Raw genomic sequence first — 140,308 nt, forward strand, 5'->3', positions numbered from 1 at the left:
AGTCCAAAAATATTCTATTTCCACATAGGTAAATCCATGAAAGACATAGTGTGAGGCACAGCTGTTGAAAGGTGAGGTGGGCATGAGCAGAGCACAGTGGTTACCAAGCAGATCCCATCCTGGAGAAACCCCCAAAAGGTCTGGTTTTCAGAGTAAATCAAAATATGGAAATGAAGATGGTAATCCAGACAAATAATGTAGTTCAAGATCTGCTGGGCCATACCTGGGAACCTTAATCACCGTCACTAGAAGATGACTCATGTTATGCTCATATGTTCTATACTAAATAAGTAACTTGCATTGTTTTTTCTTTATATGGATAAGGAAGAGGAAGAAAGAAGATGACAAACAGGACAGGAACAAAAAATGATGATGTAGGAGGTGAACCACTGTATGAATGCAGAAGGAAACTAATTTGTCAACTAATGTAAATATGGCACCAAGGGCAGGTGAAATGCACTTGAGACTGCCACATGAGCTAGAAGATGTGATACCTGAGCCAGTGTAAGTTATTTATAAGGAATCTCTGGAGACAGAGGGGAAGCATACCTAGCACTGTAATATACATAACATCAGAACAGGTTGCAATGGCAGACACTGACCAGAAGTGCCATCATTCTGATCTACCTAGTTCCCCTTTCTGTTTATTTATTTTATTTAGAACTTTTCTATACCGACTTTCCAGTAACAGAATTACTGATCAATTCGGTTTACATTTTGAACAATAACAGTGACAAGTAAATGTCTTACAAAGAACAGGTATAAATAACTTGGAAATAAATATATGGGGTTAACATCACCGTTGCTTGCAACATCACCGTTCTTAATTGGTTTCTAACTCTGCATTCTCATTATTGCTGTTATCTGAATTTAATTACTCACCTTACAAAACAAACCATCAAGATGAGGAACAAGCAAATCATACAAAATAATCAATAAAATCAGCACATCATATATATATATCATAAAATATAATAGCAATACATTACAAAATCTAAAAAGATCCCATGGTTCCTTAAATGCTGATACTACTATGAAGAATTCCTTCCTTATATTATTTCTTAATCTACCTACCTGAACCTTATAGCGATAACCTTTGTTCTAGAATTTCCTTTTTTTTTCTAAAACAAAATAAAAAATAAAATAAGGTTTTCCTCTTGTGCATTATTTAGACTTTTGTTTTATTTAAATGTTTCTATCATATTGACTTCTGTTTTCATTCTGTCCTCTACAGGATACATAGCCTTGTCATTAACTACTATTTGCTAGGGCTTGTGAGTGTAGACTCTGCACCATTTTGGTCAATCTCACCTGGACTGATTTCACTCAGGCCTCCATAAGAGGACACAATGCTCTGTCAGTCATCAATGACTTTCACAGCAGCAATCAAAACTCCTTTTTTTTTCCTGCTGTTTGTACTCTCCCTAGGCACCCTGGTGCATCCCCCTGGCTCTCATCACTGTCTTGTCACAATACAACTAACCTTGAGGCCATCATTTAGGATCAGCCCCAGATCCATAGAAATATGGAAATGATGGCAGAAAAGGACCAAATGGTCCATCCAGTCTGCCCAGCAAGCTTATGGCAGTATCTATCTGCTGCGCTGTACAGGTTACCCCCAAGCTTAGCAGTTTCCCAGACCGTAGAAGTCAGGGGGCCATCTTTGGTTGCTGCTTGAATCCAGTTTCCCTTTTCCCCTTGCCGTTGAAGCAGAGAGCCATGATGGAGCTGCATCAAGAGTATGAAGGATTTTTGGTTAAGGGTAGTGACCTCCACACCAGCACCCTTTTCTTCATTTCCATTCTCTAGCCTTTAAGGATCCACAGTGTTTATCCCATGCCACTTTGAATTCTTTCACTGTTTTTGTTCTCACCACCTCTTCTGGAAGGGCATTCCAGGCATCCACCACCCTCTCACAAAGAAATATTTCCCGACGTTGGTTCTGAGTCATCCTCCCTGGAGTTTCAGCATCTACTGTTACAAAATCAATAAACCATTTAGGCCACTGGTCTACAAAATTCCACTGGAAGATATTTGCTGAACTGTTTGGTTATCAGCAGAAATATGAAGATTCACATCCTAAGCTTTTGGAAGTCGATTCACCGATGTTCAGGCCAGAAAGGAAGTCAAGGTGAGCAGCTATTTGGGAAGGCTGGCAAATAAAAGCATTGGCTATTCAAAGCCAGAGCAGAAACTGGGAAGGACAATAATGAATGTATAATGAAGTATTTTAGGTCCGCCTTGTGTCAAGCTGCAGAATGCATTAGCTGCCTCATTTCGCTATGCATAAGCCTCATTATCATTTTTCAGACATGCAAAGTGACTCTGCTGATGTTATCCCTGGTAGAAAAAGGTGGGGAAACTGCATTCAGGATTTTTTGGGTTACATTGTTGATGTAATCTAAGGGCAAGAATCCAAAAATGACTGCCCATGCCTCATTATATTTATCGTATGTTGTTCACCACACTGAGTGCTTTGTAATTCTGTGTTTTATAAATACGAGCAGGTAAATAAATAATATCCACCCCCCCCCCCCCCTCACACCTCATTTAGATACTCCCTGAAACACATACTCAACGTACAAGGGCATTGTTCTGCCCCAGAAGTACAGAATTGGGGATGAGCAGGGGCCATGAGCAGGGACTGCCCCCACTTCTGAGAGGGGTCACTATTCTAGCCCTGGGTTATGGAGCTCGGGGATGAGATGGGGCTGTGAGGTGTAAGGAGTTCCATGGAAACCGATGGAAGGAAAAGATCACAGGTCCCTCTAATCTTCCCTTTTTGTCTTCCCATTGCAATACCACAAGATCTTGCTTGCTCTTTGGCTTTGCCACTCGCTTTCCCACCACTAAGGATCCTTGGCGTTTGCCCCAGGCTTCCATGCATTCCGTTACTGCTTTTGCCTCCACAAGAAAACTGTTCCATGCATCCGCCAATCTTTCCGTGAAGAAATGCTTGCTTATGTTACTCCCGAGTCTACCCACCCCTCCAGCCTCATATCACGAGCCCTTGTTCTGGAACTCCCTTCCCACCAGAAAATGTGTGCCTTCTGTGCACTATTTATACTGCTCTTTGAGACAGACCGCTGCCTCTCGGTAGGCAGCAGGGAAGGTCTGGGAGCCTCTCTGGGACTGATCAGTGTGTGAATCCAGGAGAGAGAGCAGCAGCGGCTCATCCCCTCCTGCATTATTCACACACCTTTGTGCAGCTCCGGCTCTGGGCCAAAGATTCTCAATCAGCCCCTAGAGAACAAGACACTTTGTGCCATTCGTATCCTTCCACCACCTCCTTCCACCCTGACAACCACCACCTGGGATTCGCTCCCTGGCCTTAGTTACTGGCTGCAGAAGGGAGCTCCTCAGTCACTGCTCATACTGCTGTGTTTTCCATTTATCTAGTCTAGAATTTGCTTTGATAAGGGGTTTTGGAAGGGGAATTGGCATATCGATGTTGGACCAAGCCCAGTTAGCGCTAGACAATGATAGCTTAGCTAGTGTTTAGTCAGACCCACAAAGTTATTTCTGGGTTTATTTATGGCTAACTGCAAAGAGAATACACCAGTGAAATTAATGCTTGGAGAAGAACATGTGTGTCTGAGAAAACCATTTATAGAGAAAGGTGAAGGAGGAAGAAGGACATTTGACGCCTCAGTAGGTGCCAGCGTGACATGATCCACCCTCCTGCTGGCGCCAAGGTGAATGGGTTTGATCTGGGATCAGTTCCAGTGTGAGGAGACAGGTTGAGCAGAGCCTAAGGTCAGTGAGGAACAGAGGCTGAGAATAAAATAATAAAGATATTATGGCAAATGAAGAAAAAAAATGTAAAAAAGCATAATCGTTCTGATAGTGATAGGAAGTCAATGACCTTGTTTTGTGTTCAGATATCTCAGCCGAAAGAGCAAAACATTAGTAAGATACAGAGGTGGAAAAAAAAAGTATACGTTTCAGATCATAAATGAAAACAAATGTGGAAAAAATATAGAACCAGCTCTTATTGGAGACATGGGAAAATAGAAAAAAAATAATGTCAGAAACCCAGAAATCTTTTTTTCTAATTGATTTTGACTCAAGATGCAGATATCCTGGTGCCCACAGAGTCCACGGTGCTTTGATTAGGGATCCATGAAATGACAAAACTGCCCAGGTCGACAGCGGGATTCTCTTTTTGCGTTAAAAAATAGAAGGAATGAAGCTGACAAATAAACCAGTTTCCCCTTGTGAAATGACCATTGTGCATCAGGAGCCAATGAGGACACCAGGAAATGACACCAATTTTTATCTCCTATGCGGCTCACTGTTGGCTTTGTCCACCTCTTCTTTTCCTCTCAGTTCCTCTGAGGGTCTCCACTTGGTGCCAAAATAAACCTGGCCTTGTTATACCAATTGGGTCAAATGGGCAGGGCCAACTCTAAAGGGTGCAAGGTCTACCATCTGATGCCACACCAGATGTTTTGTGGTTTAAAACACATGCAACTGGACCATCCCACAAGCCTATGGGGGAGGGGGGGACAGTAGGCTCAAACTTCAGGATGGCGGTCATCCTGAATCACCATACCCTAGGGACAACCCTGTGAATGGGCTATTCAGTCTTTAACGTCTTAATCATCTGTTGTACCTGAAGAATGGAAAATGGCCAGTGTAACCCCAATATTTAAAAAGGGCTCCAGGGGAGATCCAGGAAACTATAGACAGGTGAGCCTGACTTCAGTGCCAGGAAACGTAATGGAAACTATTATAAAGAATAAAATCACAGAACATATACATACTAGACATGGTTTAATGGGACACAGCCAGGATGGATTTACCCAAGGGAAGTCTTGCCTAACAAATCTGCTTCACTTTTTTGAAGGAGTTAATAAACATGTGGATAGAGGTGAACTGGTAGATGTAGTGTATTTGGATTTTCAGAAGGCGTTTGACAAAGTTCCTCATGAGAGCCTTCTAAGAAAACTAAAAATTCATGGGATAGGAGGCAATGTCCTTTTGTGGATTGCAAACTGATTAAAAGACAGGAAACAGAGAGTAGGATTAAATGGTCAATTTTCTCAGTGGAGAAAGGTAAACAGTGGAGTGCCTCAGGGATCTGTACTTGGACTTATGCTTTTTAATATACTTATAAATGATCTGTAAAAGGGTACAACAAGTGAGGTAATCAAATTTGCATATGACATAAAATTATTCAGAGTAGTTAAATAACAAGTAGATTGTGATAAATTGCAGAAGAGCCTTGCGAGACCCGGAGATTGGACGTCCATATTGCAGATGAAATGTAATGTGGACAAATGCAAGGTGATGCAAATAGGGAAAAATAACCCTTGCTATAGTTACATGATGTTCTGTTCCATATTGGGAGTTAGCATCCAGGAAAAAGATCTGGGCATCATAGTTGACATTACATTGAAATCATCAGCTCAGTATGCTGTTGCGGTCAAAAAGCAAACAGACTGTTAAGAATTATTAGGAAGGGAATCATAAATAAAAGGGAGAATGTCATAATGCTTCTGTATCACTCCACGGTGAGACCACACCTTGAATACTGTGTGCAATTCTGTCACCACACCTCAAAAAAGATATAAAGGGCATGGCTCCCCTATGAGGAAAGGCTAAAGAAGTTAGGCTGTATGGCTTGGAGAAGAGACGGCTGAGGGGGGATATGATAGAGGTCTATAAAATCATGAAAGGACTTGAATGAGTAAATGTGAAACAGTTATTTATTCTTTCATATAATACAAAGACTAGAGGGCACTCCAGGAAATTAGCAAATAGCACATTTAAAACAAACCTGAGAACATTCTTTTTCACTCAACACACAATTAAGCTCTGGAATTCATTGCCAGAGGATTTGGTTAAGGCAGCTAGTGTGGCTGAGTTTAAAAAAAGGTTTGGATAAGTTCCTGGAGGAGAATCCACAAACTGCTATTAATTAATGTTTTTGTATTTGCCAGGTATTTGTGACTTGGATTGGCCATGGTTGGAAACAGGATACTGGGCATTTTGGACCCTTGGTATGACCCAGTATGGCATATCTTATGTTGTTATGTTCTTATGGAAGGGGAAGCGGATGTTTGGTTTTAAATGGGAATCTGCATATGCATCTACCCAAAGTTGACCGGGAAGACTGAATGGACTATATTGGTCTTTATCTGCCATCATTTGCTATGTTTCTATGTAAATAAGATGAGATAAAAACAGTAAATCTATATATACTGTATAAAATGCTTTTATCAGTCACACTGTCATGTCTACCTGCACCAGGTGGCACCCTAAACAGCGGCAGGTGCGCTGTGCAAGGATATTATGCTCAGTCTGTTAAGCCCTCTCAGGTTCTCTCTCACACACCCACCACATGGGATCCTACTACTCTCACATACACATACAAGCTCCCACTCACACATACACGTAAACACACACTTGAAGGGTCCCACTCACAAACACTCTCTTCGACACACACACACAGGCTTTTATACACACACACACACACACACACACACACACACACACACACATGGCCTTTTCTTTGGCCACCACCAGACCACTTCTTCATCTGACATAGGAAGGGGTTATGCTTTAGCCTTCTCCTTCATTGCCCGCTGCAGGATGGGATCCGCAACGGCCATCCTGCAGGCCTCTTCAGCAAACACAGGATGGAGTCCCATGGCAGTCAGCAACAGGAGAGGTCTAATATACTGTCAGTTTTCTCTACAGAGAGGTTCTCTGCTTTCTATATACTTTCTGAATAAAATTAAGCAATATAAATATTGTTTTCACTTTTGTTCAGTTTTAAAATGTATATCTGTTATGGACCAGATTGCCTGAGCAACACCAGGCACTTTTTACTAGTTTGGTATACTAGAATCTTCAGAAGGACAAGAGAAGTCTTCAGGACATGTGGCATAGTGCTGCCACTTAGTGGATTGTATGTATTATTGACAAAATTATCTAGATAGGAAATCCCATTGTCCAATAATGTGTACCGTAGTAAGTCAAAGATTGCACATGCAGGAAATTGGTTTGCTTCTTTTCTCAGGGACAGAAAGCAGTGTGTTCAGATAGGAATTTCTTATTCAGCTCGGAGAGATCTCTCTGTTGGTGTGCCACAAGGATCGGCACTGTCCTCTGATTTGTTCAATATACATCCGACGGTGCTTTGATCAGGTCTTTGGGTGCAATTTATTACATTCATGCAGACGACATGCAGCTTTATTTTCCTTGTGCTGAATGTAGAAGATTGCCATTCTCATGTATGAGGAAGTGTTTGACCACAATTCAGGTCTGGCTGAGGGATCGTGGGCTCCTCTTGAATATACCAGAAAACAACAGTTGCCTAAAGATAATGTTACCAGGTTTCAACATGAGAACATTCAGAAACCTTTATTGACTGAAGTTTGGAACTTGGGTATGGACTTAGACTCACAGTTAAATGTTAAAACCTCATGCCCAGGATTTGGTTAAGGTTTCCTTTTATTGATTGCATCTGTTGAAAGCTTTAAGGAATATTCTAAAACCTGAGTTATTTAGGATTGTAGCAGCTTATTAATAGGTCTTTCTGCTACATTGTTATGTGCACTCCAATTGATGCAACATGTGGCAGCCAGGGTTAATAAGTGGGACTGCATATCATCACCATGTTGCTCCAGTCTCCCGAGAATTGCCCTGGCTGCCTCTGCATTGCAGGGTACAATTTAATATAGTGGTAATTATCCACAAGTTGCTGTGTTCAGAGAAGAGTTGTAGAGTAGCCCAAACCTTGCGCAAGCTTTGAGATCCTCGGGACCTAGATTGATGGAAATACTTGCCACTGGCCAGCTCAAGTGGCAGAGCACATATGTCAGAGCCCTTTCGCATGTAGGTCCTACATTATAAAATGCACTACCATTAGAGCTGAGGGCAGAGAGAGATATTAAACTGTTCAGGAAGAGGGTAAAAGCACTATATCTTAATGTGGTTTTGAGTAATATTTTATTACTTACATAATTATTTAATTGTACTGTCTTTGTATGATTAGCGTTTAAAATTGTGTAATTTTATGGAATCCACACTGGACAAACTTTATGGAAGGTGCGGAATACAAAATTGTTTAAATAAATATAACAGACAAAGGGTGTGATATAAGGCAGAGGCTCCCAAATTGGACCTGGGGGACCCCAGCCAGTCAGGTTTTCACGATATCCACAATGAATATGCATTTGCATGCTGTGGAGACAGTGCATGCAAATGTATCTCATGTTTATTCATTATGGATGTCCTGAAAACCTGACTGATTGGGGTTCCTCCAGAACAGGTTTGGGAACCCCTGTTAGAAAGAAATAATGCAGGGATACTGTTCTAATGCTGTTGGTGATGAGGCACAGTGAAGGAGTTTCTCAACATTGGAGGTGCTCAAGCACGCATTGCACCCACAGAGCTAGCACCTATGGCACTGTATGTCTTAAGCAGATCTGTAGGCTCCGGTTGCATCTTTGTAATGCTATAGAAATGATAAGCAGTAGCAGTAGTAGATGAGCCAAATTTGGTCTTTGGTACCTCTCCAGGTTCATAAAACTTTTAAAACCAGTCTTTCCAAACCTGACCTGAGGATCCTACAGCCACTCAATGAATATGCATGAGATAAATTTGCATATAATGGGTCTGCAAATTTATCTTATACATATACATTGTGTACATCCTAAAAACCCCAGTGGCTTCCCAGGCCAGCCCTGGTGAACCCACAGCTAATCTGTCTTCAGAATGTGTGAGATATATTGGCATACATCAGAGACCCCCATATATGCAAATTTTTCTCATGCATATTCATTATAGATAACCTGAAAACCCAACTGGCTGTGAGGTCACCAGGACAGGTTTCAGAATGCAACACACTGCCAATGTCTCTCTCTGATTCATATTTTGCCTAGTGTCAGTCTGGGCTTTGACCCGATTCTTTTGTGTTATGGACCCACGTTATCTTTATCAGGGTGAACCTTTTCAGAATGCACAATTTCCATTCTCTTTTATCCAGCAGGATCTTCTCCAGATTAAAAATACTGTATAGACTTAGAGCCACAAGAAATCTCTTCGGGTTTAAATTTAGATTGGGTCTGAGTGAAAGAAAAACTGTTTTTAAATGGTCAAGAATGCTTTTAGAAGGATGCACAAATCTGGTCAGAGTTCATCTGATTTACATTTATGACTGCCAAATGGCTCCACATCTTCTGTTCAGACTAATGTGGTCCTGGTTTTACCCCCACTGCATGTAACATAGTAAATGACAGCCAATAAAGATCAATTGGTCCTTCCAGTCTGCCCAGCAAGGTGCTCAAGGTTGTAACTACCCCTTGTACTTGTAGCTTTGCTTTTCTTAGGAAATCAGAACTACAGATCCATGCATATGATGGACTGGATCAGCCGGCAGCCCTTCGGTTACTGGAGAAACGTCCTTCTTCCAGGAGGAGTTGCTTTGGTCGGATGAGGAAGAAGAGTTACATTCAAACTGATCTGTAGAGCTGCCATCAGATTCTGCAGGGATTCTTTTAGCCAGTCCTGTTTTTTTTAAATTCTCATCCAGTGCATTGTGGCATTAATAGTCCTGATCTATTTGAGCTTGAGACCGTGGTTAGAAAAATGCAGTAGGAGAAGGTGTCAGACTGGCCTAAATTCTCCTTCCAGGAAACAGCTTGTTTACTTACTGGTACTGAATATAACAGTCTGGATTAACTGGTTCCTTCTGATATGGAGTCAAGTGGCAACTCTGTCCTCTGAAGTTTCATCCTTTGTTTCCAAAGTCCATGGAAAGCTAACACAATGGAGATTATTCACTTTTGACTTAATTTCCAAGTTTTACAGATTTCTGCTCTGAATTACATTCTTTTCAATCAACCTAGGGTTGACTACATTTATTCAAATCTAGACCATCACAAGGGGCATTAGTCAGGTCCTAGTGCCTGATCTATATCATACAATCCAAGCCACAGAAGAGAAAATTATTAATGCACTGACTCTTCTATTAGTCTACTTTGTAAGGCATTGATCCATGCTTAACAGCTTCTTCCAAATCCTCTATATGGGGTAAATGCTTATCTCTAACACTAGTTATCCCATTACTTTTCTCAATTTATGATAGGAATATTCCTAAAGGGTTTAATGAAATACTTTGTGGAATAGCAAAAGTCAGTATGATTCAGAATAAAGAAGTGCAGAGTCATGCATTTAGTGTGCAGATATCCAAGAGAATAGTAGGTGGTGGGGGTGAAATACTGATGTGCACAAACCAGAAGAGAGTCCTCAGGGTGATTATATCCATTGAACTCAAGGTTGTTAAACTATGTGATAAGGTAATGGCTAGAGACAGAGGGATGCTAGGAGTGCATTGGGAGAGACAAGTGATAAAGTTGCTATACAGTCATTGGTGAGACCTCATCAGGAATACGAGGCCCAATTATTGAAGCCATAACTCTCAAAGGATATAGATAGGGTAGAGGCAGTCTAGAGAAAAGCCCTGTCAAGTGAGACTTAAAGAACTAAATATGTACACTTTAGAGGAGAAGAGAAAGGATGGGGGGGGATGGGGGGATATGACAGAGACATTCAAACACCTCAGAGGTATAAATAATGCACAAGAAGCATACAGTATTAACTGGAAAGGAAGTTGTAGAACAAGAGGTCATGATAGGAGGCTCTCAAAAAGAGTAGGTTCAGGATTAACATTATAAAATATTTATTCATGGAGAGTGCAGTGGATGCATAGAACAATCTCCCAGAGAAGATGGAGCAGGAAACAACAGTTTTACAGATTCCAGGAATGCCTGGGATAAGCACAGAGGAACCCTAGTTGCAAAGAACTGAATGAATGCCAGAGATCAACTGGGAAGTATAGTATCACACCAGGAAGTAAATTGGAGAGACTGGATGGGCATTACATTTGTTATCTGCCATTATATTCTGTGTTCCCATAAGTACCTAATGATTGGGGTTTTTTAAAATCTATTTAAGGATATTATTGCAAGGCCAATAAACTAGGTAAGGTTCATGCTTTGATATCTTTCAAGTACTAAGACATAAGAAAAAAACCCCCAAAACATAAGACGTTGCCATACTAGATCAAACCGAGGGTCCATCAAGCCCAGCATCCTGTTTCCAACAGTGACCAATCCAGGTTACAAGTACCTGGCAAGTACCCAAACAATAAATGCTACTAATGTCAGTAATAGCAGTAGCTATTCCCTAAATCTACTTGATTAATAGCAGTTTATGTACTTCTCCACCCAACTACACTAACTGCCCTAACCATATCTTCCGGCAATGAATTCCAGAGCTTAATTGTGCGTTGAGTGAAAAATAATTTTCTCCAGTTTGCTTTAAATGTGCTACTTGCTAACTTCATGGAGTGCCCCCTAGTCCTTCTATTATCTGAAAAAGTAAATAAATGATTCACATTTACCCATTCTAGACCTCTCATGATTTTAAACACCTCTATCACATCCCCTCTCAGCCGTCTCTTCTCCAGGCTGATCAGCCCTAACCTCTTTAGCCTTTCATCATAGGGGAGCTGTTCCTTCTCCTTTTTCATTTTAGTTGCCCCTCTCCAGTGCAACTATATGTTTTTTGAAATGTGGCGACCAGAATTGCACACAGTACTCATCAGCTCTGTCACACAGGAAAACTATCATAGAGCTAATGATTATTTCAACTTAGTTGGCCATCTTCAGAGGGAAAAACAATCATAAGTTGGGGTGAAATATGATGGGCTAGAGGGAAGGGATGGCAGATCGGGAGAAAGAAGGGCGGTGAGTTTTGGAGATAAGAACTGATGGGTTGGAAATAGATGATAAATTGGGATGACATATGACAGATTGAAGATATGGGATGATGGGATGGGGAAGTAAGACAAGTGAGATGAAGGGACTATGGATGAGGAACTGGGTTGAGGAATGTTGTGTTAGGGATAAAGGATAACAGTTTGAGGTGCAGAATAATTGGATAAGGTGCAAAATGATAGACTAGAATTGTGAAGAGTGATAGGTTGGGGAGAAAGGATGATGGATTGGGAAGCAATGACTGGTAGGGATGTGCATTCGTTTAAAACAAATGCGCAAAATGCAATGAGTGAACAAGACTGCAGAAATAAAATCCAAATTCAGCAGTTGGCTGCGAGAGGGGGGTGGTGATAATGTGCATGGCAAGGCTTATTCGGTAGGATCCACTCCCAGAATCTACAATAGATGTTAGGGTAGAGGGGCAGCAATTAGTAGGGACACAGAAATATTTTCAGTGAAGCGGCTGTCCCCTCACTTGCAAAACTGCTAATTAAGACCAAGTCATGAATGACTCTAGAAGTCAGTCCTAGTTTTTCAAATCTCCTCTTTCCAAACATAGACATAAGAAATCCGTGGAGGTCCAGCGGGGGTCCCGGGAGCGATCTCCCACTCTCGGGCTGTAGGCAACCAGTAAACAAAATGATGCCAGTGGCCCTTTGCCCTTACCATGTGACAGGGGCTACTGTGCCGTTGGTTGGCCCCTGTCACATGGTAGGAGCAATGGACGGCTGGCGCCATTTTGTTTACTGGCTGCCGACATGTAGCCCGACCCGAGATACATAAACGAAGCATATCTCTAGTAGCCAATAGTGCACATCACATACAAATTCCATGTAGATGAGGATATTAGATATTACCCTCCACCCCACCCCATGCAGAAAATTGCTGGGCGCCCAATGCACACTTTTTATTGCGACAAATTTAACTCCAGCCCCAGAGGTGACGTAAAGTCAATCCACAAGTCAAGGGCTCATGAGAAGTTAAAAAATACGGTCAGTCCTCTGTGGTTCCTCCTAATTAGTATCATTGTGACACTTAAATTTAGTGCTTGCTATGTTGAAAAATAAATATAGATTGGCTTGATTAAAAAAAAAAAAATTATTGGGGACGCACAAGTTAGACGTCCATAGAAGGGGCGCTTAGCTATGGCCGTCTTCAGCAACCTCAACAAAATTGGCCAAAAGAAGCGGGATAAAAATGGTCGCTCGTATTGAGCACCCGTTGCAATTATGGGTGCCCGTTACATTTTAGCACTAGGGATGCACAAATCTCCCCTAGCGCATCCTTTTTTACGCAGTCCCTCATTTAAATACTGCAACAGGCGCCCAGGGGATGTGGCTGCGTGCCCGTTAGGAAGACGGGCGCTCAACATGAGCACCTCTTTTCAATGTGTATCTTATTGCATCGGCCTCAGAGTTGGAATTATAATCACTGGCTTATGCGATAATGGATGGGCACTAGGACCCAGCAAATGCCCCATTTGCTGAGTTGCGTTTCCTTACTCCATTCATCAAATATTCATGGCTTTCCTTAAAATGAAGTGCCATTTCATTTCTCTCCCTGGCTAGGGAGGAGGAAAGGACGTCTCTTTCTCACTCTGAGATGACATCAGAAGATATATTAAGATAGTGTATCAAGCTCTTATCCTCCTGTCCAGCCTCCCATCAAATGTAGGCTTCTGCAGTCTCAGGGGCTGCTCCCTCCCTGCAGTACCCAGTCAGGGACTGCATCAGTCTCCGGGGCCTCCCTCTCTGCAGTACTGGGCTAAAGAACCACATTCCAGCTCTTTTATTTATTTATTTTTTTGGCCCTGCAGTTTCCTCATTCAGAACCAGGCCTGGGATATGAATCCATGAGCCTTCATTTGCAATTTACTTAAGGCCAATTATTGTAGCAACAGTCTTCAGCTGGGAGCCAGGCAACATGACTATGACCTCCTTCTTAGTGTCTCTCCCCTCCCTCCACCCCCCCAGGGTTGTGAGCACTGCCTCTGCAGCATCCCCAGGCTCTGCCAGCCCAGGGAGTGGAAGACCTGAGACAGGAGTCAAATCCAAGTCCCTCCACAGAGCAGAACCACCAGAGGGGCCAGCAGATCAGCTTTCAGCAACAGAAAACCTGCCTTTACCACTAGGAGAAGGAGCTATGCTAAGTGTTACTGGAATGTAAAAAAAAAAAAAAAAAAAGGGTGGGAGTTATTCTTTGCAATTCTGCTGCAATAAATATTGTAGTGAGATTTAAGTCAGGGACAGGAAGCTGACATTTGATTTATATTCTGCTTTTTGGCACTACAAAGCTGATTATATTCAGGTACTGTAGGTATTTGCACCCTTTATGTGAATTAAAAAAAAAAAAAAAGCAAGTTTTTGGCTAAAAAAGAAACACAAGGGATTGTTTCTCTTTTTTGCCAGCGATTTTACCACACAACACCTCTGAAGAAGGACGAGGTACAGCCAAGTGCTTTATCCATATTTACTGGTACTTCTGAATCTCAGAAAGGTATCACCAAGGTTACGCTCAAGTCCAAACTTGTCTGTTTTCCACGAGCAGTCTTTGTGCACTTTAAAGCTACACTCTTGCCAGATGGCTGGAAACAGGGATCAGCCAGATCCTTCTTACTACATTTGATCAGAGCCAAAAGGCTGAGAAGCGATTTTAGCTCTTGTATGTCCCAAAAAATCAAATAAATCATGTTACCCATATACAGAGGGTTGCCACTTCACCCAGGTCAAGCAGACCAGTCCTGATTTTTCCTAATTATTTTTTTGTTTTCAGGAAAATCAGAACTTCATGCATGAAATGGAGCAAAAACCATGAGTGGATGAGCCTGCTCAGGTTGATGTGAGTGAGGTAGCAGCCTTAAAAGAAAATGGATACAGATCCTCCTGGATCCTTCTTCCTATCATAACATATGATCCCCAGTTTAACCCTGGCTCTCCCCGTGACTGAGGATCCTCTGCACTTGCCTTGGCTCCTGCCTTCTTGAATTTTAACACTCTAGATACGAGCCGATTCAGTAAAGTCCGCGGGAGAGCGGTTGACGTCCGCTCTCCCGGCGTGTGCACAGGCCACTCGCCGGTGCAGCCGATACAGTATTTAAATTAGGCCCGGAGGTAGAAACGGGCAAAAGGAGGCGCTAGGGACGCGCCTGACAGGAGTGGCGGCTGTCAGCGGGTTTGACAGCCGACGCTCAATTTTGCCTGCATCGGTTCTCAAACCCACTGACAGCCACGGGCTCGGAAACCGGACGCCGGCAAAATTGAGTGTCTGGTTTTCGACCCGACAGCCGCCGGCCGACTTCAAATTTTTTTTTAATTTTTTTTTTTACATTTTTTAGCCTTCGGGACCTCCGACTTAATATCGCTATGATATTAAGTCGGAGGGTGCACAGAAAAGCAGTTTTTACTGCTTTTCTGTGCACTTTCCCGGTGCCCGACGAAATTAGCGCCTACCTTTGGGTCGGCGCTAATTTCGGAAAGTAAAATATGCGGCTTGGCTGCACATTTTACTTTCTGACTGTATCCTGCGCGCATACCTAATAGGGCCCTCAACATGCATTTGCATGTTGAGGGCCCTATTAGGTTCAGCGGGTTGGACGTGCGTTTTCCGCCCCTTACTGAATAAGGGGTAAGGGAAAACGCGCGTCCAATCAAGGGTACTGTATTGGCTTGATTTTGCCTCCCCTGCAATATCACCCACCAGCGGGCTGTTCCACATCACCACCATTTACACAGCCTCAGCCTCAGGCTTAAACAAAACTGCACGCAAGAGGCTTTCCTGCCTCTTATCAAAAGAATCCACAAACATCTTGGGCACCCCCGAGAAGCATCAAATTCCTGCAATGCCCTCAATAGCATCACTTGTTCCACAGTTTTTGTGTGACTGTATTTAATTAAGGGGACTTTATCTTAGACGAGAAGTGGCTGAGAGGGATTTGACAGAGGGTTAGAAAATCATGAGAAGGGTGGGATAGGTCACCAAGGGTTGGTTATTTAGCGCACTCCAGGAAACTAACCAGTAGCAGATTCAGAACAAATGAAGAAAGCATTTCTTCAGTTGATGCACAATTAAGATGAGGAATTTGTGGCTGGAGAATGTAGCCAGGTTTTAGGAAGGACTGGACACCGCTCCAAGCAATCTGTATGAATAACGCGGTCCATCAGTTTTCATAAATAAAAAGACCATTAGGAGCCAGGGAGATTTGCGGGATTGCCACTTCTAATTTCCAGACGTAAGCAGCAGGGAATGATCTGTCGGGTACTCTGCACCGGTCATGGTTGGAGACAGGATGCTGAGCTCGATGGGCCGTTGGTCTAACGCAGCCTGGCACTTCTTATTTTCCTCTGCGGTTTAAAAGTCATTGCTCGCTTCTCAGCCTACCTCCACCATTCTCTGGGTGATCTACACTGAGTCACTTAAAACAGCACTCTTCCAAGGCTTGTTTTAGAAAATTTAGTGAAAACAAAATCTTCATGTTATTGTTTTTACTTTTTATTGCAACAGGCACAGGAGACATTATACAAATCACAAAATAAAGACTAAACGTTTCAGTATTTACAAAATGACAACAGCAAGTGATGTGATGTGATCTATTTTGTACAGGAAACAGTACCAATTACATTCCAAAATGTAGATATTTCTCCCCATGGCCACATTTAGAACTACAACTGGAACACAATAAATTCACAGGATTGTACCACATCCAGTACTTGTTCCAGACTGCATAATATTTTCCATTCCTCCTCTCGAAGAATAAATATTCTTTTTTAATTAAAACAAACTCAGCTGATCTGCCAGCTTTCAGCATTATCTTTTTGGTACTTTGCTATGGTGAATCTGGCAGAAAGCAACATGTGAGAGATTAACTTCCTAAAATGATTATAAACAGAAAAATGTGTTCATTTGTTTCAACAAGCTAAGACTGAGGTGCAAAACTGAATGAAAAACCAAAAGTCTGTTTTTGTCTCTATCTCATCCCAGAATCAACGAACCTTAGCATATGTCCATCACATATACAAATGGGAACCTATACAGGCACAACCATGCCAACATTGTGACTTATATATTAAAGCAATGTTGTTGAAATATGTGGGCATCAGTAATAATCAGCTCATTCATTCAGATCTTTTTTAACAGAGAGATTTTGTGAACAGATTTCCAGATCAAAGTCCAATCATCTGGGCCCAAACACAATTGTAGCTCATTATTCCACATCCATATTCTTGAGAACAATATTTCAAAACCACATTTTAATTTGAGGTCCCCTCTATATATCAACAAAATAGTCTTTATTTATTTATTTATTTACGGATTTATATACCGAAGGTTCCTGTATAATATACATATCACCCCGGTTTACAATGAACAGTAACTATCGCTTCAAGTTAGCGGTTTACAATGAACATAGTTAATCCAAGAAACAGAAAAAAATATATATATATAACAATGCTAACAATTAATAAATAACAATTAATAAATGAAAATAAATGCAATAACAATTAATAAATAATTAATAAATAAACAACAATAAATATCAATGAAAAATGGCAATAAAAAATGACAATAAATAAAATACAATAGCAGTTGGTAAAATAACATGAGGGTTAATGAGAAAAATAACATGGTTAAATAACAAGGTTATGTGAAATATGCTGGGGTAATCGGAAAATATGTGACTGATTTTCTTCCTGCTCTTGGTTCTATGGGAATGCTTGTTTGAATAACCAAGTCTTAAGTTTCTTTTTGAATGTAGCGTGGCATGGTTCAAGGCGAAGGTCTGGAGGAAGCGAGTTCCAGAGTGAAGGGCCCGCTGTGGATAGAGCGCGTTTCCTCAGCGAGGATTTAGCCGGTTGGGTGGTTAGTCTGTTTTGATAAGCGCTTCTGGTCGGTTTTGTAGATGTGTGTAGTTGAATTTGGAATGTTAACTTGAGCGGTGCGATGTTGTGCAAAGCTTTATGTATCATCATTAAGGATTTGAATTGGATCCTGAATTTAATCGGGAGCCAGTGGAGATGAAGAAGGATTGGGGTAATATGATCTCTTTTTTTGGCATTTGAGAGGATTCTTGCTGAGGCATTAAGGACCATCTGAAGTGGTTTTGTGGTGCATGCTGGTAGGCCTAGAAGGAGGGAGTTGCAGTAGTCCAGTTTTGGGAGTATGATGGCCTGTAGTACCATGCGGAAGTCTCTGTATAGGAGGAGTGGTTTTAGTTTCTTTAAGGTTTGTAGTTTAAAGAAACATTCTTTTGTAGTGTTATTAACGAATTTGTTGAGGCTGAATCCACTGTCTAGGATGACTCCCAGGTCTTTTATTTGTTGCGAAAAGGTATCTTGGCTTTGGCTAGCATTAAGAGGTGTGGGTGGGACATAGTTTTCCGGTGCTATAATGAGAATTTCAGTTTTGTTTGTGTTTAGGACTAGGTTGAGGCTGGAGAGAAGATTGTTGATAGTTGACAGACAATTATTCCAGTGTGACATAGCTTTGTGTAGTGAGTCTTCTATAGGGATGAGGATTTGTATGTCATCCGCATATAGAAAGTGAGTTAGCTTGAGGTTGGTGAGTAATTGACAGAGCGGGAGAAGATATATATTGAAGAGAGTCGGGGAGAGGGATGATCCTTGCGGTACTCCCCTTTTGGATTCGATGGCGTGAGACTCTTTGTTATTTATCTTGACCTTGTATGCTCTGTTTTCCAAAAATGATTTGAACCAGTTGAATGCTGTTCCTGTAATGCATATGTCCGTTAGTCGTTGCAGGAGGCACTGGTGGTTTACTGTGTCAAACGCTGATGAGAGATCAAGGAGAGCGAGGAGGCAAGGTTGGCCTTTTTCTAGATTAAAGATAATAGTGTCTGATAGGGTGGCTAATAACGATTCGGTGTTCCTAGTCTTACGAAAACCAAATTGGTTTGGGGTGAGGATGTTGTTTTCTTCAAGAAATTCTGTGAGTTGTTTGTTAACAACTTTCTCCATAGTTTTGGCTATCATAGGGAGGTTTGCTATGGGTCTGAAGTTAGCTGGGTCTGAGGTGGGAAGGTTGGGTTTTTTAAGGAGCGGTTTGAGCATGGCTAACTTGAGTTGGTTAGGTACATGGCCTTGGGTGAGCGAGCAGTTGATGATGTCTGTGACAGGTTTGGCTATGGTGTTGGTGATCAGACTCAGGGTGTTTGATGGAATATGGTCTGATGGGTGAGAGGATGGTTTAATCTTCTTGAGGATATTCTCAATTTCTAGTGTGGAAGTGGGCTCGAACTTGTCGAGCACTGTTGGGGTTGTGTTGGGTTGTAAAGTGGTTGAGTGCGATGGTTGTTGCGTGTGTGAAGGCGAAGATTGCTGGACGATAGAGTGATAGGTTTGTTGATTTGTTGCGTGCAATGATTGTTGAACGGTTGAGTGTGATGATTGTTGCTTGTGGTTTGGAAGTGTAGCTGTTCCCTTGAGGGGGGCTAGTAGTGCTGTGATTTTGTTGTCGAAGAAGTCGGCTAGTTCATTTGCTTTGTTGAGAGCTTGATCATCTGGAATGGAGGGTGCAGGGGGTTTTGTGAGAGTTGAAACATATGAGAAAAGTGCCCTTGAGTCAAAGACGAGGTGGTGGATTTTTTTGGAGTAGAATTCTCTTTTGGCTTTGTTGATGTCGTTTGTGTATGAGTTGAGGCACGCTTTGTAGATGTCTTCAATTTAGTCCAAGTGTACTAATTTCCAGCTCTATCACGCTGGGTTGTCTAAGACAGGGGTGGGCAACTTCTGCCCTCAAGGGTCCCTAACTGTAGAAACGGTTGCCATAGGATGTGGTCAAGGTAACTAACATATGGGCCAATTCAGTAAAATGCGCGGGAGAGCTGGCTCTCCCGACACGCGCCCAGGCCACTCACCTGGGCGCGCGATTCTCTATGCAAATGAGAGCCCAAGGTAAAAAGGAGGCACTAGGTGTTATAAATCTGCTACTCAGAGTTAACAACCTGTTATCGAGTTCCTCCTGTAGAGGGAGGAGTTAGCAATCTGTTATCAATCTCCTGCTGCTAGGAGTAGCAATCTGTTATTTATTTTATTTATTTATTTATTTAGCAGTTTTCTATACCGACCTTCATAGTAGATAACCATATCGGATCGGTTTACATTTTAACAAAGGGTAAAACTGAGGTAACAATTCTGGTAAATAATAGATAACAAAGGAAAAGGAATAAGTCAAAGTTACAATCAACAAGGTATGGAAAACTTGGAGGCTTAAAGACAAGCTGGAAGGAAGATAGAGGCAGGTAGAATAAATATAACATGATACGAATAATTTAACGGGTTAGAGCATATGTTTTAACCAGGAAATGCCAGTGTCCATTGTTCAGGAGGAAGTGAGTCAAGGTCCTTGTAAGAAGTGAGGCTCAAACTAGTGATTATCCGGTGTATCTGGGAAGGCTTGGTGAAAGAGCCACGTCTTTAGTCTTTTTCTGAAGGTTAAGAGGCAGGGTTCCAATCTGAGATTTGCTGGGATATTGTTCCAGATAGCTGGGCCTGCAATTGAAAAAGCTCTGTCTTTGGTCGTAGAGAGGCGAGTGGCTTTAGTAGGGGGAAATTTCAGAGTGCCTTTGTGGATATCTCTCGTTGGTCTGTTAGAGGAGTGGAGTTTGAAAGGGATATCCAGGTCGAGTTGGAGTTGCTGATGGATGGTTTTGTGTATTAGGGTAATAGATTTGTACAGGATTCTGAAATTTACTGGTAACCAATGTAGGTTTCTGAGGACGGGGGAGATGTGTTCACCGCGGCTGGTGTTGGTCAGCAGTCTCGCTGCCGCATTTTGTAACATCTGCAGTGGTTTGGTGGTAGATTTAGGGAGGCCTAGAAAGAGGGCACTGCAGTAATCTATTTTGGCGAACAGAAGAGCCTGGAGGACTGTCCTGAAGTCTTGGAAAAATAAGAGTGGTCTCAGTCGTTTCAAAACCTGTAGTCTGAAGAAACTGTCTTTGGTAGTTGTGTTGACCATTTTTTAAGGTTTAGACGATTGTCTATTATTACCCCAAGGTCTCTAACGTGCGTACAGGTGATGTGAGCATTGTGCGGTGAAGGTGGAGGAAGATTGTTTTCATTTGAAGAGATGAAGAGAAGTTCCGTCTTTGAGGCGTTGAGGACCAAGTTTAAGCTGTTGAGTAGATTAGTAATGGATAGAAGACAGTTATTCCAGTAGGTGAGAGCTTTTGAGATGGATTCTGATATTGGGATTAGAATCTGTACATCATCTGCGTACAGATAGTGAATTAGGTTGAGGTCTGTCAGTAGTTGGCAGAGGGGGAGGAGGTATATATTAAAGAGGGTTGGAGATAAGGAGGATCCTTGTGGTACGCCAAGGGAAGATTTTGTTAGAGGTGACTCCTTGTTATTGATTTTGACTTTAAAAGTCCTATTGCTGAGAAAGGACCTGAACCAGTTGTGGGCTGATCCGGAGATGCCGATATCCTCAAGGCGATCCAGGAGGATGGTGTGGTTGACTGTGTCAAATGCCGCCGAAATGTCTAACAGAACTAATAAGAAGGAATGTCCTTTGTCTAATCCCATTATAATATGGTCTGTAAGCGAAATGAGGAGGGTCTCCGTGTTGCGTGATTTCCGGAAGCCATATTGCGAGGGGTATAGGATCTTATGGTCCTCTAGATATTCTGAAAGCTGGGTGTTTACCAGTTTCTCTGTAAGTTTGGCAACGAATGGTAGATTGGAGATGGGTCTAAAGTTGGCTAGTACATTAGGGTCTAGATTGTGTTTCTTGAGGAGGGGCTTAAGAGAAGCAGTTTTTAGGCTGTCTGGGTAGCTTCCTTGAGTTAGAAGGCTGTTAATAATATTTGTTAGAGGTCCTGAGATCGTGTCTGGAATAAGCAGCAGGAGTCTTGATGGGATATTATCAGCCGGATGACTAGATGGTTTCTGTCTTTTTAGAATGGATTCAATCTCTTTGGTGGAGATTAATTCGAAGCTGTCCAACCTAGGTTTAGCGAACAAATTGAAATTCTCATCTGATTTGAGAGGTGTTGTATTAGGAGGAAGGAGGGCGAGAGTATTTAGGATCTTCAGTTGAAAAAATGAGGCGAGTTCATTAGCCTTGGATAGAGCTTGTTCGTCTGGAATAGGTGGCGGGGTTGATTTAGTTATTTGTGTTACGTAAGCAAATAGGGCCTGGGCGTCATACTGGTAGTGGTGTATTTTGTTATAAGTCCGCCAGGGAGTTAGCAATCTGTTAAGGATCACCCTGCCAAGGGGAAGAGCTAACAATTGTAATACTCTGTAGGCGGAGTTAATGAGCTGTGGTGGGTTGGCTTCCCACAGAGTGGCAGTCTGTATAATACCGCTCTAGTAGTGTAAGGAATGAACACTTAAGGTAAATTGGTGAATCCCTGGGCCGATGGCAGATGACAGCGCCCCAGGAGGATATCCTGAGATGGACCACCGGCTAGGCTGGAGTATGGAGACAAACACAGATAGTTCTTTATTAGACAGGAAGTAGAACTACCAGAGGTGGCAGTAGTGAACTGATGTGCCCGGCAGGGCTGAAGTCCTTCAGATACTGTACGGTCTCTGGGTTGCTGAGCTGTAGAGAGAGACTATAGGTAGTGAGTAGACAGGGTATGCTGGATACATAACCAGTAGTAGATGATACACTCACAATTGTAGAGATCTGTAATGGCTTCTATGCAACAGAGAGTCTTCACTATATTCAGGAACAGGAGCCGTAGGCGAGTACTGGTTCCTATATGCAGTCTGGAATGAGAACTCACAATATCTGTGTATGAGATGGCTTCTGGAATAGAAGAGAGTCTTTGGAGGGTTTTAGGAACATAGGCCCTCGTGGAGCGAGTACTGGTTCCTATCTGCAATCTATAATAGTAATTCACAAGATATAGGTATATGATAGCTTCTGATATAGAAGAAAGTTGAGAAGGGATTTAGGAACATGGGCCCTCGTGGAGCAAGTACCGGATCCCATCTTAGCAATCTGAAATCAAGAAGAGAGAGCAGGGCCTCCAAGGAGCGGGTACCCCTAGGTAAGTTTGTGGAGGCAGAGCAGCAGAGAATTTCCCTTGCTAACTCGATTTGTAGTTGCAAGCAAAGACCTTTTAAGTTGGAAGCAGATAACGTCACTACAGGGGGACGCCCCCGAGGTTCGCGCCCTTGCCGGTACAAACTCTGGAGCACGCGCCTTTACGTCATCAGGAACATGGCGGATCCACAGCGTCAGGCCAGCCCGGGGATTCCAGGGAGAAGCAGCGAGGAGAAGCCGCGGCAGCATCTGTCCGTCAGACCCAAAGGGAGTTGCCACTAAGGTAGAGAGGGTGGAGCAAGGGCGAGAACAGGCACGAACGCAACACTAGGGACACTAGCGAATCCCTAGTGCCTCCTTATTGGCAGAAGCGGCAGCTGTCAGCGGGTTTGACAGCCGACACTTAATTTTACCGGCATCAGTCGTCAAACCCGCTGACAGCCACGGGTTCGGAAAATGGACGCCAGCAAAATTGATCGTCCGTCTTCCAACCTGTGGGCCACGGGCAGATTTTTTTTTTTAAAGATTTTTTAAATTTTTTTAATTTTTGGGGCCTCCGACTTAATAGCGCTATGATATTAAGTCGGAGGGTGTACAGAAAAGCAGTTTTTCTGCTTTTCTGTACACTTGCCCGGTGCCGGCCGAAATTAACTCCTGCCTTTGGGCAGGCATTAATTTCTGAGAGTAAAATGTGCAGCATGGCTGCACATTTTACTTTCTGTATCGCGCGGGACTAATAGGCTCATCAACATGCATTTGCATGTTGAGCGCGCTATTAGTTTCAGGGGGGTTGGACGTACATTTTCCACCCGCTATTAAGGGGTAATAGCGCGTGGAAAACGCGCGTCCAAATGGGAGATAACGGTGCGCTCGGCCACTGTACTGAATCGTCCCGATAGTGAGGTTTGAACAAGTTGCTGGAGGAAAAGTCTATAAAACATTATTAGTCAGATAGACTAGGGAAAGTCATTGCTATCTCTAGGAGGGAGTCCCAAGAAATGGATCTATTTTTTGGGATCTGCCGGGCACTTGTGACCCAGACTGGCCACTGTTGGAGACAGGATGCTGGGTTCAATGGATATTGGTCTAACACAGTATGGCACACCTTATGTTCCAGTATAACTGATCGGGTTTTCAGGATATTCCTCATGAATATGCATGAGAGAGATTTGCATGCAGACTGCCTCAAAATCCAACTGTTTACGGGTTCTCAAAAATGGGAGTTGGCCACCCCAAGTCTAAGAATCCACCCGTCGGATTCTCAAGCTAATCATAGTAACATGGGGTCAGTTCTGAAAGAGCCAATACGCAGCAAAGATAACCAATTAATTTCTTTATTACATTTATATTCCACAAAATCCCATAGAATACTTCAATTAGGATTCCAAATATACATCCATAAAACTATCAAACTATTCTAAAATAAACATCATTCCAAACTTCTTTACTATTCAATGGCGGCTTTGCACAGAAATACTGCAATTTTAACTGGTTAGCTTTAGGCATATTTTCAGCCGACCCTAATCTGCTGAAAATTTACCTAAACGCAAATGGGCAAAAGATGAACATTTCAGCCTATTTGGATAAAATGCTTAAACTTAGGTTAACAATGAAAATCATAGGGATGTGCATTCACATCCATTTCAGTGGGTACATGCAAACCTTGCCGACTTTCTAGTATATGCTGGAAACAGAGAATATCCATGTATTTTTAATAACAAGATTCATGCATGCTATCCATTTTCCTGGTGTATTAGAAAGTTGGTGAGGTATGCACGTACCCACAGAAACGGATGTGACAAATGCACATCCTTAGCAGGAATGTCACTCAATAGAAAACTGCTTTCTTCTCTGGGATATGGGGCTTTTTTTCAGGATCACAGGGCAATTCAAGTATTAGAAGGAAAAGGTGCCTGTACTCAATACCAGCATGTACCTCCTGAAAAAAAAAAATCCCTGCTCCTATCTCTACAAGATGTCTAACATTAACTCTAGTGAAGCCTAGATTAATGTAACCAACCTCCTGTGTGTTCACTGTGAAGGGGAGATCCAGTGTGTCCCAAGCAGGAGATAAGATTACCTTCTAGACTCTTAAGCTTATTCTCTTGATACTTGAATAAAAGTCTTCACATACAGACTGGTATTACAACTTAAAATATTTGCAAAAATTTGCCAAAAATCCGGTTCTTTTAAAAACTATAGAGATATACTCTCACAGCATAATCCATTCTGACAACCTGCAACAATTATGCTCAAACAAATGGATTACAGCAACTCCTTACTACCAAAATATGTCCCGTTTTAAAGGGGCACATTAATTTAGTGGGGAATCTAAGGGTACCCCACATTAACAAAGGAAAAAATGGAAATAAATGATCAATTTGGAGACAAATAGAGATGTAACTAACTGTGTGCAACTGGTAAGCAGTTTGAGATCTCAGAACATGAAACCATTTGCAAATCAATATCCGAAAATAAAGGTTATCAAATAAAAAGAACAAGAAATGTATAAGGTGATATCTTTTTTTTTTTGGACTAACTTCACCTTATATACTTTTTTTGTTTTTGTTAACCTTTGTTTCCGTGTATTCTCGAGAACTGGCACGGCAACCCCACTATTTCATACAAATCAATATCATCAGAGGTTTAACTGAAGTGTACATATTAGAAGGATAAAAAAAGAACTCCACCTCTCCAAATTAAGGAACTGAGGTTTTTATAGTTGAATGAGAAAATAATGAAAGCTTCCAACGTTTTTAATGCAAATGTCTTTTTTTTTTTTTTTTTTAATCAATTCCTTCCACTCCAGACCATACACAATGTTTCAACATAAAACCGTGCACAGATACTTTCCGTGGCCGCTTCTGGGTGTCCAAATTTAGAACCAGGCGCGCCGAAGGCAGCTGGGCGGGGTCCTGGGCGGATGAGGAAGACGCAGCGTACTGCGCATGCTCTTTCCTTTTCTGCTCCGGGGTTGCTGCTGTTGCAACAGTTGCCAAGGTGAGCGGGGTTCCGGCCGCTCTATCCGTCGCGTATCGGTACCATCCTAGGTGGAGGAGAGTTGGCGGACGGTGGCTCGACACGGGCGTGCTCTCCCTTAGTACTGCCTAACGCTGTTTCCGAGTGGGACGGGTTGTAGAAGGGGACTGGACCGGGTAGGCCTCAGCCCCGCACTGGGAGTAGGTCACAGCGGTATCTTTCTCGGCGTTTGTGAGGCATTATTGCCCTGGATGGGCCTTCCGGGTGCTGGGGCTGAGCCGAGCTTCCGTGTCGTTGAGTCCCAGTTTGTCACCCTCGTTATACCCCAAACAGAAAAACCCCGTTAGGCTCCGGAAGCAGTAAGTGCGGAATTACTGGAGCCTTGTGAGAAGGCGCTTTATGTTCGCTTCCCCGGGAGAGCGGAACAGGGCTTTCCCCAGGGTGCTCGGTATAGAACCTTTCCTTAATATTTTTCCCATGTGGTACTGTAACTTTGTTTCAGTAAACTGTATATGGATTAGGAATAACTCTGAAAAACGTGTCTCGCACCTCCTGCCCTGGTGTGGGACAGACGGAGGATGCTGAGAGGCTCAAAGATGCATTGTCCTCTCCAAACTGATGGATCATAGTACTCGTTCTTTGGCCTTTTGGCTTAGATCAAACATAAGGTCTGGGTCATGAGCTGAAGACAGTTCCTTGTCCCTTTAATTCTCCATTGTTAGTCAACTAGTTTTGTGTTGCCAGAGGGGTCAAGGTGGCAGATCGATCATGGTATTCCCATAGTGTACTGCAGGAAATGGGTAACACCAGTCCTGGAGTACCACAACCAGGTCTAGGTTTCAGGCTACTCACAACGAATATGCATTAGACAGATTTGTATGCAGATCTAAGTGATGTGCATTCATTGTGAATATTCTGAAAGTTATACCTGGTTGTGGCATTCCAGGATCAGAGTTGCCTACCCTTATTCATACCTTATGGAACGAAGGGAGTAATGTTCTGCTGCCTTGACCCCTCTGTGACATAAAACTAGTTGACCAACAGTAAATAATTAAACTTCCTGTTTAAAAACTTCTAGTTTCACCTATACCCCCTTCAAGACCCAACCACGTCAGATCTGAACTTCTCACCTGTTTAAGACTTCTTCTCTGATTCATCAGTCTTCCTTAACTCATGCACTTCTCGCATATTTTGCACATCAACATGGTCTATGTACCCTCATATCACAATTTAGTCTACCCTTTAATTTTTTCTAGATATTTATTTTAATTTTTTCTAGATATTTATTCTCTCTATAAACATGCTGAACATTTACCTACGTCCTGTTGACGAGTTACTATTATTATTATCTATGTAATATTTAATTTATTATTAATATCCATATGTTATAGGTTATATGCTATATGTTATACGTTATATGTTAAGAAACGCTGTTCCATGTAACGCCTTTTGTGCGAAAGTTTTGTTATATGCAAACCGACCTGATTCGATACTTGTATTGAGAATGTCGGTATATAAAAGTCCGAAATAAATAAATAAAATAAATTAAAACAAATAATCTTGCTGATTGTAAATGGAAGATGTGAGTGTACAAATGCCTAGGATACCATGGAAATCCAATTTTAGACCAACTAAAAAGTCTTTTTCCCAAAATGTGGTTGCCTCATATCTATACAGTTCTGTGTGTTTGGTTTTGTTTGGAGATTGGCCTAATCCACAGATCTCAGCGGAAAACAAACTCATGCAAAATAGAGTACAACAATAATAAAAAAAAAGTACAGTTACAATAAAATAAACCAGTCAGTACATAAAACTTGGCTATTTAAGCAAGCCTCCCCTTAACCCTGATACATATTAATCCTCCCTTTAATTGCCTCCCATGAATTTATCTTGCTCTCCTCACAATTTCTTCAAATTTTTCTCCCTTTCCTCAGCCATCCTCCCCTATACCTGGAAACATGACGTGTATATAAGTTTTCTATTGTTAGGCCTCTGCTACATCCTGATCCCCTGGCACAGCGGCAAATGGCCACTGATCCGGCCGCCTCCAGCTCCTGCCCCCCCGGGTTGCCCCTTCGGCCCGGCCGCACGTGTAAACCCCATTTTTTTTTACTCACGCTGGGCATTTAAAATCGGGCCGTTAATAAGCAAGATGTCTGTCGCTTTTCATAGTTTTCCTCTTCCAGCTTTTGGTATGCTGTCATTGTAAACCCTTTTGATTTAAATATAGGATTTGTGGCATAAAGAGTGGTAAATTATTTCCTTTTTCTCTTCAGGGGACATGCAGTTTTTATAGCTTTTTTTTACGTTCTGTAATCTTGTCTCTTGCTACAATGGGTCCATAAATAGAGTCATCCTGGTTTATAACTATACCCAGAGTATTGTCTTAACCTGAAAGGTTTGCACTGTTGCTACCACTATCATTAGCCCTAGTGCTGAAGCTAAGAGTAGGCACCTTTTTATCCTGGTTCATGTGCAGCCAGTATGAATTTTTCTTTTTTTTTTTTTTTCCCCTTTCCTGCTTCAGTAGTAGCAGATGCTTTGATAAGATTTAGTTTAGGTGTTGTATAACAAGGGCACTGTATGAAAATACTCAATCAGACTTGGTTAGTTTTATTCTCTGCCCATCAGCCATGCAAAGCAATTGTTAACAGATATTGCTGCAGACCCCACATCAGGCATCCAGTTTCTAAGAATTTTATTTCTTGTGCACCATGTAAAAGTTCTTTAAATACCTAACTGCTCAGCAATTCCTCTGCAAAAGAATGTAGTTGCCTCGCATCCTATTTTATTTTATGCTCCATGTCTTTGATATCTGGTTCTGTAGTTGGTCCAGAAGGCTGTGGATTTAAGTTTAAATCTGTTTGTAAAGGTTTTGTGGTGGGTAGATTCTAACTTTACTCAATAGCTGCTATTGTGAAGTTGATTGAAAATACAATATATTAGTCAGGGTTTGGAAACTAAATTCTTAGATTCCAGACTTTGGACATGCCAGTTTACCAGCCCTACTGTAACTAGGTTAGAATAACATTTTGATCTTTTCTTTCAAAATATATTGTATAATGCAGGTGCTGGAATAGGTTGTTATGGTTTAACTGCAAAGATGGTTACATTTGTTTGAAGCACTCTGCTTGTGAGATATGCTGGGATCTTGTTGGATAAAAATTGCCATTTAAATCCAGGTTTTGGTTTTTGAAGTTTCTCTGGTGTGTCTCTCTCTCTCTGCTTTTGTAATAAAAGTTTTTATCCTTTACATAGATGTTGATGCCCAAGAAGAACAGAATTGCCATTTACGAACTCCTTTTCAAGGAGGGAGTGATGGTGGCCAAGAAAGATGTGCACATGCCCAAGCATCCTGAGCTGGCAGACAAGAATGTCCCCAACCTCCACGTCATGAAGGCCATGCAGGTACGCAGTGCCAGGGAACAGACAGGAAGAGAGAATGGGAGAAGGAGAGAGATTATGAAACATCTGGAGAGAAGGCCCAAGGCCAGAGTGGAATAGGAGTCTGGGGACAGCTGAATGAAGTAGATGAGGAGAAAAGACTGTACATAGGCATGGGACGTTAGACAGATGGATGTGGCAGCCTATGGTGAGTGATGGGTCTCCTGCTGTGGTCACACTGATTCCTGTGACTATCCACATAAGATGCAGATGCATTCCCCAGGTAGTGAGTGCACATTTTGGCTTAGCAGTGATTGATTATTCAAAGTTGGTACTAATGTTTGGCATTGAAATCACAGGATATGTGAGGTTAGCATGGCACTGTGAACTACAATTAGTGTAAAATGGGACTTCTTTCATATAAACACAGCCTGGGGTTCCTGGTTTTCAGTTGAAATCTGTCTATAGTGAAAATGAGTTGTATTTAAAGCAGGGCTATGACCAGATGTTAAAATTGGATTTTCCTAGTGTGTAGCCAGATGGACTCAGGACCAATTGGTTGTGCTCCCCTGCCAGCAGATGGAGACGGAGTCAGATTTCAAGGCTGATGTCACCCTAGATAGACCCCTGCAGTGACCTCAGCCCTTCAGTACTTCTCCAAGGTACCTCTCCCTATGGGCATTGCTGTACTTTTTGGAAGGAGAAAAAATTGAGCCTCACTCTCCTTCGGCAATACCTAGGGGTTCCTCCCCCAGTTGAGAATTCCTGAGGCGATTTCCGAGATCCCTCCGAGGTCTGCCTTGGTCCGGTAGCCGGTTCCCAATGTGGACTTTGCAGCTTAAGCAGCTGAAAGGCAGCGGGTGCAGGAAGCTGAGCACGGAGGTGACGGCCAACAGCCTCTCCCCTCGCAGCCGAAGATAATCTCTGTACTCGGCTGGTAAGCGCAGAGCCCAGGTAAGGTATAAAAAAAAAAAGAGAGAGAGAATTACCTCTCGATTCAGAGACATTTGGAGGGGTTTCAGTGAGACTGCCTCCGGTCTCCTTGCTTGGTGCCCCGTACCGATATCATTCCTGATCCTGTTGGGGCAAGGGGAAGTGGGCTTCCAAGCAGGTTGAACGGACCCCCTGGTGGGCTAGGCCCCGCTTTAGGCTTGATCAGGACATTGTGTGGTTGGCTGCGGCAGCGCCATCTTGCGCGCCTCTGTGTGTGTGCCGCATTGCTCTCCATAGAATGTCAGTACGCACGGTGCGTTGGCTCTGCTCACATGCTGCGTGCATAACGTTGCACGTGTACATACGTGCAGAATACAGGTAAAGCTGGGTGCATGGGCTATGCGTGCACCTTGCCATGTCCCGCCTAGGCACCCAAAATTTGTGCGCATAACATTTTAAGCGCAAACGGACAGAAAGCACAATCCCTGCACTCAAATCACATGTGATATGTTGATTTATACTTATCAATCATTGGAACCTGTTCTGATCTATAGCTGTCTATTCGCGGTACAGAGTCTTCCAGAGATCTTTTTCTAACTGTTTAAAAGTATCTTTCCACAGACATACAGGCCCGAGAGGATTCAGCCTTTGCAAGGGCAGTGTTAACCGGACCACGGGCAGCCTGTTGCCCCGATCGGGAGTAGCTTTTGTACATCCCATTGGTCCTGAGTCCATCTGGCTACAAGCTAGGAAATGGAGAAATGACTTACCTGATAATTTCATTTTCTTTAGTGTAGACAGATGGACTCGGCATCCTGCCCCCGGCTGCCCAAGAACGGTGCTAAGGGTTCGCCCGTGGATCGATATCTATTCCAAGGGATTACGGGTAAACAGTCATCCAATCCCTAGATCAGGGCATCTGAATTCTTACTGGGGTTTAGTGTTTGGTTGAGTACTGTTATGGTTATCCGTTTTTCCTCTTATTTTAAATCAAGTTTTTTCAATAGTATGTCCACAGTGGCTTTTGAAGAGAATAGTGAAGGGCTGGGGGTCACTGCAGCATTGTATCTAGGGTGACATCAGGTTTGAAATCTGACTCTGTCTCCATCTGCTGGCAGGGGAGCATAACCTATTTCCTAGCGTGTAGCAGATGGACTTAGGACCAATGGGTATAGTGTACTCCTGATAGCAGGTGGAGACGGATCAGATTTCAATCTGACGTCAGCCCTAGTACATATACCCCTGCAGGAAGTGCAGCTCTTCAGTATTTTTCGTCTCCATAGCAGTTAGGGACTCTTACTCTAACGCTGTGCGAGCGTGCATATTTACCAAAACAAGAAGAAATCTTACCTCTACAGACGAGCTCCGCTCTCCTGCGGTGACACCCATTGGGTCCCTCCCCCAGTTGAGAATTCCTGAGGTGATTTCCACGATCCCTCGGAGGTAAGCCCCGGTCCAGCGGCCGCCACTCGGTGGGGACCTAGCCCCCGACATCAGGTGAGGCTGAGAGGCAGCGGGTGCAACCTTGAGCGCGGCAATGAAGGTATTTTCCCTCTCCCCCTGCAGCCGGAGACTGCCCGGAACGAAACTGGGAAGCGCCGAGACAAGGTAAGATAGAAATCTAATTAAAAGTCTCCAGTCTCCGAAGCTTGAGGAGTCACACAGGTCACCAGCCGGGACCAGTGCCATCGGATTGATCTGCCCTAGCAGGGCTGGACCCCGGTTATATCCGAGGGTCCTTCCACGTGGAGACCCTCCGAGGTGGTTGCCATATTGTCCGCGTGGTCGCCGTCCCGACCCGCGCGCACAGAGGCGAGCCGTGCGCACAAATACCTTGTGCGCACAGACACACGTAGCCTCGCGCTTACTGTGCCGGGCGCACATCTCCCTGAGCTCGCATCAAACCTACACGCACAACTATATTTTACATGCAGAAGCCATGGCACCACCGGAAAAGAAACTCAAGGCTCAGGGCCTTTGCCCAGCATGCCACATTAGAGCTGCACAGCATGAGGAGGCCACGGCCCTATGTATACAGTGCGAAGAGGCCCTAGGGGATCCAACTCATGGCCCTCCCCAGCCAGTACCGGGTTCCAGCCTCTCGAACAGTACGCCGGACTTTGCATTGCACAGCGGGACCCCCCTCAAGCGGGGCTTCCCAGGGACACAGCACCCCGTAGTCTAGACCCAGCATCTATCTCCTGGGTGGAATTCTTCAAAGGTCTGCATACCTTCGTCCACATGCAACCGGGGCCTCCTATAATACGGCCACAAGCTCCACCAGAGGACCTCAACGTCCCGGGACCCTCTATGCCCAGGGAAGAGATCCCACCGTCCAGAAGCCCCACCTTTGGGGACATGGACAACTCGGATGAGGATTCAGAACCCCTGGAGGAAGGAGAACTCCCTCCGGGGAAAGAGCCCCACCGAACCATGAGACACTTCTTCACCAAGGACGAGCTCTCAGACCTGGTCACACACAGCTTAAAAGAGCTTGCTATCCGGGCACAAGTGCCTCAGGGGAACCTAAGATGAACCCCCTACTAGAGGGACTCCGTCAGACCTCCCGTCATTTCCCACTATTACAAGCTGTGCAGCAACTAATCGATCTGGAATGGGATGCCCCGGAAACTACGTTCAAAGGGGGGCGAGCTCTGGCAGCCATGTACCCTCTGGACCCAGCCACCAAAGATCTCCTGGCATGTCCGAAAATGGATGCCATGGTCTGCGCGGTTTCGAAGTGCACTACTATCCCGGTGGAGGGAGGAGCAGCACTCAAGGATGCTCAAGACAGATGTCTGGAATCCATCCTCAAACAGTCCTTTGACGTCTCCGCTATGTCTTTACAGATCGCAGCCTGCTGTGCCGTGGTGACACGCCCCTGCTTATCACAGACCAGGAACAACACTCCTGGAGACACCCTGGAACCAACTGTATCATTCCTCGCGGATGCCGCTTCTGATCTGGTTCACACCGCAGCTAGAGGAGTGTCATCCGCCGTGGCAGCCAGAAGACAACTCTAGCTCTGAAACTGGTCGGCCGACGCATCCTCCAAAACAAGACCTTCAAGGGAACCCGCCTGTTCGGAAGCGAACTAGAGAAACTAGCCAACAAATGGGGCGAGTCCCCACTGCCGCGGCTATCGGAGGATAGGAATAAGAGAAACCAGCGATCCTTCCACCGAACTTCCAGGGGCAGAGGATCACAGCACTTCAACCCATACAGAAGCACATATCAAGCGGCCCGGCCCGCCCCGCAGGCTAAAGCCAGTCCTTTCGGAACAAGCACAACAAAAGGGGAGCCAGCTTTGGCCCAGGCCTCAACCACACCTCACAATGAAAATCAGCCGACCCGTCCAAAGGAAGAAGCCATAGGGGGCAGATTTACCCTATTCTACCAAAGATGGTTCGGGATAACTTCGGACAAGTGGGTCCTATCCATCATTCGAGAGGGATATTACCTGGATTTCCACCACCTCCCTCCGGACAAGTTTGTGGAATTCCCCTGCCATGACCCTTCCAAGAAGATGGCAGTGGAAGATACACTGACCAGATTGCTAGTCTTAGAGGCTATAACACCAGTGCCCGCACAACAAATAAATACTGGACATTATTCCATCTATTTTATCGTCCCCAAGAAAGAAGGAACGTTCAGGCCCATCCTGGACCTCAGGGCGGTCAACTGTCACCTGAAGATGCCTCGCTTCCACATGGAAACCCTACGCTCGGTAATAAGGGCGATACAACCGGGAGCGTTCCTTACATCCCTGGATCTGTCGGAAACCTACTTACACATTCCAATCCATCAAGAGCCATCAGCGTTTTCTACGCTTCTCAATCCTAGACCGTCACTACCAGTTCCGGGCACTACCATTCGGGTTAGCCACTGCACCTCGGACATTCACCAAGATCATAGTGGTGGTGGCAGCAACACTGAGGAAGGAAGGAATCCGTGTACACCCTTATCAAGATGATTGGCTGATCAGGGCGGAATCCCCAGAGGAAAGCCACCAGGCAACCTCTACTGGAGAGCCTCGGGTGGGTGGTCAACACAAACAAGTTGTCTGCAGCCCTCCCAATCTCTAGAATACTTGGGAGTCCAGTTCGACACCAAACAAGACAAGGTCATCCTGACACAGACAAGTAGATCAAAACTGATGACCCAGTTACGAACCCTGATGAGTGAACTTTGCCCCACAGCATGGGACTACCTACCAGTCCTTGGCCTCATGGCATCCACACTGGAAGTAGTGCCATGGGCAAGAGCTCACATGAGACCCCTACAACGCTCACTACTATCACAATGGAATCCACTGTAGAACTACCGTACGTCTTCAGCTCCCGGACAGAGTTCGGGCCCAACTACGATGGTGGCTACAAGAAGGCCATCTGAGCCAGGGAACGAGACTATCCTCACCAACCTGGATCCTGCTCACCATGGATGCCAGCCTAAGAGGATGGGGAGCACACTGCCAGGAGCTAACCGCCCAAGGGCAATGGAACAAAGAAGAGTCTGGATGGAGCATCAATCGCCTAGAAACCCGGGCAGTCAGACTAGCCTGCCTACGGTTCGGTCACAGACTCCGAGACAAAGCGGTCAGAGTAATGTAGGACAATGCCACAACAGTGCCCTACATCAACCGGCAGGGAGGAACCAGAAGCCAACAGGTGTCTCTGGAAATAGACCCCCCTAATGTCATGGGCGGAAGTGAATCTTCAAGAAATTTTGGCTGTCCACATCGCTGGGAAAGACAACGTCGCTGCGGATTACCTCAGCAGAGAAAGTCTAGACCCAGGAGAATGGAGGCTGTCAACCACAGCATTCCAACTGATAGTAAATCGTTGGGGAACACCAAACATGACCTCCTGGCAAACCGGTCCAACACCCAAGTGCCCAGTTTCTTCAGCCGCAGGCAGGAACCCCAGTCCCAGGGAATCAATACCCTGGTACAGACCTGGCCACAGGAGACTCTGTTATACACCTTCCCGCCGTGGCCCCTATTGGGCGCAATCATCCACAAGATAGAACACCACAGGGGACCAGTACTTCTAGTAGCCCCGGTCTGGCCAAAAAGACCATGGTATGCAGACATGCGAAGACTGCTGACGGGGAGCCCCCTCCCGCTACCCCCACACAGAGACCTGCTCCATCAGGGATCGATCCTCCACAAGGATCCAGCTCTATTCTCTCTTACGGGCTGGCCGTTGAGAGGACTCGCCTGAGGGAAGAGCGGATACTCGGGGGCAGTAATTGACACCCTACTCCGAGCACGCAAGTTCTCCACATCCCTAACATACATAAGGATTTGGAGAGTATTTGATGCCTGGTGCGAGGACCTCGACATCATACCACGCTCAGTCAAAATTCCTGCGATTTTGGAATTCCTGCAAAACAGAATACAGAAGGGATTGTCTCTCAACTCCATCAAGGTACAGGTGGCCGCATTGTCATGCTACGGAACCAAGAGCGAGAGCGGCAGCATAGCCTCTCACCCGGATGTCTCCCGTTTTCTGAAAGGAGTCAAGCAGATCCGACCACCCCTAAAGTGGCTGGTGCCTCTTTGGAACCTCAACCTGGTCCTAGGTTTCTTAGCAGGAACCTCCTTCAGACCTCTTCGCAGCCTGTCTCTCCGACTATTAACAATGAAGGCAGCCTTCCTGCTGGCAGTCTGTTTGGCCCGTCGTATGTCCGAGCTACAAGCACTGTCCTGCCGGGAGATGTTCCTCAGACTCACCCCGGGAACCATCCAGTTACACACAGTTCCGTCTTTCCTCCCCAAAGTGGTGTCTCACTTCCATCTCACTACCATTGCCAGATGAACATAAGAATTCGGAAGAGGCTCGCAGTCTACGTCATCTCAACGTCGGCAGACTCTTAGTCCGATACCTGGAAAAGTCGAAATCCATACGAAAGATGGACCATGTATTCGTCCTTCACAGCAGGAAGAGACCAGGGGAAGTGGCCTCGCAAGCAACCATAGCTCGCTGGATCAAAGAAGTCATCAAGGAGGCCTACGTAGAAGCAGGCAAGCCACCGCCTTTACAAGTCAAGGCCCATTCCACTAGAGCCCAGGCAGTGTCCTGGGTGGAAACCAAGATGCTGTCACCCGCCGAGATCTGTTGGGCGGCGACATGGTCCTCCATACACACCTTCTCCAGGTTTTACCATCTGGATGTTCAGGCTCGAGAGGACACAGCATTTGCAAGGGCAGTACTAAGTGGATCACGGGCAGCCTCCCACCCGGTTCGGGAGTAACTTTTTTAATCTCATTGGTCCTGAGTCTATCTGCTACATGCTAGGAAATGGAGAAATTACTTACCTGATTTCGTTTTCCTTAGTGTAGACAGATGGACTTGGCATCCCGCCCCTGGCTGCTGTTATTCATGGAATCCTCGAGTGACATCACAGACAGCGAATGATTCACGGGTAAGCCATGCCTTTCTCCAACTAGAACACCCATCCTGCCGGGTGTTGACGCTTCTCGGTTGAGTGCACTGGCAGTCTCCAGCTATAACCAATTCAACCAGTTCAAATTAATTAAGTTAACCAAGTTATAAAGTTAATCAAGTTATTCAAATTATTCAGTCATACATATATCCACAATTGCTTTTCGAGGAGAATACTGAAGAGCTGCACTTCCTGCAGGGGTATATGTACTAGGGCTGACGTCAGATTGAAATCTGATCTGTCTCCAACTGCTATCAGGAGTACACTATACCCATTGGTCCTGAGTCCATCTGTCTACACTAAGGAAAACAAAATTCAGGTAAGTAATTTCTCCATTGGTCATAAGTCCATCTGTCTACAAAGTAATTTTTCCATTAGCATCCATGCATTGGATAGAAGCAGATAGAAAACAGGTTGTAAACTCTTTTCAGGGGGATGTGATATCTGAAAACCTCATACATCTTCACCTTTTAGATACTGATTTTAGATCAATTAAAGGTATAACAACCTGCAGAGTCCCCTTTTCTTGGGAATGCAGAGTCATGACTGATGCAGTAAAACTTTGCTGCTGCAATGAAAACACACTGCTTGGCCTTTGTATGGAGGCTGTAATATCAGTAAATGGTAAATTTATTACAGACTAACTTTTGAAAGCATATGTTTAACATTTAAACATAAGATCAAAATAAATCAGACCTACAACATAAATTCTTAAATACTAATCAGTAATATCAGTTTTTAAAACATAATGATAATGATATCTCAACAGCCTGTAGATGATTTTGTTGTCTTATTTTATTTTTTTTTTAATCTTTTGCACAAAATTTGTGTTGAACTGTGTCAGATGCTGTGCTAACTCTTCTCTTGATATTGGAATTGCCCCACTTTGTGATTCTCACATCAGAAGAATGCACTCGGAGCTACCTTTTCATCCCAGAAAGGGGGTCTTGGAGGATACCATTTTAATATGAGATGAGAGTTCTTATATATGCATTTGGATTCTCCTTCAGACATGTCAGATTGTTGAAATTTACAGAAAGCAAGTCCTTTATTTCCATTTTTATGGGTTTCTTTGGCAGGGAATTCCCTGGTTACAACTAATGCTGAGAGCACAGTTGTTACTGCCAACTCTTGTTGTGTTTGCCTTGCTTTTATGTTTTCTTAGCTCTAAAAATGTAAATTTTCAGTCACTCATGTAACTGGATTAACCAGACATTGAGCTGTGGGCAATGTTGTTCATGTTGGTTGATCAAGGGATTCTCAAAGCACTGACTTTAAAACTGTTGGCCATTCTTGGCTTATGAAACACATGATGAGAACGTGCACCATTTTAGTGCCTTTTATCCAGTGGCATTCCAACCTGATTTACAGCCTGATGCTTCAAAAGTGTGCTGGCAACCAAAGTAGGGAAAATTATGTCATTAATTATTATAAGAGATTTTAGAAGCAGGGGTTTGGGGTGGGGGAGCATCAGGCAGTTGCATGCTTGCTGGGGCCTTGCACTGGTTTTGAGGTGCTGAATTCTTGGTCTATTCCTCCATACAGTCTCTGAAGTCTCGTGGCTATGTGAAGGAGCAGTTTGCTTGGAGGCATTTCTATTGGTACCTAACCAACGAGGGAATTCAGTACCTACGGGACTTCCTGCACCTTCCACCTGAGATTGTACCAGCCACCCTGCGCAGGAGCCGCCCGGAGACTGGCAGACCTAGGCCCAAAGGTAGGTAGTCTGAAGAAGATCACCAAGGGAAGCATAGGGTCTCCAGGTTCAGCCAGGGAGCTTTGCTTAAGTAGAGGGAGGCTATAGTGAAATGCTGCACCTCGTGCTGTCATTTTTTTGGAGTATTTTTCCACTGCTGACTGTTCTTCCTGAGGGTCTAACTACAGTTGGAATCCTTTTTTTTGGGGAGGAACGTGGTCAATGGGATTCTTACAACACACACAGTCTTAGCGCACTCCATAGCCAATACCATAGCTCAGCACATGCCTGCAGTTTTAGAAGTCACTAGTTTTGGCATAGGGTTGTGTGGTAACCCGCTGTAAAGTTTCACGCAAACACAGCTTGGTGTTGAATGTAGCTCTGTAAGTAAAGTTTACCGAGTACATTAGTTGCACTGCACTGACAGGAGGCATTCGCTTACGTCTTGCTCCTTGATTCCAAGATGTTAGAGGCCCTAATTATGTTCTCCTTGCCCAGACTTTGAGGAAAATAATCTGGCTCGACTCCTATGCCACACAACGTGGCAGCCTTCTGTTTTTTAAGGGGCAGATCCCTGTTCCCTATAGTTATAAATAGTAGGTTTTAGCAATTCTACAGTCAGGTCAAGGGTCACATCGGAAAGTAAATATGAATGTCTGTCTGGAAAAGGGATCCGAATGAAGAAATCAAGGAAACAGCATAAGCACAGGCAAGTGAAATGCAAAACATTGATAAGGAAGGCAAAGAGAGAATGTGTAAAGAAGCTTGTCATGGAAGCAAAAACTCATAATAAACATTTTTTCAGGTACATGTGAAGTAAAAAGCCTGCGAGGGAGTTGTACTATTAGATGATCAAGGGGTGACAAAACAGTAGTAGAGAGACTAAATGAATTCTTTGCTTCAGCTTTCACTGAGGAAGAAATAAGAGATACCCATGCCAGAAATGATATTCTGAAATAAATCTGAATACCTGAAGGTGCAATAGGGCAGATTGACAAATTAAAGAGTAGCAAATCACCTGGACCTGGGTATACATCCCAAGAGTGCTGTAAAATGAAATTGTGGACCTGCTATTAGTAATTTGTAAACTATCATTAAAATTGTCTATGGTACCTGAAGACTGAAGGTTGCCAGTGTAATGACAAATATAAAAAGGGTTCAAGGAGTGATAAGACCAGTGAGTCTGATGTCTGCGCCAAGCAAAATGGTAGAGACTATCATAAAGGACAAAATTGCTGAACATATAGATAAGCATAGTTTAATGGGACAAAGCCAGCATGGATTTAGGCAAGAGAAGTCTTGCTTCACAAATAAATAAAATAAACAAGAGAAATTCCCTGTATGTACCCGGATCAGTCCAGACTGTGGGTTATATCCCATTCCAGCAGATGGGGACAGAAGAAAACTTGTGAGGCGCTCGGAATTACCCATGAGCACCCTCTGCATCCCATCAGTATTCTTCTGTCTCCAGCAGATGAAGGTTGTTGATCCTGCGGTTCCCACCTAAATTGAAAATCTTTTTTCAGGGAAAGTTAGAATATTATTTTCTTTTCTTTCCCTCTCTCTCTCGCTCTCTCTCTTTTCCTTTGAATGGATCAAGTTAAAAAAAAAAACAAAACAACTTAGTTTCTCAGAACATGTTAGGCTAAGTTGGCCTATCAGACTAATTTTGCCTGCCTTACAGCTTGCATCTGTACCTGGCCTTGAGAATAGGTTTCTTATTCTCAGGTAGATGTTTTCTTTTGCTTTGTTCCGTTCCTGGCTCTTAGGGGTGCAAGCTGGTGGTCCAGCCGCTCTCCCTACCAAAAGACCGGCTCACCCGAGAGGCGCCATTCCTTGGGGCTGGGGAGGCTGAGAGGCGACATTCCTCAGCTACTTTAAAAAAAAATAAAATAAAATAAATAACATTTTTTTATAAATGCGAAAAGAATAAATTGAGCCAGTGTGGTCTTTAAGGGAAAATTTCTTTACCTCAGTTTCTTTTTCGCGGTGACTGCCTGGAACTGTTTCGGGGGTTTTTTCTGTCAGCTGTTTTTCTTCCCCCATGCCGCGTGGGACGCGATGCTCCGTCTGCAGGGAGCCTGGGACGCAGCTCTCCCGCTAAGGGATTTGTTCAAGATGCCTCCTCTGAAGGGAGGGCTCTTCAAGGGCGGAAAGTCGATCAAGTATGCCTCCTTCATCTCGTCTTACCTCAGGGGGGGGGGGGGGGGGGGGGTCGGCTCCGTTCCCGCCGAGCACAGGAACAGCAACCATTTTGAATTCAGATGTGACTGTATCAGCGCATCCATAGGGCAGCCCTGCTACCGTTTTTCTCTCTGCCTCCACCCATCTTCTGGAATGGGGATATAACCCACAGTCTGGATTGATCTGTGGTACTACAGGTATGAAGATTAGCAGGTAAGGAATAATTTTCATATAAACAAGTGGATAAAGGTGAGCCAGTTGATAACAGTATATCTGGATTTCCGGAAAGCATTTGACAAAGTCCCTCATGAGAGACTTAGGAAATTAAAAAGTCATGGGATAGGGGGTAGTGTCCTGTTGTAGATTGCAAACTGATTAAAAGTAGGTCTAAATGGTAAATTTTCCCAATAGAGAAAGGTGAATAGTGGAGTGCCCCAGGGATCTGTTCTGGGACCACTGCTTTTTAATATATATATAAATGACCTGGAAATAGGGACAATGAATGAGGTGATCAACTTTGAATATGACACCAAATTATTCAAAATTCTTAAATCACAAGAGGATTATGAAAAGTTGTAAGAGGACCTTACAAAACTGGGAGACTGGGCATGCAAAAGGCCAATTTAAATTTAATGTGGACAAGTGCAAAGTGATGCACTTAGGGAAGAGAAACCCAAATTATGTCTACACAATGCAAGGTTCAACATTAGGAGTCACCATTCAGGAAAAAGACGTAGGTGTCATCGTTGATAATGCATTGAAATCTTCTGCTCAGTGTGCAGCAGCAGCCAAGACTAGGAAACACACAATGAAGTTACTAGTCATACATTTAAAACTAATAAGGGGAAAATATGTTTTTACTCAACGAATAATTAAGCTCTGGAATTTATTGCCAGAGGGTGTGGTGAAAGCTATTAGTGTTCTGCATTTAATTTATTGCATTTACAATATCTAAGTTCAAAAATTCAAAAACTCATTTTATCTTATTATTTACATCTGGCATGGTTACTATGTCACTATATCCAAGTTAAATAGTTAAATTATACAGATTATATTACATAATTTTATTAATTACAATGTTAATCTATAATATTTATTATCATTATGTTATATTGTCATCCAGTTATATTGTTACATATGTGCCACTGTTCTATGTAAAGCCCCTTATCTCTGTTGGGCAGTTTATTGTTATATGTAAACCGGAGTGATTTGTAGTCTCTATAAGAACCTCGGTATACAAAATTAAAAATAAATAAATAAATACATTTAAAAAAAAAAAAAAAAAAGGTTTGGTACAAGTTCCTGGAGGAAAAGGAAAAGGTGGTGTTGCAGAAACTCACTTCTTATCCCTGGGATAAGCAGCCTGGAATCTTATCTACCCCCTGGGGTCCTGCCAGGTACTTGTGACCTGAATTGGCCATTGATGGAAACAGGATGCTAGGCTTGATGGACCTTTGATCTGACCCAGTATGGTAAATCTTATGTACTTATATGTATTTATAAAGAGAATTACTTGGCAAGAAAAGTTACCATTCCTGTTTGTACCCCGGATCACTCCAGATAAGTGGGTTTATGCAACCCTACCAGCAGTTGGAGGCTGAGAACAAAACTTTGAGGCACTGCTACACAACCGAGAGTGCCATCTACACCCCCTCGGTATTTGTGTTTCCAGCAGATGGTAGAGGTGCAAACCTGCGGTCTGGAGTTTAAAAAAAATATATTTTTAGATTTCAGCTCCCCGAACGAGGTGTTAGGTTCTTTCGTGGGCCATTGGGTTGAGCAGGGAGAGCGAGCGGGTTGGAGATCTCTGTTCTGACTCAGCCCTTGTTGGGGGGGGGGTGAAAGCCAGGGGCCCTGGTTCCCTTACCTCCTTTGGGTCCCTGGCACTGACGCCTCCTTCTGAAGCAGGGAAGTATTTGAATGTTCTTCCCTTCCCTGGCCTGGCCCTGTTTGTGAGTAGCTGTATGTTTTAAGTTGTTGGGGGGGGGGGGGGGGGAGCTGTTTCCAGGCAGGAGCTGAGGCAGTTGAGCGGCTGGATTTGGTAAGAGGAGGGGGAGGGGAGAATTCATTCCTCGGTCGTGCCCGGGGCCTGTTTTCAGCACCGGATAGTGCCTTTTTCTCCTCGCGTCGGCAGGGGCTATTTTTAGGCCTGATCGCTCCAGTATGCCGCCTCCCACTCAGCGTGGCAAAGTTTGTCGCGGCTGTGGTTTGCAGCGGGCTCTCCTTGATGCAGCCGCATTTTGCAGGGAATGTGTCTCCGGGGGGGGGACACCTCCGGGCGTGGCAGGAACATGAGGTTGGCTGGGCTGGCTCTGGAGATCCCGGTGGAGTCAGAGGCTTGGAGTCAGGCTGCTGTGGCGGAGCCTCTGAGCTTCTCTCCCACGCTCAGGACCCTGCTAGTAGCAGGGGAAGGGAAGAAGCGCAGGGGGGCGCAGACCCGGACACTTCTTCTTTGGATCCAGAACCTTTTTCAGTGGATTTTGTCCTTCTGCTCCATAAGGCCTATTTGGCCAGAAAGAGAGCAGGGTCCAAGAGGCCTTTGCCCAGGAAGTCCCGGATGGCTAAAAAGCCTAGGGATCGGGGGCATGCAGAGTCTGGAGGGATTCTGCAAGCCTTGGGTCTCATTCAGGCCGCGGTAGAAGACGACTCTTCAGCGGAGACAGATGATCTGGATCAGATGCAGTTAGTACCTTAGTGGGTCTGATGTAGGATCTGGATCAGGATCCTGTTGGTGCATTGGGGGATCCAATGCAGGATCCAGATGAGGTTCCGATCATGGACGGTGAAGATCCTCGGATGGTTCAGGTGTTCCATAGGGATTGCATCGGCCCCAATGTGATTAAACTTATAAAACACAGCGACATATATAAATATATATCTATATATATATATGAGCAGTAATCACAAAATACAATGTAACACAAGTAAAAATAAAAAAACATAAGCAATGATAATAACCCAGTCCTCTCTCTTGACTTTCCTGGATCCACTGCATTCAATGGGGCATTGATATCTCTTTATTGCATTCTGTCAGAAGAGATGTTGGTGTGTCTGGCTACTCATCTGTCATATAAAGAGCAGAGTTTTAGAACTAGATCTTAGAACATCTGCATTTTGAACCACTGTACAAAACATGAAAGGCGCTATAGTTAGTTCCTGTATTTCAACTGACCTGTTGTCTCTTCAGTATCTCATACATAGTTTCAAGCAGCTGTACATTAATGACAAGGGAAAGTAATCAGTTCTCCATATTCCATTGAGAGGTGTCACCTCCTTGGCTGCTTGATGTTACAAACTTTTTTTTTTTCTCCCTTAGGCTTGGAAGGCGAACGTCCAGCCCGTCTCACCCGTGGCGAGGCTGACAGAGACACTTACAGACGCAGCACTGCTCCTCGTAAGTATGACACAGCATGGGTAATGGATGCCCTCGCATCACCTGCACCTTCCTTCTGTAGTTGTAGCATGGGAAGATGACAACTTTTGCCTTTCATCTTTTTGGTTTTTAAAGTCAATTTTGTCTGCATATTTTGTTTGGGGATTATTTTTGCTGCAGTCTTCTGCAAGGTATTGTATCTGCTCCCTTTGGTCTTGGTGCCGAAGTTTTTTGGTGGCTAGAGCAGGGATCAAAGTCAGAGGAAGCTCCTGATAAATCCCATCTCTCACTGAAGGTGTGGTTTTTGGGCTAGTCGCTATATCTCCCTGTGCCTGTTTATGTAGATGTACTTGGTTAATAGTAATATTGTCTGTGCTTCCCTTACCCTTTATAAGCAAGCAAACAAATGAGACTGAACTAGTCTTCCACCCCTGAGAGAACCAATATTTAAAAAAGTGTTATTTCTCACCCTTTGAAGCACTTCTAAGTTTTTTTATGCTGTAGCTTTTCTTCCTCCTTTGCTCTGCATCTCGCTATGTAACCCGTAGGTGCTCACTTTTGTTAATGCTACAAATAGAATCTGAAGAGTGTATGTAACTATTTTAGTTTGGGTCCTCACAGATTTATTCCTGAAAGTCTTAATATTGTGAGAGGGACAGGTATAAAAGAATTTGTGGTGGTTCTTAGCTAAGGGGTCATCTGCCTTGTGTTGTAATTGTAGTGTGTGGGAGTCTTGCTGCTTTTCGTTTCGTACTCTGGTCTGAAACCATCCCTATGACTCATGGCATGGACTGTCCCTGTGCTGTTTCCTGCCATTTGCAGTAAATTGATTTTGTCCTTTCTGATTTGCAGTTGGTGCTGACAAGAAAGCAGAGGCTGGTGCTGGATCTGCAACAGAATTCCAGTTTGTAAGTACTACTTACAGTGTCAGACTGTCATTAGCACTGGGATTACTTGGCTATCTGCCAGCTTAATCTTTTAGTCGTGGGAGCTGAATTCCAAGGCAGTGTTTTGATAAAATGTATTAAATGTTGACCCTGCAGAGGGTGGTAAAACTGCAGTGCGCTTCCAGAAGACACTCTCCTGGGTACGTTTTTATTTATTCATAGAGGTCCCAGAAGAGTTCCTTCCAGTGGGTGGTAAGCCCTGCTGAGATCATGCTTTTAGTCTTCCCAAAGGAGCTGTCAGACAGGAGGTTGGAAAAGGTTGAATATGGCGGATACATGATCTCCTGTCAGCCTCATTTTATAAATATACATTTTTTACTTTGGTTATCAGGCTGGTAAGCTGACTAATCCCCAGGAAAAAGTGTGGCACAGCACTTTGTCTGTTATCACTTACTCTGTCAATAAATTGATTTTCCATGTGGGCCTGGCTCTCTGCCACCCACTTCCTGCTGTACCTGTAATTGCTGGCCTTGGCTAATCGAGTGTGTTGATCATTTTTCTAGCTTTTAGTGCAGTGCTTACTTCACAGGCTCATAGAGTGCTAGCCAGCCAGGCTAATTAACTTTTTAGTTTTCACCAACCGTACTCCAAAATTAGTGCGCCATTGCAAATCTGTCTCTTGACTGTTTAAAAACTGACAGGGATAACTTAAAATGTATTTCTACCAAACTGTGCCTGGGGAAATGCCATCATTGGATCAAATTCTTATAGATAAAGCCCCAGTGCTACTGGAAAGCTAGAAACCACGACTGCAATTTACTAAGATGTGCAGTAATTCTGCCGAGCATGCACCGGGCAACCAGAGAGCTCAAATGAAAGTAAAAGGGCGAGGGGAGGTAAAATGTCAGGGCACAGCAGTTTCTTGTTCAGTTTGTACATCCAAAAGAACAGACATTTGAATCCAGTGTTGATTTTAAGTCCTGAAGACTTCTGCACAATATATGCATTTCCCACAGACTCTTATTTGTCTTGACTAAACGGTAAGCTCTTTTTTAATATGTTTCTGTGTCTACTGACACTTTCAAAGTTAGTAGTAGTATCCTTTAGTTTGTGATAACTTAAAGACAATGTTGAATTCCAAACAGGTGAAGCGAGACGTCCTGCTGCATAGAGCTGCTCTCCAGATGGGCTCTGAGCATCAGGGCTCCTCTTTAGTGGCTTGCAGGACCCATGGCGAATTGGCAGGACAGGCCCCCTCTCTATTCAGAATGAGAGAGGGGGGGGGTCCTTTCAACTGCTGCTCGCATGCTATATTGCAGCTTCCGGCCTGCCGATGCACTTGAGCATAGACAGCAATTGCAGGCCAGGAGGGGAAAGGAAGTGAACTTGCTTGCCACCAATGCGAAATGGTTGTGCTGGGGGTGGGGCTACAAGGCCACATCACTTCATGCCATTCCTCTCTCCCTTTCCCATGCAAAGGACAGGCCTGCTGGACGCATTGCATAGCTCCAATGTTCTCTTCTCTTCTTTTTGCAGAGAGGAGGCTTTGGCCGTGGACGTGGACAGCCACCACAGTAAAGCTGCTTGGACTCACTTGCATATAATATGTAGAAATAAAGGTCAACACGCACTGTACATGCTACCTTTTTATACTGGATTAATAGCACATTTGTGAGAAGCTTTTGATAGCGCCGCTCCCTTCATCAGGCCAGTGGAGAATAAACGGGGGGTGACATTTCAGTTTGCTTGTAAGGGGGGCATGGTAGGGTGACTTCTCCCCCAAGGTGTAAAGTTTAAAGTGGATGTGAGTTCATTTGCCCCAAGCACCATCCTTTTAACTGTACAGCTCTGAAAACAAACCCAACCACAGGCCCGATTGTAGGATAAACTGAAATGTACTTTGTGCATTAGGGATGACACTGCCTAACTCATTCTGCACTTATCTGATAAAGGGAGACAACTCTCCAAAGCTTGCCACAAATGTATTGATTAGTCCAATATTCAGGTATGGCCTAGAAGTTGCTTGATCTTATTTCTATGTATTCACGTGGACACACATGGCAATTGCATTATTTTGTGTATAATAAAATGTAGAAAATATCCTACTTCTGCTTTTGCCTCTTTAAGGAAAGGGGTAGGGAGGAGGTCTTACTTTCTGTTAACAGAAATCTATCCTGTTGCCCTAATGCATCCAAATTGGCCACAGCCCAACTTTAAAAAGTTGGGGTTGGGAATATCAAGGCATGGCTGTTGTCCCCTAAACTGTGAGTACAGTATGGACCACTGACGAGAGACCTCTGGAAAGGCTACAATAGTAGCTGAGGCACCCAGCCTGTGAAAAGGCCGAAGCAAAACTGCCGAAGACAGCAGTAGTTGGATATAACCAAAATCTGATTACCTCAGGCGCAGAGAGAGCAGCGCCTTCAAACACCTACAGTATGGATCCAGCCTGAAGGGGAGGGGACAGCATCATCCTTATCATTCAGGCCTGTGTGCACAGCCTTGGGCAATGTGGAGTATGTGTGTAGCATTTAGAATATCATAGATGCAGAACAGTTAGTTTCCTTTGATTTCAAGGATAACTTAGGTGGTTTGTTCGGGTTTTTTTTAAATCCCATTTGCAGAAATTGAATGTGTGGGGATCACTTGACTTTGTTCTGTATATTTTGACATTTTCACTTGTTTTAGTCTTTTCATTCTGTATTCTCCCTTTTTCTTTCTTGCATATTCTTGAAGGCTTCTGTACTCTTCCCTATAAATTCTCAATTCTCTTCCCTTTTCAGTATCCTCCTTTCCTTTTTGTTGAATGTAGGGTTTGTGCTTTTGGCCATCAGTTGGAAAGGAGAGGGGGTAGACGTGGGCTCTGCCTTTTCAGGTGCACGGGTTCCATAGTTGCTGGTTTTACAATAAGTAAAAGCAAGCGAAGGAAATCATCTGCTTGGCCTGTTTTTGTTTGGACCCAGGTACTTGTGATAACAGCAGATGTGTCTTTAGTTTTAGCAGCTCCATTTTTTGGTCCCAGACTTAAGGGGCCTATTTAGCAAACTGTTAAATATATGCATTAATCTGTGTATTAGCAGCACAGCCACTATATGATTTACTAAAGTTTTCAGTGAATTGCATGTTCAGTGATGCTAATTACCATAAAATGTATTACATTTAAACAAACTGCTTAGCATACCGTTGCATATTAACTCATTTTAAAATTTAATGTAAGTAGCTGCATTAATGCCCGTAAGTAAATTGTGAAAGATTGCTTTCCTTGTTCCTACCAGCGATGGCAGGTGACAGTCTATTGTGAGTAATCTCTTGGTGGCCCTCAGTATATCCAGTATGCCCATAACATACATAATACATGAATTACAGTTGGGCTTACCAATGTGATGGTAGTGTGAAGATGGATTTGGTTCTTATCCAGGTGTCTACTCTTCCTTCATTCCCCTTTAAAAAAAAAAAAAAGCCCCAGCTATGGGTAATTTGCGCTGTATCACAAAGTTTAATGAGATCAGGGAATACTACCCAAGGAGGAGTGGATAGGAAAATGAAGTATCCTAGTTGTGAATGTATGGAGCCAAGCTTTTCTTTTTTTAAACATATCTATAATAGATAGTTACCAATATAGATCTATGTCCTGAGTCCATCTGTAACATGCCAGGAAAATGTATAATACACAAGTAAATATCTATAGATCTATATAGATCTATACACAAGTATAGATCTATATCTATTATATTTTCCTGGCGTGTAACAGGTGGACTCGGGACCAAGGGTTATGCTCCCCTGCAGCAGATAGAGACGGTGAAAGCTGATGTCACAGAATATATATATACTCCTGCAGTGTTCCCAGCCTGCTAGTATTCTCTGTCTCCAGCAGATGATGGACATGCATCTCCCTATGGTGATTGCTGTGAATTTTGGAAGGAGAATTTTAAATTGAGAAATGAAAGCCCCGCTCTCCTGTGGTGATACCTAAAGGTCCCTCCCCAGTGGAGAAATTCCTGAGGTGATTTCTGTGGTCCCTCAGAGGTGAGCCTTGGTCTGGTAACTGGTTTCCAGCTTGGAATTTGCTGCTTGTTCAGCTGAAAGGCAGTGGGTGCAGGAGGCTGAGCACAGCGGTGATGGCAATTGCCCTCTCCCCCCGCAGCCAGAGATCATCTCTGTACTCAGCCAGTAAGCGCTGAGCTCTGGTAAGTTTAAAAAAACAAAAGAAATTACTTGGAGACAGGGGTTTTTAAGGTCTTTCTTCGGTCTCTTTTGTGCACGTTCCCGCTCCCGTTAGGGTTAAGGAAACTGGGCAGCCTGGTGGGTTGAGTAGCCTCTGTGGGCTAGGCCCACGGTAGGCTTTTCTTGGCGCACCGCGTGGCAGGCTGTGGCGGTGGTTTTATGCACTCCTGTGTGTGCCTTACTGCTCTCTACAGGACATCGGTGTGCGCAGTGTGTAGGCTCTGCGCGCATTGCCCTAGGCACAACTTTTTTGGGCATGGTGAAATGCTTCAGCTGGGCGGAGTTGTGCATGCGCCTTGCCGCACTTCATTCCGGGGCGCCTTGATTTTGTGCACGTAACTTTTTTTTAAGCACGAGCCATTTGAATGCACATTTACCGCTGCTCATGGTGCCGGTAAACAAGAAACCTAAGCACCTTTCTCTTTGTGTTACCTGTTAGGTCGGGCTGAGAAGCCCTAATATGTCTTAAAACGTGTCAGCGCTGTTCAGATGCTCAGGGAGCGTTGTTTTCCTCGGATTTTGCTAAGCCTGGATCCTCCCATTCTGATGGCCTGGTTACGACTTTGGCTGGAAGTGTGCCAGATCTTGATACTCCCTTGACTGGCTCCTCTGCAGGAGATGACCGTTCAGTTGGGCTTGCTCCAGTACCTTCGGGGTTTGATCTGAACCTGACTGCTTTTTCTTGGATGGAGTGTTTTTCAGGGTTTACAGACCTTTGTTCACGCAGCCCTCTGCTTCACCCTCTCCTGTCAGGTCGGACCCTCAGCCGGTGGCCTCTCCCTCTTCCAATTCTACCGTTAAGCGCCATGGCATGCCTCGATTCGCCATGGGTATCCCCAGTAGGGACCTGGATGGCACAGATGATGAGGTGGATCCTGATTCCTTGGAAAATGGGGAAATTCCTTCTGGTTTGGAGCCTTATCGAACTATGTTATGGTTCTTTCAGAGAGATGAACTTCTGGCCCTAATTTCCCAGACACTGAAGATGTTGGGAGTGCCTGGGGCAGGTTCTATGTTAGAGCCGAAGAAGAATCCCATTTCGGTTTCCTTGCGTAAAGCCTCTTGCTTTTTTCCTGTTATGGACGCCGTTCAAGAATTGATCTCAAATGGGATGCCCTGGAGGCAAGCTTCAAAGGAGATCAGGCATTGGAAGGCTTAGATCCAGCGGTGAGAGAGTGTTTGCGTTTTCCCAGAGTAGATGTGTTTGTCTGTGCCGTCTCTAAGCGGATGACTATCCCTATGGACGGAGGAACAGCCTTGAAGGATGTGCATTTATTTATTTGTAAAGTTTTATATACCGTCATTTAGAAATATTTCCATCACAACGGTTTACAAGGTAACTGATTAAAATAATAAAAACCTCTCATAAAAAGACATAGATATAAAATAATCATAAAAAATACAATAAAACAAAGCAGATAAAGCATACATGATAGGCAGAAGGAATCTATCCTTAAACAGGCCTTTGACGAATGGCAATGACCTTACAATTGCTTCCGGTAGCGCTCTTGTGGCACATTCTTGCCTGCTTCTCTCAGGAGGTGGATGATTCGGGGGTGAATTCCAGAGCAGTTATGGAACCTGGTGCAGCCTTTTTGACAGATGCAGGCTGGATTTGGTCCATACCTTAGCCAGAGGAGTGGCTTCAGTGGTGGCGGCGGCAAGCCATCAGCTATAGTTGCAAAATTGGTCAGCTGACGCAGCCTCCAAAGTTAATCTCACTAAAATGCCCTTTAAAGGCTCACTCTTGATGGGAGCGAGTTGAAAAAACTGGCCAGTAAATGGGGCGAATCTCCAGTTCCCCGGTTGCCGGAGGATATGAAGCAATTGCATTGCCCCTTTTCTGTAAGGGGTCGTCTCAGAGGCTCCAAGCGTTTTCATCCCTACAGGAACCCGGCCTTTCAGGGGACTCTGCCTTTTGTTAGGTTTCAGTCCTTTTGTTCCCGACAGCCCAAGAGAGGAACGGGCTTGGGTGGCGGACTGTCCTGAGCTTCCCAATGAAGGTTTGCGGACCCACCTTCGGGAGGAGGAGATGGGACGCCTATCTCTTTTATCAAAGGTGGGTTAGAGATCACATTGGATCAATGGTTCCTGAAAGTGATACGGGAAGGCTAGGCACTGGAATTTCGCAGCATTCCTCGGGATATGTTCATGGTGTGTCCTTGCCACTCCCTGCACAAAAAGTAGGCAGTGGAGTCTATGCTTCTATGGCTCCTCCAGCTGAGGGCTATGGTTCCCATGCCTATGTCTTAGCAAAAATACAGGGCACTATTCCATCTATTTTGTTGTGCCCAAGAAGAAAGATTCCTTTTGACCCATTCTGGACCTAGAGTGTCACCCGTCATCTATGGGTGACTCAGTTTTGCATGGAAACATTGTGCTCTGTGATAATGGCCATGCAGGTGGAAGAATTTCTGACCTCCCTGGATCTTTCTGAGGCCTACATTCTTATTCCCATCCATTTGGAACACCGTTTTATGTGCTTTGCGCTGCCCCAGAACGTTTTCCAAAGTTATGGTTTTCGTAGTGGCAGTGTTGAGAAGAGATGGGATCCTGGTGCACCTGTACTTGGACGACTGGCTGATTCGGGCCAAGTCTTTGGAAGAGAGCAACCTGATGACCAACAAGGTGATCTCCTTGCAGGAGCTCAGGTGGTGAACCTGGCCAAGAGTAGTCTCCGGCCTTTTCAATCATTAGAGTATCTGGGAGTTCTCTTTGACACAAGGCCGGGCAAGCATTTTCTGCAGGATGCATGGATCCAAATGTTGATGTCCCAGGTGCGTCAGTTGGTGAACGCTATACGCCCGATGATATGGAGCTATCTGGAGGTGCTCGGTTTAATGGCGGCTACCCTAGAAGTGGTGCCATGGGCAAGGGCGCATATGCATGCTCTCCATCACTTACTGCTTTCTCGTTGGACCCCGCAGTCTCAGGACTATTTGGTTTGTCTCCACTTGCTGACGGAAATCTGTCGCCTACTGTGGTTGTTGCAGGAGGCTTATCTTAGATGGGGAGTGTCCTTGTCCTTCCTGAACTGGTTGTTTCTCATGACAGATGTGAGTCTCCAGGATTGGGGAGCTCACAGTCAGGAACTGACAGCCCAGGGACATTGGACTGCCGAAGAGGCCCTCTGGAACAACAATCGCCTGGCAGCCCGCGTGGTTTGGTTGGCAAGCTTGCAGTTCAGCTGCAGCCTACAGGGTTGAATGGTCTGTGTGATGTCAGACAGCTCAACGACGGTGGCTTACGTCAATCGCCAGGGAGTGTGCAAGAGCCAGTAAGTGTTGCAGGAAGTACACCAACTTATGGAATGGGCTGAAGGACATCTGCAGATGTTCTCAGTAGGGAGAGTCTGGACCCTGGCGACTGGGTGTCATACGCCGAGGCTTTTCAGCTGATAGTGGATCGCTGGGGCATTCTGTCTCTAGACCTGCTAGCGACTTCTCACAATTCTCAGTCACAGAAGAGATCCATGGTCCCTGGGCATTGATGCTGTCATACAGGTCTGGCCGGAAGACGAGTTGCTTTATGCCTTTCCTCTGTGGTCCTTGGTGGGCAGACTCATTCGCAGAATCGAAGTCCACAGGGGGCTAGTAATCCCGGTGGCTCTGGATTGGCCCAGGCATCCATGGTATGTAGATCTGCGGAGGCTCCTGGTAGAGAACTCCCCTAGTCTTCTGCCGCATGTGGATCTGCTGTGGCAGGGGCTGGTTATTCACAAGGATCTGACTCTTCTGTCTTACGGTTTGGCCCTTGAGAGGGCTCACCTGTTGAAGCGTGGATATTCTTCTGCAGTGTTTGCTACTTCACTTGGAAATTCTCCACTTCTGTAGCATATGTGCGGGTTTTAGAGGGTGTTTGAGGCCTGGTGCGAGGAGCGTGGTGTTCTTCCTTGTTCAGTTAAGATCCCGCTTATTCTGGATTTTTTGCAAGATGGGTTGACTAAAGGATTGACCCTTAATTCCTTGAAGGTTCAGGTTGTGACTCTTGCATGTTTCAGAGGCACGGTGAATGGTGTCTCCTTATCGTCCCATCTGATGCGGCTCGTTTCTTGAAGGGAGAAAAGCACCTTCGGCCTCCCATTGGTTGCCGGTTCCTTTGTGGAGTCTTAACTTAGTGCTGGATTTTTTAGCGGGTCCTATGTTTCAGCTGTTGCGCACCCTTTTCTTGTGGTTATTAACCTTGAAGACTGTGTTCCTGATGGCTGTATGTTTTGCACACTGCATTTCTGAACTGCAGGCCTTGTCTTGCCGGGAGCGTTCCTGTGGGTTCCTCCAGGGGCGTTAGTTGCGTACTGTTCCATCCTTCTTGCCTAAGGTGGTCTCGGAGTTTCATTTGAGTCAATCCATTTCTTTGCCATCCCTGGATAAGATCTGGTATGTGGAGAAGTATCATCTTCTGCATTCCTTGGATGTTAAGAGACTTGTAGTGCGGTATCTGGAGGTTTCTGAACCTCTGAAAGTCGGATCGCGTGTTTGTCCTTCATGGTGGAAGGAAGCAGGGCGAACCAGCTTTGCGGGCTACAATAGCTCACTGGATTAAGGAGGTGATCACGGCCACATATGTAGATGCTGAGAAGCTGCTGCCTACTCAGTTCGGGCTCTTTCCACTAGGGCTCAGGCAGTGTCATGGGCGGAGGTTAGTTTATCTCCTGTCGATATCTGCTACCTGCTAGGAGACAGAAGAATACTGCAGAGTTTTTTTTTGTAAACTTCTGTCTCCATCTGCTGGAGGGGGGCCAAACCCAGGAGTCTGGACTGATCCGGGTACATACAGGGAATTTTGTTTTCCTTAGTGTAGACAGATGGACTCAACTTCCCACCCTTGGTTGCCGAATGATTGACAATAGTCCTGTGGGGATACGGGTCCCAAGGGATTACTGGTAAGTGTTCATCCAGTCCCTAGATTGGGGTGCCTCTGTCCTTGAGTTCAATGTTTTTTGTCTGTTGAGTGCAATTATGGTTGACTGTTTTTAATCATGTTTTTTTGCTAGCCTGTCCACTGTTGCTTTTGAAGAGAATACTGGCAGGCTGGGGTCACTACAGGAGTATATGTACTGTGCCGTCAGCTTGATCTGCTTCATCTGCTGGTAGGGGAGCATAAACCCACTGATCCTAAGTCTATCTGTATGCACTTAAGAAAATGAAACTATCACGTAAGTAATTTATCCAATATATCTTTTTCATGTTTAGGAAACTTCACATAATTGAAATTAGAACAAGTACTTTAAAAATCCAACATTTTTATACATAGAAAAATTGGGTGTAATAAAATGTTGTCTGGGTGATGCAGCTTGGTATCTGAGAAACCAAAGTTACCCGTACCCATCGCAAGCTGATGGTCTATTAACATGGAATGCCTTCTGGGAGAGATTGGGAGAGACAAAGATGGCAGAATTAAAAAACAAAACAAAAAAAAAACAAAACCAAAAAAAAAAACATAGGATAAGGGGAGAGGATCCCTTATTGGCAAGAAGATGGAAATATAACTTGGAAATAACCAACTGGGGAGTAGTGGTTCAATCCAAAATCACAGTGCAATGATTGTAATGTGCTTCCAAGAAAGGCAGGGAGTGTCCTGCACAGAGCAGCAGTTACAAACACCTTGCTGGGCAGACTAGATGTCCCATTGCTGTGGGGTTGTGGTTTTTTTTTTAAGTCGTTACCATATTGTCAGGGTCTATGAAATGTCATTAAGCATAGGGGTTATTTGGTCTCATTTTTAGTATTGATTTTTAAAAACCCCTGAGCTGTAAATAAGTCTCAGCTGCTCCTTTAAATTATTATTCTCCACTTCCACTGGGGCTCAAGAATGAGGTGGATGTAGCCTGGTTTTTTGGGGGGGGTTTTTTAAGCGAGCTGCAATGCGCAATTTCACCACCAGATGTCCCGGTACAACTCAAGCTTAACTGTAAATGACAATAAATTCATCCTTAATTCCTCACTGGGCATCAGACAAATCTATTTTTTTTCTCATCAACCCAATTTCCTGCCAAGTTAGAAAATTCCCCCTCTGTGAAGAAAATCACTTGATGTAAATTGTATAATATTTTAAAAGTGCAAGTGCCAAGGCACCCTGTATCAAACATGCTGAGGACAATAATCGGATGGCCACACGGTGCTTGAAAGGGTGTCTGTGAGTAAGCCCTTAAGGCTCTTGGCATTAACAGCTGGGAAACATGCATAGGATTGCAGTCACTGGAAACTCAAACTCCAAGCTTCAAAAATATGATTGCCACCATTGTGGAAGATAAACATGGCCATAACTGCAGTCATTGCAACAGAGATTATCATGTGTGTGCTGCTGCTGCCTACCTAAAGGCCACAAACGGTGCATATCTATGATGGCTTGAGTACCAAAGGGCCCTAAGAGATTGTCCTCTTTAAAGGCCGGCGGCTACTGCGGCTGAGTAGTGGGCCTTCCACTCAGGTCGTTCTTTCTGGGTCACCTGAAGCTTCACAAGCAACCAGGATTGTGGCCCTGACAGTCTTTACCTGAAAGTGGTCAGAGGGATGGAAAGAGGTTGGTGGGAGCAGAGGGGAGTATGGTGGTAATTGGAATTGTTTTATTATGTGTTTAACTGTTTTTAAGAATTATGCATGTATTTTATATGTGGCCTTGCATGATTTTATTTTTAAGTGGGGAGGCAGGTAATAAATATATTAAATAAGAATGAGTATGGCACAACTTGGCAACAAGCAGGTCGTCTTCTCTTCCAAGGGCTGTGAACACTGGCCTGCCTCCATGCAGAGGAAACAATCTCCACTAGTGGGTTATGTATGGATATATTTGCCTGCCCTGCCATTAGCCCACCACTATTTTTCAGCTCTAGCAGATGGTAGACATGCATTTTTTTTTTAGTAGTGGTTGCAGCCGAGAGGATCTCTGCAGTGAAGGCTTTTGCCTTCTCCTCCCCTGTAGCTGGAACCTGTTCCTGCTCTCAGCCAGGGTAAAAGTTTTTACTTTATACATAAAAAAAAAAAAAATAGAAACTTGTTAGGAGTTTTCCTACTGAGTCTATTTCTCTGCCCACCTTGGACAGGGACAGAGTAAATATCGTCTTTTGTGTTCCCTGTCCATCAAGCAACATTTGCTGCTGTAGTCAGAGGTGACTAAATCTGCCTGGAAGGCGGATCACCTTGTTTGTGCTCCATGGTGGCGGTAAGCAGGGAGCACTGGCGATGCAGGCAATGTTAGCCTGTTGGGTTAAAGAAGCCATTACGGGTGCCTGTGTGGCTGCTGAGGTTGCTTTGTTGAAACAGATGAGACTGCATTCCGCCAAGGCTCAGGCAGTATCATGGGTGGAACTTTGGTGGTTGTTGCCTGCCAAAATTTGCCAAGCGGCAACGCCATCATTGCACACCTTTTCCAAGCATTACTGCTTGGTTATTTGGGCTAGAGAGGATGCTGCGTTTGCATGGGTGCTATTAACTGGACCACTGGCAGCCTTCCGCACTCCAGGATCAGCTTTGGAACAGCCCACGGGTGGGGATTGACCTGCTAGAATGTGGAGGAAGGAGAAATTACTACTTACCTGATAAACTTACTCAGCAGCCTGGGGTGGGTCAATTCCTGACTGCTGAGGTTTTATGTTCTGGTTCACTTCAGGAGTGAGGGGGTGCCAGCATGGCCATTTGGCTAGGGCCTACAATGTTCAAGGGGCCTACTTTTGTTGGGCAAAATTTAAAAAAAAAGCTAAATATATCTATTTCTAACGTATAAATAGCAAATTCTTCAATTACAATTTAAATTTTTAACAAACTGGTAAAGCCTTAAATAAAAATTATTTGGGAAATTTAGAAAATGATTTCTCTTATTAAGTATCACATCAGAACCTTACATAGGGGCCTACTTTTCTTAGCTGGCATGGGCCTAATTCCTGCTCTCTCCAGCCCTGTTGTGGTTAGCCTTTTTGGGGTGAACTTTGTGGAGTGTGATTCCTCCTCTTCATTGAAGATTGATAAGTGGCTTTTCTAGCCCCTTAGTTTTCTGCATGTATTACTACCCTTGTCTGAGCTCGGTGTTCGAGTTTGGTTTGGAAGCATGAGTAAGTTGATTGTTAATGATGATGCTCAAGTATAAGCCACAGTTTGGCTTTTCCAGAGCATACTGGCTGGCTGATGTCTGGGTGGGACTATATGTGACGTCAGCTTTTGCTCTGTCTCCATCTCCTGCTAGAGGTGCATAAGCTATTGGTGGAGATCGGCCTGCCTTCATTAGAGAGAGGAAATTGTTAGGTAAGTAGTAATTTCTCCTGACGTATCCAGTTGGTTTGAGGAGCAGAAACTGGGTTCAGAATCAAAATTCAAATTCTTTCCTGTTATGTCCTCAACCAGTCTCCTTTCCTCAACCACTCCCCCAGTAACCACCCAATTTGGAAAAGAAATGCAAATTATTTCAGTCAAGAATCGGATTATGCACTTTCCATTGTGTTATGAGCCATCACGTCATAAACCAATCTGAAATCTGTTTCAGGGTCAGATTTAAGAATTAAGCAAAATGTCCACATCATCTCCTACCTCCTGTTTGTAATACTTACTATTTATTTTATTTATGTTTATATACTGACATTTGTGAGAACATCATGCATTATTATTAATATGGGAATATTGCATTAATGAGGGTATTAGCTTTTACCCCCAGATGCAAAAAAAAAAAAAAGTGCCTGATGTGCGCATTTTTACTCTCAAAAATTAACACCTGCCTCCGAGCAGGTGTTAAATCTGGTAGAGTCTCAAACGTTTATAGAAAAGCAGAAAATGATATTAAGGCAAGAGGAATGGAAAAAAGGAAAACTGAAAAAAAGAAATAAAACTATCAGCGATGCTCAGGTTAGGAAAATGGATGCCCATAACAGTGAGCATCTGTTTTTCTAACCTGCTGACAGCTACCCCTTCTGGGCTCCTGATGCTGAGGAGGAGCTAGGGTCGCAAAATTTTCCCTAGTGCTTCCTTTATACCGCGGCAGCTCCATCCCTCCCCCGCTTGAGGCCACAACTGGAGCACCCATACTGGAATTTGCAATCCGGAAAGTTACAAGTAGATTGATTGACGTGCCAGTAAATGTCAAGGATACTAGTCCTGGCTCTACCCGTGCCAACCGACACAGGACAAGCTTGAAAGGTGTGGCCGCCCGTCCCACTAGCTACCCCACCCAGATTACCTGCTGCAGAGGAAGGGACCTTGCTAGTCATCTGATAGTTACAAGCCAACATCCTGGGTACCATGAGGAACGTTTTCGTGATCATATGGAAGAAAACAAGTTTATCATAATTGAGCCAAGATCACGCCTTGTACTCCCTCCAAGTCCTGTTTGAATTCAAACCATAACTGTTCTTAACCTAACACACTGGAGCTTCCAGTCAACCATCCCCCAGGTCTGGTCACGAAGTGAGCCTGGCACCATATTACTACAGGCAAGTAGGTACTAGACCTGCCTGCCCATCCAGAACACAAGATCTATCTTAAGATAGAAACACGTTAACGGAATATGATGATAAAGATAGAACAGAAAGAAATCACAAGTTAGCCATTCAGGTGCAGAGTCAGAGAAACGCATTATTCTTTTGTTTAGTTCTTTCCAAGGTATTTCTGCTCCTAGTGTATTACTTGTAACGCATAAACATTACATCATTTATTTCTGCGCCACGTTTTTTTTTTTGTTTGCTTGTTTGTAGTAAGTCTCCTTTTTCAGTAGAACCTCTTTCAGTTAACGCTCACCGATTTATAAATCCCAGAGGTGTCCAGATGTGGTCGCTGGGAACCGCTTCTCTTCCCACCCTTTGCGTAAGAGATCGCGCGTGCGCGCCTACCGACCGCTCCGGGGCCAGTGTAGCCGCCTGCGTAGGGCGTCGCTCCAAGTCACACGTCACCCTATGCAAGGGGGCGCGAGACTTCTACCCTCCCCCAGCAATCCCCGGAGGCGCAGCACGCATTGTCCTCGGGGGACGCCATCGGCGTTAGGGCTTGCGATTCTCCAACGTTGCGTACAAGCTGCGCTCCGGCTCTCCCCTCCCCTCCCATCTCGTCGCGCAGCTTGTACGCCGGTGGCGTAGCGCGTCCCAAAATGGCGCGTCGGTGGCGCTGCTAAGGTAGTTTTTTTTTATTTTTTTTAAGCTGGCGCCGAAGATGAAGCGGCGGCGATGGTGGCGGCGGAGGCGGTGACAGCGGAGTCTTAGAGATACCCCTACCCCCGGAATCTAGAGCGAGGCCGGAAAGGTCCGCAGGGAAGCGCAGGCCCGAGCGCGGCCTCTTCCCCCCTCCCCTCCCCCCCCCTTTACGGCGGCTCCGGCTCGGAGAATGATGAAGCTGAAGGCCAACCAGATTCGGACCTACGACGGGGACGGGTACAAGAAGCGAGCGGCCTGCCTATGCTTCCGGAGCGAGAGCGAGGAAGAGGTATATGGGGGGAGGGGAGAAACGGGCGGTCGGATTCACGTGTGTGTGTGTGTGTTGGGGTATTCCCGCGGGTTAAGGGTCACCCTGTTGGGGGTGGGTAGTCCGGTGGGGGAAGGGTTGTGCTCGGTTTCCTGCTCCGCGGTGAGCGCTTATGGATGCCCTCGCTTTCCCGGTGTGTAGTGCTGCGGCCTGCCATCTTCATGGAGTCCATGCGCACTCGGCGCGGGTAACAGGGCTCAGCCTGCACGGGCGAGGGACTGGGCTCTCCGGCTGGCGTTTGCTTGCAGGTAGCTCCCACGCCCAGCTCGGCTCCTGAACGTGTTTTCCAAACCGGTTTAGTGAAACCCGATCACTGCGGTCGCGATCCGGCTAAATCGGTTGTCTAACAGAGCAGTGCTCAGGTTCTTTATCCGAGCACGTCTTGGGAACTGTAATAGCCCTTCACCGTGAACACAAAATCGCAATTTTTCAATTTGAATTTCAGTTAATGTGTTTAAGAGTGGGCAGTGTGGATAAGGTTGTTTCCCTGTTGCCCTTCGACCTTTTTCTTGGTTTCGGGAGAACTTATTGCTTGGGAGTCTGTATTGTGTGAATTGGTATTCTTCATTACTAAGCATTGTTCTCATTGATGCAAAATGGGAGAATGTTTTTTTGGTTTTTTTTTAAGTAGATCTGACTCTTGGTTTGTGGTATGGCCTGCCAGTGTTTTTTAACTTTGCTTAGGTATTACTAAAGTTGATGTAAAATCAGATTAACTAAAGCTAAAAGTAGAGTTTTAGGAATACTGCTGTATGCAACAGCCCTTGCATTGTTTGTCTGGAAGAAATCGGATTGTTCAAATCGCAGATTGACAAAACAGATGATGTGATCTTGCTTTATCCCAGACAGGAAGCTTTTGGGTTCAAATAACGCCAGGTTATCAATGTAGATAGTGATACGGTTTACTTAGAATTCGGTTGCTATGTGTAAGAATTGCAGCTAAGCAGCCTTAGCCCCTCCTTCACCCTAGCTGGAAGTCCTTTCCCACACACTTCATTGTTCCTTCAGCCTGCTGAATCCCTTTCAAGCCTCTTTGTGAATTCTGCTCTGCAGCGTTCACTTTCTCACCTTCCCAGAGGAGACAAAGGACCTTTTTGAAGCCTTGCAATGAATTTTTCCACTGGAAAGCTGGAGCATGCAGTTACTCATGTTGATTTGAGTTGCTTTGAAATGATTTGACTTGAGAAAAGGGGACAAGACATCAGCCTTTTCCTCCATTATTGGATGTATTTGAGAGTCCATATTACAGTATGACAGCATAATGTTGTAAAACATGGCACTTTAGATATTCTAATTTGGGTGTGAAGGTGAGGAGAAGACTAGGGCATTGTTTTAAAGAGGGTGAATACAGGTTTAAGTTAGAGATAATGGACAACCACAGTGTTCTACACAATGATGATTCACATTTATCTCTGTCAGCCAATTGTATTCTTATTGCACTGCATGTGAGATTTATTATTCTTGGTAAGAGGGATTCTTGTGAGTTTTCAATTATAGGAAAAGGTGGCATAATGACAGACTTCAGTTTTCAATAGGGCTTTTCTACCTCTCCCTATGTGTTTCCTTACCAAAACTAAGCCTGATTTCACTGAGGTTGTCATTATGTCTTTGTGAAAATAAGCTTAATTTTGATCCTAAGTGACTGTTTTTTTTTATTTATAAGCATTTGATATTCCATCCTTTCCTAAAGGTAGATTTAAGGAAGATTATAATAAATAAGGCATTGAATGCATAAGTAATGGATACATTTATTTATCAAGTTTTATATACCGTCGTTCGGTTTCACCATCACAACGGTTTACAAAGTTTCGATGTTTAACAGAGTTTCCAAAAGATTCCTGTGATTGTTAACATAGGTACTATAGGCTTTATCAACATATATGAGGTAGATTGCAAGTAAATAGCATGGGATAGTTTAACTACAACTCTTAGTCCAATTATTTTTGTGTGTTTTATGAACCGCGTTGCAATTTGGAACATCCAAAACAGTTTCAATAATCTGTCTGGAATATTTTCCTCCCTGAATTCTCATTTTTTGCCAAAATTTGGCAGACTAGAGATCATGAATAGACCATGAAATTTTGATGTTTCATCGTTTTCCAGTTAGTAGGCTCCAGTGTTTAACATTTTTATCCCTTCTGTTAATCTTATTTCATGGCATTTCTTCTCTAGAGCAGTGGATGGGAGAGTATGAGTAATAAGATTCTCAGGTAAGAAGGTTCTCCCAGGAAACTCTAGTCCTACATGCAAGTGACCCTGAGTTCATGATAAAGAGGAGACCTTGTGCTACTTACATTAAATATTGTGTAGTTAAGAGGCATACATAGTATTTATTTCCATTTATTTTTCACCACTCACCAGAGACCCAAGTTGAAAGTTTTATATAATGCAACATCATATCTTATTCTTTTGTTTGTTTATAAGTAGATAACAGAACCTTAAATTAAACTTTTAATTAGAAAAAGCTTCATTAACGGATTGTTTTATCACAAATATCCAGTAAATGTGTAACTTTCCTCATTTGAGACAAAGTTCAGGAGATGTCATGGGTAGGGCATAGGTATTTCATCTGGTTTGTTTGTTATATTTTTTCCAGCTTCTTTTGCTTTTATTCTTCTGATCTCCCCACACGGAGAGATGATAGCATCTCTTGGGGAAAACCCCACAATGTAGAGGTGAAAGAATAGATGACTCATTACATCTTTGTTTACCTTCTCCAAAGCTCATAAACTGGAGTTAAGATGTCATTGGAATAAAGTAATGTTGCTTTGGGGTTCTACAGATTTGGAATAGGTAACTATTAAGTATTTGATTCTATTGCCTGGTGCAGCTTATCCTTGCCATGTTAGACTGACCAGATGGTGTATGATGTGGCCCGATCATCGGGACAGGCTGCATACGCTTTGGAAGAAAGAATCTACTATTTTTTTTCAAACACAAATTAATAAAACCAAGAAAACAACACAGCCTGGAGATAGCCACTGACTTTTAACAGTGGAAGATGTTGGTGTTCTCCATGAATCTCTGCCCTCAGTAGAATTTTTGCTGTAGATTTGTTTTGCATACGGTTTTGGACTTGTGCGCAGCTTTTAATTTTCAGCCAAACATAAAACTTTAGAAGTATATTAAGGGCAAAAAAACTGAACACTAGTCAAATATTAATTGATGTAACTTTTTGTTTTAAATCTACTTAATTATAGCTATGACAGTTTTTATAATGGGGAAACCTGTGAACAACTTGGCTTGCAGAAACTGATCTCAGTTAAATGGACTCCAGTAACTAATCCTTCTAAGAGGGAGTGCTTCAAGTGCTTGTTTTTGTGATCTCATTCAGAAGTTTCAATCAGTGTTTAGTTACATTCAGAGCACCTGGTGGTTCAGATAATATTGCTGTCTGCGGATCTCCTCAATAATAATTAAAGCTGTGGCCTATTTCCATACAATTTAATAATGTCGCTCTTTCTCGTTAGGGAGTGCTGGCAAGAACCCAACATCTTCCACAGTAGTGGGCCATAACACAAAATGCTGTGGATGGCAGTCCTCCATAGACATGGAAACTGCGGCTGCAGGACTCCAGCACCCTCTGACTTTAGTAAAGTCTTCCCCAGCTGCCCACCCGAGTCTGTGGGAGGTGCCCACCAGTCTCCTAAAAGGGTAGGCAGGGAAGTCAAAAAGCAGTGGAGGCAAACTTTGAACACCTGCAAAACATGTTTGGATTTTAAAACCTTTTGTCTAAATCAGGAAAATTATTATTAAAAGGAAATTTGATTTGTTAAAAAAAAAAAATTTCTACCTTCGTTACTAAAAATATTACTATACTTTTGGGGGGGAAACGCATTTAAAAAAATGAAGATACAGGGCTGGAAAAATCCCTGGGTGGAGCTGGACCTGCACTGAAGCCCAAGGAGAGAGTCTTTAGCAGGCAGGCTGGAAGGAAATCATTGGCAGGGGAGCAGGGCTACTGCAGCTGGCAAAGAAACTGGAGGAGGAAGGAGAGCAGAGAATCAGGCAGGAAACGAAGCACAAATATAGCCACATCCCCCAAAAAGTCTCAAATAGTCTTGACTGGTGTATAAGCTTTTTAAAACAGTTTTACACTCTTGCTTAAGAAAATTCTTGGCATGTCCCAGAACCATGATTCCCAGCCACTGCTGGGTCCAATTGTTAATTCTGTGCTCTAAATAGACCCAGCAGAGCCAGGAAGCAGTTAGAGGAATATTGCAGATTGTGCACCTTATGTTAGTAGAAATTGACAGCAAGGATATTTTCTAAATGGGTGCAGATTTTTTTTCTTTAAGTTGGTTTCTAAGCTTCTGGATCAGCACCAGGGTGCTGTTTTCATTTGCATTCTGAAACCTGTAGAGCCTACATTGTGAGGAAAAAAAAATGAGGCAAAATCAAAGGAAGAATTTTGTTTCTGTTTTAAGAAGACAACCCCAGGAGAAATCTGACAGAGGCCTATAGGGGCCTCAGCCTAAAATAGGCCTGCTGAAATAATTGCCAAGTCCCTTACCCTCAACCTAGAAGGGCATAAAGAGGCCTGAACAGTGAAAGAAAAGCAAACAAGGATTAGGTGAAGTATTCCAAAAAGATATTTATGTAAGAAGAGCCACTTGGGAAAACCGCATGCGTCCATTCTGCAGAATTGGAAAAGACTGAGGCACGCTTTGGGACTGTTGGAGCTGCTACACATGCTCAAGGTGCTTTAAAAAAAACCAAACAAATTCCTGTAAAGGTCTTGAAGTATCCGATTTGTGCTGAGCAGTGATGTCACCAAAGTGTGAAGGGAGATTCACTCGTCTTCAGAAAATAAATGCATTCAACATTTTCTGATAAATGTGAATGACAAAAACGTTTGCCCTGCCTCCTAAAAAAAAATAAAAAAAAAATTCTGGCTGTCATCGAAGTTTTTATTAAATATTATTCCATTCCTGGGTTTCTTATTTTCTTCACCTCACTTTGTTGGTTTCCGCTAGCAGCGAGAACAGCACATTGGTGCTAACATGGCATTCTTGTAACATTTTTTTGTTTACGTTTTTGCCCCCCTAGACATTCATTTACAATGTAAATGATTAATGGGTAGCTCATGTCTGTGGCCTTGTTATAGCAGGCACACCAGAGGATGTATTGACTTGATATCTGAGATTACAGGATTGGGGAAATAGTATAATCAAGTCTGTTTGGAAAAATGTTTCTCTTTTTTGGGGGAGAAGAATGAGGGGGGTTGCTTGCCTTCTTCGGTCTGTTTCAGGTGCACTAAAATTTTAACACATGCAGTTACATTGGGCACATTAAAATCTGCTAGTGGATGGGAAAAACACACATAGCTAATGCTGCGCATCGCATGTAAACTCCATATAGTTGAGGCTATTAGCTAATCTCCGTGATTCAAAAAATTTCCCGCATGGCCAATGTGCCCATTGCAGTGCGGCAAATTTTACGCCAACCCAGGGCTGGCATTAAGGGTATGTCAGGCGCACTGGAAAAAGAAAAATTCCTGCTTTCTGTGATTCCCCACTTGGTATCGTCGTGGTACTAAATAGGAGGAACTACAGAAAACAGATTGAAGTATTTAAAAAAAAAAAAAAAAAGTCATGAGGGGGAAAAAAAAATTCTGGGTGCCCAATATAGAAGCACAAGATAGCTGGTCCAGGCCGTGTGTCCTTTACTGGTACCTTGTGCCGGGGGAAAAGGGACGCTTGTATCGAGCGATCGTTTTCCCAGACTGCACAGACAGCCAACCTCTCCTGTGTGCCCGATACAAGGAGGCACTAGGGACGCACAATTTCCCCTAGCGCCTCCTTTTTAGCGTGGCCCCTGATTTAAATAATGCATCCAGCACCCAAGAGAGGCGGCTGGGCGCGCATTAGGAGAGCAGGCGCTCAGTCCTGGGCACCCGTTTTACGTGAGCTGATATTGCATCGGCATGAAATTGTTTTGCTGTGTGTGAAGCCGCTGTTTGTGAACGTTTTCCAGTTTGTATGCACTTTTACTCCCAATTCATTAGCATGCTGTTAGCTTACTGCATTGTGAATTAAAAAAAAAATAAAGCTTGTGTATTAAACTGCTCTGAATTTTGGCACACAGAACCTTTTACATTGGCTTCTTGCTGTAAGCTCTCTGGGGACAGGAAAATACCTACCTGAATATAATCTGCTTTGAAGTGGCTGACTAGTCACCCAAAAGTGGAATATAAATAATAAAAAAAACAAAACCCACAAAAAACTCCTCAAAAGGTTGAGAGAAACTGTAAGAGCATTTTTGGTCAGAAAGCTTATGATGTCCTCCTCCAGCTAAACTTGATTGCATTCTCCTGAAGCTTCAGTATTCCAAATGCACTGTTTTCTAAGTACTTTTTATTTTCAGATTTGAAGGCGCTTTCTGTAGACGTCACCATGTCCTCTTCTGCACATTCAATTCATATGTGGCTTCCTGACATTTGTCACTCCTAGTTACTTGTTCTTTCCATTGTCTTATTGTTGTACTTGGCTTGCTTTCTCTCGCTTTTCCCATAAGGTTGGGTATGAAAAAATCTCTCTCCGTGAAAAGAGGAGTCAATGTTTGGCACAGTTTTATGTATCTGTAGGGAGCTTTTTGATTTCAGTTTTGTGGTTTTTACCCAGACCCTTATTATTGATAGAGGACAGCAAGATGTCAGTCGTTGCACATGGGTAACGTCATCTGATGGAGCCCAGCATGGATCATTGATCTCAAACATTTTAGAGCTTTCAGCATGCTCTACTGAGCATGTGTAGCTGTAGCGCCCTCCCTGTGTCTCAGGCAGAAGACCTCAGTCTGTCTTTTTTTCACAAAGTCATGTGGTTGAGGATTCAGCTTTGTTTTCCTCACAGCTTAAGACTATGACAGTTCTGGAGCTGCAAGCAGCTGTATGTGTGCCTTTTTTTTTGTTTTGTTTTTTTTAGATAGAGCCTTGGTGTTTTATTTGCACTTGCTTCCCTTGCAGTGGTTTAGGTTTAACCTTTTTTTTTTTTTCCTCTTTCTAGCACCTCTGTTGGCTGCATGACAGGTCTTGTGCATTGTGCAGCTGACAGGTTTTTTCCCCTTAATAAATAATATTGCATCTGTAACTTATTCCCTGTCCTTTCCTTGCCTGTTTTTTTGCCTTTGTCAGGTGCCTATTTGGTCTGGCAGTGTGCCATCCATTGTGGTCAAAGTAGGCTCCTGGCTTGAAAACTTGCCAGAGTTCTTGCCCAGGCAGGAGTTCTAGGAAATTCTGGCAGACTACTGGGCATCAATGGAGGCTCAGACCAGATGTTCCCATAGAGAGGAGAGGTCATCCTCCCCACACTAGTCTCCTTGGTTGGTGTCTTGGATGATGTGGTCTCCCTTTCTGCATGCCAGATCGATCTGGCAATGCATCTCCTTCGGAGAGAGGGTTAGCAAGAGCCTCTGCTTCACTGATGCACCATCAGTGGCATGCTTGAATCTGTTAGCCATGCACATGCATGCCAGAGCACCAATAGCCCAGGGGCACTGCGGCTGCCATTGAGCATGGGGTTGCCGTCGGCTATGGTTGCCATTGAGCATCATGGATGTCCTTTGACACCATTTGAGTGCCATAGACACCACAACACTAGGCATCATGGATGCTAGTCGACGTCCTGGATTGAGGGTCATGGAAACTGTCAAGCGTCATGGAGGCCATCGTGCACCAGGAGCACCATCACTGTCATGGAGGCTATCATGTGCTGTTGGCGCTTTCAGAGCCGGTGAGTGCCATAGGCACTATGGACACCGTGGGTGCCACAGACACCGAGCAGCATGGGTTCTGCCAAGCAATGGGGCATGGTTGCTGTTGAGCACCATCAGTGCTTCCTCGATGCAGTTGAGCAGAATGGGTGCTTTGAGACAGTGTGGGCAGTATAAATGCTTCAGGCACTGTGGGCACTATCAATGCCAGTAAACACCATGGGCACTATCAAGACCATGGACACCATTGAAGCCATCAGTGCCATTGGGGCCATCAAACCATCCATGCCATTGAGTGCCATGGGGGCAATCGAGCACTATGGGTGCTATCGATGGATACTATCAAGTGCTGTCGATGCCTTCAGGTCGAGTTCCATGGGTACCATCCAGCACAGTCAGAGGCGCAAACAAGTATTGTCTGTGCTGTCCAGAGGGGCACCACCAAAGGGGTATGGTGTCACCGCTACCATTATTGCCTTTGGTGCCATTGAGCACGATGTGCCATCAAGGCCCTTGACACAGATGAGAGCCTTGTCTGCCAACAGGCTCCTGGGTCATCATTAGGCACCTCAACATGGCACTCCGTGGACACTGTTAGGTGCCATGGTTGCAAATCAAGCGGCATGAGCTTCTTGGATGCAATCAGCCTCTGTGGCTGCCAATGGTGTCATTTGGTGCATAGGGCACCATGTTCACCACAAGCACCTGGGTGCCATCGAGCACCAGGGTTGCTTCCACACACCATGGTCGCCAACACATACTGGGGGCACCTTCCATGTTGAGCACCACATGTATCCTCGTCATCTGGTGTTTAGGCATTGTGGGATGCTGCCGATGTCAGCAAGCACCGGGAACGCGGTGGAGCTGCTGCCATTGAAGCTTAGGGCAATAGTCTACACCATTGCCCTAGTTTGCATGCAGTGTGTTGCTGTCACCATAGTGCGTCATTAGGACACTGGAGCGCTTGTTGAGTTGCCATCGGCGAGGGTTCTCTGTGCTTCAATTCGCCAGGCTTACTGCTGGGATGCTGTTATCAATGTTGGCACCGTGGCATGCTGGGGTGCCGTGAATGATGACACTACCACATTGCCACGAGTACGGTCACAGGCATTCCTGATGTGGGTGATGCTCATTGTATGTAGTAGGTACCCCACAGGGCATCCCTGGTATTATGCAGTGATTATGCACGTACCAAGAAATACTTCCCATGCCAGACTGCCTGTGCTACCAAAAACCATCGGCAGGTGGCGCTTCTTAGTACCTTCGTGTGTCTGGCACCAGGGGGGGGGGGGGGGTGCTGTTGAACACCAATGATGACACCTCACAAGTGGTCCACCACTGCTGTTTTTGTGCCTGTCTAGGCCAAGGCATGGACTACTAGGTTCATGGGTGCTGTCTCTTTCTGTGCATGTGTGTTGCTGTCTGCTTGACAGAGTACCATAGCATAGGTGAACAGTGCTGCTATTGCTGGACGCAGATTCAGTGAAGGGGCATCTCTATTACTAGATGCCCACTGACGTGTGTGTGTGTTCTTCTGGCACCAGCAGACATCTCAGTTGCCGGTGCGCTGAGAGGTCTTGGCTGAGATTATGAGCCTATTTACTCTATTTTGGGGTGGATACTTCCCTCTTTCAGGAGGGGACAGGACCCTTACAGGCTTCCTCTGTCATTGGTTTACACTCTGGATCCTCTTTAGGGGGAAGCTCCTGGATGCATTCTCTCTTCAGTGTGTTGTATGACTGGGGCGATGCTACAGCCGTTGTTTCCATAAATTGGTGCAGCAATATGGGCCAGCTAGGTCACTTGCTGACTTTTCCTGTGCCTGGTTGCATGATGGCCCTAATGTCTGCCTAGGCAACCTCCAGTTCCGTTCGCCATGCGGACTTCATAGGTCAACAGTTGTGCCCTACTGTCATCTGGAGAGTGGAGGGGTTTCCGGAATGAAACTGATCCAGTTGCATGGTGCGTTCCCCTCTCACCTCAGGGGTGAGAGGCCTGACTTTTGGTTTCTGAGAGGTGTCTTCAGTATGTTCTCTCTTGGTGCCTTGTTTTCTGCTCAGTGAATGGGTAGTTTTTCACATCCCATCCTCCAGGTTGGGTTAGCTCTGAGTGCAGCTGCCCTCTGATTTTGCATAGGATCTGAAAATTGCTCATTGGGAGTTCTCACTTCCCTATTGCGCAGTGGGGGTGCCTTGTTGCAGGTGATGAGCCACCTATATCTGAAATCCTTGTAGGAAAATCCTGGAAATCTGCTCCCCAGTAGCAGATGAGGATTCCTCTTGCATGGGTGGAGTGCCTTTTTGGATACCTGCTGAGCACAATGTACATAGTGTCACTTTGTGCCACTCCTGCTAATCTGTGTCAAGTTGGGTGGCACTCTACCTCTAAGTAGAGGTTTCTCCTCCCTCTATTTCTTCACTACCAGGTTTGCCTTCCGACAGCTCGCCCTATCTACAGTGACTTGGGTAGGAAGGGGGAGGATCACACGAAAGTAGCTCCTCACCCGTATTGCATTCACTTGTGGGTTCTTTTCTCCACTTTCAGGGGTGACCCTGTTGGTAGACATGCTCGTTGGCAGATACGGCAGTCTCTTTCCATGCGGACAATTTCACTGGTGTGCCTTGAAGTTATCGGGTGAAACAGGTTATCTTGAGCCATAGGTTTGATACCTAGGTTCGGTTGATGGGCAGTCAGCTCTGCGGATCAGACTGTTCCTTCTCTGTTACCCGCAGGATTCTCAGATTGGTGAGGAAGTCCTCTTCCACAGGGGCTGCCTCTTGCAGCATTTCTCTCAGCAGAGAGGTTTACAGACTTTCCTCAGGTTATTCTCATCCTGCTGAAGTCTAGGACTCTCCTTATCTTTAGTGAGAGGAGTTGTGCCCTTTGGGCTGTACCTGCCTTAGCGGTAACTCCCTGCTAGGATTGGAAGGGTATCTCATCGTTTCCCTGCTTTGGCAAGTTCACTGGCCGAGGTGCTTCCCTTTTGCCTGGCTTCCCCTGATGGTGAAGTACATCGTTCAGCTGAGTTTCGGCAGCGGCTCATTGTCTTGCTCAGCATCTTGGTGCTGGGAGGTATTTGGGGTGTTTATCCCAACTGACCATGGAGGTCAGATATTGTATTTGTAATAGCTTGGTGGGTGGGGAATGCTGCAGACCCATTTATTTTTACCACTACTTCTCTGGGCGAATATGTGGATTCCATGCCCACTATTCCTTTTGGACATACGTTAGGCGTTGCTCTGCATGCCCAATCAGTCTTGTTACTCAGTTGATGATAAACCGCAGATTTCTCTCTGTTCGGCTCTCCGGCTCCAGCTGATTTTCAGTTGTCTTGTGACACAAAAAAACCCAACTTCGCGGTCTTGATCCAAGTACTTTTTTTTTTTTTTTCTCATTTGGAAATTTGTGCCTTTGCCTGTACCCTCTGGGTCCTAGGCGTTCTGATGCTAGTCAGAGGTCACTCCTAGGAAGCTCTTGACTGTATTTGTTTTTGTGCAATTTAGTGGGCTTCTTGCCCCATGCTCACATTAAGCCTCTGCCTTCGGATGCCTTGCTGCATATTGGGGGTTTCTGTCTCTCTGTCGTTCGGTCTCATTGAGGTGAAAAACCCAACTTTCTTTGCCTCCTAGAGCCCTTATGGGTCTGTCTCACCGAAAAAAGGGGGATGGTGGTGCATCTGCACTAAAGCGTTTCCCCTAGTTTTCCCGTTTTTCAGCAGCGTGTAGCTTGGGAAGCGCCCATGTGTGAGGACTGCTATCTTGCTTGTCTTCAGAGAAAGCAGAGTTGCTTACCTGTAGCAGGTGTTCTCTGAGGACAGCAGGATGAAAGCCACCCATCTCCCCTGGTAGTTGGTTTTTCCATGTATTTGCTGTATCATGGACTGAGGGATTCTGCCTGAGAAACAGGGCGAGGGCTACAGCTGCACGTGCTCAGTAGAGCATGCTGAAAACTCTAGAACCTTTGAAAGCAAATTCCGGGCCTCATCAGATGATGTCTCCCATCTTGCTGTCCTCTGAGAACATCTGTTACAGGTAAGCAACTCTGTTTAATTACAACAAGAACCATAGCAGAAGAAATTGGTGGAAACGAATGACTCATCATTTTTCGAGGTAAATATTTTTGTTCTTGTAGTAATCGCCGATAAATGCTTGGGAAAATTTAAAATAGGGACCTTTATTTTCAGTTTTTATGTCTACATCACATTAATAAAGGTTTGTCCCACCACTTTTTTGTTCATCCTTTACCACTTGTGGTACTGTTAATGTAAAATCCAGAAAGGAGAGGATCATCTGCATCATTAGTTTTGCTCAGGCCTACCTGACTCAGCTGTAATGAATCTTTGTGACTTTGGTGCAGTGATCTTTAGTATACTACCTTTTCTTGGATTCTGCCATCGCTGCTATTGTGAAAGCAGTATATTTTAAGTGAGTTATTTGTAGTCTGCTGGCAAAAAATGGATATTTTGACTGCAGTAGGGTTGGAGAGAGATCATTTCATGGCCATTGTGAGAGAGAGTGCATCGGCAGCAGATTTATCACATCGGGAGACATTGACGACACCCCTCAAAAGCAAAAACAAAAATACCTCTTCATTCTGTGGACAAAATAGGTTTATTCAGCAGGATAAGTAATTAGGTTTCCCTGAAAATAGGATTCTCTTAGTCCACATCCAGCCCCTTGCCTAGGTAATAGGAATTTAGAAACCTGGAGCTAGGGCAACATTTTTTCTTTATTTAATCTTTCTAGACTGTTTTCCTGATTTTTAAATTGCCTAAAGCGGCATACAGCAATAACATAACATGATAAACAACAAAATATCAGTTCAGAAAAGGCATAATTAACAATACAGACTGGACTTTCAGCTCCTCAGTTTCCATCATTAATCATCAACCAAGTCTTCAATGTCTTATGAAATTTCATAAGGTGGTGTTACTTTCTAATCTCCAAGGGTAGGTAGGGCATGCCATAGACTTGGAGCTATGGTGGAAAACTCTCTTGTCCTGTATTCTAACATGCCAGAATACCTCAACAGATGGTAAGTGTACCTGAAAATGTCATTATTGCAACTTAATTTTTTTTTTCCCAGGACAGACAATCTTTCATATTCAGATTGCCCTTAGCCCTTAAGATTTTAAAGGCCAATAGCACCTGTAATTTATAATGGGATCTATCTCAGGCATATTTATTGTGGATATCCTGAAAACTTGGCCCGTTTGTGACTCTCAAGGACCACTCTCTGATATTGGAACTTTATTAAAATAGGAGTGTTGAAATATAACATGCACATAGCATATACTTTAGGGATGGGTATTTGTTTCCTTCGATTTGGCAGTACACATACTATCTGTGTTTCCGCGTATACTAGAAAGTTGGCGAGATTTGTGCGAACCTGCTGCAACAGATGTGATGAATGCACACCGCTAGCAGTTTTCAGTTTGTTATTTCTTGATTAACCACAAAATCATTAAAAAAAAAAAATCAGTTTGGACTACATAAAATAAATTACATTACATAAAATGACAACCAAAAAACATTAATAGAAATAAGTATACAAATGGTGAGCTAACTGAATAACTCCCAAGAAATGTGTGCTAACAGCGCTTATACACTGTCCTGAGCAAAGCTTGCCTAGTGTTTGTTTTTGTGTTGCATGTTGTCATAGCTAACCTAGAAACTAATGCCAGTGATTGAGCAGACTTCCGGCCTGTGAGTTGATTGGTCAGTCTAATTATGCAAATGACTTTTCCTTCATAGTGTTCATAATAACATAAGATATGACAAGTCACACCAAAGGGCCTTTGAGCCCAGCATGCTGTCTTGTGTAGTGTCCAGTTGAAGTACTCCGCAGATCCCAAGGAGCAGATCTAGTTCTGTTGCTTGTTCCCAGGGATAAGTAGTGGCTTGCCTGGCCAGGTAAATCTGGTATGATTTTATGAACTTGTCTAAACCCCTTTTAAACTCAGCTATGCTAAATTCCTTGACCACGTCCTGTAACAACAAATTCCGCAGCATGATTCTGCACAGAGTAAAAAAAAATATTTTTTCCAATTTGTTTTAAATCTGCTCCCTTTTAGTGTCATGGAGTGCCCTAGTCTTGGCAGTACTAGAAAGGGTGAATAACCATTCCCTATTTACCTGTTCCACCCTATTAATAATTTAATAAACTTCTATCTCATTCCCTCTGCCGCCTCTCCAAGGTGAAGAGCTCTAACCAGTTTAACCATATGGGAGCAGTTCCTTCCCCATAATCATTTTTGTTGCCTCTCTTAACTTTTTTCTAGTTCTGTTTTATCTTCTTTGAGATGGGGTGACCAGGACTGCACACAATACTATAGTGCACCAGATCCTGCATTCCACTGAGAACTGGATATAAAATAGCTCTCCCTCTCTTCAGTTTTCCAGCACCCACACTTTACCCACCCCTAGCATATCCTAATGACTCATTTGCCCAGTCAATACTGGGGTAATGAAATGGAGCGTTAGAACTAATACACTTACTGAAGATATAGAAATAGGCATTTCAGAGACCTGCTAGAAAGAGGATAACCAATGGGACGCTGGTACCACTAGGGACACTAGCGCGTCTCTAGCACCTCTTCTTTTTGACAGGAGCGGCGGCTGTCAGCGAGTTTGACAGCCGATGCTCAATTTTGCCGGCGTCTGTTCTCAAACCAGCTGACAGCCACTGGTTTGGAAACCAGATGCCGGCAAAATTGAGCATCCGGTTTTCAAGCCGCGGGCCGATTTAACATTTTTATTTTTATTTTTTTATTTTGATTATTTTTAACCTTTGGGACCTCCAACTTAATATCGCCATGATATTAAGTCGGAGGGTGCACAGAAAAGCAGTTTTTACTGCTTTTCTGTACACTTTCCCGGTGCCGAGAGAAATTAATTGCCTACCTTTTGGGTAGGCGCTAATTTCTGAAAGTAAAATGTGCGGCTTGGCTGCACATTTTACTTTCTGAATGGCGCGGGAATAACTAATAGGGCCATCAACATGCATTTGCATGTTGCGGGCGCTATTAGTTTGGGGGGGGGGGGTTTGGATGCGCGTTTTCAATGCGCTATTACCCCTTACTGAATAAGGGGTAAAGCTAGCGCGTCGAAAACGCGCGTCCAACCGCGGGTTAACAGTGGCTCCACCGGAGCGCACTGTACTGTATCGGCCTGATGGTAAGGTCACAGGGGCTGCCTGTTAAATGCAAGCATATCATTTGCGAGTGGGTTGATTACAGATCGAAGGAGATTCACTTTGCTCTTCATTTGTCTCAAAACGGATATGTAGCAGCTCTCTCTGCTGCCACCTTGGCCTTCTTGCAAATGGAAGTTCTCACACAATAGGCAGTGTGACTAAAACCTTTTGAGTTACAAAGCAAAAAAAATGCTCTGAGTATGAGGAGTGATGGTCCATTTTATGATGATGAAAACAGGACAAAAGATTTTTAATAAAGTAAATTCTAAGAAAATGCCATAAGAAAATGCCATGCTGGGTCAGACCAAGAGTCCATCAAACCCAGCATCCTGTTTCCAACAGAGGCCAAACCAGGCCACAAGAACCTGGCAATTACCCAAACACTAAGAAGATCCCATGCTACTGATGCCAGTAATAGCAGAGGCCACTCCCTAAGTAAACTTGATTAATAGCAGCTAATGAATTTCTCCTCCAAGAACTTATCCAAACCTTTTTTTTAAACACAGCTACACTAACTGCACTAACCACACCCCTCTGGCAACAAATTCCAGAGCTTAATTGTGCACTTAGTGAAAAATAATTCTCCAATTAGTCTTAAATGTGCTACTTGCTAACGTCATGGAGTGCCCCCTAGTCCTTCTATTATCCAAAAGTGTAAATAAGTAAATAACAGATTCACATCTACTCGTTCAAGACCTCTCATGATCTCAAAGACCTCTATCATATCTCCACTCAGCTGTCTCTTTTCCAAGCTGAACAGCCCTAACTTCTTCAGCCTTACAAGTTTAATATCAAGATCTTGATATTAACTTGTACCCTGTATATTGTCAATATCTGCTGCTCCCCACTCAGTATCCCAAACATGACAACTCAGACCATTCCCCGCATTCTCTACCCATCTCACAGACGCACCTGTCCCCACATCATCAACACCCCTCTACCCAAATCCCTACTTTCCTGTCTTAATTTCCCCTCACTCAGCTACTTGGACACGTCACATTATCTATAACTCTTATCAACGCACAATCCCTAACCAAAAAGACCCTCATCCTTCATGATTATCTCATAGATTGCAAGCCTGAAATATGTGCCATCACAGAATCTTGGCTCAAGGACTCTGACACTGTCCTAATAAATCAGCTCCCTATTGACTCCTATGACATATTTTCCATCCCAAGGCAAAAAAAAGAGGGGGCCTCCTCTTAATGGTTAAAAAACATCTCAAATTGAGACAGGTATACATCAACATTCCCCCCCCCCCCCCCCCCCCGATTTGAAATTGGCTTATTCAAATCCCCAGATCTGCAAATCTGCCTTATATACGCTCCCCCTGGCCTACTAGAACAAACCCATCCCCTTTAATAGAAATTATCTCAGATCACATAAACATAGACATCCCTGCCATCATCCTAGGAGACTTTAATCTCCATGTAGACTCTCTCCCCCTCTCCTCCTCATGCGAAACCTTCCTTAATTCCCTCCTTGCCATTGGTTTCAGACAACTTATCACTTCCCCCACGCACAAAGCAGGTCATACGCTTGACCTCATCTTTGTCAATTCCAGCATTCATTCCCCTAAGTCACCCTTCTGCACTCCTGTACCCTGGTCGGATCACGCACTCATGCATGCATTCCTCTCCTTAAGACCTCCTACTACACACAACCCACCTCACAGTGCTCCACAGAGGACCTGATCTCTGCCCTCACCAACCCTATCGTAGACATAGATTGCTCCACTCCTGACGCAGTACTCACAGCCTGGTACAACCTCACCAACAACATCGCTAATGAAATATGTCCCCTCATCAGCAAAGAGATTCCCCAATCTCTTTGCTGATGAGCTAAAAAGAATGAAAATAGACCTCAGACTGAAAGAGAACATGGCATAAAGATCCTACCCCCCAGCAAGCTTCCACATACAAATCCGCCCTTCACAATCTCAGACATTCTACCATCAAGACAAAACTTGACTACTATGCTTCTAAAATACACAAGTACAAGTTCAATGCTAAAGCTCTTATGTCGCAAACCTCACTAAATCTGCTCCCCACCCTTTCTCTGACAAAGAAGCCAAAACTAAAAGTGAAGAACTTGCCCTCTATTTCCGTGACAAAATAGCAAATATCATACTCTGTCTCCCTACCACCCCCCCTCTCATGAACCCACTCCCGAAAACTGCTAAGCCATCCTCGACTCCCTTGATCTCACATCCTCTAAGGAAGTGGAATCCATACTAAAAAAAAACCTCAAACCAGTGACCCACACATCTGATACTATCCCAACTAAAGCACTGTTATCAATTCCAAATATTGTTGCCAAACACTTGGCCAACATAATTAACTGCTCCCTCACCTTTGGTCAAGTCCCCGACTCTCTAAAACATGCTGTGGTCAAACCCCTCCTTAAAAAACCCACCTTTTGACCCCAAAGACCCATCCAACTACCGTCCTATCTCAAATCTTCCATTGATAGCCAAAATCATGGGAAAAGTGGTTAACTCCCAGCTCACAGATTACCTCAACACCCATAACATTCTTCACCCTTCCCAATTTGGTTTCCGTAAGCATTTTAACACCGAAACCCTCTTACTTGCTCTCACAGACAAACTCCTCAAAGGCCTAGATCAAGGGCAATGTTACATCCTAGCCCTCCTTGACATCTCCTCAGCGTTTGACACCATAAGCCACAACCTCCTCCTTTCCCGACTATCAGACATAGGCATTTCAGGATCAGCCTACCTCTGGTTTAAATCCTACTTGGCCAATAAACAATACTCTGTGAAAATAGGAAAGTCATATTCCACTCTCCCAAGGCGTCCCACAAGGCTTTTCTCTTTTCTCCACCCTTTTCAATATATATTTGTTGCCTCTCTGCCATCTTCTCTCTGATCTTTGCCTCAAAATTTTCATATACGTTGATGATATCCAAATCCTCATACCCATACATGAATCCATTGCCAAATCCCTACTATTCCGGGAGAAATGTCTCTTATCCATAAACACCCTCCTCATGAGCCTCCAACTATCTCTCACCACTGCAAAAAACAGAGCTGCATATTATATCCAACCCACAGAACCCTATACTAGCCCCTGCAAGTGACCCTTCACCAATCCTGTCCTCTATACAGCCATTAGTACATAATCTCGGTGTCATGATTGATCAGCATCTAAATTTCAAAAAATACATCAACACTATCCTAAAAGAAGGTTTCTATAAACTCCATGTTATGAAGAAACTCAAACCCTTACTATACTCACACGATCTCCGTTCAGTCATACAAGCAACCATTTGCCCAAAGATGGACTACTGCAACTCCCTACTTCTGGGCCTTCCATACGCTAACATCAAACCTCTTCAAATGCTGCAAAATGCGTTAGCCAGAACTCTTACGAAATACTTGGAATGGAGCCTGTATAGCATGCATCGCTAGACTAACCAATCATGACACCTTTAATCGTGATTTTTTCCTTATTTTTTTTATTCTTGTAAAGCTGATTTTGCTGATTCCACAGATTCTTCTCAGCAGTAATCGCTGGAAAATCTGGTCCCCCCCTATATTGGGAATATGTGGGACTTTTATTAACCACAAAGTTTAAGTATATTTCTAAAAAAAAAAGGTTTAATAGTGGTAATCTGTTTTCTTTTAACCAGTACTTGGCTGGTAGTTTCCTTTTATAAATGTTTTATGCTAGCAAACGCATCTTCAAAATTCCAATCTGTTTCTTAATGGGTATAGTGTTCTAGTTATAGTGCTGTGCAAGTCAGATCACATGATTCTGCAGTCACTGTTTCCAGCATGATTGAGATTCAAAGAAAGCTTTACCCCATATGTGCTGTGCAATATTTCAAAGTGCTCCTGGCAATCAGGGACACTCGCGCTGTATCAATCAAACACTGTCACTCTTAGTTGTTCTGAAATTCTGTAAGCAGCTTCTCTGTAACCCTTGAAGCCCTGGGAACAGCTATGATAGCGAGAATCACAGATGAGCTGAAACTGCCTGGATCCATTTCACCTGGAGGCACTGAGAAGGGTGGCAGCTGCCTGGAATAATGGTGGTGGAAAAGAATAATATTACAGAATGCAAATATTCTTGGGATATATATCAAGTTAGTGGATGGCATAGGGTTGGAAGTTTGTAATATTGCAAACTACCCTCCTCTTCACTCCCTCAAGAACCAAGGCATGGGGGTAGAGTTGATGAGCAGAGATCCAACTTTATCGCGCTAGTGATGCATCATAGGGAAAATATTCAGCTGTAGCCTCTGCCCAACAAAAAGTGAAGTACTGGTTAGTAGCCCCTGCCCTCAAAACTTGATCAGCATCTTCAAGCACTGCTGGGAGAGCAGCAGGTTCGGTAGCTTCTTAGCCACTGCTCTGCTCCTGCAATCACCACATGTCCTTGCTAGGCAGGAAATGAGCGAGGTCCCCGCATCTGATCCTGCCAGCCACAGCCTACTGGAAGACGGCGAGCTTACCCGCAACTCCCTCCTCCAGTGATATTGGTGGCAGTGGGATCAGTAAAATCAGGTCCCTGGTGATGAAGAGAAAACAAGGGTTAGATAAAGGAGACATGACCTTGTGATGCCACAGGCATCAGATTGGAAGCTGCAGACTCCTCAGCAATAAGTTGATGCCTGCTTGTTGGTGTTGCCCAGATGTAATCTAGCAAGTCCACAGTAACGTAGGTGGCTGGATGTTTGGGCCACAGTCTCTTCCTCCTCATCTTGTCAGACCAGTCCAGACAGGTTGGTTTGTCCCTCTTACCAGCAGAGGGACACGTTCTTTGTCCTGATGCTCTCCCTCTATATATCCTGGAGGGAAGGCAGCAGTAGTCCTCTGCCTCCAGCAGGAAAGAAGGAAAGGCCACGGAGGCAACAACCCAGGGTGTGGGTTGGTTCCCCCTGAACAGGCCGAGTTAGAGAAGCTCCAATGGGATGACAACCAATTTGGACTACTCCTCCCTCTTTTTGGAGTAATCAGGAGTGGCAGACTCCCGCAGTTCCCAGCGATAATGGAAGACCTTTCAAAAAAAAAAAAAAAAATCCACAGAGGCAGGTTAGCGGCAGACTGTGTGCCACTTTCTTTCCCCACCTGCTTAGGGAGGGAGTGCGGGCGGTGCTGGGCCAGAGGCAGAGCAGCATGGCCTCACCACTCAGTTATTCTCCCCAGCGGCAGGTCAGGCCTAGCACACCTCTGTGGCATTGGGGCCCAAGGAAACGGGAAGCCTGGGATTTTCAGTTGAATTAATGAAAATGATGCAATAAGGCATATCGGGCAAGGCAGGAAAGCAGCCCAGGGCATGGGGCACCAGCGAAGGTGAGAGTCCTCACTAGGGAAGAAACCCAGAATGGAAGTAGCCAGGGAGCGGTCCTTGTTGTACCACGAGTCCCTCCTCCCAAGGAAGAAGCTGCCTTAGACTGGCACAATGAAGAGGAGGGTGAGCTGCAGTCACAGGTAGATAACTCCTGCAATCAGGTTGTTTTAGAAAACAAGTCTTAAATTGCCCTTATCTGCCAAGTGCCTCAGTGGTTCAGACCAAGGGAAGACCAGCCTAAGGAGAGCGTATGCAGGGTGGATCTGTCCTGGATGGCATAAAGTGGAGAGAGCATTCCCAGCTCACGTTGCTATTTTAAGTATAAAAGCGGAGTGGGACTTCCCAGAAACGGCCTTAAAGAATTTCAGAGCTATGGAGAGACTGAAAGATGCCCAAGGTGAATGCAGTGGTAACTAAGACCGACAGTTCCAGTAGGAGGTGGATCAGCATATAAGGATCACAGGGTGAAGACCTGTGCTGAGTCTGTGCAAAACTTTTACTGGTTTTGAATTTTCTGTGTGGTAAGTCCACACTTTTCTTATGTTTATTTTAGAGGGTTGTTTTGACTCCTTTATGTTCAAACATTATTTTGGTTTCATTTTTTGCGAGGACATTGGGGCTGTCTGTGTGTGTGTGTACAGATTCAAGAATGAAGTTTTCTGGACAGCTATACAAATAGCCCTGATGAAGCTACGTATGGCGAAACATGTTGGGTTTTGTCAAAGTTTTTTGATCTTTTGTTTCAGTGAACAACTGCTACCCAATTGGAATTGGTTTATTATATGTGCTGGATTTGAGCTTATCAGTGAAGACCTATTGGATTCTGTAGCATTTCTTCCAGTTTTTGTTTTTAGGGTAGTGATATTTTTTTTTCTTGTCTTGTGGAGGAGTGTGTGCGCACGTGTATGGGCTCTCATATGTATGTTTGTTTATATTGCTGGCTGGAAACTTCTCATTTGTAATGGAAATTTGATTTCTTTGGTTAATATTTTTTTGCTGTTATGGTTTAAGTTTTATACCTATGTAATATGCTGTGGCTCTGTTATCTCTTGCATAAGATGTAGGTAAGTGGCTGTATATTTTGAAGCCATCATATTTCATTTACTTGCATCTTATTACATTGGTCCTGAGTTGAGACTGAAACTTGGGGCTCCCACGTGGAAGTGCAAAGCAGTAACCACCAGGGCCAAGGAAGGTTCCACTTTAAAATCGGTCATCTGCCAGATTCAGTCATTGCTGCCGGGGCAGAATGGAGACCTGTGTTTTACTCAGTTGTGACATTTTATTAGTCTTTGATAGTCCTCTTATCTTCCCACAGCAGCTGTGGAGAACATGTATGTGTTTTTGTTGAGCAATCATGTTTGCATTTTTTTTTTTTTAATTAAATATATTTTAACCCGTTGCCTGAACAAGTGCGAGCTGAAAGTCATAGAGCAGCTATACCCAGGCAACCCAAATATTTCATTTTGCCTGAAAGTTATTAAAAAAAAAAAAAAAAAAAAAAAAAAAATTCTCAGATCTACATAGGTAGACAACGGTAAAATTCAGCAACCCTTCATCATTGGCTACAGTCTTGGTCTGCTAAGGATTTTTGTAGATCATTGGGTGTGCGACATTCAGAGGGTACAAAGGATATACCACTGAAGGAAAGAAGTAATATAAATATTACTGGCAGAAGTCTGTTGGTAATGCAACAGGACTATTTCTTTTCATTCCAAATGTGAGAGCTTGAGGGGATGGTATCTCCGCCAGAGCTCACCATCCATTCCAGCTACAAAATAGTTTTTCCACCAGTATTAGGGGTCTATCTTATATGGAAACTATGGTCCTTGAAGGTCTGTCTTCTGTTCTACTGCCAACCATGATGCTTTTGAAATACACATTTCTCTGTCGGTTTGAGATCTTATTAAATGTTTGTCATGCCTGTTGCATTACTAACAGACTTCTGCCAGTGATATTTATTTATATTTCTTCTTTCCTTCAGTGGCTTGAACTTCACGTATTAGTTGAGGTAGTGTTGTTCATATAAACATCTGATATGCAGGTTATTGGCTTGGGGTGGAAAATGGGGAACTCCGGCTATGTCTTGCTCTTGTCTGGTTGCACCTGGTTTGTTTTCTCTGAAGGACAAAATGTTTATCCTGGAGTTCTGAGTTCCAATAAGGTGATAACGTATACAGATTCTGCTGCTGCCTGCCCCAGGCAGATACTGGCTATAAAGTATGTATCCCAGATGACCCCACCTCTCAGCCAGGCTGCAGTTAGTCTCTTTAATAGTATGTGCAGCATGAACCTCCTCAAATACCCTCCAATGATGTTGCTTCAGGCTTTACTGCTTTTTATATAGCATTTTTGCTTATTTAAAAGAAAAATAAAATACAACATGACTAATCTGCAGTATGCCAGTTTACCATGTGGGGTATTGTAAGAGAATGCAAATGTTCATGATGAGCTTTTTAGATTAGATTTATTTTGGGAAAGAGTCTCAAATAGCTCTTGAATCTTGTGCTTAATCACTTTCCTCTAGAATTTACTTGGTAACATAGATGATGGCAGGTGAGGAGCAAAATGGACCATCTATTTTGCCTAAAGTTACTTTCATAATTTCTGTAGATTTTGTTGACCGAGCTTTACAAGTTTGGTTCTATGAATTTGATGTCTTATTTTCCCCAGGATTCTTACTGGGTTCAGTCTGCTACATGAAATGAGTATCTAAGGATCTAAATTCTTGCTTTCCCATGGCAGGTGCTGTTGGTGAGCAGTAGTCGGTATCCAGACAGATGGATAGTGCCAGGTGGTGGCCTGGAACCTGAGGAGGAGCCCAGCATGGCTGCCGTCCGGGAAGTCTGTGAAGAGGTTTGTATTTCTGAGAAGCTGAGAGGGAGGGAAGAAGCTGTTTCTTGCTCTTTGTTGCTGTACCCTGACTTATTGAATTTGTACTATCAGTATTGATGGTTGCAGTTCAGTTAAAGTTTTCCCCAGCAAATACCCAGATTTGAGATGGTATTTATGATCATAATTGCTGATGGATTATTTTGCCCAGCCCTATGAAATGTTGCAGTAAGGCTGCTATTGTATCTTGATTCAAATAGTTCATGCTTCAGCAAAATGCCTCATTGTGTCTGGCAACTTGCCTTGCTACTAAAGAGACTTGAGTGACAGAGGTGGAGTATCTTCATCTAACAGTGAATGCCAGATTTTGGAGTTAGAAATAATAACTTTGGAAATCTGAAGCCATCTTTGAGTGGAACAAGCTGCTTTAGTAGCATTGTCAGGTGGACTTGGCTGTAAAGCTATTCCCCCATCCCTCTCAGTTCCTTGGCCCCAAGATCCCACATTTTTCCACAGAAAAGTCTGCTTCTCATAGGGTCAACTCTAGCCCTTGAACAGAATAAAATGCAGCCCCTTGAAGGCAGAATCAGGGCAGAATGCCCTGCAGCTGCTTGTGATCAGGCAGAGGCACAGTGTGATGGCTTAAAATAGGATTTCTAGAGTCAGCAGGGGTTACTGGGAGACCAAATTTCCATCTGTGCAGAGATCCTAGATCCTTGAAACATTATTTACATCAGATTCCAGTTCAGTATGTTATGCATGAGCCAAGGAGAGAACCACTTTCCTACCATTTAGATTTGCTGGATTCACATTGGATGATCTCATGAAGCAGGTGGGAAATGTAGAACTAGAATGTGGAACACATTGGGAAAATATCAGACACCACCACAGAGGTACCTAATGAACTTCTCAGGCCATTTGTCTTGGTTATTTTTCACTACATCATTTTGAGTTCTTCAGTCAACTTCTGCTTCTTTGTAGATTCCCCTGGTCTTCCCTTAACTGAAGCATTTCTAAATGTTTTCTGACATAAAGACCCATCTAAATGAAGAAACATTTTGTGCAGCGCACCTCTTGATTAACAAAACAAAAAACGTTTGAGGAAGCTAAGCTTCTATTGGTGTGCAGTCACTGGGTATATTTTGGAAATGTGATCAGAGTCACTGTTAATTCTTGCTCCATTGACCTTGGACATGCTTGTTCTTGATGCAGGAAATACTTGTGCGAGTTGTAGCTGAAAGTCACCTATATTTAAAAAGTAGAATTATTTTATTTTAATCATAATTAAATATTAAATGAAAACAGTATACACATATATGATTATCCTGACAATCATATAAATGGTAACTTCTTCCCACTTCTCATTTAGAGTATATTATTGATCTATGTATCCGTAAATATTGGCACACTATGGATAACCTAGAAACCAAACATATTTCGTGCCTAAATGTAAACCGTTGTGATGGTACATTACTAAACGACGGTACAGAAAAGTTTTTAAATAAATAAATAAATGTTGTAAAAAATGGCAACCAAAGTGAGACTGCTTGGTCTGAGACGCCTGGATATTGCTTACCAACATCAACAAGATCTCTACTTCTCAATGTTATCAGGGCATTTGCTGTGGCTATAGAAAGTCTACATCCCCTTCCAAAATGTTCATCTTCTTTTGCCTTATTGCTTAGAAGTAATATGCATCAAATCGGTGTTTGTTAGATGTGGACTAGGATGTGTGGCTACAACTGCCAAGTGAAAATATTTTCAAGAATTCCATAGACATTGAAGTTGAAATAAAAACATGGAATAGCTTGGTTAGGTGTGTCCACCCCCTTCCCTTGTACATCTGCATCAATCCTGAGGACTTAGTCAGGCATAATTAATTGTCTTCATAAGGACATGTTAAGTGAACTTGCCCTACCCGTGTTAAACTGTACTGATTCACATGACATGATACAGTCTCAGTCACTGTTGTTTAAAAGTAAAGACCCAACTAGGAGCCACCAATGAGCTGTCAAAAGAACTCCAGGACGAAGTTGTGCAAAGGCACAGATCTGACGATACGTAAAAAAGAATTACAATATCTCTTGGAAGATGGTCAAGTTGATTTAAGTGGAAAGTGTATGGTACTGCTAAGTCCTGCTTAGATCAGGCCACCTCTCCAAACTGGAGGAGGAGACTGGTCAGGGAGGCAACCAAGAATGAAAGAGCTATAGGCTGGTCAAAGCATGCAAGTAATGATAATATCCCAAGTACTCTACAAATGGGGTCTGTATGGCAGAATAGCAAGAAGGAAGCTGCTATTCAAGAAAGCCCACCTTGAATCACATTGTAAGTTTGGAAGGACTGCTCAGGATATTGCAGCCTTCTGGCAAAAAGTCTGAGGTCTCTTGAAACTAAAATAACTTTTTTGGCCTGAATGCAAGGCATTGCTTTTGATGCAAACACAGCACATCATCTGGAGAGTAACATCCCTATTGTGAAGCATGCTTGTGGCAACAGAATATTATGAAGATGTTTCTCAGGTCAAACATTTTTTTGAATATCATTTATATAAAACATATTTAAAAAAAAAACCAAACAGTGCAAGTCAAGTGGAATGGAATCCACAATGCAATCTAAAGCCAAGTACTAATAGGTCCAAAACAATGAAACATACATTAGAGGGTTGACAGTAAAGCTTTTCTACTGTCTCCATCTGCTGGTACAGGAGAGAAAATAAATAAATAAATATTGGTCTGGACTGATCTGTGGGACTCAAGAAAATTAGCAGGTAAGAACTGTGTACTGTGCAAAAGAAAATCAGATGACATTTGATGGGCAACAGAGAAGGTCCACTCTCACATGTTGGCATTGACTTGTTCAGTATTGCTGTAAGCATTCCACCATTTCCACTGTGCTACTACAGTGTGTTTCAGCCAGTGTGCCGTCACAGCTGGCCAGGTGTGCATGAAAAGTCACCACTGCCTGATACTGGGATTCAGACCAGCACCTGGGCTCTGTTCTCATCAACAGGAGATACTAGTAATCTAGTAGTAGCACTTAAATGTGCAGGATCTCCCTAGAGTACAGAGAAGTCTCACCATTGAGCCCCCTCTGCTTCTGCTGCTCTGTACTCCATTTTCAGCTTTCTTAACATGGGCACACCACTCGCCTGCCTCAGCTCCTCATCCTGCAGATGCTTCTGCTCTCTCCACTCTTTACTGCTTGCAGAACCCTGCGTCTTCCCTACTCAGCATAGACTCTCTATGCTGTCCCCGTAATTCCTCATCATGAAGAGGCCTCTCTACTCCTGGACTCCATCCTTCTCTTCTTGCAGGAGAAAAAAATGTGTGCAGGCAGCTGCTCGGGTAGTTACCTTGTCTGCCACATTTGTTAGAATTCTTCTGCTGCTGCTGCTCCCAGCTGCATGCCCTTTCCGTCTCATTCAGCCTTGGGGATAAGACAGAGGCTGGAAGGGAGGAAGTGCTACCTATAATATGCGCCACACAAAGTGGGACCTGGCTGTCCATGCCCCACACTCTGGGACGCATGCTGTAGCTAGGAAGGACAGGCATACATGACAATGCGTGCTCAGAAAGGAGCTTCTGCACATTAAGAGCTACTACTGGTATCTCTTGTTGCTGAGAGCAGAACCCCGGTGCTGGGCCTGAGCATCAGGCAGTGATAACTTGTTTCTGTGGCACGCTGGTTGGGAAATGCTGACTTAGAGTAAGACCAGGTGACACTTGTAAGAGTAAACCTTCTTTTTCTCTCCACAGGCTGGTGTGAAAGGCACATTGGGAAGATTAGTGGGGATTTTTGAGGTAAGATTTAAAAAAAATATATATATATGTGTCTCTAGAATGTTACAATAGTTTGTCTTTTGAAGGGGGGGAAAAGCCTTCTAGTTTACTGTTTCCCCCACCCCAAACTTGGTCATGACCCAGTAGTAGATCTTGGACATCAGTGACTAGGTCAAAGTCATGTTCCTATCCCCTGTCCTTGTACATGTTCACACTGCAAAGCTGTTTTTTTGGGGGTGGGTGGGAGAAGAACATGTGTTGCAGGGGAATTTTTTTTTTTTTTTTTTTACTAACTCATACTTTAATGCAGGTTTCGGGTACTGTGAGCCTCACAATACCCGTACTCCCACACTGTTCTCACAATGATCACCACCAAGAGGCATGGGAGCATAGGCACCGTGTTCTCAAAATGACTGAGAACTGCATGACGTGGTGAGTGGGTAGCACTGGGTGAGAGGTGGTGTATATGAGAGTCGATGGAAAGGAGAGGGTGGGGAGTGCGCATGAGAAATCAGCACAGCAGACTTGCCATGCAGGTTGCACATTTATCTTGTGACCAAGAGGAGATCATGAGTAACGGGCCTACATATCACATTTGAAAGTAAATGAAACGCAGCGTGATCTTTTATACCATGTTTATTTATAAACATTTGATATTCTGTCTTTAGTAAGCTGGTCACAAAGTAGATTACAATCAGATTTATAGTTAAATTCCTATTACATAGTGTCATAGTTACAGTGATCATGGAGAGACAAGAGGGGACATATAGGGGAGGAGATAAGATATGAAGAAAGGGGAGGATGGTTGTGGTCATCCAAGGGGTGTAGGATAGGGTATAGTAGCAATAAGGTACTACTAGATGCCTTCAAGAGAAGGGTAATTGAAGATACACCAGTGCTGATGCATTGAGAAAAAGCAGGTAGCTAGTGCAGAGGAAGTAGTCAAAGGCGGTCCGGAAGGGTCGATTAAAAGGTGAAGTTGTAGTGGTCCGTGAAAGAAAGGGAGTCTGTTGCAGTAACACAGTTGTTGATGTGGATTTAGGGAAAGGTCTGCCTGAATAGCCAAGACTTAAACTATTCCTGAAGGTGAAGTAGTGTTTCACGGTGGTGTTTTGTTCCATGGTTTTGGGCATAGCAGCTGAATGTGGGGAGTCTAGTGGAGGGCTATTTGGGAGGAATGAAGATCTCTTGTGGGAGTGTATGAGCAGGAGTTGGGAGAGATACTTCTGGGCCAAGTTGTTTACACACCTGAAAACAAAGCAGAGAGTTTTAATTGTACTGACTGGGAGCCAGTGAGGTTGATTTAAGATTGGTCTATTGATCAGTTGTTTTGGCTCGTACCAGAATTATTGCAGCTGTGCTTTGTAAGAGTTGGAGGTATTTGGATATTATTTTATGATACGCCATGGAATAGAGAATTACTGAAGTCTGAGCAGTTGGTTATTAATGCCTGTATCTCAGTCTAGCAAAATAGTTGTGAATCTGGCACAGATGCATAAAGGGGAGGGCCTTACCATCTTTGAGATGTGGGTTTCCATTGTGAGGCTGTGATTTAGTTGAACTCAGACTTTTTGTATTGAATCTTTAGGATATAGGGGACTTCCTGATAGGGAGGGCAGGGCTAGTAAGGGGTTCTGGTTTGGAAGGGTTGAATTTGAGCTTGTGGTTGTTGAGCTACTGCTGTAAGATAGTGATTAAGATTGGTGATGGAAGTGGTTTTGTCTGGACCTATCTTGATGCAGAGTTGATTGTCATCTGCAAAAAGGTGGCATTCTGTGTTGGACCGTATGAATGTAAATATTAAAAAGGATCAGGGAGAGCATTGAAGCCTGGGGTGATCCACAGGTGGTGTCTTTGGATAAGGATGATTGTTGCCCAGGAAAGATTAAAACCAGTTAAGGAACTGTCTTCAGTACGGACATCATTGAATTGTTATAGTAGGAGTGGTGATTAAAGGGCCAAAGGCAGCAGAAAGATACATTTTATTTATTAAAATTGTATATGCCGCTCATATTGAAAAGTTCATGTTGAGTGGATTACAACAATAAAACACATAACATTAAAATTAACAAGCACTAAAAACTGTGAAATTATCTTTAAAACAATACATTTCATCAAATAACGAGTTATCCAAACTGAAATAGACCAACTTGATGGAGATCTACTGAAGGCTGTTTGAAACAAAGGCTTTTTGGTGCTTGTGGATAACAGGATATCATTAGAGGCTCTTAGAAAATTGGGCCGTGCATTCCACAAATCAAGGCCCTTAAAGGAAAAGCTGCTTAGGGCTGGGAGGGAGTTGCCACTTGGTCTGCATTCATGTGGATGCTGTTCTGTATCCTTTCTTGAATATGGGTTGGTAAGGAAGATGTTGCTACCTTCAAGGAAGTTTAAGAGTTGGAAGTAGACTGCATTTTTACTATTTTTGATAGGAAGAGCAGGGTGGAGACTAGACTGTAGTTGTGTGTGTGTGTGTGTGTGGTTTTTTTTGTTTGTTTTTTTTAAGTTAGGTTTAATTATGGGCTTTTTAGGGGGAGACCCTTGGGTCAGCACTGCATTTATTATTATGGTTAGTCGGGGGCTAGATTTTGCCACCTCGTGTATTTGGAAGGGTATCCGGTCCAGCGGACAAGTGGAATGACCGATCCTTTGAAGGATTTTTTTCTACTACTTTGGGAGAGAGTGTTCTGAATTTGGACAGTGTGGGATGCAATGAAGAGGGAGTTAGATCTGGCTGGGTTGGAGGAGTGGATGTGTTTGAGGGTTTGTTTGAATTAAATAACTCTTTGGACAGGGGAGGGAGAGGTGCTTTGAAGGAGATATATATTTGGATTTTTTTCCAAGAAGAATGCAACAAATCTTCAGTGGACGTATCATCAGAAATGGCAGCTGGTGTTGGGGGTTTAGACGTGGAGTTTTTGTAGCAGCTGAAAAAGTTTCCCTAGATGCCTCATTGATAGCTCTAGCTGTTTAGAGATGTAGTCTTTTTTGCTTGTTGAATAGCTGCTTTATATTTCTTTGGTTTGTCATCTTTCTTTCCTCCATTTTCATTCAAGATGAAGGGACTGTTTGAGAAGAAGACCTTCATGGAGCCAGGAAGAGTTTGTTTAAAATTGCTTGAATAACATTAATGTCTAATTTTTAGGTGTTCACACATAATGAAGTGGTTAAAGCTAGCAATTATTGCTTGTCTATTTTATGAAAAATCAAGTCAGTTATTTGGTTCATGGAGATTTTTTTTTTTTTTTCGTCCACTGGGTACCAAGAAAAAAATATTGAAAACCACTGCTATTTACATCTGCTATGGCATGTTGGTAGTTTGGGATCGATAGCGTGACTTGCTCTCCTCTCTTCATTCCAGAATCGAGAGAGGAAACACAGAACGTTTGTTTATGTTCTCATTGTCACTGAAGTGTTGGAAGACTGGGAGGATTCAGTAAACATTGGTAAGTTTTTTCATGCTTACCTGTCTGTTAAGGCTGTTTCTCACTTCTTTCTATGGTGAATATTTCAGTTACTCACGCTGCCTCCATCCCCCCCCCCCCCATATCCTCCTTCCTGTAGTACTTGTCCATGAAAACATGCTCTGACACACATCCAGATTTCTATTCCTTTCCCTTATTCCTTCACTCTTGCAGCTGACTTTTTGTTTACTGAGCTACAAATTTTTTTTATCCAACTCCAAGATCATCTTTATGAAATATCTCCAAAACTTCCAGAATTTCATTGAGAACTGGAGAGAGCTTTCGGATCAGTTCTTTGAAGCTCTCCTTAGCAGTGTCGACTGGAGTAATTGGATAGAATGGATGGGTCAATTAGTCATTACTATGCTAAAGTTCAGAGAGAGAGAGATGCCGCATCTCAGCGGTTTAAAAATGCTTTGTGATAACCCAAACTCTGCTTTTCACTTCTGATTCAAGATTTCTCAGCAATTCTGATTATAAAAAAAAGCTATGAGGTGAAACTATGAAATTTTCAACCCCTGAAAATGCGTTGGCTCTTATTTGTGGTGGTGTTTTTTTTTGTTTTTTTTTAATATACTTTATTATTCAGAATGGGCAGCTAGCTTTGGCAGCCCTCTTGAACGCTGAGAACCTTTATTCACAGGCTGCTAGGACTCTTCCCTTATTTTTATCCCCTCTCCCCTCTGTCGTGACAATTGCAATGACAATCCTAAGCAAAGATCGAGCCTCACTTCAGAGCCCATTATAAATGCATTCTCTACTGGCAAGTACGTGCCTCCATATAGCAAGGTATTTCTTGTAGCGGTTGTGCACATGGTTGTAGCAAATTGATTGCTAATAATAAACACTGTAAACAGGAATGTTTCATTCATTCATTTGTAGAATAGTGAAACTAAGGTGGTAACTACACTTGTAGGAGACATTGGTGGACTCATGGAAGCATGGCATGAAGTTTCATGAACTGGTAAGAAAGGAAAAGGTTTCCAGCCTCCAGTACTGTGATTTCTGAATCATTTTGGCCTTGTTGTTCCCAATGACTTTCTCACTCAATAGAACAATCCAGACCTTGCTTTCATGTTTCTTGAAACTTCATCCTTTGCTGTGCAATGATTGAGATCTATTCCAGTCCGGATTTTCTTTTCTTCCCACAGTACAGGATATATTGAGGGGTTTTTTCCCAATATTTGCAGATATGAATCATTGTAGGGCTCGGATGTTATAAGAAGGCCTCCTTCCCTAGCATTCCCTATGGATTCCTCCCACTCTTGTTTGCATCTTGCAGGCAGGAGGAAGCCAGAAAACATGGATCAAAGCTCCTCTGAGGAGGGCAAAGGGCCTGGGCACTGACTGGAGCACATGTTGCTCTGAGGAAATGAGAAATTATTCATGGCAAGTGGTAAATCAGAGGCAGCTTTTGCTACAGCAAGAGTTATTAAAAGGTTCAAACAGAACCCTCCAACACTAAAGAAAATTGCTGTTAGCAAGGAAACCTGGGCTACCATCATGAAAAATGTACTGGCAACAGAGAACCATGGGGCAACTAAAATTAAAACCCAAGCGGCTTTCCTCGTGCTCTCTTTCAAAAAGAGTAAATGAGCTAAAGAACTTCCTTGTTGGAAGATACTAGGGCACTGCTGTAGGACTTGGAAGTTAAGTAGCTTGGTGGAGATGTGCACTTTTGTTGAGAATCTTTAACTGTGGTACCCAAGATCTTCCTAAATTGACTTTAGAATGGATTATGCTGGCAAGGAAGGCCACATGCAGCAGGGAGAATGAACATAAGAACATAAGAAATTGCCATGCTGGGTCAGACCAAGGGTCCATCAAGCCCAGCATCCTGTTTCCAACAGAGGCCAAACCAGGCCACAAGAACCTGGCAATTACCCAAACACTAAGAAGATCCCATGCTACTGATGCAATTAATAGCAGTGGCTATTCCCTAAGTAAATTTGATTAATAGCCGTTAATGGACTTCTCTTCCAAGAACTTATCCAAACCTTTTTTGAACCCAGCTACACTAACTGCACTAACCACATCCTCTGGCAACAAATTCCAGAGCTTTATTGTGTGATGAGTGAAAAAGAATTTTCTCAGATTAGTCTTAAATGTGCTACTTGCTAACTTCATGGAATGCCCCCTAGTCCTCCTATTATTCGAAAGTGTAAATACCCGAGTCACATCTACTCGTTCAAGACCTCTCATGATCTTAAAGACCTCTATCATATCCCCCCTCAGCCGTCTCTTCTCCACTTACTAGCACAGAATTCCTGTTAGAAATGACCTTTTTCTCCAGACAGGATGCTACTGCACTTTATATTACTTCACTCTGGGGAAACCCACCATTATTACCCACGCGGGCATTGTGGAAAGTTACTTTTCCAACTTTTGAGTGGTAGAACCTAGGACTTGGATCTCAAGAATTCAGTCGACTTACATCTTGGCACTTTAAACTCGATATCGCAGCCCCCTTCCCCTCTGTGTCTGTTAAATGGCTCATGTGAGTACTGAAACAGTCTCTGCTTTTAGTGTGCTTCTCCTCATGGGTCCGAGTGCACCATTTCTAACCTCCCTCTCTCTCCACAGGAAGGAAAAGGGAATGGTTCCGGATTGACGACGCTATAAAAGTGCTACAGTATCATAAACCGGTGCAGGCCTCCTACTTTGCAGCTCTGAGGCAAGGTTACTTGGCAAATAATGGCACGCCAGTCGTGGCCGCCACATACTCTGTGTCCAATGAGAGCACGCTGTCTGACATCAGATGACTGATGAGCGCGTCGGGTGTGGACGTCGCCTCTGGAGAATAGACTGAGAACCCCACTTTTCTCCCCTTGTTTTTTCTTTCATATGTTTTTTGGTTTTTTTTCCCTCACTCCATAAACCCTTTTTGTGATCAGGACCTGATGGCAAAGGCAGTGTTTGAAAATGTTGCAGTTAGTGTAACGTGGCACATTTTTTCCTGGTGTGTATTTACCCAAAAAAAAAAAAAAGTGCATGAAGTATCCCTACCAAGCCCCACACCCATTATCCCTTCAGACAGGCAAGTACATTGCCTCTGCCCCCTACATCACCAGCACCTCAGTGCAAGGCAGCCCCCTGTTCCCCCAACATGTCTGAGGGAGAGAGACCAGTGTAAACTCTCCTCCCTCCCCTAACATCTCTCACACAATACCCTACCCCTCCCACGCCTCTCTTAATCACTATCTCCCCCTCGTGTATGGACTGTATTTTGCTGTATTGACTGGGGTAGAACCTGTGCTGAAATGTTCCAACAGTTGGTTTAAATGTATGTATTTTTTTTTTTTTTTTTGGGAGGGTGTGTATGGAAGGGGGTGTTACGTTAGAGGAAAAAGTATTTGATATTTCTTAGGATATTAAGCCCTTGCAGCTTCTGAAAAGAGTTTATAATTCAGGATTTATTTACCTTGTTGCTTTAAAAAAAAAAAAAAAAAAAAAATATATATATATATACGTACATGTATGTATGGTTCTAGAAATCAATTACTGCACCTCATCACCTTCTCAGCCATTCCTCCCCCCCCCCCCCATCTGACTTAGCAGCACCTATAAGTTAGTATATTGTTAACATACAGCTCTTAACTACCAGAATCCAGTCCTCCTTGAATTCAGATTATATTACTACCCTAACAACTGTTACTGAACCCCTCACCAAACACCTGACCCTTCACACACACACTTGTGTTTGCTACCCTTCATCGGGGGGCAGTTCCATCTGTCACATAAATCTGGGAATATTCTACCACTTCTTGCCAAGGTGAAGTTCCATCTGCAGGGAATGATCCTGCAAAAAACTGTTCTGCAGATATGAGTTTGCTCTGTATGGCAGACGTAAGGACTTTTCATACACAGAGTTAAAGTAAATGAACTCCAGTAGGTCTCAGAATATGAATTGAAGGAAGATGACTGATCTGTTGGAGGTGATGGAACTGACTGGGTCTCACATGGGATGGAGTTGAAACAACGGGAGAGCCTTGCCTTTGGTGAAGCCGGAGGAGTACGCTCTACTCACTGATTTCCTCCCCTTGAACTGGGTTGTGTGTGTATTTATTTTTCTTAAACACTGGCTTGAAGAATCTGCAGTTACAGATGGATTGTGCCGTCACAGAATGAAACCTTGCTTCCGAGTTAGAATGGATGACAGCAGTGCATAAGGAATCTCCAGTCACCCTTCAAGGTAAACCATATGCTTGAGATCTAGATATTGTGCCCATGTACTGATGCCCTCCAAGGTGGCAGCTGGGAAGGCAAACTCTCTCTGCAGTTAAGTAATGTTATCTAATTGAAGAAATGCAAGTGAAAATGTAACTTGGAGTTTTCTCCTCTCTAGTTAGGCAGCCCTCTGCCAGAGACTTTTGATAGCACTTTTGTCAGTGTGACCTTGATGTGAAAGGAATCTCTTAATTGCCAGGATCTTCTTGTACCAGTGGAGTCTGCAGTAGATTTGAATTTCAAGCATATTTTCAGCTGAAGTTTTCCCTGACTCTGCTGATTATTTCCACCCGCCAGCTATGGAGAACTTGAAATTGGGGAAACTTAAGTAATACGGTGGGAATGGATAACGTGCATGCCATGCTGCACTGTCATAAGCTGAAGATTCCCACAATAATTGACCATAAGACATCTGTCCATTTGAAACACGTATATAGAAAGTAATAAAATCACTTTGGGGAAAGGAGACTTCCAGGTTATTTGTTTGTGGCTACTTGGTCCAGGTCCTAGTAGCTGTACATTTTTTTGTTTTTAACTATTTGATTCATCCTCTGAAGGGGGACATAGCAGGAGATGCTCAGGTTTTACCAAGTAGCAACTGTTGTACAGAGAGAGATTAACTAGGTACTTAGCAACTAAAGGTGCTTGAGGCATGCCGTAGGGATAAAGATCACAGACTCTCCATCAATACTTTCTTCTCTAGCGGTACAAGTGGCCACAAACTAATTTATTCATCCAAATGCATCCATGCCTTTTATGATTCTCTGGGAGCCTTCTGACCCATGTTTAATTCTGCTACACAATTTCCATTAGTTCTATAGGAGCAAATTTGATATGTTTAACTTTTTCACATTTTGAGCTGTTGCTGAAATGAACCCTCCTTTTTACTGTATTGGATGGATCACATCCAAACAGTTTTAACAGCCTTCCTTATTTCAAATCCTTTTTAAAGTTACCATGTGAGAGCTGTTTGTAAAAGGCTAGTGGTGCTTTTTCCACTGGAGATGAAGCACTTGCCTTTAAAATACAAAAAAATCAGACCCTTTTGGCCAATACTCATGCCTGCTAACATTTCCAACCATCTCTTATCTTAACCTAAGCTACTTCTTGCCTTTCATTCATATTAAACCCCCTCTCGAACAAGCACAAACATCTCTCCAGCTCCATACGTTTTGTAAATGCATACAAACCGTTCTTGCGTATATTTTTCTTTTCTGTTATGCAGCACAACAGATTCTCAGGATTGTAGGCAGTTCCCAAGACACTTTTCATAAAGCCAATCTATATCAGCATGCATACATCACTCTAGTAGCTCCTTGGTTGCACTATATAGCACTACTTACATACCATCTGTTCTGTCACACAAGATAGTGTGCGCACAGATCACCCTAAATCACAATTTGCCACTTTTTCTTTCTGCCATGCTCTGCGCTTCCGAACAGACGGCATACCAACTGTAATGGCGCACACAAATGTAGAAAAATTAACATTTTTACAGGAAGAAATAACACTTTAAGCAAATTCTGGGATGCAGCATTTTCAGGGTGATAGTGTGCATATATGTTCTGTTTTGTAACATGCCTCCCCTGTGGTGGGGTGTAATGAAGGTCGTAGACCTTTGAAGACCCAGGATGGTGCTGTTTTGTGAAGCAGATGAGAATCCTGTTCTATCCTTTCTGTAGGAGAGTCCCTTCTCAGTTGGCTAGGCAGCCTGTAATAGATGTAGAATGGAAATAGAAATTTCATAGTAACAAGTAGGCATGTTTGATTTTGTAGAACGTTTTGTGTGTAATCAAGCTAAGATCAATGTACTTCTTTGTTGCGATTCACTGTGCACATTCAGTATAGTCCTAACACAACTTTGCAACACCATGAAGTACAAAAACATAGCATATCAAAGTAGCACATCAGAAACCCAAAAGGGTAATGAGTCCCATCACCAAGCAACCAAAGGTGACTTTATACATTTGGGGTAGAAATTCACTTTGCATTTCGCAATTAGCCCAGAATCTTCTCTAGATCATCCTTTCCTACCCCTTTTAGTGCACAGGTCAGCTACAGGAAGAGCTTTCCAGAAGGGAGCAATGATAAAACCATGCAGCTAAGAATATCTGCAATAGAAGCATCTTATTTGTTCACAACACTTCAAGGTCCCTGCCCCTCCCAAGAGATTGAGCAGCCTCCAGCTCTGGTGTAGGCTCCACCTGGAGTCCCACTATCTGTTATTACTCAAAAATCTGATATCTTGGGCCAGGACCACCACGTGCGATTTGTGGGGAAGGTCTCAAACTACACTCTCTCTAGGACTTGGACTCAGTATTTGTTTATAGGTATGTCCCATCAGGAATTAAATATTTGACTCCCCCCGTTTTCCTTCTGCCTCATTGATTTCTATGGTGTTGACCTGTGTGTGTTTGGCTATATTTAATTGAGATGGTGTGGTGAAGCATAGAGCAGTGCATTTGTATCTTGCTCTTAGTTTGAGCTGAAAGTGTGGCAGGAGCATGGTCTTCCTTGTTCCAGATATTGGTGGTCGGGCAAGGGGTAATGAAGCCAATAATAAATTATGCAATTCCAGGTAGGGCTGACCTAAAATCCTTTGTAAAGTGGGCGGCTTCAATTTTCCTGAGATATTAACGCAGAATGTTTTAATTTTTACTTGCTGAAAATTTATTTATTTTTTTTTTTTTACTGGAAAGGTTTTTAAGTCCTAAATTTGGCAGAATAGACTCCTTCATCACAGTGGGTTTGTAAATCCACGGTTTTGCCTCTGTGTAATATCTAGACAGCTGCTGACTGGTATTAGCCGGGAACTCCCAGTTCTGTTCATTAGACCCATGTTTCTCAATCAGTGGTCCGAGGAATGGCAGAGGTCCTTGGCAGCATTTGCGCTGGTCTCTGTGGCCTGGCAGTTATTGCAGGAGGAAGCAGACCCATACTGAAGCTGCTGTCTGAGTCCACACAGGTACTGGCTCCCCATCCAGTTGCCCGTACGCCCGAGTGGCGCATTCTCTAATGTCCTGGTTAGTGGCTGTGCTGGTACACTGGGGGCCTTCACTCCTGCTGGCACTGAACAGCTGATTGAGCCAGCAGGCTAAACGTGAACATCGGGCTCAGCCGAGTCCTGGACCGCTCTCTACATAGGACCCAGCTGAGTCCTGGGTCTCTACATAAATAATCCAGTGGGTTCCTGAAGGTTGCTGCAAGCATTAGGTCCCTTACAGGAGTGGCATTTACTCCCACTATGAGCACTAAGTAGTTTTAGCCCCTGGTTATACTATCCTCTGGAATGAGGAGACCTGGGGGTTTTTTTTTTCGTCTTGTTTTTCGCTCTTCCATGCTCCGGATGAAAGAAGCACAGTTCCTTTGTCATAACTCTTGCAGTTAAATAAATAAGGTGTGGCTTGGTTGAGGAGGGTGACTCCTGAAGAGGGAGGGGTGTAGTCCTACCCCCCTGCACGCGCTCACACTTGTCATGGAAGGTGCCCAAATGGGAACTGCTCCTCCCCCACTCTTCAGCCAGCCAGTCCAAAGCAGTTTAGGAGCTCAGCCAACTGGGCTCTCGTATCAAAAAGTTGAGAGGAGTGTAAAACGTGAGACTTAGCAAATTTTATACTACCCCAAGATCTCATCTATGCAAAGTCCTATATAGCAGAACAGATGCTTGAAAGTACCCCTTCAGCTTGTGTTTAAAAAGCATGGAACCCCCCCGAGTGGGAAGCTATGCATGATTTCTGTTCTCCACCCAGAGAACAGGAAGTGCCCCTAAAGGGCTGTCCTGCTCCGGATATGTGCGTATGGGGCAGGAGTAGTGCCCTGAGATTAGTTTCCTATTTTGATCGAAAAGGGAAGTGACATTTCCTTACTTTTCAACTTGCTTTTCCCACATTGTACTTGGAGCATGCGGTGTGGGAGGGAATTCACTGATCTGACATGGAAAGGGAAGAGAGATTAAGAATTTCTTCTGTTTTGGATTTAAAAAGAACAAGGTGCCAGAAAACTGGAGACTTCTTCTGATCTTCCCCGTGAAGGAAATCCTCTGCGGAAGTTGAGCTCAGGGAGTTTCGTCCTTGGAGGTCCAAGTGGAAGGGAGGCCAAACATCCAGCTCATTTTTTTGTGTGTGTAGATTTGCACTTTCGCCTCGCTTGACGCGATACAGCCTGATCAGAGGTTGCATGCCTTCATTGCCAGAGTCCTAAAAAGACTTTTTTTTTTAATGTTTTTCCCCTCATGTGCTCTGAAAGAGGTTTAGCTGGACTCTTGTTTAGTGGAAATGTGTAAACTTGGCTGTTCAGTGACTTTCCAAACTGCTGCTTGTTTTGGGTCAGGACAGGCTGGTGCTGTTACTTCACTGAGCCTAAAAGTAGGATGAGGTTTGCGGCTTTGGAACTCGTGCAGGGGAATTCACGGCTACCAGGGGATGGGGAACAATCGATAGTTTCTCGTGTTAATAAATGTTTAATTTGTTGTTCCTGAAATTCCATCAGTATCTTTCCTGGACTAGTAAAACATTGATAACATGCAGTTAAGCGGCGCATTGTTTGACTGCGCTGGTTAAAAAAAAAAAAAAAAAATGAAACAATGTAACTGGACCATGCCTGATCAACTATTTTCTAATTTAAAGGGATGTGTTGGCATCAAGAATTAATAATTTGAACAAAAAGTCATCTCAGCTTATTCTTTGATTAGAAGTTGACTCCGAATGGCATTTTCCTTCCTCCAGACTATTAGTATCGTCTGTGCTCTCTTACCATCCTCCCAGTTGATTGAAAGGGCAAGTCATTTTATTTCCTTTTTTTTTTTTTAAATGTTGAATAAGCTCTGAGTGCCCATTACAGGGAGAATACTGTAGTAGGGAAATCCACAGTGGTACTGGACAGGAGAGAAGGAGATTGCAGACTAAAGTCTCTTGATACTGCTAAATCTTATTCTTGACGAGTAGTATTTCCATACTGTGGCAGCATTCCTGTTGACATCCTGGAGCAAAGATTTCCCCCCACTTTAAAAAAAACAAACAAACCGAGGTAAATATGGGTTTTTAAACAGTAGCATGACAAAGCATTCTTTCCAAGTAGGAGATAAGATATTTGATTCCATCAGAAACTTGGCATTTGCATAAAAATGGTTCAGATATCCTGTTGTACGTCAGTAACGACTATTGATTTGATCACATTCTATTGCCATATTTATATTACTTGCTGTGGCTGTTGGTTGCAGCTGTGTAGGGTAAGAGTCTGCCATGATGATGTAAGATGTCGTGATGAACACATTTGTGGTTCCTAAGACAGAGAACTAGTTTGCTAGGAGTGCATATGATGGAGGGCAGGCACTAATAGAGACTTGCTATAATTGGTTAGGATTGAATGTCTACGTGGTGGTGCCAGATATATTTGTGGAGACCTGCTGGCTAGTTTAAAATGTCGGTTGTGCACTTGCGTAGGAAGAGGGATTCCTTGGTGATAGAATGTTTCTGTGGTTGACTAGGACTGAATTTGCATCAGAGCGATTTTGTGGTGGAGCCCTGCAGTGATTGAATACAACAGTCTTAATGATCATTAGCTGTAAAAGTGTGTTTGGTAAAGGGCATGCTCTGATTCTCTCTCAAAGCAAACTTCCCAGTTAAAATAGTGTTACATATGTGACCTTGCTAAATTGAATTCTAAGGGTTATTAAGAAATTGTGATGAAACTTATCTGGCATGACTAGGAACAGACAACCAATTGGTGTGTACCACGGGGCCATCATCACTATGCCATGAGAGAAAACCAGTTTGAGATGTTGAATTTTGCGCATTGGAAATTGTAAATGCCAAGGATTATTCGTTATACTTTAGATGGGGAAAGAGCAGGTGGTACTGAGGAATATTCCGATCTCTAGGTTTGCTGCCTGGATTTGGAGATTTAGCTAACAGTCCTGATGCCTTCATTCCATTAGGTAACTTATGGGTGTGCATGAGGCTGAAATCTTGAGAATGTGCTTAAAAAGTTCTAATGTTAAGCGAGGCCTGAAGTGTTTGTATTCAATCATCCATTATGGATTCTATATATAGTTAGTTTCAGTGCTTCTCAGGATTAATGTCCATGTTTTAAACTCCAATTTCTGGTGCTTTAGTTCTGCAGGATTCTGTCAGCCGAGGCCAGTTGCAGTCAAGAGCCACAAACAGGCCTGGTTTTCATGATAGCCCTAATGATGATGCATGCACTGCTTCCTTTGTATGCGGATCTCTCTCGTGCATATTCATTGTGGATATCCTGAAAACCAAGCCTGCCTGTGGTTCTTGAGGACTGTTGGCCACCCCTGGTCTCTCTGTGCTTGTCTGGGAGGCAGATGGTCCAGAGTACTGCCATGATATATATATTGACTTGCCTTTATGACTGGAGTTGTCAAAGTTCCTCTGCTCTGAAGCGACTCATGATTTGCTTCTAGAAAGTACTTGGAGGATTAGCTAGAGAGGTTTGCCAAAATGTTGCAGCACAGAGGACAGTACTAGAAGCTGCATTAAGCTGTGACAGGTGTAAATGCAATGGCTACTCTCCTTCATAATTCACAGTTCCTGAGGCCAGAAGGGTATCAACCCACAACGAACCATTTGATAAATCTTTAAAATACAAACTTAAGGTTGGAACAGTTTGAAGAGTAAAATTGTTTCCCCCTAATCTTTCCTTAAGTAATTTAGTGGATTCCTCTTATGAATACTAGGCTTTTGGAAGCATGTATGTGTATTGAAAATAATTTCATTTGTTTTTTTATTTAATTATGCTAGTATTTGAGTCATTTACTCTACTTTTAAACTCTCTAAATCAGAGTTGGAGTGAGGTTTGGCCCTTGTAATCAACTGAGATCTGATGCTGTACAAGCATAATAGCAGACAGTTGGTATGCAACAACTATTGTGTGACTAGAAATGTTATTTGTCTCTGACTTGTAAGTGTAAATAAAAGTGTGAGGTTTTTTTTTTTTTATTGGCGCTCCAGGTGTCTTGCCTCAGTAACGCGTATCTGCTGGGCACAGCACCCACTCCTGAACTCACTCTCATATTGGGGGGGGAACCCTGTATCCAGGAAGTGACAAGTGGTGAGTGAGACTTGTCTTAACCCCAAGCACCAATAACATTGATTAAATTGCTTTAAAACTGAATGAGGTTAATGCCACTGAAGAAGAGTACATAATGTCCACACAACACACTATCTGTTAACATCGTAAGTGTGTGAAGATGGAAACTGGAGCAAAAAAAATCTAGATTGGAGAATTTGTGGTGTACTATTTTGTGTTCATTGCATTGTGATGGCAGCCATGTGCTAAAGCTCTCCAGTATACATATTCACTTTACCAGTGGTTCCCAAATCTGTTCTGGGGTGGACCTCCAGCTGGTTGGGTTTTCAGGATATGTGCAAGAAATATGCATGAGGTAAGATTTTCATGCAATGGAAGCAGTATATGCAAATCTGTCATGCGTATTCACGGCAGATATCCTGAAAACTCAACCGGCTGGGGCTCCCCCAGGACAATTTTGGGAACCTTTTACACTTCACCATTTATAAATATTTATAGCTCCATCCATCTACACCAGGGGTATCCAACTCTTGGCCCTCAAAGGCCACATACCAGTCAAGTTTTCAGAGTAACCCTGATGAATATGTATAAATGAATTTGCATGCACATTGCTTTGATTGTATACAAATCTTTCTTGTGCATAATCATTAGGGATATCCTGAACATCAGACCAGTCTGTGGCCCTTAAGGACTGAAGTTGGGGACACATGCTATACAAAGTGCCAGACAAGATTGTATAGCAAGGCCTTAGCAGAAATTGCAAAAGTTTAAGCTTGCACAGGTGCTGCATGAAATTGAGCAGAGATGTTCCAGCTGAGTGCTTTAACCTCCTACACTTCCAACTAGTGGAACTGATTAGAAATCCCAAATGTACTTGACATTTGTTGCTATTCCATCTCCTTCCAGGCAGACAAGTAATTTTCTGCATCTCTGACTGACTGGGGGAGGAGTTGGAGTGCACTGAATTTAACCATTCTGGGGCAGGCTAAGCTGACTGAGATTTTCCAAGTCTTCAGAGGGAGTCCAGTAAAAGCCAGTACCTGCCAGTGCTCTTCCCCTGGTGGCCATGTGATGTCACTGATACGTGGATTTAAAACATTTCAAAATATCTTGCCAGAGGTCTGCTCACCTATCTTTAAATGCTTCCCTCTGAGAGCATAGGCTTAGAAATTAAAAAAAAAAATAATAAAATTTCATTTTGGTGAAATTCTGTATTCCAATGGGACCCTTATCCATTTGTAACACAAGTAGTTCCTAAAGGGTCCCAGCACAAGGTTGGCGTGTAGCCAGAAGTACAAGCCCTGGCAGCTAGATAATAATTTTAAAATGTTAATTTTTCCTCCTGAGAAGCATTTCAGCCAAGAAGAATGGTGGTTGGCTGAGGTTCTGAGTTAATTCTGCCCTTGAGAGTCATTTAGTTGGAGTGAGAGTTGTCTTCATACATGAGACCAATCCGTAGTGGCTAAAGTTTCAAATTGTGTGTCTAACCTACAATTAGCAGCATCTGATTTAGCAAGCTAAGTGCCCAATCCAGGAATGTTCCTGAAAGCGTGTCATGAAGTCTCTGTTTTTATGTAATAGATTTGGCAATAGCTACATCTGACTTACGTAGAATATAGTGTAATAGAAGCTAAGTACTGAACAGTTGATCCTCATTTACATGCAAATGATAGACAGAATTGTTTTGTATTCACCTTCTTTCACATACACTCAGTGCGTTGCCATAAACGCAAAGCTATTGTTTCTGCTTGATGCCTCAAGCTAGTATCTTTGATTCCCCAGGGAATAAATCTCCTTAAGTGCTTGCACTGCCTGTCATGTTTGTATCATTTTTACATAATGGTGCTAGGGGCTCTCATCCAAAATTTTGAGCCAGGGGGGCCTATCTGCATTTACTAAGTTTGCAACCTCTAGCATGTATAAAATAAATATACTTAGAAAACATGCATTTGTGTCTCTTGCTTCCTTTTGTTTGTGTATATAGATAGATAGATATCAATGGTCCTTTCAGCCAGAGCTGAACCACCAAATCAGTCCAAGGTACCCCCCCCCCCCCCCCCCCCCCCACCGTAAAAATCCCTAGATGTTATCCAGGAGCCAAGGGTGTGTCAGCCAGAGCTGAACTACCTTACTACCCCTATAACTCACATTTAAGATAGGCAGAGCTAAGCATTCAGCCCTTATGCAGGCCTCTGGGTGAGATCAAATATCCTCAACTGGAGCACTAGAGCCTAGCTGAAGATTTCACCCATAGTACTTCATTTAAAGCCATTGATTCCACCAAGGAGACATCCAGCTAGTTATAAACCAGATCCCATACAATTCAATGTGGTCTGAGCCCTTGTATGTGACAAGAGACCTCCAGTTGGACTGGAACACTGACCCAGTGATTAATTCATCAAATACCCTTGGGTTATCAGTTAAATCCTAAAATCTGAACAAATACTACTTAAGCACTAGCTGCTTTGGCCACATCAGCTGATCTGAAGCTGTTACAGAAAAACTAATTTCTGTTGTATAAAGGAACAGTTAGCTGCATTTTGTGTTAAACAGTTCTTATACCTAGAAATTTTACGGCATCATCATGTCTCTTGAATGGAGGTGGTAGTTTCTTTAACCAGGCTTTCTTGGGTCATGCATAGGCCAAACAGTCAAACCAAAGTTAATTGGTATTTATTCTCAATTTAAACAGCATCACAATTTATAATTGCAAAAGTAATTCATAAAAAAACATCTACAGAGTACTAGTACACCATAATGAATGTTGAATTTAAAAACAAAACAGGGTAACTCCATCAAGCCTAGCTTCCTGTCTGACTGTGGCCAATCCAAGTTACGGCAGAATCCCTAACAATAGATGCAATCCTTACTCGTATGGTTCAATAATGGTTCATGTATTTTTCCTCCAGGAAGTTGCCTAAACCCTTTTTAAATCTAACTTTAACTGTTTTCACCACATCCTCTGGCAAAAAATTTCACATTTTAATTGTGTGCTGAGTGAAAATATACTTTTAATGTGCCACCTGTTAGCATTTTTCAGCTTGGAGAAGAGACGGCTGAGGGGGGATATGATAGAGGTGTTTAAAATCATGAGAGGTCTAGAATGGATAGATGTGAATCGGTTATTTATTCTTTCGGATAATAAAAAGACTAGGGGGCACTCCATGAAGTTAGCATGTAGTACATTTAAAACTAATCGGAGAAAGTTCTTTCACTCAACGCACAATTAAACTCTGGAATTTGTTGCCAGAGGATGTGGTTAGTGCAGTTAGTGTAGCTGTGTTTAAAAAAGGATTGGATAAGTTCTTGGAGGAGAAGTCCATTACCTGCTATTACTAGCAACGGTAACATGGAATAGACTTAGTTTTTGGGTACTTGCCAGGTTCTTATGGCCTGGATTGGCCTCTGTTGGAAACAGGATGCTGGGCTTGATGGACCCTTGGTCTGACCCAGTATGGCATGTTCTTATGTTCCCTCTTTACCTGTTCTATTTTCCTTCTGGCCGTCTCTTCTCCATTTTTAAGAGCCCTAATCTGTTTGGCTGTTCCATCACCTTTATTTTGTTCTCCCTTCTCTGTACCTTTTCTAGTTTTCCTCTATTTTATATGAGATGAGGCAACCGGAACTGCCCACAATACTTGAGCTGCAGTTGTACCATGGATTGATAGAGGCATTATATCCTGTTTTATTTTTCATTCCTTTTCTAATAATACTGCAGCTTGGTTGAGGATTTCAAAATATTGTTCACAATGATTCCAAGATCCTTTTCCTGGATCCCATTTAATATGGAACTCTGCAGCATGTACCTATATCTGGATTATTCTCCTAGTACAGTGCCATTTAGACACCCAAACCTCCAGTCTCATAAGGTCCTCCTGCAGTCTCTTAAAATTGGCTTGTGATCTAATAACTTGAAATCATTTGTTGTCACCCGTGCATTTGATCATTTTGTTGCTCCTTTGTGTTGGAACTCCCCACAGAGTACACTGTAATGGCTTCTTGCTGTATATTTGTTCTCGTTACACAAAACCCTTCACCTCAGATGAAGTCAGTTGGAGGAAGGAAGTGTCAGGCCAGCTGGACGCAAGGAAGGAAGTTGCATTAGACTGTGAAATTGTCTTAGTGGGCTTGATTGATTTATTTTTTCCTGGGGATGTGAATCCTTTGCTGCTGTATGTCCATAACACCAGCTTCTTCTGCGGTAGTGGCTTCTCCCCCCACCATTTGGGCCGATACAGTAAAAGTCGAGGGAGAGCGGGCGAGCGCACAGGCCACTCTTCTGTGCGTGTGATTTAGTATTCAAATGAGGTCCTGCGGTAAAAAAAAAAAAAAAGGCGCTAGGGACACTAGTGCGTCTCTAGCACCTCTTTTTTGACAGGAGTGGCGGCTGTCAGCGAATTTGACAGCAGGCGCTCAATTTTGCTGGCGTCTGTTCTCAAACCTGCTGACAGCCACGGGTTCGGAAACCAGAGGCTGGCAAAATTGAGCGTCAGGTTTTCAACCTGTGAGCTGTGGGCCAATTTTAAATTTTATTTTATTTTTTTTAATTTTGTACTTTTGGGACCTCCGACTTGATATCACCATGATATTAAGTCGGAGGGTGTACAGAAAAGCAGTTTTTACTGCTTTTCTGTACACTCCTGGCGCCGGCAGAAATTAGCGCCTACCTTTGGGTAGGCGCTAATTTCTGAAAGTAAAATGTGCGGCTTGTCTGCACATTTTACTTGCTGAATCACGTGGGAATAACTAATAGGCCCAGCAACATGCATTTGCTATTAGTTTCGGGGGGTTGGCCGTGCATTTGATGCGCTATTATCCCTTACTGAATAAGGGGTAAAACTAGCATGTCAAACGCGCATCCAAATGCGGGTTAACAGTGCGCTCCACTGGAGCGCACTGTACTGTACTGTATCGGTCCGATTGTTAGCAGTGGAAATGCAAATCGATATAGGTGGGATAGATTAGGACTCAAGAGTTGCCCCAGGGCTTCAGACTCCCCATTCTAACACGTTTGAACCAGAGAGGGATTTTAAGTGTGTCTGTGGGGTATTTTCAGGGTTGTCCATCCGAACTGGGAGCCAGCGTGTTGCATGGGTGAACCTAGAAGCAAAGCAGGAGGTAAAGCTAAATATAATTCTGAAACTTTGTAGGCCCAACCAATATTTCAGAAATGCCACACTCCCTGAAAACGACAGGAGTGTTAGATTACTGCATTTATCCTCTGAGCAGGAAGCTCTCTACTTCTCCTTTTCTTGTGAGGTGGTTCCTATTAAGTTGAACTGGACAAGGTCAGCAATGTTTCTAAAAAGGAAATCTAGTTTGGTGTGAATGTTATTTGTCCTTTCCTCTAATGACAGGAGGGCTCGTACTGTTTGATAACCAAACTTTCTAACAACAAAAACAACTTTCTAACAAGAAAAAATTGCAGCAGCAGTATGGGCTTATAATTTAAATTGTCCTTGTGTTTTTTTGTTGTTGTTTTTTTTTTAATTGTAGAAAATCCAGGGCAACTGCAACTGGTAGTTGTGGGGATGTTTTCATGCAAAAAGAGATCTAGTACTTATCAATCATAAATAATTTCATTCATATGCAATAGATGTCCAACAGGTACCCAATTATATCCAGCTCATATTTAATTGTGTTACACTGGGACAGCCCTGCACTGAGGAGAGCTTGCCCATGGAAGCCTACAGTAAGGGAAGAGGCTTTTTAACAGAATCAGCTTAAGTGAGAAGTTATGCCGTGGGCATTAATGCAGTTTGCTACATTGAACTTTGAGCATCGGAGACACTTTTGTGCAACATCAGATTATACTATCTGCTGCTGACTTTGACTCCCTGTTCTCTGCCTGTGGCCAGCTTAATTGGATAGCAGAACCAAGACTAGACAATATAGCTACAGAAAACAAAATTAGAAACTAACCCAGTCTATCTTTTGGTACACAGACTTCACTGAAAGGAAAGAATGGACAGATAGTCATGAGCTTTTGTTATCCACCATAGGCTACTTCTCTAGGCATATAGGACAGATGTTCTAAAGCAGTGGTTCTTCTCTGGGACCATCTGGATTTCAGAATGTCCCAACAGGTATACATAACAGAGTTGCAACCAGTGGAGGCAGTACATGCACTTCCGTGAGGACAAGCAGGACGGCAGTCCTCGCACATGGGGTGACAACTTTGGATGGAGCCTGGCACAGAACTTTGCTCTTAAAGATTCTAGAACTTTCAAACATGCCCTCCTGAGCACGTGCAGCTGTAGTTATCATCCTGTCCCCCTGTGCAGAATCCCTCTGTCTCTTTTTACCCTGTGGAGTCTTGTGCTCGTGGGAGCGCGCTCACAGCATTCAGCTTTCCTGCAGCTGTTTTTCTCTTTCTTTTACCTTATAGTAGGTTTCTTTATCATTTTTTTTCCCAACTCTGCTAGCCACATGGCAGGCTTTAGTCACTGGATAGCCTGGCAGAGTCTAATTCTATTCCTTTGTAAATAAATACGGCACCTGCAGATTAGCTTTTGTGTCCTCTCTTGCTCTGTCTGGTTTTGTGCCCTTGTCTGGTAGGAGCAGGACTGACACAATGCAGTCCACATGTGGGCCACTGAGCCTGGGGACTCTCCTAACTTCTACCTGGGCTGGAGTTCCAGTTCGTTTCACTGATCAAGCAGCATCGCTGGAAGCTTGGACAGTGAAGGGATCAAGGACTGCACCATTCTTATGGGGGGTGGGTGGGGGGGAGAGCTCATCTTCCCTATATTCTAAGGAATTTGTCTTCACAGGCAGGAGCCATAGATAACAGATTCCCCTTCTGCTTGCCAGTGCAGTCTCCTTGTGAGAGAGGGTAAGCAGGAGTCTAGCCAGCTACAGCTACACCTTTGGGGCCATGCCCTCTCTGTTGCCCCATGCAGGGCAATGCCATCATACTGATGGTATGATGCATCAGGAACCAAGACTGCATGGAGTGCTGGGGTCACCCTTGATACTATTGAGGTGCATGGCTACCCTTGACCCATAAGGGCCATTGACCATGGGCGTCCATAAGTGTTGTGCACACACGGCTGCAGGTGAAAGTCCTTCCATGCTGTAGGCAGTGGTGGGTACCACCAGGTGCTATGGGCTCTCGATACAGTAGAGGGACAGATATCAATGTGAGCATCAGAGTGCCATGGGCCCTTGATGTAGTGGAGTAGAAGTATAACCCTTGAGTGTTAGGAAGGTCCTTGGGCTGATGTGTTGGTCAGGATTGCATTGAGTGCCAAGACTGCAATTGGGCAGGTTGCCAGCTATGCCTTTCATGACTGTGCTTGACTATGCTGAGCACCATTGCCTCCAGGGGACTCTAGGATTGGCAACATGTGCCCTGGTCAGCCATGCGGGTTCTAAGAGCCCTTGAGTGCCACAGAAGCCCTCATGCGACAGGGGCGTTGGGCCTTGGATGGCCTCGCCACTGTCAAAGGCTGTGGTCACCCTCAACCTGAGCTACCCTTGAGTGTTGAGGCATCCAGGGTGCACAAGTATGCTGCCCTCAATGCTATTGAGTGGTCAGGGTGCCAACAAGCCCCTTTATGGGGTTAGGTCAGGACTCCGAAGGGCATCATGGTGTATGACCATCAGGCACAAGATGCTGTTGCATGCACTGAGCCCCCCATCCAGCACCAAAAGTGCCATCATTGAGCATGAGCTGCAAGCCCTCAGAACTTCTTGCCTGACAGCTCACGTTATGGATTTCTGTTTATTACTAAGATGTCATTGTGCCACCTGCTGTCTTTATGCATCCGTTCACAACAGAGAATTGGAACTTGAAGGAACAATTAAGAACATAAGCCTCCTATTGCAAATCATATTAACTATATACATGATGACAAATTTACTCTGCATGTCTATGAGTGGGAGATGGGGCGAACTCACTAAATTGTAAGCCACAGTGAGAGAGTACCTGTCCAAAACTGCATACATACAGTAGTACTATAGAAATAAGGGGTAGTAGTAAGTGTAGTCCTGCTCTCCTTAAAAGGAGAAATGCATGAGCAAAAAATGCGCAAGATGGATTCTGGCTGTAAGAAATGTTATTGTTCAGAATCATTTAATTCTGTGACATCAGCTACAGCCAAAACATGCCAAACTTCCTATTCCACTTTTAGTCTGCAATAATCGTGGGAAGCAGGGACTTCTTCCTGCAAAACTCAAGTGTGGAGTGGGAGGCATAGCCAGGCATTTCTTGAAGCTCTCATTTTTATCCATACCTTATGTTACTGGATAGATACTTTGAAATGTTTTCTAATAGATGAACATTTCTGCTTTATATTTCCCACTGAGGCCCTGTATCAACTCCTAACTCTGAGCCTGAAGCTTCACCCCACCATGCCTGCTCCTGGTGTTAGGTGCTTTTGAAAGCACCTTGTAGTGTAGCACAGCCGGCCAACGAGCCAGTCTACCTACTGGAGCTCTGCCCTAGAATAAAAAACTGGGACCGCACCCCTTCTCAATTCCAAACAGGTTTGGGCATTTGCATTGTATGTCCTCTAGTTGGGTTGAATAAAGAGGAGAGATCCACCTGCTGGATGGGCAGGCTTGCATCATGTGCTAATTTAAAGAAAAGTTAAAATAAAACAAATCACCTCCCTATTTCTATAACAAGTTCAGCTCTACAGTTTAATACACATAGACAATTGGTCTGGATCCCAGCTATGATGATGAGTCCTAGGCCACCATTTAATTGCATGCCATAGGTGAATGTCTTAAAATATAAAAGGTATACATTCCAAAATACTTCCATGGATCTATTTGTAAGAATCTGACATGGAAGCAGCCATGACTTTCTGAATCTTAAAATAAATAAATAAATACTTTCAAAGCACAGAAAGTGATACAAAACAAGGTTCATGATTATATAAAGAAAAGGCTTGTCATGGTTGGTCAGTCAGTTGTAACTGTAGCTATGAGCTGGCACCTGGAACAGTGGAAGGTGCACTGAAAAAATTATGCTCTGCCTGCAAAGCACTGGTGCAGACACATAAGAACATGCCTATACTGGGTCAGACCAAGGGTCCATCAAGCCCAGCATCCTGTTTCCAACAGTGGCCAATCCAGGCCATAAGAACCTGGCAAGTACCCAAACACTAAGAAGATCCCATGCTACTGTTGCTAGTAATAGCAGTATCTATTTTCTAAGGCAGGTCGGCTGTCATTGAACAGACAATTCAAGCAACTGTGCGTAATGTTTGCTAATATACTCTGTGACACAGGGACAGGCAGGCATAAGCACACATGCTGATATAGACTAGGCTTCCTGATCAACACTGGGCACTTTTTGCTACTTCTGTCTACATACTAACAGAAAAGCCAATCAGACTTCTCATTCTGGTAGAAATATGGTTGAGGTGTCACGGTGAGGATTTTGTAAAAATTAGCATTTGGTAAAAAAATATTTCTGTAGTAAAAAAAAAAAATGAAGTCTTAGCAGTGGCTTCTGAGAACATGCTTAATAGTGCTGTAGTGAGGTCCACATCTGCAGGTAGCAAAAGTGATCGAGGCTGGAGAAGAAGACAGTAGGCTGGAAATAGTGGAGTCTCTTCTGCTAAAGCCAGCTGAATAGGAGTTGAGTCTGGGTCTGAGATATCCCTTCCCCATCGACCTGGCTAAAGAGAAAGGAGAATGAGAGCCTTGGGATGGAGAAATGTGAAAGAGGGGAGAAACTATAGGATATTGAACATGGAAGGGATAGAAAGGAAGTTGGAAGAGGTGAGCTGAAAGAAGGGAGAAAATGAACAGGGAGGAAAAAGTAAAAGAATGACTGGAGATAAGACTAGGGGACTAGGATGAGGAGAGAGAGGTAAGAGAAAGCTGAGAGAGATTGGAGCTCTGAAAGCATGGATAGTATCCCTATGTTTCCCACTACCAGGCCAGGATAAGGAACATCATTAGGCAATATATGTGTATTAAAAAAAACATCTTGGTATCTATGTGAGCCATTTCTAGACGACTCTATGTCTAGATCTTCAGCAATGAGCTGGTGTGGTAACAGTTCCCAGAAATTAGGTCTTTCAGAGCCCTCTATGCCACACTTCTGGTTCTAGAGGAAAGGGATAGATGTCATTTTGCCTAGAATGAAAAGGAGAAACTTCATGCCAGCTGTAAAAACTATTTTAGAAACACTAGGACATATTGTCCTTATTTGCTCTCATATTCTATGACTAGGCACTGAGTGAATGGAGCACACAGCGACAGGAATGTGCTAACCACCTGAGGAATGCTGGCAGGAAGCCATAAGTGGTTGAAGGTGCTGGAAGACAGGATGCTCTAACTGCCAGAAGGATGTCAACAGGGAGACCATGCCACAGTCTCCAGGAATTAAAGGAAAATGTCCAGGTCACTGCTATGAGTAATCGTGGAGAAAACTCAAGTGAACACCAAAAAGCATACTGAATGGTGAATCCGATTTATCCCCTTATCAGCTTTTCCTTAGTTTCAAATATTCCTAGTGACAACAATCTGGCCCATGTGTGCAGGTTTAAGGAAAATGAACAATGACAAAAGCTTTTCAGTCAAAGGAGACCTAGCTTGCTAGTAATGCTAGTGCTTTTTCAATATTTTTTTGTTTGTGTACCTCATTTGAACTTTGCATGCACATAAAAGTCTGACACCCACACAACTCCTTACTTTCTACTAGAAGCAAATAGTGCCTAAGCTACTTTCTCCATAAACAAGTTACAACAAGTCCCCATACTTAAAGCTAATTAAACCTCCAGGAATAGGTCCATCCAGAATTTACAATCCTAGCTGTTACTCAACACACCTCATTGATCTGTCAGCACATCTAATGTTGCCAACTCTGAATGAACCTATTCCTGGATTGAAATTTCCAGATTGTTATGTAAACCAAGAAGCTACTGAAATTCCACACATCCCATTTAAAGGCCATTGTTCTCATTGCCCAGATATACAATTTTGTAAGCATTGGGACGAGTGGTTCTCGGGATGCGATGTACTGAAGTTGCCGCCCATGCATTTCTTATAGGCAAACATTAAAAAATATCACAAGCTACTATTGCTTATTAATTAATAGCAGTTTATGAATTTTTCCTTTAAGAAATTATCCAAACCTTTTTTAAACCCAGTTACACTAACTGCTGTAACCACATCCTCTGCCAAAGAATTCCAGAGCTTAACTGTGTGCTGAACGAAAAATAATTTTCTTTTGATTTGTTTTAAATGAGCTACTTGCTAACTTTGTGGAGTGCCCCCTGGTCCTTCCATCTGAGAGTCAACAACCCATTTACACAATTTGTTTAAGTCCTTTCATGATTTTGTAGACCTCTATCCAGGGCCGGTGCAAGGGTATTGGGTGCCATAGGTGACCCTTGTGCTGCCCCCCCCCCCCCCCCCCAATGTTTTGGTGCCAACTGTGTGCTTCTCAGAGCCATGAGCAGCGCTGCTCGTGGCCCTGAGAAGCACACAGTCTCTATTTCTCTTTGCCGTGAGTGGGATAGGCCCCACATGCGGCACCATATGGCTGCTGTTTGGCACTCCCTACAGCTCAGCGCCCTAGGCGACGGCCCTGCCTCTATCATATCCCCGGTCAGTTGTGTCTTCTCCAAACTGAACAGCCCTAACTTCTTTAGCGTTTACAACAAGGTGTGCTCGTAAAGTAGGGCTGTCACCTCATCCACCGGATCAGTCTGATCCAGTCCTGGTTTTGCCCCAGTGCATGCAATTTGGTAGCAAAGACAAAAAAAGATAATGGGATTCAAAAGGGTGTGGGATAAAGACAGAGGATGTCTAGTGGCTAAGGGATGGAAATGAAGACCTGGGGCAACCTTTAACTTCAGGTGTAGTATTTCTGCAGGGGGTAAGCTGCATGAAGTAGCAATTACAATCCTAAACAAATTGCTGGGTGAACTGGATGGACCATTTGGCTCTTTATTTGCTTCCATTTACTACGTTGCTATGTCGTTCTTAATTTTCTTAGGGGAATCTGAACTGCAACTCCATCATGCTGCAATAGGGTAAAACTAGGTTGGGGTTGCTGGCAACCCTAATTGTAAGCGCTGAGTGATGGGATGCTCTGGAGTAGGGACAATATGGTTGAGCCCCTGCTCCGTAGTTCAGGGAAAGAGTGAGATTCTTTAGCTCAGACTTGCCCATCTGAGGGCCTACTAGCAGAAGCACAAAGCCTCCAATGGTAACGACACAGGATCGGCCAAAGGTCTCCGGGCTATTGCTGTCATAGCAACGGTAAAGCCCTCATCCCCACTATTCTTCGCTTCCGTATCGCACAAATCCCACCCCACAACAAGGCGCCTCACCCTCCTCATTGGTGCGCGTCGAATCTCGCCTCGCAGTCCCATTGGCTGCATGCTCCTGTCCTTCACGACCGGCCGGCCGGCCGCAGCGGCGTTCTTCCGGGTAGGCGTCTGGCTCGGAGCGACGGTGGCGGGTGGTGAGGCGTTTTCCTGATCACTTATGCAGGGTTTCCCGCACTAGGGCCGGGGAGGGAGGGAGATGCACGGTATTACAGGATAGGTGGTGTTGGGACCGGGAGGTGGGAGGGGCGCAACCTGCTGCAGAGGTGCAGGGCCTCACACAGGAAGGGGGCTCGGAGGGAATGGGGCGGGGCCTGGCACAGGGTGGAGTGCGGAAGGGGGCGGGACTTGATGGGGTGGGGAAGGCCTGGCGCAGGCAGGGGTGGGGGTTGGGTAACGCTACCTTAGGGATAGGAGGACTAGGTTTTTAGGGAGCGCGAGGGTGACAGAGCTAGGGGTTTTCCTTTGTACGCGAAAGACGAGGAAAGCCCTGGTCAGGGGACTAGGTAGTGCCTGCCACAGCATAGGCAGAAGGAAGGCTTCGCTGCTTGCTCTTAAGTCCGTACTCTCTGTAGGTTGTGATTCCTTTTGTTATTGGACCCACAAAAAAGATGATGTACATGAGCTTTTCAGATCACATAGGTTTCTTCTCCAGATATGACTGTGAAAAACGTATTTATAGCAAATGTGCCACCAAAATTCACGCAGCAGAACCCTTCAGGCCTTATCAAACTGAGATTACATTTTAGTGCGCCCCAAACCTGCCGTCCATAACCCACAGCCAGTTTGGATTTTGGGATATCTTCCATGAGCATACATGATATAAATGTGCATATATTGGTGACCTGGCATATGTAAATTTATCTCTTAGAAGTGTTAATATAGTGATATATAAATTTTTATAAATAAAATATATGTTCATGGTGGATATCTTGAAAACCTAGCTGGCTGTGGTGTGCTGAGACTAAGTTTGGGAACTACTTGTCATCAGTTAATATCAATTTGATATTTATTTGCTGCAGGTGTTAGAAATATTGTGAATAGGGTGTTACTGTAGTACCTCAGGACTGAGCTGAAGGTGTTGAAGGCTGTCATAATGAGTCATAATCCTGTGTCTTGGATGAGTCCCTAGTATCTAAAAAGATGAATGTATTTCAGTTCTATGTTATTATTTCTTGGTTTTTAAAGTTGCCTTTAAGGACTAATGCAGCAGAGTCAGAGCTTGAGTGTCCTGTTTGGGAGAAGTGTTGTCCTACAGGTGCGTTGGTGTTAAGGTCAGATTTAATGCATTGATGGTGGTTTGGAGCACCTTTTAATGACTTCTACATATCATTTGTTGGGGCATTTATTGCACTGGATGAGGTACACTATGATCCATGCACTTGTGTATGGGTTTGTCCTGTTCTGTGGGGATGGTAGTTTCTATGCCTGTGTTTGCAAGGTTTGCATTTCTTCTGATCGTATGGTAGTGTTCTGCATAGTGCTGTAGTCTGGTGAAATAGTAGTTTTGGTATTACAACCTACAATGTTTTCTTCAGGACCAATATTGCTACTAGAACTTTTGAAATCTGTATGAGCAGCGAAAGTATTTGAATATGCGATAAGAAAAACAGACAAAGGATGCTTTTGAGATTTTGGCAGCATGTATCTCTGAAAGGGAATTTTTCATAGGCTTGTTAGCATGTGTAACATAGAACAAGAAGCAGCCATGCAATTTGAACCCTGCACTGCATTAAAGTGCATTGAGCTAGAAGTGTCTTTGATTTCTTTGCTTTGAAAATTGTTATGGAGACTGGCTGAGTTGGTAGATTTTACTTTTGAATGGCTAATGTGATTTAAAACTGCCTGTAGATTTTATTAAGCTCTTATATACCGTCGTTCACACTGGCCATCACAACGGTTTCCATGTATAAAACATAAAGAACAATAAATTAGATGAAGAACAATTATTCCTAAAATATGGTAAATAAAAACAAAATCAAATACAAATAGGCAAAGAAAAACACAATAAAATACAATCATATAAAAACTAATTAAAATACTTAATTAAAATGGATATACGCATGTAGGGGGGTTACGAGCGCCGGGCCTATTTTCAAAAGGCCGGGCAGCGTGCGTAAAGCCCTGGGACGAGTGTAAGTCCTGGCTTGAAAAAATGGGAGGGGGCGAGGCTGCTGAGGTGGGGGATCGCGCGCCGGCAGTTGGCCGGCGTGCAAGTTATGCCTGCCTCTGGCAGGCGTAACTTGTGAAATAAAGGTACGGGGGGGGGGGGTTTCGGGATGGGGGGCGGGACAGATAGGTGAAGGGAGGAGAAGGAACGGGGAAAGCAGCTGGTCTCCCCGAGGGCTCGGCGCACACAAGGTGCACTAGTGTGCATTCCCCTTATGCCGCCGACCCCTGATTTTATAACATGCGCGCTCAATATAGGCCACGCGCATACATTTTAAAATCTGCCCCTAAGTGCCTCAAGTTATGTAAAAATACTTAAAATAGTATAAAATAGCTCTTAGTCATTCCTTCCAAATGATGAGCAACTTATTAGCGACATGGTTTTACAAACTAGTAAGGAAGGGATCTGTCGGTGTCAGTATGCTGCGTTTTGGGGAAGCAGCAGCAGCAGCAGCAGCAGGGATAATGAACGGATGCTCGTGAACGAATGACTCATGAGCCTCGTTTCCTTCGCCACAAGGATACAGGCAGCCACCTCTCTCACTGAAATCTGGCAGGCAAACAAGAAACTTTCTCTTTTTCAGAAGTAGGAGAGGTGTTTTTGTTTTGTTCCTGATGAAGAGGACTCTTTGCAGCTGTCCTGCTGTATATCCATCATGACCAATGCCACCACCTCCTCCCCGGCTGTGGATCCCGGAAGCAACATGGGCAGCTATGTGCTGGTGCCCTTCTTCCTGCTCACCATTGTTGGCATTGTGGTGGCTGTGGTAAGAAGCTTTTCTTGTTTCTTATAGATCCCTCAGGGCTGTGTTAGCTGGTCAGCTGCCTTCCTTCTCCTCTTATGTCTGTTTATAATGGATTCTTCTCATATAAGAGCCCCCAAGACACAGGCTATCAACTTTGAAAATGGAAGACAGCTGTATTCTAGTCTCCTGGAAGCTCCTCGGTGTATTTACATTTTAGATTTTTATTTGTCCTTTTCCACGTCCATTTTGGTCTCTGTCCTCCTCTCCCAAGCACAGTTCACCTTTCTGTGCTTTCTCTTTTTACAGTGAATTAATTGGTTATGGATCAACTTCCCATCGCTTTACATAATTGGTTAGGTTGAAAGAAGATCAGAAGACCATTGAGTTTAGGGTTTTTCTGCTTTGCCTATCAGTTCTTTCTGTGTGCCAATCCAGGAGAAGCCATTTTACCATACAATGACTCATTCCCAGATACAATGATTGGAGCAATATCCTAGACATCACTAAAATCCTTCAGGCACCATTACATGTGGCCCTGCATTTTTCCTTCCACAGTAAGGATGTTTATTAGGTGAGCACTGCATATAGTTAAAGCAATGTGACCAGCCCCCCTGCAGGACTCTTGATGGCTCGGATAACAAGATCCAAGTTTACAAATTTGGAAGCCCAAGGCGGAAGTGTCAAGCTTGACTGATTGAAGCAACAGCCAGACCGAGTACAGTTTAAAAATAGTACACCCCTTAAATGTCCCAGTGATATGAGGCCATCCCCTTGAGGACATGATCAATTTCCGTCTTATTAGAGCCTGTGGTATCAGGCTCTGGAGGAAGGATAATCTTGCAGTGCAAGGGTTGAGCCTTCCTCGCTTCCGAGGGGCCCCAGATGGGTTCAGGGTGGGATATGGGTTCTCTTTCACTCACATGCCCTCTTACGAGGTGGGTAATCTTAGTGGAATATCAAATGTTGGTGTCTCAGCAGACTGTGTGCAGATTAAGTATTCTTCAGGGAATTAAAAAGAAAAACTTAGGCCTGTTTAAACCTGGCAGAGAACATTTTTGTGCATGTTTTTCACACAGCTCTGCTGGTGTACCTCACCCTTGCCCTGCCATACCCACTGCAGTTCTCATACTGAGACCCTCCCCCCAACACACACACCCATACCCAGTTCTGCCAGTATACCTCAGTCCCATTGGAGAGCACCACCTCCTCTTCTAGTAATGAGATGCCTTACACAGCTCTGCCAGTGCAAGTCCTATCTGATCTGCATTGCCCCTAGCTAGTCTAGTATTGAGACTCCCCTACACATGGCTTTTGTAATATGTTTCAAGGATAGGATGGATAGTGGGGGGAGAGATGATATTGTATTAAGAATATGGCATACCATTGAAGTCTCTTTTATTAGTGGCAGCAATTTTGTTATTTTACGCTGTATGTTTTGATTGTCGTTTTCCTTTCAATGCAACTCATCTTAAGAATGTAAGAAATGTCATGTTGGGTCAAACAAAGGTTCATTAAGCCCGTATTTTGTCTCCAACAGTAGCCGGTCCAGGTCCCAAGTACCTGCCAGATCCCAAAATAGATTTTTACAATTTATTTTAAATCTGTTAGTTTCGTTTCATGGAGTGTCCTCTTGTTTTAGTATTATGTGAAAGAGTAAATAACTGACCTTTATTTACCAGTTCCACCCCATTAATGATTTTATATTCATCCTCATAGGTGAGCCATTCTGTACTCTTTATCAATGTTGTTGCTGTTTTGTGCACCTTTCTAGTTCCACTATGCCTAAGAACATAAGAAGTTGCCATACTGGGTCAGACCAAAGGTCCATCAAACCCAGCATCCTGTTTCCAATAGTGGCCAATCCAGGTCATAAGTACCTGGCAGGATCCTAAATAATAGATAGATCCCATGTTGCTATTGCACAGTGACAAGTAGTAGCTATTTCTTAAGTCTGTTTGGCTAATAACAATCTATTAACTTCTCAAGGAATTTGTCAAAACCTTTTTTAAGCCCAGCTATGCTAACTGCCTTAACAACATCCTCTGGTAATGAATTTCAGACACTAATTGTACGTTGAGTGAAAAATGATTTTCTACGATTTGTTTTGAATGTGCTACTTACTAAATTCATAGAGTGTCCCCTAGTCTTTGTATTTTTTGAAAGAGTAAATAACTGATTTATTTACCTGATTGATTCTACTCATGACTTTATAGACCTCTATCATATTCCTCCTCAGCCGTCTCTTTTCCAAGCTGTACAGACCCAACCTCTTTAGCTTTTCTCGTAGGGGAGCCGTTCCATCCCCTTTATCATTTTGGTTGTCCTTTTCTGTATCTTTTCCAATGCAACTACTGTCCATCTTTTTTGAGATGTGGTGATCAGAACTGCACACAGTACTGTAAATACAGCCTCACCATGGAGTGATACAGGGACATTATGGCATTTGCCATTTTATTTTCCATTCCTTTCCTAATAATTCCTAACATTCAGTTTGCTTTTTTTGATCACCACCGCACACTGAATCAAGGACTTCAAAGTATTGTCCACTATGATACCCCAGGTCCTTTTCCTGGGGGTAACTCCTAATACGGACCCTAACATCTTGTAACTACAGTGTGGCTTACTTTTCCTCATGTCATCATTTTCCACATTAAATTTCATCTGCCTTTTAAATGCTCCGTCTTCTAGTCTCAGAAGATCCTTCTGCAATTTTTCACAATCCGCTTGTGATTTAACAACTCAGAATAATTTTGTATCATCTGCAAATTTGATCACCTCACTCACTGTTCCCTTTTCCAGATCATTTATAAATACATTAAAAAGCACCGGTCCAAGTACAGATCCCTGAGGCACAGCACTGTTTACTGTTCTCTATTGTCTCCGTTTCCTATCTTTTAACCAGTTTGCAATCCACAATGGGACATTACTTCCTATCCAATGACTTTTTAATTTTCTCAGGAGTCTCTCAGGGGGCAGGCACTTTGTCAAACACCTTCTGAAAATCCAAATATACTACATCCACCAGCCTACCATTATCTACATGTTTATTAACTTCTTCAGAAGACTGTAGCAGATTGGTGAGGCAAGATTTCCTTTGTGTAAATCCTTGCTGTTTGGGTCCCATTAAACCATGACTTTCTATATGTTCAATATGCCTTTTATGAGATGGGGTGATCAGAACTGCACACAATACAGAAGATGCATTTGCACCATGGCTCAATTTTTAGAGGCATTGTTGATATATTTCAGTTTTATTGTCCATTCCTTTTTGGATCATTCGTGATATTCTCTTTGCTTTTTTGACTGCTGCCCCATATTGAGCTGAGGATTTCAATGTATTGTCCACAAGGATTTCAAGGTCCTTTTCCTGGGTGGTGACGCCCACTATGTAACCCAGTACTGTATATCTAGTTGGTATTATTGGAATACCACAGATCCATTCAGAGTCCCACCCTTTCTGGAAAGAGTGCTCATTTCTCTGCTGTGATTTTTTTTTTTTAATTTTTTTTATTTATGCATTTATGTAGTTTAACAAGCATCAACTTGTAATAGAATAGACTACAATAAAGATTTGAAATATTCAATTATACAAACATATATAGATAGCATTTCTCTGTTTGTAGAAAAATGGAGAGCTTCATAATAGAGCGGAACGAAGAAAATAAAACATCAGAAATTCAGGCTCGTCTGAGAGTTACCTCCCACCATGTTCCATTTACACCATTAAACAACAGGTTTAAACAGGGCTAGCATGTGAGTCCAAGAACACCCTCAGCTGACTTGGATCGAAGAAAATGAATCTCTTCCCCTGATGTATCAGACAACACTTACAAGGAAATTGTAACTTGAAAGATATTCCTTTCTGTGCTACCTCTCCTCTTAATTCCAAGAAAGATTTTCTTCTCAACTGAGTTTGCTTTGTTAGATCTTGGTAACACCACACTTTCTGACCAAAAAAAAAGTGTTTGAGAATTTCTAAAGTAATATTCTTGTCCACAAGAAATGTAAACATAACCAGTAAGGGTCTACGACATGTTACCGCCATATCTTGAGATGAATTCAGCAAAGAAGTTAGATCTTGAATATTTTGCTCTTCATTGTTTTCTTGTCTATCTTCAGCTGTATTTAAATAATATGCCTTTGAGATCATTGGCTTCATCTCTTCAGGGATTTTTAGTACCTGTGAGACATACAATCTGAACAGATCAATAGGAGAAATATTTTTTAAGACAGGAAAATTAATAAATCTTAAGTTGTGAACTCTTAGCAAGTTTTCAATTTTTTCAAGTGTATTTTCAACTTCCATATCTTTCCGAATTATCAGTGCATTAGATTTCTCCAATTCAGTCACTCTTTCTTCCATTTTTTCAATTCCTTTTTTCTGCGTTGTTAATTCCAGTGCATTATCTTTAACTTGTTGTTTTACTTCTTTAACCTCATTTGTTAATCCCACTATCGCTTTTTCCAAAGATTGGAGAGCTTTCCATATAATATTTAGTGATATTTCAGGTTCAGCAATCTTTTTTAAATGGAGTTTGTGAACCGGACTCTGTGCTTTGCCCTGTCCTGCTGCTTTCCCGGCGCCATTTCCAGGATCAAAAGATTTAATCCTGACATCAAAGTCTAGCCCCGTACCTTCCTCCACTACTCCAAGCGCTGACTTTACCTCGTGTCCTTGTATGTTAGTCCTTCCTCCAGTTGAGCTTGCTCCAGGGCTCCGGCCTTCTCCCAGCTATCCGCCAGTACGCGTTCCTCGCTCTGGCAGCTCCCCTCCTCGTCACGACCTGGAGGCACCGGTCTATCCGGGGGTTAAAGATAGTTCGGTCGGAGAAGCCTGCTCCCGCTCCGGAGCTGTTTCTCCAGCGGCCTTCTCACCCGGCGAAAGCGGAGGTACAGCGGCGAAGAAACTTCCAGTAGTTGGTTGGTTAGTTCTAGGGGGGTGGAGGTGATCTCTCCAACCCTCACCCGGGCATTAGGAAATTTTTAAAGAAGAAATTTCAGGAGCTCTTTACGCTGCAACCAGTCAGGCGGCCATCTTGGAAAGCTCCCTTCTGCTGTGATTTTTAAGTTCATATAATCTGTGCGGTTATGTTAGTTCATTAATGGAGTTGGTTCAGTTGTGTTTTCAAACTCCATGTTGAACAATGGGCCCAGTTCTAGGGCTTTACCTATCCCTTGCTACTGGTATTGGTAGAGGTGACTGTTAGAAATTTACTCTTGATGGCTTGGGTACAGATCATACTGAGGGACTACACGTGGCACACTGTCTAATTACTAGAGGCTCAGTAAAGCTTTTCTTTTCTGTCTCCATCTGCTGGTAGGAATGCAAAACACATTCATCTGAACTGATCTGTGGTATTCTAGGAACGAAAATTAGCAGGTTAGAACCAATTTTTAGCACCCCCTGTTTTTTCAGTTCTGAAACCCCTGACATAGGGAGGTCTGCCAGTGCATCTCAAGCCTGACCTGCAGCACTCAGTTTTTCCAGTACTGAGACCCACTACATACACACTTCTACCAGTGCACCTCAATCTTGCTGTACTACAGCCCCTGCTATTATAATACTGAGACTACTATACACAGCTCTGCCAATACATCTCAATCCTGATCCGCAGCATCCTCAGCTATTCCATTACTGAGACACTCCCTGCCCACACACACACACACACATATATACACACACATAGCTTTCAATGCACTTCAGTCCTGCCCTGCAGCAACCCCTGCTATTCTAGTACTGAGATCACCCTCACAAAGCTCTACCAATGCACTCCAGTCCTGTTCTGCCGTTCTGCAAGATATTTCTAACATGCTTGCTGCTTTGCCCTGTCCTCCTGTCATTAAAAGTAATAATGATTTGGCTTTATATAGTATCTATGATGCTTTACATATCAGTTTGTTATAACTGCAATTTAGTAAAAAGAGTTTTCATGACTCTAGGTGTTTTATCAATGTCTTTACTGACAACTGGAGTTGATCTGAAAGAAACAGTATAGGTGGCATTCTTATTATGACTTTAGGAGCAGCTTCTCTTTCCCTCTCATCTGTTTGTAAGATCCTTTCATTTTTCCTTGTAGATCATGTACATTCAGAAGAGAAAGAGGTGAGTTACCCCTTCCTTCCAGGAAGAAAACGTAGCAGAAGGGGAGAACCCCAGTCTGACTGATTGCTTTGGGATTCGGTGGTCATTGGTGTCCTGGATTCTGAGAGGTAGAAAAAGTCTCACAAGAGGATGCAGTGGAAGAACCACCCTTCTAACTGCAGAGTTCTCCTTTTAATAAGAAATATTGCCTGTAATCTTATTTATTTATTAAATATTTATATACCACATATCAATAACTTCTAAGTTGTTTCCCTAACAGTCCTACTCTACTCACCCTCTGCCGGACTAATACTGACATACCCCACGCCCCACTCTGCCAGTGCATCGTTACCCTGTACCACAGCACCTCCGATTCCAGTACTGATATCTTCTACCTACACAGCTCTGGCCTGCAGCACCCCTTGTTTTTCACTACTGATACCTTCTCTCTCACAGTTCTGCCCATGTGCCTCAATCTGTAACACATACTTTAATTCCAGTATTGAGAACCTTTCACATGTAGGTTCACCAGCACATTACAAGTCTGCCAAGCAACATCTGTTTTAATCCTCTCCTTGTCCTAAAAAGAGGTTGAGAACCATCTGAAGTGAGGTCACCTGGGTTGCCAGGTATTGGATGAAGGGTTCTGGGTCTGATAGAATTGAAGGTTATTTGGGAAAATCATAGCTTTGAGGGAGCTAGATGAGACCATTGATTAGGATAGATCAGGTATTGCTTAGGGGAAGCTCTGGGTGGTATGGTGCTAGATTTTTGAAAGGAAGTTCATGAATTGCATGGGGCCAGATGCTGCTTGGGAAGACTATTGGATGGATAGAGCCAAATATTATATAGGAAAAAATCATTTGAATGGGGACAGATGTTGGAAGAGGCCATAGGTTAAATAGGACCAGATATTTATTGGACTAGATTACACATTGCATTGTATCAAATATTAAGGGGGTCATGGGTTGAATAAGGCCAGATATTTACTGGAGAACTAACAACTCAGACACTAGCTATTAACTTAGAGAGGTCATGGATTGGATAGAGCAAAATGTTGGTGCGGAGAGGTCACACATTTTCCTAAATGTTGGTTGGAGAAGATTATGGATTTAGATTGCAGCAGATTTTGTTTGGGAGGAGATGTAGGTTACTTAAGACCAGGTACTAGTTGATTGTCATGGATTTGGATTATTTCATACGTTAATTGAGGAAGGTGCGAATCTAAAATGGGTAAGAAGTTAGTTGAAGGAAGACTTGTGTCTGATGGGAGTGAGATGTTGACGGGATCAAGCCCATGCTTTTGATAGGGCTGAGTTATTGATTGAGGAAGTACGGGGTTGAATTTAGCAACATGGTAGTTGAGGAGGTTATATAGATCCTGCTCCAGAACAGAATATTTGTATGATTTTGGAAGGAGAGCCAATCCTGCAAGCAAGGTGTAGGATAGGAATTATTGTGGCTGGTCAAAAAACTTTGTGATCCAGAGATTGACTTTGGCTCTGCAATGGGAGACTGTGCTAGCAGTGTAATGTAATGTCAGTTTGGGGATCACGCCATTCTACTGGTAACTCGCCATGTATGACAATGAAAAGGGAAAAAACAAATAAGTTACTAAATACACACCGTACCAGTAAATCCTAACTATCTAACAGTGGATACTTAACCTTATGCATTGCATGAAATGTCCATGATGTCAACTATACAACTTGCTTTTTTTTTCTCAGAGTTGACAGGTTACGTCACCACTTGCTTCCAATGTACAGTTATGACCCTGCAGAAGAACTGCATGAGGCTGAGGAGGAGCTGCTGATGGACACAGAGGAAATGAAGGTCAGTGAGAAACTGTCAGCTCTTGGGCCTGCGTTCGGCTGGGTTTTTAATACTGCTATGGGCAGCAACCTCTTCTGCTGCTGGACTCTGTTGACTTAAGAATACATTTGGAACAGAAAGTGAGGTTAATAAAGTGAATGATGGCCTACATGGCTCGTGAATCTGAGAGATACTAAATGTATTGTTTTGTTTATTTAAAATTCTTCTGTTCTGCTGAATACAAAATACATTGTTCTAAGCTGATCAAAATAAAATAAAGCATTGAGATAAACATAGCGTAAAACATATAATACTAGCCGTTAAGCCCGTAACAACGGGCTCGGTCCGTTTCCTTCCCACTCCCTCCCCCTCATTCTCCCTCCTCCTTCACTCTCTCACCCCCTCCCTCCTCCTTCACTCTCTCACCTCCCTTCCCCTCTCTCACACCTCCCTCCCCCTCTCTCACCTTCCCTCTCTCTCACCTTCCCTCCCTCTCTCTCTCTCACCTCCCTCTCTCTCTCTCACCTTCCCTCTCACCACCTTCTCCTCCCGCTCCTGCCGGCAGATCTCGGGGGGGGGGGGGTGTCACTCCCGCGATCGCGCGCGGCGCTGCTTCTCCTGCCGGCAGATCTCGGGGGGGGGGGGGGGGGGTTGTCACTCGCGCGCGGCGCTGCTTCTCCTGCCACTCCTGCCGGCAGATCTCGGGGGAGGGGTGTCACTCGCGCGCGGCGGCGCTGCTTCTCCTGCCGGCAGATCTCGGAGGGGGGTGTCACTCGCCTCTGCTCCTCCTCCCGCTCCTGCTTCGCGGCCGCCGCCGCTCCTGCGGCCCCACCGCCATGTTTTTTGTTTCGGGCACGCACGGCTCTGACCAACGTGCTGGCCCGCACATGCGCGGTAGAGCTGCTCTCTACTGCGCATTTGCGGGCCGTCGGTCAGAGCCCATTTATAAGGTAGATAACTCCGTAATAGACAATATAACAGTAAGAGCTAGAAGGTAGCATTTGGGGTTAGTTGTTGGGGAAGAAAGTTCGGGTAATGCAGAAGAATATTTGGAAGCTGGGAAAGGATTGTAGATAGCTGGCTTTCCAATGAGCTGTCTAAGGCAAGGGGAGTGGCAATACATGACTGATGCAGGGAAGACAGGAGCCTCAGCTGAAAGCGAGAATGGCGACCAGCATCCAGTCAAGAAAGGAGCAGTTGATTAGGTACATTGGCAGTAGCTTAAGCTAGCTAGGGAGGGATGGAAGAAAATTGGGAAAACCAAGCTTCACAAAGCAAGGAAATTGGTAGAAAAATTGTCACAGTATAAGACCACAGATGCATCTACAAAGAACAGAAAATAAGGAGAATAACGAGGAGCTTGCAATCTGACTGGCTAAGGACACGAATACTGGCTTATAAAATCACCAGAAATGGATGTGTGCTGCTAATGCAGAGAAATGGAGCCAGATGGATATTACCTAGCAAATTACAGGCCCTTTGAGAGCTGCTGGAAGCACCAGTGATGATTTGAGAAGATCAGGCGGAGAGTGGAGAAGACTTGAATTCAGCAGAGCAGGGTGTGAGGCAGCAGGGAATGACTGAGTGAGCAGGGAATTGGATTGAGGAGAGCACTGAATGGGATGTACTTAGATTTAGTAGGGCTGCCGCCACTGTGCCAAGAGGAGACTTGTAAGGTGGGCAGCCTTGGCCTGGTGGCAGTACACAGTTTACCAATTTTCTTCCCTTTTGTCATTAGAGTATTACAGAGGGGTTAGAAAGGAAGGTTTTGCCTTTTTGCAGGGTGATCCTAAAAACTGGAGAAGTGGCAGAGTGGCAGCGAATTTTAAATGCAAAGAAGTGTGGGCAGAGAAAACCAGGGGAGTGGTTATGTGGTGGGGGGGCAAAGGGCTGACAACACCCAAATAGATCTTAAGGTGGTCAAATCTCATAACCTTAAGGTGATGGGGAGACACAGAAGGAGGTTAAGGTTTAGGGGGGAGGCATAAGCAATGGTAATGCTTCTGGTGCGATTTCACTGTGGAGGTCGTTCCTCCCAAAGAATGCAGACAGGTTAGAGTCGAGTCAGTCTCCAGTCTGCATCATACGCTCTGCGAGCAATTACTCAGGGAACTAAATGTGTGCACTTCAGAGAAGATGCTGAGATTAAAAATAGTGCTGCTATAATTACTGCACAAGAAAAATCAGTTTTATTGGAAAAGAAAAAATTCTAGGACAAAGGGTCATGGCATAAGCTGGAGGGGAGAGCCTTGGGTATAACATCAGAAAATATTTCTTCACGGAAGGGGTTGTGGAAGTATGGAAGAGGAAATATCTGAAGTCAAGGAAGCCTAGGCCAAGGGCCCGGAGGAGTGAGGGGTAAAGCTGGGATGAGCACAGAGGATCCTGAGCTGTGGAGGAGTGAGGGGTAAAGCTGGGATGAGCACAGAGGATCCCGAGCTGTGGGGGAGTGAGGGGTAAAGCCTGGGACAGTCACAGAGGATCCTTATTTGTGGGGGAGTGAGGGGTAAAGCCTGGGACAGTCACAGAGGATCCTTATTTGTGGGGGAGTGAGGGGTAAAGCTGGGATGAGCACAGAGGATCCCAAGCTGTGGAGGAGTGAGGGGTAAAGCCTGGGACAGTCACAGAGGATCCTTATTTGTGGGGGAGAGAGGGGTAAAGCCTGGGATAAACACAGAGGATCCTTAGCTGTGGGGGGAATGAGGGGTAAAGCCTGGGACAGTCACAGAGGATCCTGAGCTGTGGAGGAGTGAGGGGTAAAGCCTGGGACAGTCACAGAGGATCCTGAGCTGTGGAGGAGTGAGGGGTAAAGCCTGGGATAAGCACAGAGGATCCCGAGCTGTGGGGGAGTGAGGGGTAAAGCCTGGGACAGTCACAGAGGATCCTTATTTGTGGGGGAGAGAGGGGTAAAGCCTGGGACAGTCACAGAGGATCCCAAGCTGTGGAGGAGTGAGGGGTAAAGCCTGGGACAGTCACAGAGGATCCTTATTTGTGGGGGAGAGAAGGGTAAAGCCTGGGATAAGCACAGAGGATCCTTAGCTGTGGGGGGAATGAGGGGTAAAGCCTGGGACAGTCACAGAGGATCCTGAGCTGTGGAGGAGTGAGGGGTAAAGCCTGGGATAAGCACAGAGGATCCCGAGCTGTGGGGGAGTGAGGGGTAAAGCCTGGGACAGTCACAGAGGATCCCGAGCTGTGGGGGAGTGAGGGGTAAAGCCTGGGACAGTCACAGAGGATCCTGCGCTGTGGAGGAGTGAGGGGTAAAGCCTGGGACAGTCACAGAGGATCCTGCGCTGTGGAGGAGTGAGGGGTAAAGCCTGGGACAGTCACAGAGGATCCTGAGCTGTGGAGGAGTGAGGGGTAAAGCTGGGATGAGCACAGAGGATCCCAAGCTGTGGAGGAGTGAGGGGTAAAGCCTGGGACAGTCACAGAGGATCCTTAGCTGTGGGGGGAATGAGGGGTAAAGCCTGGGACAGTCACAGAGGATCCTGAGCTGTGGGGGAGTGAGGGATAAAGCCTGGGACAGTCACAGAGGATCCTTATTTGTGGGGGAGTGAGGGGTAAAGCCTGGGATAAGCACAGAGGATCCTTAGCTGTGGGGGAATGAGGGGTAAAGCCTGGGACAGTCACAGAGGATCCTTAGCTGTGGGGGAGTGAGGGGTAAAGCCTGGGACAGTCACAGAGGATCCTGAGCTGTGGGGGAGTGAGGGGTAAAGCCTGGGACAGTCACAGAGGATCCTGAGCTGTGGAGGAGTGAGGAGTAAAGCCTGGGACAGTCACAGAGGATCCTGAGCTGTGGGGGAGTGAGGGGTAAAGCCTGGGACAGTCACAGAGGATCCTGAGCTGTGGAGGAGTGAGGAGTAAAGCTGGGATGAGCACAGAGGATCCCAAGCTGTGGGGGAGTGAGAGGTAAAGCCTGGGACAGTCACAGAGGATCCCAAGCTGTGGAGGAGTGAGGGGTAAAGCCTGGGACAGTCACAGAGGATCCTTAGCTGTGGGGGGAATGAGGGGTAAAGCCTGGGACAGTCACAGAGGATCCTTAGCTGTGGGGGGAATGAGGGGTAAAGCCTGGGACAGTCACAGAGGATCCTTAGCTGTGGGGGAGTGAGGGGTAAAGCCTGGGACAGTCACAGAGGATCCTGAGCTGTGGGGGAGTGAGGTGTAAAGCCTGGGACAGTCACAGAGGATCCTGAGCTGTGGAGGAGTGAGGAGTAAAGCTGGGATGAGCACAGAGGATCCCAAGCTGTGGGGGAGTGAGGGGTAAAGCCTGGGACAGTCACAGAGGATCCCAAGCTGTGGAGGAGTGAGGGGTAAAGCCTGGGACAGTCACAGAGGATCCTGAGCTGTGGGGGAGTGAGGGATAAAGCCTGGGACAGTCACAGAGGATCCTTATTTGTGGGGGAGTGAGGGGTAAAGCCTGGGATAAGCACAGAGGATCCTTAGCTGTGGGGGAATGAGGGGTAAAGCCTGGGACAGTCACAGAGGATCCTTAGCTGTGGGGGAATGAGGGGTAAAGCCTGGGACAGTCACAGAGGATCCTTAGCTGTGGAGGAGTGAGGGGTAAAGCCTGGGACAGTCACAGAGGATCCTGAGCTGTGGAGGAGTGAGGGGTAAAGCCTGGGACAGTCACAGAGGATCCTTAGCTGTGGGGGAGTGAGGGGTAAAGCCTGGGATAAGCACAGAGGATCCCGAACTGTGGGGGAGTGAGGGGTAAAGCCTGGGACAGTCACAGAGGATCCTGAGCTGTGGAGGAGTGAGGGGTAAAGCCTGGGACAGTCACAGAGGATCCCGAACTGTGGGGGAGTGAGGGGTAAAGCCTGGGACAGTCACAGAGGATCCTTATTTGTGGGGGAGTGAGGGGTAAAGCCTGGGATAAGCACAGAGTATCCTTAGATGTGGGGGAATGAGGGGTAAAGCCTGGGACAGTCACAGAGGATCCTTAGCTGTGGGGGAGTGAGGGGTAAAGCCTGGGACAGTCACAGAGGATCCTGAGCTGTGGGGGAGTGAGGGGTAAAGCCTGGGACAGTCACAGAGGATCCTGAGCTGTGGAGGAGTGAGGAGTAAAGCTGGGATGAGCACAGAGGATCCCAAGCTGTGAGGGAGTGAGGGGTAAAGCCTGGGACAGTCACAGAGGATCCTGAGCTGTGGAGGAGTGAGGGGTAAAGCCTGGGACAGTCACAGAGGATCCTGAGCTGTGGAGGAGTGAGGGGTAAAGCCTGGGACAGTCACAGAGGATCCTTAGCTGTGGGGGAGTGAGGGGTAAAGCCTGGGATAAGCACAGAGGATCCCGAACTGTGGGGGAGTGAGGGGTAAAGCCTGGGACAGTCACAGAGGATCCTGAGGTGTGGAGGAGTGAGGGGTAAAGCCTGGGACAGTCACAGAGGATCCTGAGCTGTGGAGGAGTGAGGGGTAAAGCCTGGGACAGTCACAGAGGATCCCGAGCTGTGGAGGAGTGAGGGGTAAAGCCTGGGACAGTCACAGAGGATCCCGAGCTGTGGAGGAGTGAGGGGTAAAGCCTGGGACAGTCACAGAGGATCCCGAACTGTGGGGGAGTGAGGGGTAAAGCCTGGGACAGTCACAGAGGATCCCGAGCTGTGGGGGAGTGAGGGGTAAAGCCTGGGATAAGCACAGAGGATCCCGAACTGTGGGGGAGTGAGGGGTAAAGCCTGGGACAGTCACAGAGGATCCTGCGCTGTGGAGGAGTGAGGGGTAAAGCCTTGGACAGTCACAGAGGATCCTGAGCTGTGGAGGAGTGAGGGGTAAAGCCTGGGATAGTGACAGAGGATTGTGCCCTTAGATGTGGGGTGGGAAGGAGTGTGGCAGTGGCCCAGCGGTTTCCAGCTCAAATAGAATCAGCCTTTATTAGATTACACTGACACGAGCCTTTATCTGCAGTGCCACAGGGATTATTTCCCATCTCACCTAACCCAGTCATTACAGGGCTAGTCCTCGGCTGGGAGCCATGCACCAGGGCTCCCTCTACAATTATGGGCCCTAAGTCTGACCACTAGGAGGCACCATTGCACAAACATCGGTGGCATTGATGCTGCCTCTGCAGCATCCTGAGCCCTACCTGATCCAGGCAAAGAAACCTGGTCCAGGAATTAAACTCAGGCCTTCCATCTGGCAGCACAGAGCCACTGGATCAGTCCACCACATATTTCTGAGCAGGACAGAAAACTTGGGGGCAGTGTTGGTGTTATACTGGTCTGCAATGCCTCAGTAGATGTGACTTATTTCCTGTTTCTTCTCCTCTACAGATGGTGCCAAGTTGGCAGAGTGGGTACAAGCAGTACAGGCGTATGCCATTCTTGGACACAACTGCTTAGCCAAAGCTTTTCTGCAGAGCTAAAAGACTGTACAAAAATCTGTGCAGAGCACTGATTCTTCAGCAGAATTCGATAATACTCCTCCAGAGCACCTGCCCCGGCAGCAGAATTAGATGGTACATCATCTGAGCAGAGACTCTTCCTCCACAGCTGGACAACACTCCTGCAGAGCCTCCTGCAGAATTAGATGGTTCATCATCTGAGCAGAGACTCTTCCTCCACAGCTGGACAACACTCCTGCAGAGCCTCCTGCAGAATTAGATGGTTCATCATCTGAGCAGAGACTCTTCCTCCACAGCTGGACAACACTCCTGCAGAGCCTCCAGCAGAATTAGATGGTTCATCATCTGAGCAGAGACTCTTCCACCACAGCTGGACAACACTCCTGCAGAGCCTCCTGCAGAATTAGATGGTTCATCATCTGAGCAGAGACTCTTCCTCCACAGCTGGACAACACTCCTGCAGAGCCTCCAGCAGAATTAGATGGTACATCATCTGAGCAGAGACTCTTCCTCCACAGCTGGACAACACTCCTGCAGAGCCTCCTGCAGAATTAGATGGTTCATCATCTGAGCAGAGACTCTTCCTCCACAGCTGGACAACACTCCTGCAGAGCCTCCAGCAGAATTAGATGGTTCATCATCTGAGCAGAGACTCTTCCACCACAGCTGGACAACACTCCTGCAGAGCCTCCTGCAGAATTAGATGGTTCATCATCTGAGCAGAGACTCTTCCTCCACAGCTGGACAACACTCCTGCAGAGCCTCCAGCAGAATTAGATGGTTCATCATCTGAGCAGAGACTCTTCCTCCACAGCTGGACAACACTCCTGCAGAGCCTCCAGCAGAATTAGATGGTACATCATCTGAGCAGAGACTCTTCCTCCACAGCTGGACAACACTCCTGCAGAGCCTCCAGCAGAATTAGATGGTTCATCATCTGAGCAGAGACTCTTCCTCCACAGCTGGACAACACTCCTGCAGAGCCTCCAGCAGAATTAGATGGTTCATCATCTGAGCAGAGACTCTTCCACCACAGCTGGACAACACTCCTGCAGAGCCTCCAGCAGAATTAGATGGTTCATCATCTGAGCAGAGACTCTTCCTCCACAGCTGGACAACACTCCTGCAGAGCCTCCAGCAGAATTAGATGGTTCATCATCTGAGCAGAGACTCTTCCTCCACAGCTGGACAACACTCCTGCAGAGCCTCCAGCAGAATTAGATGGTACATCATCTGAGCAGAGACTCTTCCTCCACAGCTGGACAACACTCCTGCAGAGCCTCCAGCAGAATTAGATGGTTCATCATCTGAGCAGAGACTCTTCCACCACAGCTGGACAACACTCCTGCAGAGCCTCCTGCAGAATTAGATGGTTCATCATCTGAGCAGAGACCCTTCCCTAAGAACTGGAGCACTAACTGTTCCACCAGAATTGGATGGGGTACCTCTAGAGCACTGACTCTGCCCCCTTTTTCCCAGATATGGAAGCTGCCTCTCCATTCAGAACTCCTTATCCCACAACTCCTAATTTTGTTGTCCTCACTTGTCTTCTGGTGCCACCTGTTTCATGTTCCGTGCAGCAGTCCCATTGGCTGACAAAAGACTGGAGGTTGCTGATGTGGATGGTCTCCTGCCTGTTTGTGGAAGGTGCAATATGAATCTAATATCTGCCCTGAGCAAGACTCATCTCGAGTGCTAGCTGTAGTTCTTCATTTTCCAAAGTCTGTATGGTCTCGCTACTTCCTCCTTTCCAACCCACAAGTTCCCAGGCCTCTGCCATGTATGTCCTCTCTCCTTCTCATCTGACATTCATCAGGGCGCAGTCATGCATGGTCTCTCTTATCCTGTCCCAGCAGGCAGGCAGCATGCATGCCCTCTGCTAATCTTATTTTCTCCCTTCCTTAGATAAGCCAAGAACAGCAGCCAAGTGCTGTGAGAGCACTTGGCTGCTGTTCAGGGAGCAGGGTGCAGCTGGCACTGCTAGACTCTGTCAGTCCAAGCTGGGAAGGAGTCCTGCCTTGCAGTGCACAGCACCATCTTGATCCAGCTCGTTTTTTTCCTTCTTGTCATCGAAGACATTTTGGCTTTTGTTCTTCACACTTGTACTAGGCTCTGGGAATACGTTGGTGTTAATTTTAGAACTTGCAAGCTTGTTGAAAAGGAGCATAAATGCTTTGCATGTACTCACTAACGCCTATAATATAACTTCTGAGATCTGAGCACACTTCTTTTTCACCACAGACTGTCGCTAGAGCTCAGGATCACGTGGAGATAGCACTAGGCTGTGTCCAAGAAAGCTTGTACCAGAGAGGCCCCTGGAGTGATGGCAGTTATGTTTGACCTGTTTAAGTTCTAGGATACTGTAGCACTGAAAATAAAATATCTGCTCAAAAGTCCAGGGGTCAGAGCCTGGCAGATATCTTCTTGCAGGATAACACTAGCCAAGAGGGCCAAGGTTGGATGGAGTGCTTGCAGAATGCCAGATGCATCACTTGCATAGTTATTATACATTTAACAGAAAACAGGCAAGAGGGAAACTGGGCTATAGTATTGTCCTCATGAGTTGCAGTTCTGTCCCTCGATCTCTGTGAGAACTGTGCCTGAATGGATGGAGGTGGTGGTAGACAACAGGAAGAGCCTGACGGCTAGGATATAAAGGTGCTCTTTACATCCTAAATAACTAGTAGTCTTAGAAAGCGATGGAGATGAGAAGACACCTGTGTTTCTGGATCCATTCAATTGCAAGCTTCATTTCTGCTCTGCGTGTTCATGTGTTCTGCGCTCACCTTCTTGAAATCAGTGAGCCTAAGTCCAAATCATTTCTGGCCCACGCAGCCCCTCACTATAGCTGAATTCTAGGACAAGGTACACCAGGTCAGAGCTCGGCTTATGTGTGACTCAAAACGGCAACAGAAACCTTCCGTCTGAGGGAGCCTCAGCAGGCTTCTGAACACAGGATGAAGCTCTAGTATGCCTTAACATGTGAAAACTGCCCTTCTGCAAGGAATTGCAATGGCTGGGCCCCAGTGCTGCATACTATTACTTGAGTTGCCGTACTTGTAGAATTGCAAGGAAGGTAATAATTGACCCATTCAGCTTTTTGGGTGGGTGACCACCAATGCTGTGTGTTGTCAAGGAAATGTACGAAGCTATTTTATGTGAGCTAGCAGGTGACTCCATGCCATTTAGGACAGGTTCTACCTCCACTGCATGCATGGATGTGCAGGCCTGCTTTTCATAGGAGCAGAATAACTACATCTCCGTACATGGAATGGGGCAAAACCAGGCCAGCTGGGGGTGAAGTCACTGGGCAAGGTGCCAAATATGCTAACATTCATAAAACAGCTTTATGCAAATATTGAACTGCCAGGGGCTGCCAGCTTTGGGTTTGTTCTAACACTGAAAATTAATTAGGTTTATGAGAATTACTTATTAACAGTTTAAGCTATTTTGGTAAATATATTTGTAATAAAAGATGCAAAATGAAATACCTGTAGACTGTTCCCTGGTTTGGGTTTGTTTCGCACTTCATGAAAAGAACAGACACCGTGGCACGTAGCATTTCAGCGAGCACATTGAATGATTGTTGCCCCGCCTCCTCATGTGGAATGGATGTGCGGGAGGGCGTGTGCCAGAAATGTCATCATAGGTGGTATCTGAATGGTCCACGTTGCCACTGATGTTAAAAACAAAACATCTACACACACACACACACACACACACCCCTGTAGAGAAAGCTGCCGGAAGAATTTCAAAAGTAAAAGAAAAGCAAGCTCTTTACTATAGCCAGATGCCGACACATTTGTGGTTAAACATCGAGCCAGGAGCTTACCGGGACTGCCCGTTGGTGCAATGGGGAGAAACAGAGAATACGTTGGCAGATGAGGTTCATTTAGTCTGCCCACTTTACATCCTGGTTCAATACGGTCACCACCTGATCTCTCTTTCCCTTCGCTCCTTCATAATGTGGGATACCTCCGTTCTTATCCCAGGCCTTTTTGCATGGGATAATATGAAAAACAAGAGACAATCTACAAGGATATATTTCAAGTAAGCCAACACTAATCAAAATAGTGAATGTAGTCCATGAAAGTGTCAGCAAGTCTTTATAGTCACGCTGTCGACTCAATCATCCACCTTTGTGTGAAAAAACAATCAATATTCTCAAAAAATAAGTGTTAATCCTTTGCAAAAAGAGGAATATATTCAAACCCCCCTGCCACCAGCCGCTGTTTCGTGAGTATACTGCATCCGGGAGAATATATCTGCGTGTTCTCTCACAGTCATGAAACGTCTCACACGACACCAGCCGCTGTTTCGTGAGTATACTGCATCCGGGGGACTATATCTGCGTGCTGCGTGTTCTCTCACAGACATGAAACACCTCACACGACACCAGCCGCTGTTTCGTGAGTATACTGCATCCGGGAGAATATATCTGCGTGCTGCGTGTTCTCTCAGAGTCATGAAACATCTCACACGACACCAGCCGCTGTTTCGTGAGTATACTGCATCCGGGAGAATATATCTGCGTGCTGCGTGTTCTCTCACAGACATGAAACGTCTCACACGACACCAGCCGCTGTTTCGTGAGTATACTGCATCCGGGAGAATATATCTGCGTGCTGCGTGTTCTCTCACAGACATGAAACGTCTCACATGACACCAGCCGCTGTTTCGTGAGTATACTGCATCCGGGAGAATATATCTGCGTGCTGCGTGTTCTCTCACAGACATGAAACGTCTCACACGACACCAGCCGTTGTTTCGTGAGTATACTGCATCCGGGAGAATATATCTGCGTGTTCTCTCACAGACATGAAACATCTCACACGACACCAGCTGCTGTTTCTTGAGTATACTGCATCCGGGAGAATATATCTGCGTGTTCTCTCACAGTCATGAAACATCTCACACGACACCAGCTGCTGTTTCGTGAGTATACTGCATCCGGGGGACTATATCTGCGTGCTGCGTGTTCTCTCACAGACATGAAACACCTCACACGACACCAGCCGCTGTTTTGTGAGTATACTGCATCCGGGGGACTATATCTGCGTGCTGCGTGTTCTCTCACAGACATGAAACGTCTCACACGACACCAGCCGTAGTTTCGTGAGTATACTGCATCCGGGGGACTATATCTGCGTGCTGCGTGTTCTCTCACAGACATGAAACATCTCACACGACACCAGCCGCTGTTTCGTGAGTATACTGCATCCGGGAGAATATATCTGCGTGCTGCGTGTTCTCTCACAGACATGAAACGTCTCACACGACACCAGCCGTTGTTTCGTGAGTATACTGCATCCGGGAGAATATATCTGCATGTTCTCTCACAGTCATGAAACATCTCACACGACACCAGCCGCTGTTTCGTGAGTATACTGCATCCGGGAGAATATATCTGCGTGTTCTCTCACAGTCATGAAACATCTCACACGACACCAGCCGCTGTTTCGTGAGTATACTGCCTTGGGAACGTGCAGAAGAGAACATGCAGCACACAGATAAATTCCCCCTCCCCCCTCGATGCAGTACACTTACAAAACACTGGCTGGGGTCATGTGAGACATTTCATGTCCGGGAGACGGTATACTCACGAAACACCAGCTGGTGGCGGGGGGTTTGAATCGTATGGAAGATAGAGTATTTTTGCAACGAGCAGGGATGTTTGCGATGTCACTTTATTCATTATCTTTGGTAGATGGACAGTAATATGTTCCTCTTTTTGCAAAGGATTAACACTATTACTGCTCAATAGCAGCTACATTAAGGCTTACTGATACCTTCAGGGACTACATGCACTATTTATTTTGATTAGTGTTGGTTTACTTCAAGTATTTCCTAATAGACTGTCTCCTGTTTTTCATGTTTAATAGTGTGAGAGAATTTTTTTCACTTTCTTTCTTTTGTGATATTACATTGGCAAATCTAAAAAACTGTCATGCCAATAAAGTTATGTGAATTTGATAAGGTAGCTAGAAGGCCATAATTATATTGCAAATCATTATTAGGGATCACAGAAACTCCACGCCCTTTTCTGATTTTTCAGCCATCCTGTAAAGTTCTGAATGCCATCAATAGTTTGCCAGCTGTGGTATAACAGGTACAGTAAAGAAGAACTGAATATGTAACACTAGAAATTATCACTAGAAACATTCATGCCATGTCGGAGAGGGGAGGGGGCCTTACATTATTATTTATTTGATTATACCGCCATGAACCAAAGCATCTAGGTGGTTAACAAAATAAAACACACATAATCATACAACAATAAACAAGATCATAAAAGAAAGCAAAACATCCATATAAAATACCCCAAAATGACAGACCGACCGACTGACCAGCCCAAGGGCAAATCAGAATACCCTGACTTTCATCCACAGGCATATGCTTGGTTAAATAACCATGTTTTAACCAACTTTCTAAATTTTAAGTAATTAAGCTCTGCCTGTATGGTTGATAGTAAAAGAATTCCACAGGACAGGAGATTGGTAAGTGGAAGATTGAGTTCCTTCAAGCCTCATAATAGAGAAGGGATATGTAATAGTTCCTGTTTAGAACAGAGAGAGCTTATGGGAATATAAGGCACAAAGACGTCAGCAAGAAACTGGGAGGTCCATAGTCAGCTGCTATCCAGCTGAACAAGTTAGCTGGATAAATATATCCAGATAACTTATCCAGAATATTCAGCGGCACAGATCCACCACTAAATATACACATAGTTTGGCTATCTTTAGACTTGCTCAATAGCAGCTAAATTAACTGGATAAGCAGCCATGCCCCAGAACATCCCATCTCGCCTACCACTTACAGGCCGATACAGTAAAGTTCGTGGGAGAGCGCCTGCTCTCCCAATGTGCGCACAGGCCAGTGTCCTGTGTGCACGATACAGTAAAACAAAATATTTAAATTATGGCCCGCGGTAAAAAGAGGCGCTAGGGACACTAGCACGTCCCTAGCGCCTCTTTTTGGACAGGAGTGGCGGCTGTCAGTGGGTTTGACAGCAGATGCTTAATTTTGCCGGCGTCAGTTCTCGAGCCCGCTGACAGCCACGGGTTCGGAAACCGGACGCCGGCAAAATTGAGCATCTGGTTTTCAACCCATGAGCCGATTAAAATTTTTTTTTTTTAATTTTTAATGTTTTTTTTTAACTTTTTGCCATGATATTAAGTCGGAAGGTGCACAGAAAAGCAGTTTTTACTGCTTTTCTGTGCACTTCCCCGGCGCCGGCAGAAATTAACGCCTACCTTTGGGTAGGCGCTAATTTCTGAAAGTAAAATGTGCGGCTTGGCTGCACATTTTACTTACTGAATCGCGTGGGAATAACTAATAGGGCCATCAACATGCATTTGCATGTTGCGGGCGCTATTAGTTTCAGGGGGGTTGGACGCACATTTTTGATGCGCTATTACCCCTTACTAAATAAGGGGTAAAGCTAGCTCGTCGAAAATGCGCATCCAAATGTGGGTTAACAGTGCGCTCCACCAGAGCACACTGTACTGTATCGGCCTGTTAGCTAGTTATTTGGCTAAGGGGTGCCTGCTGAACACAGCTGCATATTCAATCAAGACCTTAAACTTTATCGTGGCCAGTACTAGCAACCACACAGGCAAATCATAAATGAGCAAAAGCAATCAAACCCATAGCGTGCCAGCAAAAAATAAAAAATGGCTCCAACCGATAGTTTAGATGGACTGAGGAATATTAAATAGGAAGAGTTCATGTTTGGCTGATATCTAAGCCTTGTGTCCTGGACACTGGGACTTGCCCTGGAGAACCCAAGCAAAGTGATGCATGGAGGCTTTCCAGCTGCTGGGACTGGGAGTTGGATTTTAAGCCTTCCAATGGGCTGGAGTTTTGGATCAGTCTGTCTGCTTGCAACACAGATTTCGAGTATTCCAAGTGCCTGGAACACAGTTCATCATCCTATTGGTGAAAGGAAGCACTTCTGAAAAACTGACCATGCTTTCTGCCTTTTAAAGAGGTCTTTAATGAGCAATAATTCCCTCTAGATAGGGCGGGTATTGGGAAAGAATGATTAGTAATAGCCTACTCCAGTACTTATCTTCATGCATTAAGTAGTCATCAGAATGGGCACCCTTCCTTATTTTAAATGCACTTACTGCCAACCTTATAGCATAACCTTTCGGGCTGAATGGGCAGGAGTCAGGATGTCCTCTCATAGAGAAAGCTCTGTTCCTTGCTGATCCACCAGACCTCAATACCTTCACCACCCTCAGACGGGTAGTACCACCCCTGTTCCTTCCCCTTATAATTGCACTGTGGATGGGGGGTGTTTCTAGCCAAAGCAGAGGAAGAGGAAAGGGCTGAGAAGCTAGAATGATGTGAGATGGAAGACTCTGGGGAAGGAAAGAGGCTGACAGGAGGAAGGTTTTGGCTCAGGTAATTGCTGGGCTGAGCTGAAGGGGCTTCATAGAGCGAGACCCTCAACAGGGGCCTTTGCCAGTGGTGCAGTCCCTGAACCATGACCTTCGCTTCTCTTAGGAAGTTCCCCAAAAGACTCTTTGCTGACCTCCTGGTCTTCTGCACGTCCACCCCCAATATATTCATGTGGGATGGGGGAACTCTCCAGGGGGCAAGACTATGGAGGAGCCCTTTTACCATTCTCTCCAGCCAGGCCCCGTTTAATGCTTCTCTTCTTAGCTTCCAGCGCCCATTCCTGATGCCGCTCTCTGGTTTACTCCCCCTGGAGCTTCACCTCCTGAACCCCGCCTCTACAACTTCCTTTTCCATTGGACAAGGTTTATTTCTTGTCCATTGTTAAAAAAAACTTTCCTCTATTTCAACGTTGCCATCTTATCTCCCCTTTCTTTTCTCTCCTCTACGATGTTTAGGTTCCCCAAATCAGGGGAGGTTTCTAGTGCATACCCTGCACCACTTTCTGATAGTAGCGAAAAGAGCCAAGGATCGCCTGTGCCAAGAGCCTACGTTGCCCCCTCGTCCTTCCCCTGGTTGGAGAACGAGCTGGAGCTTCACTCACGTCCTCGTTCAGTCCCTCCAATGATGTTACAAGGGGGACGTGTGCAGGGGGAGACCACCACCATGGATCTAGCTCCATCTGTAGTATTAAAAAAAAAAAAGAGGGCAGATTCCTATATTAACCCCACGGAGCGAGTTCATAAGAAGTAAGAATCCGTCTCACCTTAGGGGAGGGCAGAATGCCTCCTGCCCGAGCCCCTCGCCGGGGTCAAAGCTGAAAAACTGAAGGGGGAGAAAGATAGGAAGGGGTTGGCAAGCTCCAAATCCCGGGGCCAAAGACAGAAAATAGTCAAAAGTTCAACACCTGTGAGAACATGGAGAAAAATCCAGAGCCACATAAGAGGTGAAACATCCAGAAAAATGTTTTATTTAAGTAACCAAATAAAATAAAAAAAAAAGGAAAAGTTTTTAAACAATGGAACAAATGTCAGATGATGATGATGATGATGATGGGCTAATCCCCGAACTCCATTCCTATTGGTAGTCTCATTATCCCTGCTCCAGCTGTACAACATCTGCACGGATAGAGGACACTGCTGCCCCCCATCCTCTGTACTAGTGGGGGGGGGGGGGGGGGGTAGCAATAAAATATTCCACCACCACCACAAAATGTAAAATGGTAAACACACACGTCCGCCCCTGACAACTACCCCACCCTTTCACCCCAACCCAACAACTATGCTGTTTTACCCCCTCTCCCCAACACCTCCACCACTCTTTCACCCCTCTGCCCCAATTACACTGTTTCACCCCCTCTCCCCAACACCTCCACCACTCTTTCACCCCTCCTCCCCAATTACACTGTTTCACCCCCTCTCCCCAACACCTCCACCACTCTTTCACCCCTCCTCCCCAATTACACTATTTCACCCCCTCTCCCCAACACCTCCACCACTCTTTCACCCCTCCTCCCCAATTACACTTTCACCCCCTCTCCCCAACAC

At 44.3% G+C, this 140,308-nt stretch overlaps 3 protein-coding genes across 6 annotated transcripts; all 3 read left to right on the forward strand.

Annotated features, from left to right (window-relative positions):
• Positions 1–25,652: 25,652 nt before the first annotated feature.
• LOC115074201 (40S ribosomal protein S10) lies at positions 25,653–46,793 on the forward strand. The gene is made up of 6 exons (XM_029573450.1): positions 25,653–25,805; positions 29,043–29,192; positions 38,094–38,265; positions 43,745–43,822; positions 44,654–44,709; positions 46,225–46,793. The coding sequence occupies exons 2-6, from the start codon at positions 29,043–29,045 to the stop codon at positions 46,264–46,266; spliced, it is 498 nt and encodes a 165-aa protein (XP_029429310.1). The 5' UTR covers positions 25,653–25,805; the 3' UTR covers positions 46,267–46,793.
• An 11,968-nt stretch (positions 46,794–58,761) lies between these two features.
• LOC115074200 (diphosphoinositol polyphosphate phosphohydrolase 1) lies at positions 58,762–98,465 on the forward strand. Of its 2 annotated transcripts, none has more exons than XM_029573448.1 (5): positions 58,762–59,309; positions 82,313–82,423; positions 86,158–86,202; positions 89,543–89,627; positions 92,229–98,465. In XM_029573448.1, the coding sequence occupies exons 1-5, from the start codon at positions 59,211–59,213 to the stop codon at positions 92,405–92,407; spliced, it is 519 nt and encodes a 172-aa protein (XP_029429308.1). In that variant the 5' UTR covers positions 58,762–59,210; the 3' UTR covers positions 92,408–98,465. The 2 variants fall into 2 exon arrangements, with proteins under 2 accessions (XP_029429308.1, XP_029429309.1); XM_029573449.1 differs by lacking the exon at positions 58,762–59,309 and adding an exon at positions 72,009–72,092.
• A 14,773-nt stretch (positions 98,466–113,238) lies between these two features.
• SMIM29 (small integral membrane protein 29) lies at positions 113,239–133,854 on the forward strand. Of its 3 annotated transcripts, none has more exons than XM_029573108.1 (5): positions 113,239–113,324; positions 115,975–116,157; positions 122,214–122,239; positions 123,946–124,051; positions 130,288–133,854. In XM_029573108.1, exons 2-5 carry the CDS (start codon positions 116,047–116,049, stop codon positions 130,354–130,356), a joined length of 312 nt encoding a protein of 103 aa, XP_029428968.1. In that variant the 5' UTR covers positions 113,239–113,324; positions 115,975–116,046; the 3' UTR covers positions 130,357–133,854. The 3 variants fall into 3 exon arrangements, with proteins under 3 accessions (XP_029428968.1, XP_029428967.1, XP_029428969.1); XM_029573107.1 differs by having other exon boundaries at positions 113,304–113,358; XM_029573109.1 differs by lacking the exon at positions 113,239–113,324 and adding an exon at positions 113,641–113,792.
• The last annotated feature ends 6,454 nt before the right edge of the window (positions 133,855–140,308 follow it).

Source organism: Rhinatrema bivittatum, chromosome 12 (assembly GCF_901001135.1).
Source record: "Rhinatrema bivittatum chromosome 12, aRhiBiv1.1, whole genome shotgun sequence".
Classification (NCBI taxonomy): domain Eukaryota; kingdom Metazoa; phylum Chordata; class Amphibia; order Gymnophiona; family Rhinatrematidae; genus Rhinatrema; species Rhinatrema bivittatum.

Excerpts from the sequence above, each read along its gene's own strand:
- LOC115074201 (XM_029573450.1), top strand. The coding sequence starts at position 29,043 with ATGTTGATGCCCAAGAAGAACAGAATTGCCATTTACGAACTCCTTTTC. Across the intron at positions 29,193-38,093 it reads ACGTCATGAAGGCCATGCAG|TCTCTGAAGTCTCGTGGCTA; the intron begins GTACGCAGTGCC and ends TCCTCCATACAG. Across the intron at positions 44,710-46,224 it reads CTGCAACAGAATTCCAGTTT|AGAGGAGGCTTTGGCCGTGG; the intron begins GTAAGTACTACT and ends TTCTTTTTGCAG.
- LOC115074200 (XM_029573448.1), top strand. The coding sequence starts at position 59,211 with ATGATGAAGCTGAAGGCCAACCAGATTCGGACCTACGACGGGGACGGG. Across the intron at positions 86,203-89,542 it reads GATTAGTGGGGATTTTTGAG|AATCGAGAGAGGAAACACAG; the intron begins GTAAGATTTAAA and ends TCTTCATTCCAG. Across the intron at positions 89,628-92,228 it reads GGAGGATTCAGTAAACATTG|GAAGGAAAAGGGAATGGTTC; the intron begins GTAAGTTTTTTC and ends CTCTCTCCACAG.
- SMIM29 (XM_029573108.1), top strand. The coding sequence starts at position 116,047 with ATGACCAATGCCACCACCTCCTCCCCGGCTGTGGATCCCGGAAGCAAC. Across the intron at positions 122,240-123,945 it reads TACATTCAGAAGAGAAAGAG|AGTTGACAGGTTACGTCACC; the intron begins GTGAGTTACCCC and ends TTTTTTTCTCAG. Across the intron at positions 124,052-130,287 it reads TGGACACAGAGGAAATGAAG|ATGGTGCCAAGTTGGCAGAG; the intron begins GTCAGTGAGAAA and ends TCTCCTCTACAG.